Raw genomic sequence first — 144179 nt, forward strand, 5'->3', positions numbered from 1 at the left:
AGAGGTAATGTATTTTAGTTGAATCCTACTGAAATGATTTGTTTGGTTGCTAAAGTGGATAACAATTAGTTATGGCATGAGAGATTTTATCATATAAACTTTGATAATATTGTAAAGATTACTAGCACGTTTGCAGTTAGAGATCTACCTAAGACAATAAAGCCTACTAATGTGGTTTACAAAGAATATATTTTGGCTAAGAAAAAGAAGGTATCTTTTCCCAACAAGAAGTTCACACCCACAAAGAAGCTAGAGAGTGTTCACACAGATCTAAGTGGTCCCTCTAAAACAAGAGGATTCTATGGTGAAAGGTATTTTATGATTTGTGTTGATGATTTCACTAGAATGATGTGGGTAGCATTTCTTAAAGAGAAGTCTAAAGCTTTTGAGATGTTTAAGATATTTAACAATAGAGTTGAGAATGAATTTGGTAGGAGGAGAATTCACCTCTACAGAGTTTAACATGTTTTGTGAAGAGGATGGAATCAAAAGACAATTATCTTCACCTAAGACACCTGAACAAAATGGGATTGCAGAAAGAAGAAACATATTAGTAGCAGAGGCAATAAGAGCGATGTTGTTTGAGAATGAAGTATCCAAGACATTTTGGAGAGAAGCAGTCAATACATCAGTGTACACTATGAACAAACTACTAATCAGAAAAGGTATAAGCAAGACACCTTATGAACTATGGTTTGGTCATTCACCATCAATTAAGTATTTCATAATATTTGGAAGCGAGTGTTATATTAAGAGAGATGATGTTGTTGGTAAGCTTGATCCAAAGAGTGATGAAGGTATGTTTCTTGGCTATTCATTGAAAAGCAAGGTATACAAATATTTTAATCGTAGAACTAAGATAATATTTGAGTATACAAATGTAAAGATTGATGAAAAGTTTAGAACTAAGGAAAAGATGTTAGATTAAAATTCATATGAAGAAGAAGATAATTCTAGAATTTTTAGACAAAATGTTGGAGTTTTCTTTAAGACTAAGAATGATCTTCATAATGATATGTTACCTATTGAGAAAAGAGGAGAATAAAGGTATGAACCTAGAGATGAGATAAGAGTTGAGATGTCAACTGCTACCCCTAACAAGAATTTGACAAAGAATCACCCTCTAAAGCAAATAATTAGAAGCAAAGACAAAGGTGTGATGACAAGAAATAAAGTTAATGAAGAGATATGTTTGATTTCTCAAGTTGAACCTAAGAGTGTTGATAAAACATGTAAAGATGATCATTGGATTCAAGCAATGAAGGAAGAACTAGATCAGATTATATACATCTTTATAAAGCCCTCGCCTAAAGATATATTTGAGTACTTGAGAGGTATGCTTGGGGTTATGCCCCTGCCTACTTGAAGTAGATTATGTGGTAAGTGCATCATTCTAGTGGTATAGAGCACTATTATTAGACTAAACTAAATATTGATGCTTCCTATATGGGAGAGTTTCTGTGATGAGCTGATTCATTGAGGACTCTTGGTATTTGGTCTTGAATAGTGTCTTCGGACGCTTGAGCTAGTTGAAGACTTGGAGCAACAAATTGACATAATGAGGACTTTTTCATTGATGTCAATGGGGGAGAAGATGTATGAAAAAATCTCCTAAGTATGTATGGGGAGAATGCATGGAAATATCTACTTTATTAGGGAGATTTAGAAATATTCATGTAAAGAAGGAGGAATATCTCTATGGTGGAGATATGAAACATAAGGAATTTTGATGTATTGTGAGTTGTTTAGTGTGAACAACTATTGTTGATCCTAAAGAAGAAGCCGAATAGAGCAGTGTTCTAGAGGTTTTCAAATTTGATTGATGAACAAGATTTGAGAAGATAAGAACAACAGAAACAACAACAACAATAGAGTATTATTTTGGTATTCATGGAACTTACATATTTCTCATCTATGTTGCCATCAATGCCAAAGGGGGAGATTCTTAGCATAAATTCTGATGACACTACATTGGGGGAGTATCGTGAGCATTGGAGAGTATTGAAATATTGCATTCATGACTATGTTTGTCATCAGTAAATGCATCAATCTAGTGGTACAAAGCACTATTGTTAGGCTGGACTAAATGCTAATGCTTCATGTATGGGGGAGTATCTTTGATGAGTTGAGTCATTGAGGACTCTTGGTATTTGGTCTTGAACAATGTCTTTGGACACTTGAGCTAGTTGAAGACTTGGAGCAATAAATTGGCATAATGAGGACTTTGTTACTGATGTCAATGGGGGGAATATGTATGAAAAACATCTCATAAGTATGTATGGGGAGAATGCATGGAAATATCTACTTTATTAGGGAGATTTAGACATATTCATGTATAAAAGGAGGAGAAATATCTCTATGGGGGAGATATGCAACATAAGGAATTCTGATGTATTGTGAGTTGTTTAGTGTGAACAACTATTGCTGATCCTAAAGAAGAAGCTGAATAGAGTAGTGTTCTAGAGGTTTTCAGATTTGATTGATGAAGAGGATTTGAGAAGATGAGAACAACAATAACAACAATAGAGCATTTTTTTGGTATTCATGGAACTTAGATATTTCTCATCTATGTTGCCATCAATGCCAAAGGGGGAGATTATTAGCATGAATGTTGATGATACTACATTGGGGGAGTATCATAAGCATTGGAGAGTATTGACATGTTGCATTCATGATTGTGTTTGTCATTGATGTCAACATAGTAGTAAGTTTGTAAAGAATGACAAAGTAGCAGAGAGAGAACTTTTTCATATAGACAAGGTTTTGCTTATCTAGTGATGCATAGTCATGGACATGTTCAATACAGTGTCCTAGTGATGAGGTTTAATGTGTAACACGTAAGTCAAAGATGTATGAAAGTTGTACTTGATTTACTGAAGAGCATCATAGAGATAGAGTGCTTGGAAAGAAATTTCTAATGTTTATATTATATCTTTCATCTAAGATGTAATAAGGAGATGCACAGTTAGTCAGTGACAGAGTACAATCAGGTGGTAACATCAGTGGATGTGTAAGCCCTAGTATCACATGTGTGAAGTTTTGTATAGACTATGAGTCAACAATGCTATTGAAATTGTAACTAATTAATTATCTTATTATAATTAATTAGGAAAGCCTCAAGGTTGACACAAGTAATTTTTTTGAAGATATGATATAAAGGAAAGATGTTTTCCTTGTTTTTAAAGTGTATCAAGCATTGTATGAAGTGCAAAAAGGAGCAAAGTGTTTATTGAATGCAAGTAAGTGATCCAAATGATTATTGGATGTGAGTTTTGTGATCTGGTTACAAGATCAGAAGGAGTAGAGGTTTGGTTGATAAGATAAAGGAAGGAAGTATTATTTAATTCTATTATTCTATAAGCAATAATATAGAGCTCATTTGGATAGTGGGTTTATTGGTCTTGCCCTTGAAGCTATTTGGGCAATGGGTTCAATAGTCTTCCACAACTCCTATCAGGGATCCAAAGTCTCCTAACAGGGACTGCTATGTACTAAATGTTGTTATAGACTCCTAACAGGGTCCATCCTCTAACAAGAAATATTTATATTAGTACATAATCTTGTAGGTACCATCCCCACTAGATTCTTTCCTTTGACCAAGGGTTTCCCTAGTTAACATATCTGGTGTTATTGTGCATGAATTCTTGTTGTGGTTTCTGATTATATTGCTCATATGGTTAAGTTTGTTTAAGGTTGATAATGGTGATGATAGTTGGATAATTGATTCACCCCCCTCCGCCACCCCCTCTCAATTATATTGGTGGACTATATATTCTAACAAATTTTCTTTTCTGTCTAACTAATCCTAACATACAAACCTCAAAATGTTTGTAAATGTGACTTTTAACGCCTAAAAGTTTGTAGCCCACATCTTCTTCAAATTCTCTACAACTTTAACATATCAACATAGAGCATGTGTTGTAATAATTGTTGTCTCTAAGAAAATAGTTCTAAAAATTACATAAGATTGTTGGGTAGTCTCAAGCAACTCCAACTCCTTTTGCATAACTTCAAGATTGGGAATAATCAAGCTTCTCAATTTTGCAAGTATCTTCAAGACTTCATCCCTTTCCTTTAAGAGTACTAATCTTATCCATTACTTCACCAATTGTCTTATCATATTATCAAACTAAACATGACAAAATCTCTTATGCCATAACCAATTCTCACTAGTCTAAGCAACAAAGAAACTTGTTCCAGAAGGATTTAACTGAAATACATTACCTCTGGTCTTTATACTAGATGCGATCTTTGATTTAACTAAAACATCCTTGAACCACAAATGATAACCTTTATCCAAAAGCTAACCAACACTCAACAACTTGTGCTTCAATTCATCAACAACTAAGACATCATCATTTTTAGTTTTTCTATCAAGAGTAACAAATCCTTTTCCTTTAATCAAATTATCACCAAATATAACAACTCCACCATCACATTTCTTCAATTCTACAAACTTATATTTATCACCTATCATACAATGTGAACATCTGTTGTCTATGATCTATTCTAATTTATTTTCAACATGTAACACTAATGTTTTTCTTCATTTACACAAATTTTTTTCTTTTATATCAATAAAAACAATTTCATCATCATCACTATCATCAAAATTAATGTCTAGTTGTCCCTCACTAGCTAAGTATCATTCTTTAGAATATTTAGAATTTTAAGGCTTAGGCTTGTCCTTATGCATTCTAGTATGATATCTAGAAGAAAAATGACCAATCTTATTACATGAAAACCATATCAGAAGTAACTTTCCTTCATATTTCGCTTTACCTCTATGTTCTCTCTTATTAAGTAGTGCTTCAAGTTCTTCAAGCTTCCTCTCCTCTTCCTCTATCTATGCTCATTCCTTGTGTATTCACCAATATTTCCACAAGCTTTACCTATGCTTGCACTCTTTGTTAGAATCTCATTATCTTTATGAGCAATATCATAAAAAGTAGTTTCTACTCTAGATAATGCATCCTTAATTTAGAAGTTTCAAAAGCTCACAACTTGCCAATCAATGTCTCCTTGTTGAATCCTAGAATTAGAGGTATAACACCCTCAATAGATAAAAACTTTGTATTATAAGATGGTGTCAAAGATCTTAGAATCCTTTGTACAATTTCATCTTCTATTATAGTTCCACGAATTTTCCTTATCCACGTAACAATCTCTGTTATTCTCTAAGAATAAGTATTGATATCATCTGTTAATAACCAAAGTACACACAAACTCCAATAAGAAAAATAGGATTGTGATATCCAAAAGTTAAGACCTTAGATATCATCCCTCCATTTCCTAGCACTTGAATTATCCAAATAGTTAAATTTGCTAGGCTAAGATGTTCAATCATACAAATTGTCCCATTACACTACTTTACTGAACCAATTATGCTTCATACTACCAAAACATATGCTAACCATCATATAAACATAGGAAATAATAGAAAAAGTATATATACAGTAAATATACCATATTATAAAAGTTGTAGCCATATTCGAGAGCTCTATTATCATTGCTGACCAAAAATATTTGACTCTATCCTAAATTCTTGGTCTAGACTTAGGCATTTTTCATGTTCAATCCTTAACAAAAATGATTGTTAATCCAAGCGACCATACTAATGAGATTTGCCAATAATGACAACACTTGAACTCTCATTCAACACTCACTTTTAAAAAACCTTATGATCATCTTCTCCAAGCAATTTGAAATGGCTTCATATGCTTCATCTTATATAGGTCTTGATGTTGACTCTCTCAACCTTGATTAACCCAATTGTTTGGTGGGTTCAAAACCCATTGATAGCCTCTAGAGGACTAGTCTCACCCCAACTCACCCTCTCATACCCCAACTTGGCAAAAAGGTAAGCCCAAGGCAATATGCTAGTGAAATTACCTGGTTGAGTTACAACTCTATTAAGCACAATGTGCATACCCATGGATTACGACAAACAAATATAGATTACTACAGAAACTTGAGCAACAACTTGGGACAGTGTCAATAATTTTCCTAAGTCACATTCAAACAAAGTTTAATACCTCTACATACAATAGCAATTCTTGAGATATATTACCAATAGTTCCATAAAAGTAACCATGAATAATAACTCCATAAGTTTTATTTTAATATACTTTCTAAAAACTAGACGATTTCCATGAAAAGGTAAACTATATATATATATATATATATATTAAAGAAATAATGTGGTAGAAAATATGATGTTAGAGAGTTAGAGAAGAATTATGTATGATGATTTGAACACCAAAACTAATAAGACAATACTAAATACTTGTAAATTAATAATAATAAAATTGAAAACTAAAATGAAAAAGATTAAATGAACAATCCTAATATAAAAATTCAAATTATTATAGTTCAATTCATTGATCACAATTGACGAAGATGATAAATAAATGAATAAGAAATTTTTAATAAAGTGCAAACGACCCCTAGTCTAAGCAATTAAAACTCTTAACAATTTTCAAATTCATTTTGATGTTTACTCACCTCTTCTTATTATTGTTGTGAACCTTATAAACTTTAATAAAAAACACCAACAATCTTATGAAAGCCAACTTCTATAAATAACTCATAAAAACAACCAACCCCCACTATACAACTGTGACATAGAGTCTAATATCTTCATAAACTGCCATTCCATAATGATATGTGATAAAAAGCTATTCACCAATATTAACTAAAGATAGATAGATAGATAGATTTTTAAATAAAATGCCTCATCTGAAAACAAATATGCTGAAATCCAAATAATTCAATAATTCTCAATAAGAAGAAAAACGTTAAAAAGTTCAAAATAAATCTTGCGCGCTTTAGCTGTGTTCATAGATTTCTTACATTTTTTTGGTTGGAACCAATTTCATGAATGCAAGTTACGCCACTTGTAGATCCCAATTACAAGTTATGTCTCGTCTAATTTACGTGCACACAAATATGGGTTTGTATCAGGAGAACTTCTCTTGACCTTGAGGGTCGAGGCCTACAGAAATTTGCCTCTAAAACAGAGAATCTGGATGGCAAGATTTTCATTCATTTGCTGCACTTTTCTAATGCTCTCTCTCTGGCCTTGCCGGCCTACCTTACCGTCAGTTGCCAGCAGTTCTCTGCTATCTTCTGCTGCGCTAAGCCGCAAAGCCCCGCTAAATTTGGCGGCAGCTCGAGCGAAATCAGCATCATCAATAAAAGATGTGAATCCAGCCAAAATTGCTGCCCAATTGGTGGCTCTTCTAGGCAGCGAAGAAGAGGCCCGTAGCGTGGAGCCAGAGTTAGCCACGAAGATGCTATCTTGTTTACGCTTTCTCGTACCTCACGCAGTTTCCCTTCCTGAGGCGTCTTCCGTGAGGCGAGGGTTCGAGTCGCGGAAGTTGATGTTAAACGACAAGAGAGTAAATGAGCTTATTTGGTGGCCGCCTTCTGCCGTTATGGACATCGCAAGGGACGCTGTAGAATGGGGTGCTGACCCAGATGTCATTTACCGAGCTTTGGACTCGACTCACCATCAAGTAACCCTTTGAATTCGTTTCAGTTCCATAATTGCAGAAGATTAATAATGCTAATTGCATGATCTGGTGTCGTGGTGAGGCAATAAACAGGATATTCAGGCTTTCCAAGCAAGGGGGTGATGTAAAAACTAGATGTTTTCAATAGGTGAAATATGATAAAACACGTTTAAATTAGGATAATGAGTTGTGATTGATGTTAAACTTAAATGTGGAATTTAAATAACTTAGTTAATTCCAGAGGGATGAAAATGACAATGAAGACATGAACCCTACCCTTCGTACTTTTATAACTTTTGGCATTTAAAGGTTTGAGAACTGCATCCAGGATCAATGAGGAGCATACCCACTGCACAAATCAACTAAACTTCCTATCACATATCTCTTTCCTTTGATACTGCTTTGATTCCTGATGATATTTTGTTTTGGGTCACGGGCAGTGACGCTCATAAATGGGTCTGGAGAAGCCGCAGTGGCTCAGAAGTATGTGTAATATATTGCACTAACTTCAGTTTCTCCTCGTAGTCCTCAGTAGCTTGGCGCATTAAGTGTGAGTAAAATGTTGTAATAAAAAAACTTAGGTACTCAAAACACAATGTATGATTTTATTCCAAATTTAGGACAAATACTTTTTGCATGATGAAGCTATTAAGAACAACCTTCGATTCATGAAAACCTCCTAGAGAGATATCTGAGAAATATACTGAACAAATTTAATGGGAAAATACCAGAGTATGTTGTATACATTGCCTTTCTCACTAAGTAGGATCCCTCAGTCTAAACTACCTAAGAAAACATCTAAATGACTGGATCACTTGGGTCAAATGACTAAAGGAGGATTACTCTTTAGGCTCCTAAGACAACTAAACTAACTGACACAAAGGAATTGTAATAACCTTGTCTGGTTATAGCTCAGCAAACACCAATTTTCTTTTACTCTTTAGTTGTTTGGTATTTCATCAAACACTTGGCAAGAAAAATTCTACCACTTCTGAAAAGAACTGAACTGGTTCTTACTGCTCAATTGAATGATCATATTGAGTCTTTGTAAACTTGTTCTTCTCTCCCTTTGCAATCTTTCATTATAAGGACTTTGATTACTTTTATTGTAAATAAATAAGCCCCCAGCAGTGAAAAGCCAAAATTCTGAAATGGTACTTGCAATTAACTTCATAACAACTTAGTTATTCAAATTCTGAAAATTTTAGATCTTCTTGGAAATTATCACAATAACCTTTGCAAATTTATCTTTTCAGCTCTGCTAATGATTTCTATACCAGCACAATGATAAATGCAAAATCCAACTTCCTCACTGTCTTTATTGAAATAAACAATTTGCAGATTACAACTTAATTATTAAAAGAAACAAAGAACCTGGCAATGTCAAAGAAACATCCAGCTCTCCTTTTATCAAATTGCTGGCCTCCCTAATGCAATCACAGCCTGTTAAGAGGTGAACACAGGCCTCAATTGGATGAATACCAGGCTTTTAACTTCAAATGCAGGCTTCAGCAACTGATCGCAGGGCATTAACCAGAGATCGCAGACCCTAAACATGTAACTATAGGCCACCAAAATTGAACGCAGGCCACAGGTGATTGATCGCAGTCCTGAACTAAAACCACTGATTGCTACAGGCAGTCTTTGTAGCCCTGCCAATGATGTTATCAGCTCCCAACAGTAGTATAGTCAATGCTAAGAAGTGCAGAATTAGTGCCAGCAGATCTTGTCACCAGCTACCAGCCTTTGGGTGTAGAAATAAACACCAATGCCCTTCAGACCCTAGCGTCTATGGCAGCAGAATTGAATGTTGGGTAGCAGACTTTAATCAACACAATTTGCATATCAAGAAACGTACCAGCTTATTCTGATATCAAACGCCTGTAGATTTATTTTCACAATCTAGATTCCCAACACCACAATATCTCTTGAACACAGTGTATACAACAATGGAGATAATGAACAATTCACAATACCTCAGCCGTGAATTACAAAGCACTTCTCAGAATTCAAACCCTTATACTTCAACAAGGGCACAAAAACCAACAACTCCATAAATACTCACAAGACCACCAAAGCAAATAGATAAGCAATTATTGGATAATCGGATGCTTTTTCCTTCACAATGAGCTCATATTTATAATCTCCAAATAGCCTTTTGTTTCTAAACTGTAACTTCACTTATAAAGCTTCTCCAACACAACATCACGTTATAATATTTAATAATAATAAAGTGTCACTATAATAAGTAAAATTTTAATAATTAATTAATAAATATGAGCTCGTGCAATAAATAGCTGCATCCACTGCAGTTGATGACCAACTGCTAGCTCCACCGTCTGCATTGCCAAATATGGCAATTGCCCGAATTTGACTTATTTAAAATAGTAAATCCACCACTGAGACCTTGAAACCACCATGTCAACTCATGAGGATCGCTATGATGAACTGACTCAATCAATTACAGAGACTTGCCAAAAATGGGGAAACTACAGGATTCCTATTCTAACTTTCTTGAACCAAATGGTTCAAGTCAAACTTACTCTAACTATATACAAGAGACTTGATCAAACAAATGCTCAAAAGAGCTATACTCATACTTGACTGAATATGGTTTTCCAAGATGTTCAAGAGCACCACTCGCAAATTTATTCTTGTAGTCCGAGAAAACATTTATCACCTCATTTTCAAATTTAGGATATCTATTATGTAAAATCAATAGTTGAGGTGATTTGTTAGGACCATGATCCTTCCTAAATCACCATAGTCAAAATAATAATTTTCATGACTTTCAACATTAAATAGTAGGGAAAGATACAACTTGTCATGCTTCGTATTTAAATGGAACCTGCAAATTCTTTATAGCTTTAAGAGGCCAAAGTTGGTGATGAATCCTCCCACTGGCATTAGCATCAAACTCATGGGCGAAGATTATAGGAACAAGTGTGGGCTCGGCTTTGTGGAATATTGCTTTGGACAATTTGTCTTTGTATAACATGAAACATGCATCTTTTTGAATCTCCTTGAGCATATCCTTAAAAATCAAGGATTCTTTGATGAGTTGATCTTCAAACATCTCTTCAAGTCTATCTTCAAATGCAAAGTCCAGTTGTAGCCCCCCCATGAAATGTTCTTTATTCCCTTCTTTCATGGGAGTGAGTTGTTCCTTACTTAACATATCTTGCATTTTCTCACTAAATACACTTGAAGCTTCGTCATCTGACATAAGATTACCAATTGGTTATTTTGTAGGAACTTCTTGCAATTCTTCGTTTGAGCCTTCCTAGTGTGGCATGCATGAGTACTTATATAAAATGGCGTCTTCAAAACTAGAGGATTTGCTGATAGTTGGATCTCCAAATATGTCCACGAGTTGTCCATTAAAGGGAATCTCAAATGACAATACCTTTGCCAGTCGGAGTTGATGGTGAATCATGCTCACTTGCAACAACTTGTCCTTCTTGAAATGTCGTTGGCAATGGTTCCTTTTATATTTCTTTCTTGAGACCTTTCAACACCACCTAATAATATGGTGGTAATGACATCTTGTAGCACCTTGTCAAATTGCGGTTCATATTTGGTTTCGTGTCTAGTGAAGTTCTTTTTTCAACCTGTCAATTGATTACCTTCGTCTCCAAGGATGCCTAAAACTTCTTGCAATTCGTTTTGGAGATCCTCCTCATGTATTATGCATGAAAGTACACCAACGATTTCCTCTTCTTTAATCTTGTGATGATCTTGTATTTCTTCACCCTCATTAGTTTCCAAATGCGTATCTTTGCTTGCTATCCTTTTTCTTTCTTGGATGAATCCAATCACTTCCTTAATTATCTTTTCAACACCTTCCTCTTGTGATGTAATGCATGAATTCATCTTTTTCTTGATTATCGTTCTCATTAAGCTCAACCACTTCCTTTGATGATTCCTCTTACCAGTCCATTTGAAATTTGACTAGGCTGATGGTATCTTGACTGGATGGACAAGTAGATTCTGAATGTGACGTGTTGTGTACACTGCACCAACAACGATGCCAAGTACTTCCTTCATATCTGTTTCCTTCCAAACTTGGTGTCCTCTTGATCTTTTCCTTGTGTGCATGGAATTCTGATTTTGATCTAAAAAGTATTGCCGGCTTGTACACATCTGAAAAAGAAATTTTTAATTGCAATGCTAATTCTATCCTCAAAAGAAATTGCAAACAGTGCATCTACTTATGTTTGGTGGTCTTATGTATTCTACATTGCCTTGATAATGCAAGTCCTTCAAACCTTGTGGATGTAATTGGTTGTTCAAATTAAATCAAATTGGAAGAATATAAACTTGATGATCACAAGAATACTGCCTGTCCATCGAGGAACCTTTTCTTTTTGATTTTTTGATTTTTCAATTTGTTTGAATTTTCTGACTTTTCACTTTTTTGGATTTTTCAACTTTAAGAAAGATCTCTTATCTCAAACATAACTTCGAAAGCTCATTGCTGCTGATACCTTCATAAATGAACTTTGTTCATGCCCTCCTTGCACCACTTTCTGTTGATGTGAGTTTTATTGCACTGCAACATGCAACATCAAATACTTTGTATTCCAAAATGAAATGTCAAACTCCAACTCTCTCTTGAATAAAGAAGCTCATATGCTAAACAATGTCTGAAACATGTGATCAAGTGATACAACCCCACTCAGTTGTAATGATGTGATATGCTGGTTATCACAAAGGAATTTACGCTATTCATTCAAAGGATATCAACTACTTCAACTTCTTCCAATAAAAAATATCTTGCAAAGAGAAAGGGTTTAGATCATCAAATCTAACTCTAAGAATGTAAGACAATATTGATGATGGGGTGAGCCTCTAACTAGTCCTTTCTTCATCCCGTCAACTAGGCATATGAGGGTGCTATCTTCTAAGGAGGTCCACAAATCTAACTCTAAGAATGTAAGACAATATTGATGATGGGGTGAGCCTCTAACTAGTCCTTTCTTCATCCCGTCAACTAGGCATATGAGGGTGCTATCTTCTAAGGACGTCAAAATGGTTTTCGCTTTGTCAATGCTCATTCAAATACCCTATGAAGGCACAATCTAATGAACATTTCCAATAGAAGTTAAACACTTGTAATTTAGGCCCAAACTAACCTTTCATTGTAACTTACAATCAACAAGTACCAAACGGTATGGACACCAGCTCTACCATTGATCGCCATTCAATAATATCTTCCATTCATCTACTTCTACTTCTACTTAACATGAAATGAAAACCTACTCTAAGTAAGGAAATGAAGAAACCATGCAATACTCCAAAGCAACACAAATAATCTACCATGAAGACCAACATTGAATTAGCAATTACTTTGATAGCATTATGGCAACAACTTAGACAAGTCTCTCCCTTAGCTAGTCTAATCTAATCTCTAATCTAATCTCATCTTTGATGAGTTACAAATGAAAAGGCCTTGCCTTTTATAGTTGTTCGATTACAATGAGTGGCTAGGATCAATTTGAGATCAAGGGCCAAGATTTAGCCAACACTGCCCTAATCTACCAAGTTGCTACAAGTATTAAATGATTGCTCAATTACAATTAAGCACCACCTTGTGGGCCGATTTGAAAATTACGTTGCTTTCATAGGCCAAAAAGAAAATAGATTAGGTAGAACCTTGCAAGAGAAGACACCCATCAATGGGCCAATGATCAAATGCCACATGGGCTAACAACAAAACTTCTTTTACAAAATTATTTTCTTCAACTTTTCCTTTTTGGCAAATTCAATGATTTTGGACATAATACAATGAAGCCTCTCTATTGGGACACTTTGTGCATTCTGATTGGCTAAAAGTAAATGAGCACCACCTCATCATGTTCATCTCATAGCCTTGATAAATACCCTATGTCCTCTTCATAAATTTCTTCTATTCTTGGAAATCTTCACATTGTCGTGTTCTTGAGTTTTGTACTTGAAATGTTTCTTGATGTATAGACCTTGATCTCGCACTCTCGGAAATGATGTAAGAGTAGCGTGTAGTTGGGCTATCCCATTGAACTTGGATTTCCAAGGGACATTCAAGTTTTCCTAAGCTTCTTCCTTTGGCTTATAGACTTAGTTAGGATGTTGTATTCACTTTTCGGATTCCACTTATAGCATGCAGTCTTGGGGTTGGATTTGTATCTTCTTGATCCTATAAACCTCCATCTTTTGGGCATGATTGTCACGGTGAATGACTTGTAACCAACTAATACTTGGAATCCTATTTTTGTTGCCTTGATATCCTTGCAAAAAAAGGAAAACAACATTTTGTCAAATGTATGTCTTATTTATCTAAATGTTAGTATCAAGAAACCACAACCCTAATAAAATCATAAATAATTCACCATGAAATCACTGCAAGATCTTGCTTTCAAAATCTGATCATAACTTACCCTAACAAAGCGTAAACTTAGCTCGCAATCACTGACCAAAGCATTCAAAATCTGGTTAAAATTGCATACCTTGCCTTTCTTGTTTCAGAATTTCAGAATTTAGAGCTCAGATCTGGGAATAATTGTGCCTATATTTCCTCTTTCTGACTCGGTTATATTTGAAATTCAAATTTCTAATAACACGATCTGGACATGCTTTGGTGTCTTTTCAGACTTTCGATGTCTAGGTAAATCTGGATCTGATCTGTACTGAATTTTGTCGTGCTAAATTATCTGCCTTGTTGAAGGAATTCAATCTGCACTCGTTATAATTCACCTCTTAATGAATCTTTTTGGCTTTGCTTATAAGTGATCGAATTTTGGATTAGTTTCTGAAATGATTTTAACACTCAATTTATACAAGTCTTGCCACTTAAGAGAGACGGCTCTACTCCAGGATCGACCTCTGCATTAGATTGGTGGCTGGTGTAACAACCAATTTTCCTAACCCTTAGATTATATATATATATATATAAACAATCAAATAAGCTATCTACATATTCACATCCATGAAATTAACAGTTATAACACACGAACTGACTCTACTGAAATGTCTTAACTAACAAATGGAGATTTACATCCTTTATTTAATTACAATAAAGATTAAATTGTACGAAAGAGAGATCATTTAGTAACTGTTACATTTAAGTATCACTTAATATAACTGAAAACAGTGAACGTAACTGCATACATATATATATTATAAATACATATCTAACTGAACTTAAAATGAAACATGAAAGAAAATGCAAATACCCATTAATTCATATTAGGCTAAGAATGCAGACCCGTTTTGTCTCGTTAAGTCTTAGCATTGGTGGAAAGGAGAAGCATTGTTAGAGGCTTAGCCACCTAACCACAGACCTAGTGTATCCCCCTCTCAACTGAGAATGGCCCTACCTTGCACGGGATAAGGCATGGGAGCACCATTTCGTCCTACCACCTGAGCATCTTGGTGTTAGTGTGTCAACTACATAGCCGGCTAGGCCGTGGAATCCCTCCTAACAACCTATCCATCTGACTGGTAGTTATCCTGACCTCTAGTGATCACACCAGCATCGTTTGCCACTACACCTACCCTAGCCAGGGATTTTACATGGACAGCGTGTGCCCAATCACCCACCGCTCAACTTGACAAACAAGACATTACTCAAACTGCCCACCACGAGCTGACAAGGTGTATAGTTTAAGATTTATTTTACTTTTCTCTTGTTTAATTTTATTGTTGATACCCTCCCCTATTTTACAGGTTGTTCCCACAACCATAGTTCATGGATTACACCCTTCATCTCAGCCTTGCTCGACTGTCCTTGATGATCATTGGTGTGATTTATCCATTCTTTGTGGTACTTGCAGTTTATTTATTGAGGAATAAGTTCCTTATCCTTTAAAGCGATTCTACATGTGAATGTAAGAGCAGTTCATAGTTTTTAAGTGAATTCAATGTTATACTGCTGGAAGGTACAACTCCTGGTCTTAGATACATGTGAATTTAAATGTCTCTGTACGAGAGCATACAGATTCATCTCTTAATTCCAGTACTTAGAACTCATTTGATTTTGTTGCTATGTTAAACTAAAGCTTACAGCAAGCTACGACTCAATGCAAGGCCGACCGGATTATGAAATCAAAATACTTAATCATAATTTTCTACCATCAACTAACAAAGGCTTTCTAGAAAGTATACAAATAAACCATATTGACATTTGCAGGGCTCGTATTCTTGGAGCAAAAATAGACAAAGACAATATTCAATATGAATATCATGAGCATTCCAAAGTACAACCTATCAGAATTGCGATGCAAAATAATGCTTATTCTGAGGCTCCAAGCTGCGAGTTCCAATGTCGGGAATCCCTGTTTACTGTACTGGGGTAAATGAATCAATGCATACAGACAATAGATAAGAACAACAAAACTCCTTGTATTATTCGCATATGCCAAAGACACAGACAATAGACAAGAACAACAGCACTCCTTTTATTATTCGCATATATGTCAAAGAGATTACATAATGCTTTCCATCATGATTACAATGATCCTGGAGGGTGTATATATACTTCCCGAAGAACCTTCTTGAAGGGGCATTTAGCGACGACATACACCCTGTCGGCTACACAATGTTTACCGATGACAATCCCTAGCCACTGCCACTAGAGTGGATGAAATTGTTCTGATATGAATTATAGAAAAAACAAGGAGTGCAGAATGCAAGTGCAATTTGGTAGCAAGCCCCTAAGTAGCTGTGATATTTCATCTTATAGAGCAGCGCTCCATTACAAGGGAGTGAGTTCAATCAAGAAAGGGTTACGTGCATGGAGGAAATGCAAGGTGGCGCATGAGTTACAATTCTTGATGTATCTCTGAAAATGCAAGGAGTCAAAATATACAAGAAATTTTAGAGGCCAAATTATTAAAGAGTTAAGAGGCCTTTAGTCTCTAGAGATAATTTAATTTCTTGGCCATTTCCCAAACTCCCACCGCTATCATAGTTAACATTCATAATGTTTAAGTGTAGTTGTACATAATGCTATACATACATACATATATATCTAAGTTACCAGATTCTCTCCAGTAACCCTCAAAGTTTGGTTCAATTCTGTGCAAAGTCTGGTCCTTGTCAAGTTCTCCCTAAATTTGTCTACAAAGCCACATATTTGCTGCAAATTCTATCAGAGGAACCCAGGCAGAATTTGGATCGAATTTTGAAGAATTTTCTGCCCAACAGCTAAACCCAGGCCCAATTTGGTATCAAAACAATTTTTTGAACTTTTTTAATGTGCTTTTTTTGGCCTAATTTGATCTATTTGATCCTCCCAACCCTAAAAGTGACCACTAAAAAGGCCAAAAAAGATGTTTATATGTCATTTATGCATTTGTGAATGAAAATGAAAACTTTCTTATAGAGGAAATCCAAATTGACAATAGGTGAAATCCATATTGACAATTATAGAGGAATTTCTTTTAAAAATAAATGATATCTTTGAATCCAAGGCTTAAAATTTGAGTCTTAACTTTTGATCTAGCCTGGTTAGAAATCCTTTAACCAATAAAACATAAAAATTCAGAAAACTGCACTTATCTTTTGATAATTCCTTTCATTCTCATATTGTCCCCTTGATATGAAAATATGTCCCATGCATGTCAGGAAGCAAGTGTATCATGTTATATGTATGGCTAAATGATGCAATTAATATCCTATTAAATTGAGACAAAGATATGGTGGTGTATTTTGCTATTTTGGTTTACTATTAGTAGAGTTTTGTATGGACTTATTTGTTGTTGCATATACACACACACATGCACATTTAAAAAAAAAAATGTTTTTGTACGGATGAACCCAACCCCCAAAAAATTGGATGAATTTCGAACCCAAATCTTGAACTCGTATCCATACTGGAATTTGAACTGACAACTTATAGCATCACCTAGATCCAATGAGTGCTAACTGTTCCATTTATTCTCATGAGAGAAGGATTCATGTTGAATCACTACTCATGAAACATGGGTCATGGAGTTTGACTCAAAATCACACAGTTAAATCCTGATATTCACATCACAATTTGACTAGCTGTGGAAATCATCTCGTACTTATCAACTTATATATATATATATATATATATATATAATGAAATTGAGCCCATGAGTATGTACAAACGTAAAATAAAAAGAATGTACACATGTACATGTCTTACTCCAAGATATCCGCATACATACATATGTATGTGTATTGTATTATGTACAATTATACATAGGTACCATGGATAATAACCATAATAAGGTGTAATTTGCCATCAATGAAGCAGACTTCCAAGTAATAAACGAAGGTAACAATTTGCTCTCTTTAATAGTTTTTGTGGAATATAAATATTTATGTGCAATTGATGACCCGGTTAGCTCATGGTGGACACTTTGGCATTGGCTTGTTTGTCTCAGCCTGTTTCCCTTGACCATGGTGGTTTAGACTCATACTTGTTAGCTCAGTGGTAGGTTGGTGCCCTCGTACCCTATTCCCTCTCTGCCAATGCTTCCCCCCCATTGCCACGCTTCTTGCAAAAATAATTTAATTTGGTGAAAGCATACTTCCACATCATTCAAATGAAAATTAGTTATCATAACCAATATCCATATTAACTAACCATTTTCCATTTCATGTAATAGCTTATAATTAACCAACATTTTCCATTCCACATAAAACATAACGAATAACCAGTATTCTTATTCATATGAACTCAAAATGAGTATCTAATTTAACCAACCATTTTCGAATTAGCTTGAAATATCAACGGCTAAGTAAATCTTCAAAATCCCGATAAATACTGCAATAAAATACTCAAGAAAACATCCATAATGAAAAGGAATAGCTATCATATAGTCTCAAATAGCATCATGTCATAATGTCTCAATTTGAATCACAACATAATAGTATCAATTTATAGTTCATGTGTTGTAAAAAGATGAGGAAATTTCTAGAAGTTTTCATCATAATCTTCCCAAGTAGCATTCTCCTTTACATATTGGCCCCACTGGACCTTGCATTGGGTGACATCTCGATACCGTAAGCATAGCTTACACACCTCGAGTATTTTGAGTGGTTCTATTTCCAACACCCCTGGATTGCGCACCTACAAGAGATTCCAATCAATAACATGCTCAACATTGGCTATATACTTCTTAAGATAAGATACATGAAACACATTATGCATTCGGGCAAGGCCTAGAGGTAAGGCAATTTTGTAGGCTATAGGATTCACAACTTCCAATAATTCAAAGGGTCCCACATATCTTGAGGCCAGCTTGGCATTTAAACCAAATTTGATAGCACTCTTCGGAGGGTTTTAATTTTAAGAGAACCTTTCCTCCAACCTCAAATTCTCTAGGAATTCTTTTAGCATTTGCACAACTCTTCTGCCGGTCATTTGCCTCCTTTAACCTCTGACAGATGTGGGCTACCTTTTCTTCCATTTCTAAAAGCATCTTCGGACCAAGAATGATTCAATCCGCAATCCTGTTCCAACTTACAGGAGTTCTACACTTGCATCCATACAGAGCCTCAAATGGTGCCATCTTAATAGTAGATTGGTATGAGTTACTGTAAGAAAATTCTACCAAGGGAAGATACCTCTCCCAGAGGTGTTGCTGATCCATTCAGTACACTCTTAGGAGATCTTCTAGTACTTGATTTACCCTTTTTGTCTGGTCGTTAGTTTCTAGGTGATAGGTTGAGCTAATGTTCAATTTGGTTCCCAAAGCAAGAAACAAGGTTTGCCAAAATCTAGATGTCATTCTAGCACCCCTATCTGATATAATCTTTTCTGGAACCCCATGAAGTCTGAAAATTTCCTTTACGAATTTATGGGCAATTTCTGGTGCCCCATCGATTAAATTTCTTAGAATGAAATGAGCTACCTTCATTAGTCGATCCACTACTACGAGAATAGTGTTATGCATCTTTCTAGTCATAGGTAATCCTTGTATAAAATCTATGGTAGTTATTTGCCATTTCCATTTTGAAACCTCATTTTGGTATAACCACCTTGTTGGATACTTATGCTCTTCTTTGACCTTTAGACATTTGAGACAACTTGCTACAAACTCACCAGTTTTTACTTGCTTCATGCCCTTCCAAAAGTATAATGGTTTCATATTGGCCAACATTTTAGTTACTCCAGGTTGTCTTAAGTAAGGAGTGGCATGGATCTCCCTCAAAATCATTCTGTGGATTTCAGAATCCTTAGGTATATACATTCTTCCTTTATACCTTAAGAGTCCATTTGTCTCAGTTGGTAACCTTCGTATCTGATATCATAAGGATCTCTTTGGAGGGCTCGGCGAACTTGCTTATAGAAACATCTCTGGGTAGACACTGAAGCAGTTGCTCCTTAAGTCTGGTATTTATTGTTATTATGGCTGAGATATGTCTTCGCCTACTCAAGGCGTCAGCTACTCGGTTTTCCTTCCCTTTGGTATAGCTGATCTCAAAATCATAGTCTGCCAAGAATTCCAACGACCTTCTTTGATAAGCATTAAGATTGGGTTGTGTGAATATGTACTTCAATCCGTGATGGTTTGGTATGAGTTCAAATGGTTTCCCTATTACATAGTGTCTTCACATTTGAAGAGCGTGAATGATGACTGCCAATTCTAAATCATGGGGTGCATAATAATGCTCATAGCTCTTTAACTTCCTGGACTCATATGCAATAACTTGGTCCTCTTGCATCAGGATGCCCACCAATCCTTCTCTTGATGCATTGGTAATAACCATGAAGTGACCCTTTGGATCTGGCACCCTGAGTATCAACACAATAATTAACTTTCCTTCAAATATTCAAATGCTGATTGACACTTTTTTGACCAAACAAACTTCTTCCCCTTTCGTTGCAAGGTAATTATGGGGTGTGCTATTTGGGAGAAATTTCTAATGAATTTCTTGTAGAACCCGGCTAAACCCATGAAGCTTTTGACTTCTGACACATTTCTTGGTATCGGCCATTCCTTGATTGCCCTAATCTTGACAGGATCCACTACAATTCCTTTTGCTGATATAATATGTCCTAAATACTGAATCTCCTTTTCATAGATAGAGCATTTAGATAATTTGTTGTACAACTTATGCTCATGCAACCTTTGTAGAACTATTTCTAGATTTTTTTGTTGCTCCTCATTCCGAGAATAGATGAGGATATTATCAATAAATATCAACACAAATTTGTCTAGACAATCCTGGAATACACTATTCATAAGATTCATAAAGATTGCAGGGGCATTGGTCAACCCGAAGGGAAGAACTGTGAATTCATAGTGTCCATAATGGGTTCTAAAGGCATTTTTTTGGATTTCTTCCTCCTTGATCCTGAGTTGGTGATAACTTGATCTAAGATCAATTTTTGAAAATACCAATGCTACTCTCATCCGGTCAAATAAGTCATCAATTTGGGGAAGTGGGTATTTGTTTTTGATGGTGACCTTGTTGAGAATCCTATAATCTATGTACAACCTCATGGTTCCATCCTTTTTCTTAACAAATAATACTGGGGCTCGCCAAGGAGAGCCGCTAGGGTAGATGAGCTTCTTGTAACTATACTTACAACTCCATCAGTTCTATGGTTGTCATTCTGTATGGTGCTCGGGATATGGGCTTTGCTCTAGGTATCAAATCTATGGTAAAATCAAATATACTAGAAGGTAGTAGGCTATGCAGTTCTTCAAAAACACATCTTGGTAGTTTCTAAGATAGGGGTACCTTTCTGCAAAGGATTCCTTCATTCCTTCCCTAATCTCCCTGTCCTCTAGAATGAAATCATCTTGATACACTTTTTCCAGAGTCTCATTTAGATCTTCTATTTTATTGTGAAATCTATTTTATTGCATAGATTTCACACCCTTTTCTTCTACACCTCTTAAGTTGCATGGTTGATATTTGATGCGGTTTCACTTCATGTAGTATTCCTAAATGTTCATAGGATTCACTTGGTCATCTAGGTATTCTACTGTTTTTGCAAGACAATCCACTTTCGCCTTATGTTCATTAAGGCAATTAATCCCCATGATGATATCATAGGACCTCAAAGGTGCTACATATAGGTTAACCTTAGGAGAGAAGTTTGGAAACTCTACTTGAGCCTCAAACAAACATTGTTCTACTTGAGCCTTTGACTGGTTGCATACTCAATATTCCAAGGGTTTCCTGTAAATCCAGTTCTTTTTGGAAACCTACTTAACAATTTTGGAGATATAAAACGCTCAATAGCTCCAATATCGATTAATATTAAAATGGGGTTTCCATATATCTTACCCAAGGTTTCTATGAGGCCCATATCTTCTCTGCCTGATGGTTGTTCAGTGCTGCATGAATTCTTTGCTAGAAGATAGTTTGTTGAGGTGGTAAGGGAGGATGTGTTTGCTGGTTTGATGTGCCTTTACTAGGACACTAATTGACATAGTGGTCTCCACCACAAACAAAACAACCTTTAGCTGGTCCCTTCTTTTTATTCCCCTTGTTGCCATTGACACTGCTGCAATTTCCCTTGAAATCTTTACTATTATTCCCCTTGGAGTTGGGTTTGCTGACCTTAAAGTTCTTTTTGTGAACCCTTGGTTTGGAACTAGATGCACTCTAGTTGGCCTTCCTCTTATCATCATGGATGGAGTCATCCTTCTTTACCTTTTGTTCTTGTTGGATGACCTTTTTGAGGTCCTCCTCCATGGTTCGGGGTGCTAGCACATCTATGGCTCCCTCAATCCTGTTATTCATCCCCATGATAATTTTTTTGACCTTGAAATTCCCATCTTGTTGATAGGCGGCAACATAATTCAGAAGTCGAGTGAATCTCTCCCAGTATCCGTTCATTATTAGGTCCCCATGTTTGAGATTTTGAAAGTCTAATACATTCTGATCATAGAAGGATTGGGGCAGCCATCGGTTCTTAAAGATAGACACAAGCCTATCCCAAGTAATGTCGGTGGTCTTAATATTTAATTCTATTTTACTGTTTTCCCACCAGGTAGCAACTTCCCTAGTAAGCTAGTAGATTCCCCAAACAACTTTTGAGATTTGGAGAAGCTCCTAATGTCAAAATACTTCATTTCAGTCAACCATGCCTCAGTGGCATCCCCGAACTCAAATTTTGAAAACTTAGGGGGCTTGATCTTCTTAATGTCGGTAGACAACTCATTGGCTATCTTCTTTTTCTTTTGGATTTCCAATTGTGTTGGTGAGGACTTGTTTTCTTGTCCACTATGGGTAGATGGTTCTGACTTGGCTCTAGGCTGAGGTAAGGACTGGATATCTTCATGCCCTTGCCCAAGTTGGGTTATTACGTCATTCATCCTTTTGTCCATTTTCTACATTTTGGTTTGGGTGTCAAGTAAAACTTGGACTAGTTGGTCCATAGAGCCTCGAGAGTTAACCTCCCTGGATATCTCATTTTGCAAATGGTGGTCGTTGTTTTCACTGTTTTCCATTGCGTTTGCTTATGTTCTTGACATATAGTTGGTTCATCCATTAGTTCCACACACACACACATATATGTTTACCATTTGAAAGAAAGAAGAAAAGATAATAACTAATTGGTAAGAATTGACAAGAATGAGCGAGTACACAATTTCATTAGTTCTCATTAATCTCAAATAAATAAGGCAATGAGTTTCTGTTGCAACTACAACTACATTTATTTACAAAATTTTACCTATTGTTGTAAGTACAATTTTTTTCTAACATAGCTCTTTAAGGAAGTCAGACACCCCCTCCCTGGGTATCTTGTCCGTTTCCTTCCTTGGGCTTATTCTTCTCGAATGATACATCATAATTGGATTAGTTTATCCCAAATTCTAGATTTGAATGAACTTGTTTCTCATAATTGTGTTCTCGAAAGGAGTCCACCTGACTCTTTCCTTCTTGATCCGGTTTAAGGCATGGGCTAATGTTTCATCATCTCTGGGTGTAGAACAGTATGAGTAGTCAAATTTGGGCATATTCTTGATCAAAAAGATATGAACAGGGTGTTAGGGTTTCTTCCAAGGTGTCATTCGGGTTCTCATCCTGTTCCCATTTGAACATACATTTTTCTTTGAAATCAATGGTAGGCCCAAGGTTTAGTGTCGAACCCAGAGCTCTGATACCATATGTAACAATCAATTTTCCCAACCCTTAGATTCTATATATATTAACAATCAAATAAGCTATCTACATATTCACATTCATGGAAATAGCAGTTATAATAGATTAATTGATTCTTGTGAAATGCCTTTACTAACAAATGGAGATTTACTTTATTTATTTAGTTACAATAAAGATTAAATTGTACAAAAGAGAGATCATTAACTAAATGTTACATTTAAATATCACTTCATATAACCAAAAAGAGTAAATGTAATTGCATACATATATAAATACATATCTAACTAAACTAGAAATGAAAATGGAAGAAAATACAAATACCCGTTAATTCATATTAGGCTAAGAATGCAGACTCATTTTGTCTTGTGCAAGACTTGGCATTGGTGGAGAGGAGAAGCACTATCAGAGGCTTAACCACCCAACCACAAACTTAGTGTATCCCCCTCTCACTCTCAATTGAGAATGGCCATACCTTGCATGGGATAATGCACGAGAGCACCATCTCGTCTTGCCACTTGAGCATCCTGGTGTTAGAGTGTCAACTACATAGCCAGCTAGGCCGTGGAATCCCTTCCAACAGCCTATCCATCTGATTGGTAGTTATTCTGACTTCTAGTGATCGCAAAAACATCATTTGCCACTGCACCTACCCTAGCTAGGGACTTTACATGGACATTGTGTGCCCAATCACCCACTGCTCGACTCGACAAACAAGACATTACTCAAACTACCCACCACGAGCTGACAAGGTCTATAGTTTTAAACTTTATTTTACTTTTCTTTTGTTAATTTTATTATTGATACCCTTTCGTATATTGCAGGGCGTTCCCACAACCATGGCTCATGGATTACACCCTTCATCTCAGCCTTGCTCGGCTATCCTTGATGATCATTTGTGTGATTTATCCATTCTTTGTGGTACTTGCAGGTTATTTATTGAGGAATAAGTCCCTTGCCCTTTAAAGGGATTCTACATGTGAATGTAAGAGCAGTTCATAGTTTTCAAGAGAATTCAATGTTATACTGCTGAAAGGTACGACTCCTAGTCTTAGAGACATGTGAATTTAAATGTCTCTGTACGAGGGCATAAAGATTCATCTGTTAATTCCAGTACGTAGAACTCAATTTTTTTCTATGTTAAACTAAAGCTTACAGCAAGCTATGGCTCAATGCAAGTTCGACTGGTTTATGAAATCAAAATACTTAATCATAATATTCTACCATCGACTGATAGAGGCTTTCAAGAAAGTATACATATAAACCATATTAACATTTGCAGGCCTTGTATTCTTGAAACAAAAATAGACAAAGATAATATTTGATATGGATATTATGAGCATTTCAAAGTACAATCTGACAGAATTGCGATGCAAAATAATGCTTATTCTAAGGCTCCAAGCTGCGAGTTTGAATATCGGGAATCCCTAGCCGCTGCCGCTAGAATGAATGAAATTGTTTTGATATGAATTATAGCAAAAACAAGGAGTGCGGAATGCGAATGCGATTTGGTAGCAAGCCCTTGAGTGGCTGCGATATGTCATCTTATAGAGCAGCGCTCGGTTACAAGGGAAGTATGTCTGATCAAGAAAGAGTTATGTACATGGAGGAAATGCAAGGTGGCACATGAGTTACAATTCTTGATATATTTTTGAAAATGCAAGTAGTCAAAATATTCAAGAAATCTTAGAGGCTGAATTATTAGAGAGTCAAAGAGTCTGCTAGTCTCGAGAGATAATTTAATTTCTTGGTCATTTCCCAAACACCCACTGCTCTTATAGATAACATTCATAATGTTTTAGTGTAGTTGTACACACACACACACACACACACACACACACATAATGAAATTGAGCCCACATGTATGTATAGGTGCAAAATAAAAAGAATGTATGCATGTACACATGTGTTACTCCAAGATATCTGCGTATATACATATGTATGTGTATTGTATTATGTACAATTATACCTAGGTTCGATGGATACTATCTAAAATAAGGTGTGATTTGCCGTCTAATGAAGCAAACTTCCAAGTGATGAACAAAGGTAACAATTTTCTCTCTTTAGTAGTTTTTGTCGAATATAAATATGTATGCACAATTAATAACCCAGTTAGCTCATGGTGAACAATTTGGCATTGTCTTGTTTGTCCCAGCCTATTTTCCTATGGCCATGGTGGTTTAGACTCATACTTGTTAGCTCAGTGGTAGGTTGGTGCCCTCGTACCCTATTCTTTCTCCGCCAATGCTTCTCCCCCATCGCGACGCTTCCTGCAAAAAGATTTTAACTTGGTGAAAGCCCACATCCACATCATTCAAATGAAAATTAGTTATCATAACTAATAACCATATTAACTAACCATTTTCCATTTCATGTATAGCTTATAATTAACCAACATTTTCTATTCCACATGGAACATAACGAATGACCAATATTCCCATCCATATGAACTCAAAATGAGAAACTAATTTAACCAACCATTTTTCGATTAGCATGAAATATCAACGGCTAAGTAAATTTTCAAAATCAAGAAAATGCGCATGTAACAGCTGGCTTAAATTAATTGTGAACCCTCATATTGAATCTGTGGCCCCTTGTTTAAGTACAATTGCAGCCCCGTTATAATTAATTTGTGGCTTCGTATTCAACTGAATTCCTCATTATCATATAATTCCCCATGCAATTGGATCAAACCTCCTATCATTGGCCAATTAAACCCATCAAATTTCAAACTTTTTGGTTAAGTTTGAGGCTCTTGAGGGTAGGTTAGGGCCATAAGTTTAAATGCACAGCCCTAGAAGCTTTTAATGAGCTCACTCATTAATTAAAATGACCATAAATGTTTGCATCCAGGGCCATGCATTCAGATTTAAGGTGACACGTTTGGTTTATAGGCCCAAGTCATCAAATTTAAGGCCACACGCCCAGATTTGAGGCCAGGGTTTTGAATTTTAGGTATGCACGCTTTGAATTGGGTCCCTACCCTTTGGATCGTGTGGCCATACATTGTGATTTAAGAATCCACACCTTGATTTATGAGGACACATGCTAAGAACAAGAGCCACACGTTTGGAATTTAAGGGCTTGATTTAAGTCTATCTTATGAGATTTTGAGTCCATACGTTTAAGGATTAAGGCCAAATTCATCGAATTTGAGCCCACACATTAGAGGTTTAGTGAGCCATAGTTATTAAATTTATGCCTACACGTTTGGTGATGAGGCCATGGGCTGGAAATGAAGCCATTCTTTGCACATTAAGACCCCATACTCATAAAAAATAAGGTCACGCGTCTTAAGGGCCTTACAATCAGATTTGGGACCATGTGCTGGAGTTAAAGGCTGCAGATTTGATATTGAAGGCCTATAAATTTGAAATGGTTGACACATTTGCTAAATATAAGCCCACACGTTTGACTTATGGGCTCATGCATTTGGACAAGGGAGCTATCTATTAAATCCAAGGCCACACATTACACATTAAGGCCTATTCCACTTGGGTTTAGAGCCAGGCATATTTGAATTGCAGTCCAGAAATTAGAGTCTTAGGGCCATTCTTAGGGCCATATGCTAGGAACAACGGTCTAAGCAATTAGATATGAGGCCGCAAGTTTTGAGGCTAGAGGCCTTGGAAATAAAGGTCCATACCAAGGGGTTTTAGGCCCACGTGCTGGAGATATGGGGCTGCAAGCTGGAAGCTAAGCCCATACTTATCAAAATAAAGCTATATGTTTGCCTTTGAATTTATCCTATGCATTTGGGATTGGAACTACACGTTTGAGACTCATAGTGATTAAATCCAAGGCTATACATTTGAGATTAAGGCCCTGTTGATTGAGTTTGAGGCCGTAAGTTTGGCATTAGAGGCTGCTTTATAGAACTTAAACTCAGATTTAGGGCCAGGCATTTGATTTTAGAGCCACACGCTAGGATTAAGGCCTGATCTAGGTCCTACACACTGGTTTTAAGGCCTGATTTATATCAGTATTCAATTTAAGACCATATCTTTCATTTTATCGGTCCTTATGCTTAGAGTTTTGAGCCATGATTGCCCCCTTCCTATCCATATGTTTTGATTTTAAGGCCAGGCCATTGATTGTGGGTCTACACATCTCATTGTAAGGCTGTGTTTATCTCATACGTTTAAGAATATAGGCTCGATTTGGGACTCATCTCATCGATCGAATTCAAGGAGCAGATTTAGGGCCTACATATGACGGAAGTAATTGGACTTGCTTGTTATTAACAGAGATGGACAGGTCTATATATGCAAAAGAATGGAACGATGTTTCCTTAGGAAACGATCTTAAAGAATAGAAACTTTCTATTCTAGTTTAAGAGAAAACTAATAGTTATCTATAGCTAACTAAATATTAGAAACATTCTAATATTTATAATAGATTACAAATAGATTACTATTAACTGATAGTAGACGTTCATCTATTATCGTAATACCCTCCCTTAATGGTTAATCTATCCACAACACCAAGCTATCTTTTAAATTTGACAAACTTATCAAGACCAAGAGGCTTGGTAAGAATGTCTATAGTTTGATCTGTGGTAGGAACATACTACAAGTCTATTGTCCCGTCTTCAACCAGTTGTCGTATGTAGTCATAGTGAATATCCACATGCTTGATTCGTTCATGGAAGATTGGATTTCGTGCTAACTTGATAATGCTTTTGTTATGAACAAATAGAGTAGTTGGTCTCACTGGTGACATCTACATATCCCCAAGCATCTAGTGTGGCGAAGCCAAACAACTTCACATCTTGCCCTCTGTATTTGGCCTCTGTTGAGGAGAGAGACACTGCTAGCTGCTTCTTATTGGTCTATGTGACGACACCAGATCCCAAACTGAACACATATCCAAAAGTTGAATTTTTATTGTCAACAGAGCCTGCCCAATCTGAATCTATGAACCCACTGAGTCTAGGATTAGAATTGCGAGAGTAAAGAAGTCCATAAGCTGAAGTGCCCTTCACATAATGAAGCACACGCTTTGCTGCCATCCAATGATCAACCTTGGGAGCTGTCATAAAGTGTGAGATATAGCTGATAGCTGATGTCATGCCTAGTAGCAGAGAGGTAGATGAGGTTGCCTACTAGTTGCCTGTATGTAGTATCATCAGTGGGAGGAGAATTAGACTTGGCTGATAACTTGAGACCTTTCTCCATGGAATTTGTCTAACAAAGCCTTGACATATTTGGACCGAGAGATGAATATACCAGAAGACCCTTGCCAAACCTCAACACCTAGGCAATAATGCATGAGCCCAAGGTCAATCATATTAAAAGAATGGCATAAATTCTGTTTGATTCCTTGAATCAAAGATGCCGAACTGCTAGTGATGATCAAATCATCCACATAAATAACCAAAGGATGATGTCATTGTAAGTAGTCTTGATGTATAAATTTGAGTATGAATAACTCCTTTTGAAGCCTTGATCATTGAGGTACTTATCAATTCTTATGTACCATGCCCTAGGGCATGCTTCAAGCCATAGAGAGTTTTCACCAATCAGAGAACTTGATAGTCTTTACTAGCAACCTTGAAACCAGGAGGCTGCATCATGTAGACCTCTTCGTGGAGATCACCATTCAGGAAAGCACTCTTAACGTCCATCTGATGGACCTTCTAGCCAAACTCTCCTACCATGGCTAGGACTAATTTGATTGTGCTCATCTTTGCAGTAGGAGCAAAGGTCTCCTCATGATCAATGCCCTGACATTGAGAAAAGTCCTTCGCAACTAAATGAGCTTTGTACTTATCCAAAGTACCATCAGATTTTTATTTGATTTTGTAAACCCATTTGTAGCCAATGGGTTTCTTCCCTGGTGGAAGATCAAAAAGGACTCAGGCGTTATTCTTCAATAGGCTTTGATGTTCAGATGTCATGGCCTGTTCCTACTCTGGAATTCCTTTAGCCTCGGAATATGTTTGAAGTTCAAACACATTGTGAATGTTGGCCATGAGAGCAAAGTTAACAGAATCAGTAGGTTTGCTCTTTTTCCGAGTAGTTCTCCCATCAATGAGCTCATCATCACGAAGATCAACAAGTGTCTTAGCCCACCACTTAGGCTGGAGAGGAGAATGCCCAACATTAGTATCAGGAGATGCTCTATGATCAGGTTCCTCATCTAAAAAATCTGGATCAAACTCAAGTGAAGCATCTACAAATCGAGGTGATCCTGCAGGAGAAGTTGGAGGTGTCTGTACAGGGATCACTAGTATAACTGGAGCTGTAGGAGCTATTGGAGCCCTCCCATTAGGTGGACCTAATGGAAGCCTAACTCCCAAATCACGAGCCTTCATAGGCTGGTCTGCTAGATCAAGAACATGAGAAATAGGCATGAATGGGCCTCGTTGCTCATCAAAGACTACATCACAATTGTATAGGAGATGAGATGTCCTAGTGTCAATCAAGCGGTAGGCTTTGTGAAGACTACTGTATTTAGCAAGCATAAGTTTCTGACTCTTGGCATCCAACTTGGTGTGTGATGCATCGGTGATCTAAACAAAAGCACGGGAGCCAAAAACCTTCAGGTGACTGATTTTGGGCTTGTGACCTGACTAGGCCTCTTCTAGAGTTTTACCTTTGACCGCCACGGTGGGTGACTAGTTCAAAAGATAAACTGCAATGTTAACTGCTTTTTCCCAAAACTTCTTCGGAACATATCTGTGTTCGAACATGGATCCAACCATCTTGGTGATTGTTCAGTTCCGACGTTTAACTACACTGTTCTATTGTGGTGTGTGGGGTTTGGTTAATCGGCATTTGATGCCATGAGTATCCAAGAAGCTAGAGAATTCATTACAACACAATTCGCTCCCATTGTCTGATCTAAGAGTAATAATAGATTTCCCAAACTCTTTTTCAACTAGAGGGTTAAACTTCTGAAATACAGGAAATGCATCTGATTTCTTTTTAAGAAAATACACCCACATTTTTCTATTGAAGTCATCAACAAACAACAAAAAATACCTAAACCCAAGAATAGAAGGAGTGGCCATAGGGTCGTAGATATTGGCATGAACAAGCTGAAGTACCTAAGAAGTTTGCCATGAATCGCCACTAGTAAAAGGTGTGCGATGTTGCTTCCTAGCTTGGCATGCATCACAAATTCCCAGTTGCTAAGTTTGAACCTCTGGCAAACCGAGGACAAGCTCTTCCCAAGCAAGCTGAGAGAGATAATGCACATTTAAGTGCCCATAACGCTGATGCCAAAGTGTGCTAATAGAAGACTGCCGAGTAGTCATTGCTAAGTCCCAAGAATCACTAGAATCAGTAAGTCAGAAAAGACCATGACCCTCAAGACCCATTGTAACAATTGGCTGAGTCGCCCTATCAATGATGGTACATAGATGTGAACTGAAGGTGACATCCAAGTGTGGAGAATGTCACAGTAATTGACTAATTGAGAGTAGGTTTAGTTCCATCCTTGGAAAATAGTACACATTGAGGAAAGTGAGATTCCTCCTAGTAGATTGAATTTGAATGTTGCCTTAATCGACAATGGTGTACTCTTCTCCGCCACCAAAAATAGCAGAATATGAGTAAGGTTGGTAGTTAGTAAACTAGTCTCTATAGTGGGTGAAATGACGAGAGGCACCTAAATCAATGTACTGGGTAGACGACTACACATGATCTGTAGGTCTTTTAGCCATTAAGGCGTAAAAGGCAGATTCTGTCTGCTCAGTGTGCTCTGCATTGTTCGCTTTGGGCTACGAACCTGATTGCTTAGATTGGGCAGCTAAGCATTTTTGACATTCAACCTTCATGTGACCAAACTTGTGGCAGTAGTTGCATTGAATGTTCTTTCGGAAGTCGTTTGGAGTTGGAGCAGAAGACTTCTGCTGAAAGTTGCCTTTATCCTTTTGAGTGGATTTGGCAACAAAGGCTTGCTCTGTGGAGTTGGAGATGGAAGTGTTGTTTCCACCAATCTTGTTGAAGCAGAAGTGTGCAAAGGTTCATGAACTTTAGATCAACACTAGAAGACGTGATGTTGAGTCTCAATAGAATGCTCTTAAGACTTGGGTAAACTCGGAAGAGTGATAACCACAATGTCCTCTTCCTCCATCTTGCGACCAATGGCAAGCAACTGATCATGAATTTCCTAAATCCTATTTAGGCGAGTCTTGAGCGAGTTTCGCTCATCCATGATAATACAAAACAGAGTGTTCTTTAAGAAGAAAGCTCTATTTTTGTTAGAAGTCTCATGAAGACCTTTGAGATGTGCCCATATCTCGGCAGCTGTCTTGCCGGATAGAATCTGAGAGAGCTGATTATTTGCCATAGATAATTTGAGAAGCATCACTGCCTCTCATTTATTCAGATCTCACGAATTCTGATTAGTGCTAGGGGCAATTGGATGCTTTGTAACACCCAGAGCAATTTGATTGGTATTCTCATATTCAAAAATTGCTATTTTCCGCTGCTTCCAAATGTCATAATTTTGACCATTGAATTTTGAGTTTCGCTTGAGAAAAATATTTGTCAAAGATGCCATAACACGATTTCCAATGAAAAACGTATTTGTGAAGGCATGTGTTTCGAGGCAAAAAAACAGAAGACCCAAAAAAATTGAAGGGTGACCCAGAAGAGAGCTCAAAAAACCCAAAAAGAATATGTTGTCGATTTCAGGATCCGTTGGCTCAAAAATCAAGGCACAAAAAATGAGGCACCCAAAAAATTCAGACGACAACCCAGTTGAGCTCTTGGAAAACCCATCTAGAATATGTGATCTTAAAATTTTTTTGAACCCAAAAATTAGGGTTTTCAAACAAAACCCTAGGCGATAGCAATGCAGGCAAAGCAACCTAGAAAAAATGGTGATTTGATAGAGAAAATGCCTGATTTTCCACAAGGACAGGTGTGGCTTGCTGAGATGTCACAGGAGTTTGCATAGACGTCAAGGAAATAACACCAAAAAAATGTTAAAGAAATCGCACAGAAAATCATGGGTTGCAAGCTAAAAATCGCAATTTTTCTAGACGTGATTTGTAGAGCAAATCGCGAGCAAACTTTGAAGTATCAGATTCCTAGACGTCGTAGATAGATGAAGTTGTGATTTTTGCAAAGGGGACACGATTTTTAGCAGGAGAAAAATGACCATATAAAAAAAGACCTTCATTTTTGTTTGTATGGACGCTATTTGCAGACTCGTTTTGTAGATCTTCAACTCCTAGCAAAAAAAAAAAAAGAAGGTTCTTTTTTAGATGAATTTCTCAAAAAATGGAAACCCTACACGGATTGTAGAGAAACCTCATAAATAATTTTGAAAAATTAAGGCAGATAACTTTGAAGGAAATTCTAAATTTTTCGATTTTTTTTGAAGTATTGGCTCTGATACCATATTATTGAAGTAAATGGTAAAATACTTGCTTGTTATTAATAGAGACTGAGAGGTCTATATATAGTATATACAAAAGAATGGAATGATGTTTCCTTAGGAAACGATCATAAAGAATAGAAACTTTCTTTTCTAGCTCAGAGAAAACTAACAGTTATCTATAACTAACTAAATATTAGAAACATTCTAATATTTACAATAGATTACAAATAGATTACCATTAACTAATAATAGATGTTTATCTATTATCGTGATACTACGTTATTGTATTAAGGCCTACATGTTTCATGTTTATGCCCTATGCTTGGATTTGATGCTGTTAGAACTTTAGGAAGAGGCCTTGTGATTGGTTGTATATTTGCATGCCTCCCCCCCACATTATTTCTCATTTCATCAAACCAAAGTCTCCTTCTTAGATCAACCTCATTAGTCCATTATCTAATTTATTTCATTGCCACTTAAGGAAGTGGATTCTATCATTTTATCTATCAAGTGGCTACTTAGGTAAGTGAATTCCACCTTTTTATCTGTCAAGTTGCCACTTAAGGAAGTGGATTCCACCCTTTTTTTTGTCACGTTGCCACTTAAGGAAGCGGATTCCACATCTTGGTGTGTCAAGTTGCCACTTAAGGAAGTGGATTCCACCTTTTATCTGCCAAGTTGCCACTTAAGGAAGTGGATCCCACCTTTTTATTCGACAAACTTAAAGAAGTAACATGTTGGCCTTATTTCCCCCTTATGGTAGTTTAACTTAGACAATTTCACAAGGTCAAATTATACACTGGCTTCAATATTTGAAGGTTGCCACCTAAGGAAGTGGATTCCAGTTCTTTATTTGGCAGGTTGCCACTTAAGGTGGTGGATTCCACCTTATCTGGCATGGTGGAACAACCTTTCTATCTAAACCAAGTGATTTGAAACACAGCCATGCCATCTTTTCAACACCTTTGACTAGCTCAACTCAACACTTGATTCGTATCCCTAGCTCTCATACTTGGCCAATTTTTTGTCCTACAATTTTTTATTGCTTGATTTTGAGATACTCGCAAAATTTCTAATTGCCACCGCCAATTTACCCACCTATCTAAGAACAAAATGGGGATCCCCATTTGCAATTTTTGCAATGGGGCGATGGTGTGAAAACCTCATAAGTCCTTCAAAAAAATTCCCAAGTCTTTAAAAAAAACTCCAGAGTCCAATCCACTGACTTTTCTGGACAGTTGGCTCGCTCATGGACTTGGAATCCGTCCAAGGTTGCGACAAGTCCCTAGGATTATGTACAATAGCATTACACATTTGAGTCAATTCTAATCTCATTCTTGTTATTTACTATACCTTATAATTCTACTGATTTATTAAATTGCAATCAACAAAGCTGGTGAGGCACCTTTCGTCCCGATCAGCAATAGGAATGAGTTAAATGCTGTCATGACTGTCAGGTTAACCAGGAGAGAGAAGTATGGAGTTCATTTCCATAAAGAACACTTGATGTTACATCACATGATGAATTGTGCTGATGTGATTGAATCATATTTTGTTTTTCTTTTCTCTTCTCTAAGATTCTGAACCAAGCATTTTGAATAGTCAATTATTGGCTTCCCTTTCTAGTGTAAGCCTGATTGCTTATTGAGCTATTTTAGTCTAAATATATACTTGTTGTCTTTTTCCACATATGATTTGGATGGGTAATCCCTTTTCATTGAATCAGAAAATATTTCTACTCTCATCATCTGTTTCAAAATGTCACTGATGAATTATTTGATATTTCCTGCCAGTGATTACAGCTACATTTGACATTTGTTCTCTAAGCTTATGGAAAACAGTAGAAAACTTATTGTTACTCATGACAGGTACCAGATGTTGAAGACTGCTTTGAAGACAAGTGTCAACTTACCAAAACTACTTTTGGCCGACGCTTTTCAAATAAGGTAGGCAACTCTTGCTTTTTTGGGTATCATCATTAGCAGACTCTGTGAACAATGGGTTATGGTCCTCTGGTTGTATAAATCTTAAGTTTAAAATGTTCAACATCTCTGATTTTGATACAGGGTTTGAACATGTATATGTCCTTTTTATTTGAGACCATTGCTGCCCTTTCACCCTCTGCTGGATTCAACATTTCATTGAATCGCTATGACTTATTCCATGGACATTTGTTTCTTGCTAGTGAGACAGGGAGGCTTGGAATCTTGTAAGTGGTGCTTCTTTTCTTGTGTTAGGTACATTTAAAATTGCAAGGGTAACATTGTTAAATCAGGTCATAATTGATAACCACAGTAGCTAAGCTGTATTGCATCAGTTCAATGATAAGGTTAGAGCAATGGATTCAGATCATCAATGCTGTTAGGGTGTAATAAGCTTTTGTTACAACCTCCAAATTGAAATACAAGAATTGGCTTTGTAACAAATGTATTACAATTGTGAATTTGAGATTCTCAAATGATGCGGCATTTAATTGTGTCATTTTATGTGCAACACTTTATGCTTCTGCAATAGTAGTTTACCTGTTTGAAAAGTGTATAATTTGTTGACTCTCTGTAGACCTTTGTTTATTCTACAGTCTACTGGTTATTTATTCTAATTTTAAAAATATTTTCTATCTAATTTATAGTTGATCCATATCAGAGTTATTTTTTTCACCTAATCTTTTGTTTCTATATTTTGGATTCACGTTATGGAACCCATTGTGTGTACAATGTGACCTTGTTGAAAAGTGCTTGAATGATGATACATGTAAAAAATGTGTTGGTAATTATTCTATAAACAAAATGTGTGTTGTTAAATTTTGTTCATTTCATTGCAAGATTATAGTTTAAATCAACTTTGTATCTGTTGTGATTCTCATCATCTTCAGGGCAACTGGAGCTAGCAGCATATGCATTTTTTGGATGTTGCAAAAAGCAATTATCCTTTTCTTATTCCCTTGATTGTGCTATTTGGGAATTATGACAAACAATAGGCATGCATTCCAAGTACTGGCTGTGATAGCCTTAAAGAATTATGACAAACAATATGCAAACATGCCATAATAGTGTAATGTCCCCATCTTTTTAGCATCTCAGTGGAGTTCTTAGCCGTTACATTTTCCGAGCACTAAGTGGAGAAATAAGGAGAAATTGATTAAATTAATTTCCTATAAAGTCATTAAATAAATTAAAATTAAAAGGTGACTTTATATTTAATTAATTTAATTTTCTAGAAGCACAATTAATTATTGTATTACAAGGGAGAAGGTTGTAGAGAGTGCATTTTCTAAAAAGACACCTAATTATTGTATTGGAAAGGGGGAAGCTTCTAGAAAATGCAATTAAATAATATTTATTTCCTTCTAGAAGGGTGAAGGAAAAGAATAAATAGAGATGAGAGCTTCATTGTTAATCATCCGATTATTGTGAATTGCATTTGATGAGAACTTGGGAGAAGAAACTAAGGTTTCTAATTTCAGTCAGCCATTGGAGAACGTCAACTCTTCAGTGTTGCAACCATTTGAGGTGGTGAAATATCCATTGAATTTGGTATTCAGGAGAGCTTCAATTCAGGAGTTCTATTTGTGTTTAAATTGGAGAATACATTTATTGTTGGCTGCTATAGTATGCAAAAATGATGCCGCCCTACAATACGTATGCTTGATTCATCTGCATTCTTGGGCATCACTATTATCAGGTTTCTCTTGCAACTATTAGTAGTTAGCATTGCAATTTTTAGGCATATGATTTTGCTGTGATAATTCAAAATCAGATTTTGGCATTATTGTAGTCATTATTGTAAGCCCATTTGTCTTGGCAAACTCATAGTAACATTATACGTGAGAATGAATTCAATAAAGGAGATACATGTTGCATACCATTTGTTTGACGAAATGTCCATCTAATAGCATATATGATCAGCATAATAGTTGTATGTCAATTGTTTGTCAAAATGTCAGTTGGCTGTAGGTATGCATTCCATATTTAGTTTCCATGTATAAGCATTGAAAGTACCCAAGAATTGCACTTGCATATTAGTTCATTGTAAGAGGCATTGAATATCATTTGCGAACATTCTAAACTTCTTAGCATTGAAAGGTGGCATACAAGTGTTTGACAATATTCCTTGAGCTAAAATCAGTCAGGTTGGACAAGGGATATCACAAATAGCAATGTGAAGATTTGCCCTCTTATTCTTGAACAATCTTGTAACTTTTCACCTGATGTACTTATATCAAACAGTTGGCTTGCAGGCTCTTTTCTAAGTTTCTAATTTGTTTCTCAACTTATAATGAAATAAGTTTGTTTTTCCATCAATCTTTTGCTGAGTGGCCTCCTTTCAATACAAAAGAATCATACATAACAAGTACTTATAACAAAGAAGATTATGTTGAAAACACTTGGTTCATTAAAACTTCAAGTATAAAATCAACTTTGAACAATTTTGCAGACATGGGGGATGTCTTCAGGCTTTGTAATGACACTCAACATATGCTTCAGACTTCACCCATAGTGTTGACACTGAAGACTTTGATTATAATGTTTGTTGTCTACCCCAAATGCCACCCAAGTCTCCATTTTCAGAACTGGTATAACTCCCATAAGTATGAACAGCAGTTACAGTTTTGTATGGCATATATTAACTCCCTCAAGCTTGAAACTCCACACTTAGCAATCCTTTACCCCCTACTGCTGGGGACGTCACTGTAGCAGATCACTGTTCACGTTACTGTAGCGAATCACTATTCACCATTCACTATCCATAATAGATATCACTGTTTTTGAAGGCTTGCTGATTGTATGAATGAATCTCTTCTAAATAATGCCATCTCCCGTTTTTTCCTCCTGAGGTCTTTTCTCCATGCTGACTCTCCTCCCCATAATGTGTGATTCTCCCCAACATATATTTGTTACCTTCTCTTCCTTTGAACAGTCATGCCTTTTGCATTCAAATTTATATTTTAATATTATAAGTTTATTATATTTAAACCCTTTTTTTAGAGTTATTATTACTCATAACTTTATTTATATAATATAATATAATATTAATTAGTATATAAATTAATATAGTTACTTGAATAATCAAAAAACATATTATAATTTATTTATTCATTTTATTATTATTTATTATTCTATTGGAGGAAAATAGGGGACATGACACTTTAATTCATGAATGTAGTTCATGTGTTTATACAAGTGTTGTTACTTTGTCCTTGGACTGCTTTTCTCGTGTCTGGTTTCCTCTAGAAAACTTAAATAGTTTATTAAACAACCTAACTTCAATACCACTCAACATCAACAATTTGTTAAAAAAGGGTCTAATGGGCCACCAGAAATTTATTGGGCAAAAACCTTGGTGATATATTTTTAAAATTGCTGGAAGACTAATAACATAATGCAAAGGGGAGGCTACATGAGGCCTACTCACAAATGAACAAAGCTGTGAGACAGTATATTAATTAGGTTTCGTATGTTAGAAAGAAGTAACTGGCATGGAGTGCTTGCATGTGCCCAAGTATTTTGATAAAGGGAGTTATAGTAAGTCACGATGAGGCCCAAATCACTCTCATTTATATATATTGTCATTAGAAGAATCAACTCATGTACAAATGAATTACAGTAGAATTGCCCCAGGTTTGTGTTGCTAGTAAAACTATACTGTAGCTGACGGGATTAGTTAGTCCGAAAGGTTGCGTGATAGTTGAGTCACCCCTTTGGGAGATATATGCACTTGTCTGAATGGAATTATGAAGCATCATTGTACTCATGATTGTATATTTGCTTTTATGAATAAAGTACCTTGTTCTATGTTACATTCTAATCTCTTAATGCGATAGCTATTTGTTTACCCTATACGGTAAACATTTGGTGCCGTTGTCAATCGAACCTGGTACAAAAGATGTGTTATGAAGATTAATGCCGAATTTGTTCAATAAAGATCGAAATAGAATAAAAGAAAAGGATGATGTATGCACAACATTTGAAGCATTAATTCTTGGACAATAGGTGGAGCGAAGGCAAAAGTTTCAACAGCTTGACGACGGGCATCGAAGTGGTGAAGGAGCACAGATTGACAAAGAGCATTGACCTAGCAGACCGAGGAGTACCAAGGACTTGCTTGAGGAGACGGGACAAAGATTGAATTTAGCGGAAGAGACAAGGGAGGAATTCCTAAACTTGTATACGCCAAGGGTAGAGAATTCGGATGGAAGAGAAGGAATCTGCATGGCTTGAGGTGCCGAAGGAGCACGAGTGTGGGGTGAACTCTTCGTTCTCGATATACCAGACGAACAAATACAAGTTGAGAATCAAACAACTTCGCTTGTAGAAGACCTCTTCACATCACAGAGTAACGCGGTTGTGCATAACAGTGCAGGTGCTCAGAACAGTGTGGGTGCTCAGAACAGTGTGGGTGCTTAGAACAATGCAGGTGCCCAGAACAACGCGGGTGCTTAGAACAGCGTGGCTTCGCAGAACAATGCGTGTGCAGAACAATGCGGGTGCACAACAAGTACAACAAATATAGAAGTTAACAATTATAGGGCCAAAGGAAAAACTACCGAAATTTAATGGCGATGGGACGGTCGATCTAGTTCGACATTGTAAAACGTGTGAAACAATCTGGATTGTGAATGGCGTAACGAACCAAGATGATTCGATCCGACAGTTTCTAGCTACCCTATGGGGTGTAGCAATAGATTGGTTTTCAGAGATCGACTAAATGAAGCTAACTACATGGGGAAACGTCAAGAAGGAATTTACAACAAAGTTCCGACTACTCAGAGATGACAACGAGATTGTAGTAGAAATTTACAATACAAAATAGGGGGAAAAATGAAACAATCCACGTATATGCAAGGAGACTGTAAGGAGCTAGTAGGAAAAATGGAAAGCCAACCAGTAGATGGGTTGAAGAAAAGATGGTTTGTCGAAGGGCTACGACCAACGCTGCGGAAAAAAGATGAAAATAGTACCCCCAACATCAAACATTAGCAATCACTCTTGCACAAGCGAAGAAGGCAACATTCCTAGATTTGGAAGAGGAAAAGAAAAGGATGCAGCAACTGAAAGAAGAAATAAAAAAAGAGACGGAGGCTGAAAAATTGCAAATGAAGGACATTGCCGGCACCTCAAGGAGGAACCAGGTAGAACAAAGCATCATATGATAGGTAATGCAAGTTGAGGTTCCCATGAAACTGAACGACCTCCTTGCAATGCCTTAGTTACGGACCACAATCCTAAACATGACACCATTCCCGAAGGCGGTAGAGGAGCCAGAGAACAACACATAGAGTGGAATTAGAACGACAATGGTAGACCCAATGCTATTCGCGCTGAACACAAGAAAAAACCCTATAGTAGTCGAGATGGGTATTCTCGAAACCATTCTCACAGACACCATCGTAGATGGAGGGTCGGGCTTAAATATATTGCCTAAAGAAACACGAAAGAAGTTGGGGCAACCTACCCTATGGCTGCCTACATTCCAACTACTCACGACCGATCAACACAAAATCAAAGCCCTCGGGACTCTAATGGTGTAAACTGTAACAATCAGGACACAACTATTCTTATTCGACTTCGTGGTCATTCAGTTGAAAAGGAAAGGGTATGATGCTATCGTTGGAAGGGGTTGGCTAGTACAGGCAAAAGTGAAACATGACTAGAGAAGGAACACTCTGTCATGGAAAGAAGGGGTCGATGCATCAAACTACACAATTGGAGCAACGTGCACAGATAGGTGATCACGGATTGGACCACTTGGTGTACTTTACAAGTAGATTATTGTTAAAAACAAAAATGAACTATAGCACGATGGAGCAGGAGGCTCTCGAAATGGTGTACGCTATACAAAAGTTTAGACACTACTTACTGGCGACTCCATTTGTGTTCTATGTAGACCATCAGGCCTTGCTATACGTCGTGAATAAACCTATCATTCAAGGATGGATAAGTCGATGGCTACTTCTTTTGCAGAAATTTACATTGAAAATTGTGGTACGGCTCGGGAAAAGCCATGCGAGTGCGGATCATCTGTCAAGGATCGAATCCGGAGAACCTCCGAAGGGAGTCAATGATGACTTTCTTGATGCACAACTTCTAGCATCTTTCCATCCATCTGAAACAATTGTTACGCCAGTCTCAATCTACGAATCCTTGATGGGCTTTAATTGCTCATCAAGCAACTTGATCTCGTCATCTAGCAAGGTGGTCCGTACTCTCTCAAAATCGGGACCTGAATACCCTGCAAGTGCTTTATTAACATTTCTCAACATCTGCTTGAAATATGGAGAGCGAACAAGATTTTTTATCACAACATCTGGGGTGGATTTCATTCTTTTTGTTCTTTTCTTATTCTTATTGCCATGAATGAAATTTTGTCTAAGTTCCTCTCTCTCCAGCTCATTCATGCTTTTCAATATATTTTAATACTACTGAGTTTGGCACAGTTGCATTTTTTTTCCTGGACACTTCTTGACTCCTCTACCAGAGTATCCACACAAATGACCCACCACACGATAATATGAACTATTTCTTTCTACATCACAACCTCGACATTTCCAACAGAAGCTACCATCTCCTGAAAGAGGTTCTAGAATATCCACATACTTCCACAAAGGAGAATCAGATGGGAGTTCTTTTCTTTGTGGGGTATTGGCATTGCCTATTGAGGAGGATGTAGATCCCTTTGAAGCTCCTTTTCCTATGATAAGAAATTGTGTACATATTGACATATTGATATTATTATTGAGAATAAATTTGAAAACTCTAGCTTTTAATATTTATGAAACATTGAAACAAAAGCAAAATAGAACAAGAACTTACCTCTTCTTGACATTGTAAGCTTGCAAAGATGTAGCAATGAGACACAAACACTTCAATATAGCTAACAATCTAGTCTTCCAACTCCACCTTGCACACACTTCTTTTGCTCAATCACCTATTTGCTCATAAAATCACCTATTTGCACACTGCAAGATGTTAGAAGCCAAAATAACCTAGTTAAATTCTCTTTTCAGGGAAACCAAACCTCAAAACATATTAAATTTGTTATAAAAAGTGACTTGAAAGTCACCCAACAGCAGAAATTCGTCCCAAATCCGTCACGGGTTCGATCTGGGCAGCCCAAATTCGCTCGGGTTTGAATTCTGGGCTGTGGGTTTGAACCAGCTCGGGAAAATTCGAACCCTAGGCAAACTTGGCTAGAATCGGATCCGAATTTCGAACCGGTTCGAACCTAGGCAGGGTTCTTGGGCCAATATGGTGAACCTGGGTAACTAAGTATTTTAGTACTGGCATGAAGCCGTCCTTAAGACTCAAGGACTTCTCTTAAGAAAATTCAGAGGATTGTAATTTAGATTTTAAAAGACAAGTTGATTTGAGAAGGAAATCATAGCATGACATATGTATTTGGTTCAGACTTAACATGGCTAGATAACTTGGTGTGCTTGATCGAATGAACTATTCGATAGACTTAATTTACTTCATAGTCAAGCATTGCTCACAGAAAATCCTTGAAACTATTTTGCATCTAGATTTCTGGATGCAGTACATATACCAAAATAAAGAATAGAAAAACTATTCACATAACCTGATCAATGAAGGAATGCTTCTTGATAAATTTCGACTGGTCGACTCTCAATAGTCCGATTTGCAAATGCGGATTTTAGAAGGTTGAGACCCCTTTAATAGTAGGAACAACAACTCGGTTTCACCTCAAGTTAGCCGTAAGAATAAGGAAAAGAAAATAGAGAAGAAGGAATGGGAAAGAACCACAGTATCGATCATGGTTACTAGACATACTCTCGAGTTTAATAAAAATAAGAACAATATGGAAGGCTCAATAGAAGCGGTGATTCTTGATAGCAGTTACAAGAAGATTATCGGCTTCTTGGTTCACCGATTTAAAAGAAGGAAAAAGCCAAGTGTACTCATCATCTCCCATATTTGAAGGACTCCTCGTCAAAAAAATAATTTATAATTTTACCCACACACACACACACACACACACACATATATATAATTTTCAAATGGCGTCATATTATTATTGTGTCCAAGGTTATACGTATTAAGATACACATATCTATGTACATACATACTCGGGAGATTATTTTATCTTCATATCCTCTCAATGTATACGCATATTTATATATACGTATGTTAATAGAGATGAGCTTGAATAATTTAATACTATGGTGGCACCATACTTTTATACTTATGTGCACATATACATATACATACATACATACATACATAATGAAATGATGAGAATACCAACATAAACCATTTAAAGGTATGAATTTTGATTATGTTTAAATATTTAATGTTTTATTGATTGTCCAAATAGCTCATACGTGTCCAATGTATGTACCCTGTTATGCAGTCGTTAGGTTCTTACCAAGATAGTTAGAGGTCATACCACTCGATCGAATAAATGGACTAAAGTAGTGCTCCATTTCGTAGATTCCATTAAGCAATGCTTCCCCCCTTCGTCTGCTCCTGCAACCACCCTTGCAACATTTTTCACAATAATAAGTTACTATGATAAATCCATATCAACATCTAACATAGATAGTAGTAAAGAAATTAGTTAATTACCATCATTTAGAAACAAGCAACTGCTCAATACCATCATCAACATATGACAAGTAACAGCTAACTACCATCATCAATATATGATTATACATAATAATTGATAGCAACCAAATTCATATGAAATAACGGTTACATATAACTACCCATTTTCACATGAACAGGGAAAACAATAGTTTTTAACTAATCATCTCAACGACTATAATTAATTTTAAATAGGTCAAAATTTTGGGATGTAACAAATAGCATCAGGAATGCACAGGTAGAGTGGGCGATACAAATGCTAGTTTTTTGCATTTGTGATTACTAAGGCTTTTTGTGCATGATGGTAGAGACCTACGACTAGTTCTCCAAAACCAGTTCGTTTGCTTATCTCGAGCGTGACTTGGTAATCTCATTCAGGGCACCAGACTTCACGTGGGTATTTGGAATACCCATCCATGCATAGGGAGGGAGGAAAATTGATAGCAAACTGAAGAAGTTAAATTGAGAGGTGAAGCCGCAGCTAATAGAGCTTGTATGTGGTGAATTGTCACAGGCAGAAAAAGAAGCCCTAATGGACACTTCGAAGGGCAGAGGACTGAAGAAGTCCAACATCCAGGAAGGGCATTGGCGTTGCCTCATGGACCTGGTGAAGAGTAGGCTTACAGGATCAAACCGTGCGTCTAATATCTCATTTCCACAAGTAGCGATAATGAACGAGATCTTGAACGGGAGTGTATGACTGGGCCATAGTACTGGCGGAAAGAATGTATGAGTTCACGACGCTTCAGCACAAGACATTCTACATGCCTCACTACACTATTGGGTTATTCTTGGATGTGACAGCATGGATGATTCCTCTCGATTGGCTGGAGGTCAAGCTTGGCCTGCTCACGCCAGTGAGCCCCCCGTCATGCAGTGGAGACACTTGGACACACCAGGTGGGCAAAAAGCTACGGTTAGACAAAAGCGACTCAAACAGGAGTTAGATGCGGAGCATGGGAATATGGATAGTGGTAGGCATGAAACATCTTTTGATGATAGTGAGACTGACGGAGAGGAGGATGAGGATAACGAAGAGGTGGAAGTTATTATGGCAACACTGTTGCTATTCCTATGGCTTGCACTTTCAGCGACAACACATTTGGTTCCTATGGGTACGCACAGTGCACACATGCTAGGATTTGGATAGCTCAAACTGCTAGTAGTGATGACCCCTGTAACAGTAGTGGCGTAGCCGGCTGCAACAATCTCGATCATTACGGAGACCATGGCTATAGTTGAGACAGAGTTCCACTCATCACCGATGATAGCCTTGCCATAGGAGGTGATGGAGTTACCGACACAGTAGGTTCCTGAGAGTTTGGGGACACCACAAGTCAGACTAGAGGTAGTGGGATTTGATGCGGTGGTCATGATAGATTATGTATTATTGGTTACCGGCGAGGGTGTTGTAGCACAGGACTTGAGTGAGCGGGACTTGAGCACATACTTGAGTAGGAGATTCAACTTTAGACCCATAACACCAATATCTTCCACTCTCTCACCTATGAGAGAAGTATCTTAGGCGATGGATCCTCCAACTCCACCAGAGGAGAGTCATCCTACCGTTGCAGTTGAGCCACCACCCCCACCTCCGACAAGGAGTATTGTGGAGAGGATGTTAGAAGCAGTAGAGTCAGCAATGGCCATGGAGCACACCCCACATCACCAGACCCCTCGACAGCTATAGGGGAGGATGTTGAGATGTACTTAGTGGATGCGGTGACTCGAGGTCGCCAAGTAGTAGTTTCGGCATAGAGACATGCTTTAGAGGCACTGGTGTTGGAGTTAAAGAAGGTTTTGTCATTTATGCAAGTTGGTTGTCCAGTGGCCTTCTCAATATGTTTCAAGGCACGGGGATGGCCGAACATAAAGACCTCTAAGATGCGGTAGGAGTGGATTGCTAAGGAGCAGAATTGAGAACCTGATGTGAGAGATAGTACAAGTGTATTGGGAGGCGTACTATGCACTACGAAGGAGTGAGGCGAATCAAGTAGTAGCAACAAGGGCTCAGGAGGAGACAGCTATCAGATTAGCCATAGTAGAAGCCAATTTGGCTACACAACATGCAACTTGGGAGAAAGAGCGGCCATCACTCATTGCTGAGAAGGAATTAGAGAAGACAACATTTGTATCTCAGTTGGGGGACGTGAAGAGGGAGTCAGATGCAAAGGAGGTGGAGCTCTGAAACATAGCTGAGATAATGAAGAGAGCATTAGAACTACAGATGCAGGCTAAGGTGGATTTGGATGCCCGAACGCAGCAAGTACAAGAGTTGCGGGCACAACTAAATGAGCTACGGACACAAAGGACTTCTACTACACCAACCCTACCAAGGACGCACCCCTTGTCTTCTTAGTTTTGTTCTTAGTCCTGATGTACTTAGTAGTTTAGTTGTCTCTATTTTGTCATCCAGAGACGACTTTTCTTTTGGGGGGGATGATGTCATTGGTAAAACTATACTATAGGCGATGGGATTAGTTAGTTTGAAAGGTTGCGTGACGGTTGAGTCACCCCTTTGGGAGATATATGTACATCGTCTGAATGGAATTATGAAGCATCATTGTACTCGTGATTGTATATTTGCTTATATGAATAAAGTACCTTGTTCTGTGTTACATTCTAATCTCTTAATGCGATAACTTCTAGTTTTGACTCCTTATTGCAGCATGTGGGAAGTTTATGTTACAATTCAAGAATGCCAATTTTGAGTTTCAGGCAAGTGATGATTGATTTAGAATTAGTAGATACTAGAAAGCAATGGATTTGTTAGATCATGGAGGAAAAACTGCTCAACTGATGTTAATATCAGTCAAATGGCTTTTTGAAATATAAACAATTGATTGTCACCACAGATTGGCCAACTTGAGGTATCTCAAGTGGAATCAAGAAAAAAAGGGGAAGATGTGACAATTGTAGTCAAGATGCATTTGGCTCTAGTTTTCTCTTTTTGAAGAAATAAAATAAGAAATATTGTAATAACCTTGTCTGGTTATAGCTAATTCAAGCTTCAATTTCTTTCACATTTTAATGGTTTGACATTTTATCAAACACTTGGCAAGTAGCCCAATTACCACAGAATCTATCATGTCTTAAATTTTCAAACACAATATTAGGATGTACAACAAACTGATCACAAATTTACTTAATTTTGGCCTTATAAGTTTTGCATAAATAAATACCAAACGCCAATAAACAATTCTGAAATGATTCACACCAGCCTCTGAATTCATTCATCAACAAACCATATAGCAATATAATGAAAAGGGAATCTAATTGTTGGCTGATTAATAAATCAGAATTTGAAGTCAGCCTGTTTACTTTCAAACTATGTAATATAAACTAAATTTTACAAATTAAGAACTTGGTCTTTGCCATAGAATGTAATTGTAAAGTCAAACTGAAAGTCTCCTAGTCCAATTTCAATCTGGCATTCACAGTCTACCCTTACAAATGCTGCCCAAAACTGATATAGAAATCATGCCAAATATAAGAACCCTTGGCATTCAAGCTGTAAATCCAACACGCTACTTCTATTGCAAAACGAACAAACTGGGATATCCAGAATTACCAAACTCCAATCTGCAGACTAAACCCTCATTCAGCAACAGAGAAATTATAATATTCAATTGTATAAATGCTCCTCAGCCATAGTTAATACAGAAAGAGGAGACAATAATAAAACTCAAAAGCCCATAATACCTCAGCTATGGATTCCTAGAATTAAATCTACAATACTTCAGCTGTAGATCCCAAACCCTTATACTGAAGCAAGGGCACAAATTTCAAACTCATAAATGTCACAAAGACAACAAGAGCAAAATAAGATAATCAAATAATTGGATGCTTTACTCATCAAATGGGCTCATATTTATAATCTCCAAATGACACAAAGTTTCCCAAATGAACTTCACTTAAGACGTTTCCCACACACAACATTAAAATATAATGAAGTGCCATTATAATCTGATTTATTAATTGCCTTTGGCTCCGAAAATGACCTCTTCCACCATAACTTAAAATTCTGACATGTAAGGCCACTGTTTCTTGTTCCCATGATTTAAAACTTTTCGTCCCGGTTCCAACAAGCTATGATACTGAGGTGACCAACCAACAACACTATAAAAAATAACAACCTCCACGTATTTATATGAATAATAATAATAATTTACCTGTCTTGCGAAAACAACTGAAGAGGCATCAGAATCAAATTCTGACAACACCAAAGTGATCCTGATGATGGAAGATGATGAATAAACCTGACGGGGTGACTTACTATAAATAGAGGCTCCCTTCAAGATTCTTGGAGCTTAAACTAGAAGCTTGAAATAAAAACTGAGAGCATCCTCCAACTCCTCTAACTCAACTGAGCTCATCGGAACCAATGGATTGATTTACTATAAATAACAAGTCCCTCAAACAGAGCCAAAACACACCATAGGTTGCTGGAAAGCCTATAACCACACAACTGAGACCCTCAAATCCCATTATCAGCTCACAAGGATTGCGATGGTGAACTGACCTAGCCAACTGTAGGAACCTGCTAAAAATGGGGACATTACAAATAAGAATTGGTTGTTTTCAGTATCTACAAAAGAAAAACATTATTCAATTTAGTCTTAAAAACCTTTTAAAAAGGGCAAAAAGTGAGTTAAAATCTTTTTTGATTTCAAATTGGTAATGTTCAGTGCTGATCTGAACTAGAATCTGTAAGGAAACTTGCAACAAACAATATAACCATTTCCACGTAGCCCATAATAGATCTGAAATAAACATGGAATTAAAATCCACATGCAAGAGAATAGACAACATACCCACAAAATGTGACACAAGATATACCCTGAGAAATCCTCATTGAGGGAAAAAACCCAGCCTCCAAAAGCATCTATCACCATGTATTATTTAGCAAAAACACCATTGTAATACAACCATGGAAGCCTTCAAAACCATAGCCACCATTGAACAATCCATGTGAACAAGCATGAATCCACACATCCCATGCCATGCCTCCCTTGGCTTAACCTGTCAAGCCTTGTCCCGCTCGACTCTTTCCCTTTTTGCCTTCACTCACACCAACAACTACCCTTGTGGCTGCTTATATAGTAGCAAGTCCCACAAAACCACCAAGTGGTATTACATAAACCATGTGCTACCTAACCCATTGACCCCACTAATATTGGAAATTTAATTCTTTTCCCCAATATTAAATAATTACATGAAATATTATCACAATGTTATAATACAACTCATCAAGTATATCCTATGGGAATCTTTCCATGTTGCACATTCATCTAGATGCAACATTACATAATAAAATAAAATAATACAATATAACAATATTATGAAATGTGTGCAACACCCATTATCTCAACAGAATCCGAGCACTCATTGCTTAGATTGGATATTATGGGAAGGCAAATGTTATTTCTGAAGACAAATCTCCATTGGAATACTCTCTTGAAACACTTTAAGACTATGTGGCTAAAGTAAATGGTTTGATCAATTCAAATACAAGTTTTAAGAAATATGGTTTTGGATATGCAAAGAGCAATGTAGATAAGTAGTGACAACTAGTTTAGAGCTACTGTAGAAAACCAGATGGTACTGGAGAGGAGACATACACTTTGAAAGTTAGTGGAGGAGATTGAAAAATCCGTTTGGAGAAGGGCCAACTGAGGAAAATGGTAAGAAAGTAAATTGACAGTTTTTGTAAAGTGTGATGGATGAAATATGGAAATTACTTTGAGTTGTGGTGATGTGTTTATTGAATTACTGGAAATAAGAAACACATACTAGATTGATTTCTCTAGCCCTTTTTTGGTTCATGCTTCGTAGCTGTTTTTATATGATTAATTTTATGGCTTTGTTTGTTTGTCACATGTTACTGTATTTATGAAGAATGGTGAGCCATACAGATGAATTGAGAACGATACATGCTTTCAAATTTCTAATGAAATGTCAATTGTAATGATTTTTAGGTTTCATGCCAAAGAATATCCTGCATACAACAAGGAAAGCTTTCCAGTACACCTTGGCTATTGCCAAACAGGTAAACACACTTTTACATGGTCAAATTAAAAATTTGGCTATTTTGGACCTTTTAAACCTAATTCAATGATTTATAATTATGAGATAAGTGCATCGTTGGTCTGGGTTTCATTGAAATTCATAAAGAACTGACCATCTTCTCTACTGTGTTGAAATTGAATGCTTTTTTATCTTTTTTTTTAATGTAGGATTTTGTCTAAGTTAAATGGAATTTTTCTTTGACACTATATATTGTGGACTATATGTTCACTTTGTTTCATTTTCTAAATCACATGCAAGTGTAATTTATCTTAGTTACAGTTTTCTTTTCCTCCTTTGTTGCTCTTTTTCTATGTTTTGATGCTTGTATCACATGGATTTTTCACTTCCTTTCAGGCTCTAATGTAGCATATGATAACAGTGTGAACCTACGAAATATTTTATGGCTGGCACCATTGCCAGATTGCTCCAACAGAAAGTGCTCAAAACAATGGCTAGCACCAGGTAAGCTTTTGAGGGAGAAAATAACTCATTCACAATATGTTTTTTATACCTTGTGAGGATGACGGATTGCATTGTTTTAATTTGCCTAGAAGTATGGATAGTCCATGATCTTTACTAGACTGAATTGTAATAGTAAATAAATGCTAGTAGCTGAATAGAACTTGTATGCATTAATTGATTATTTGGCATACAAGTATTAAATTTTCTGTTTTTTCCATCTCCAACAAACAGAACTTACTAAGAATTTGGCTATTAGTAAATCTTGTCTTCAATTTTAAACTTTGAAGTGAAAATTATAGAAAGAACTTATTGATGTGAGTTTTGTTCCACTACAACATTACAGAATCGGATACTTAGTATTTCAAAATCTCCAACTCTCCCTTGAACAAGGATGCCCATATGCTAAACAATGTAGACAGATTGTGTGATCAAAAGAGACAACCTCAAGGTTCCTTCTTCTTGTGAACTTTCACTTAGTTATAATGATGTGATATGCTGGTTATCATAAAGGAGATTATGGTGTTCTTTCAATGGATATTAGCTTGACTTTAACTTCTTCAATCACTTCCAACCAAATAAACTGCAAGGGAAAGGGTTTAGAAAGCTATTCTACTCCTATAGTGGAAGAAACTGTGAATGTCTTTGTGACTCTACTAGACTTAGTTTAGCCATCAACATCAACCAAGCTAGTGCAATCTCCTAAGGTAAATGTAAGATGTCAAACTACCACTATTCCATTAACACCATCCATCAATGCATATCAATGTGCAAGCAATAAAAGTTCATATAAATGCCATTTGACCATGTAAGGCAAACTTACAATCAACAAATAGGTAGTGGTTTGGTCTAAGCAAGTTCACCAAAGATACATCCAAAATATCTTTCCTTCAACTAAACAATACTTTTAATCTACTCTAAGTGAGGAATTGAAGAAACCATGCAATACTCCAAAGCAACACAATTAATCCACCATGAAGACCAACAAAAAATCAACAGTTACTTTGATAGCATTATGGCAACACTTTCAACAAGTCTCCTCCTACTCTACTCTCTAACTAATCTCTTCTCTAATGCTAATGGTTACAAATGAGAAGGCTTTGGCCTTTTATAGGTGTTTAATTTTAATGGAGGGCCAAGATCAATTCAAGATCAAGGGCCTAGATTGACCCATTACAAACCCTAAATAGGGTTGCCATAGTATCATCCAATTACACGAAGGCACCACCTTGTGGGGCAATAAGAAAATCACAATACTTTAGAGCCAATGAGAAAATAGATTGGGTAGTGTTGATGTGAGTTCTAGTCCACTACTACATGTACGATCAAATCAATGTTTCGAAGTGAAACACCAAATATTCAACTCTCTCTTGATATAAAGTCAATTCTTATGCTAATCCCCCAAAGTAAGATTACAAGGTGACTTCAAGATTCTTTTACTGTGGATACTCGCATGGTTGAAATGATGTTATTTGTTGGATCATCAAGCGGACTTACACTAGTTCATTCAAGACTTGTCAATTTGAGTCTGATGATTTGGCTTTATGATGTGCAATAAAGATACACTTTTGGTTTTCAACTCTTGGACTCCAACTTAAAACTTCTATCTTTTGCTACTCCTATTTCTACCTACCTATGAATGCAAGAAAGTATTGGTGAACTTGGACTCTATTAGGTGCAATCTTGCTAGCAACTCCACCCGCCTAGTGCAAGCTTCTATGGTAGATGCTATAGGTTTTCAAATCAATATCTCACCTTTAATCTCATCAAATGAATGCAAACTAAAGATTCAATATCAATTGAAATTATGTGTATTAATCACTGACTTACCACACATTGTAATTATTACAATCTGTAAGAGGCTAGTGGCCTAGATTTGTTCGAGTCTAACAAGTGAACAACCACAATTCCTTTCATCCACATAAACTAAATTACTTTAAGCAAAATCTATTCTATTAACTTGAAGTGAAAATCTATTCTAAACGAGGGATGTAGATAATCGTGCAATAATGCAAACTTGATCAAAACAATTCAACATGCAAGATACAACAATGAAAAGTAGAGAAAATTTGGCATTATATTAGCAACAATTCTCAAACAACCTCCCTTACAAATGAGAGGGGGTGGGGTTTATATAGGAGACCCAATTACAATGAACGACCAAGATGAAATTGAAATCAATGGCCTAGATTAGACCATTATAATCCCTAATTAGGGCAAATCGAAGTAGCCAATAGATATAAAGCACTACAAAATAAGCCAATTAGAAAATTGAAAGGCTTGAGGACCAATAAGAAGCAAGGAAGCCGCCTAGTCATCATACAACTCCAAAATATATACTTCCTTTTCCTTTTCCTTTTCCTTTTCCCTTCAAGCAAAATCAATGAACCTAAGCAAAATTGCTCTAAGTTCCTCCATGCCAATACTAGGAAGATTGTCATGCTGTATATGCATAACCTTCAACTATTCCAGGCATGCATCAGGTGCTATCCAATTGAAAGAGTGCAACTGTAGATCATTAATAGGGAACACAAGTGAGAGGAAACCGTTCAAGTGACTCTTCTCAAGAGAATCTACGCCTGTGAAATAAACTAATTCCAATCTCTCCATTAGCTTTCTCAAATCTAACTCACTAGAAGCATCAAAATCAAAATTGAGTAGCTCCTTGATTGCAATAAGGACCTTGAGCATATTCTCGAGATAGGGTCCTTAGTGTCACTGCACGGTGCGTACACATGCTCATATGTAGACTTCCTAATAATCATTGAGAGATACCAATGGCCAAAGTCATAAGCACTTTCTCCATCAATAACTCCTTCTTGTATCGGGACCAATGTGGGGATGGTTCTTAATGCCTTGAGACAACAAATAGCCTTTTGTTTGATGGGCTGAAACTCCTTCTACATTCTCTAATCCCTATACTTTTTCTATAATTGTGGTGGTCTTTGCATATGTTCAAATCATTTTTGTAAGAAAAGCCTCTGCTTGCCCTCTAATATCCCCTACCCATTTCTCTACTATGTTGCAAGCACAAGGTGAAACCTGGGAAGTGGTAATATATGTGATAAGTGTCGTGTTTCTTAGGCCTTGCTGGATTCACACATCTGTTAATGATCTTGTTCAACATCAAGTTTTCTGTCTCCTTTGCTTCATTTTCCTTCGTTAGCTTACTCATTCTTTCCTCTATAGCATCTGCATTGCCTCTCAATTCTTGAAACTCTTGCTCTGTAGTTGTTGGCCCAACATTGAATGGGGAGGTATGGTAGTCATTAGGAGTAATCTCATCCTCATCCTTGTCTCCTATAGGAACTACCAAATGCAGAATATGAGATTCTATCCCATCCCTGGTAATCCTATGAATCTTTTTTGCTAGTTCAAGTTCCCTTGCTTTCCCAATTCTGCTAAAAAGATTATCAATATTCTCTAGAGGGAGAAGCTATTCCACCCTTCTCTTTTTCTTCACACCCTCCTTTTAGCCATTCAATGATCTTGGATAAATCCGTAGCATCATTCATTTGCTCAATTTCATTAAATCCTTTCAATGTCGAGATGACCTCTTCGTCCCCTCCTGAGTGCTGGAATTAGGTTGCCTCATGTCATCACCCAAACCCACTACTAATTGTACTATAGGGGAGGATGGCAATATCTCTGTATCTTGTCGAATTGAATGCATGGACGAAGTTGTCCCTCGACTGTCCTGAGGTAAGATCTTTGTATCTCCACCTTGTATTGAATCATCATCCACAATTTGTGCTTTTGTCTCCCTAGTTGATGGAAAACTAGGAATAGGAGTAGGCATGGCAAGTTTGTGCCTCTGTGTTAGGATTGGATAGACAAAAATAACAATTACATGCAAATATAACCAATACCACAAAGGAATAAAGCACACATACGTGAACAGAAGACACAAAGATTTACTGTGGTTCACCCAAATCCTGGGCTTCATCTACCAAACAAGTCCAATATTATTATCCAGTGATTTCAACATGATTACAATCTGCAATCCCTTGCAATTCAATACTGATGCAAAAAGCTACTAAACCATCATACATCATAAAATTCCCTAACCCTAAGCCATTTTTATACACGAGTTATGACAGTTGCAAAATTAGGGATAGAATATGTTGTCCAATAGAAAAATAACTTCCAACACCTTTTATAATAAAAAAGTCATTTTTTGCCTTGTGGGTGTTACCCCTCAACCCTACTCTCTAGGGCTCTGCCCCAAGGCCCATCATGGGGGCGCTGCCCTTAAACTCTCATAGGAAAATCTGGGGGGAAATTGCGCTAAAGGAAGTGGGAAAAATTAACCTCTGAGTTTGATTAGGCTCCACACAACAACACTCTGGCTCCTAAATTCCCTATAGATGGTCCTGTCACTCGATGCTTGTGATGCCTCTAACTCCTTGCTCTTTCCCTTTGAAGTTTGTCCTGCATTTTGAATGCATAATCTTGAAGTGCTAATAGTTCCCTCATTGCCTTTGGAAGAAGAGTCTTCATTTTGCATCTTTGCACAAGGGAAGGTGGTATCTTGTCTCATCTTTTGTTTCCACTTTCTTGTCTACCCATGGTGTATTGTCCTCAATTTCTTAATGTAATAATTAAATTAAATTAATTAATTAATTAGTCCCAAAATTTAAATATATAATGAAGGACCTTTAATTAATAAATATTGGGGCCCAACCAACCAAAAAAATAAAATGGGACCCAAACTAATAAAATATAAATATGCGTATTTGGGGTCTCGATTGATTTATGCATATATCGGGCCCAACTTTTATTTTTGCCGTAGGTGTATGTGTTGTTGTGTTGGCACTTATTGGGCACCCTTGGGAGTTTCCTTTGTAGGGGTATTAATGATTGATAAGTAGGATGCATTTCTCATGTGACTTGATTTTTTTTTATTGTATTGCGAATTCCAGTTGGAATTCTCTATTCGCCATTTCGGAAGTGAAAGATCTTCCCTAGTTAGCTAATCACAATTTTGGTGGGATTCACCTGTCACTCTATTTTGCTCTGTTTTCCTTGGCTTGGGATCTGACAAATCTGAAGCACTATCATTGTTTGCAATAGAATCTTCGTGACAAACGAGAATTCTTTGGTGACATATCTCCATCATTGTATTCTGTGGTTATAATTCTGAATTAAAGAGGTAATCATTACTATTACATTAGATTTCGTTCTTCATAATTGGTGTTCCACTTTGTTCACGTCTTGTTAACCTTTACTAAGCTTTGGTGCATTTATTCTACATTGGCAAGCATCTTGAATGTAGGACTGTACGACCTACTACCACACAACTTAGAAGGCTCCAGGTTGGGAGAATTCCTATTTTGCATTATTGTTTTGTATTTGCCACATAGACTTTTCACAGGCAAGATTGAGCACCATGTAGCTTTGACAAATCTGATTGGCAAAGAACTCATTACCACTGTGCCATCATTCACGAAGGGGATTGGGATCATCGTATGTCGTCGAGGAGGGACAAGTGACCGTATGACACAATTAGTTGGAGGAGTCCACCATATGGCTTAAGGAGCTTCAACATTCCCCCTTGACATCACCTACAAACCGTACGATAGGGATATATGCTATACAACTCAAGCATATGCACACCATAGGACACAAGAGGCAATAGACGGTACGACTAGATATAGGCCAGCAATGTATGGAGGTTTGAGGAACTACACAAGCATACAAAGGACAATACACCCACAACCAGAATCATATGACCCTTAGGAAAATAGTACAAACAGAATTGTACGATCCACACAACCTCCAGTGCACATATAATACCATATGACTTGGTTAGTGCAAGGACATTATGCCATTAGATTTTCTTCAACCATCAATTCATCTACTTATTTAGGTGATTGCTAAAATAGTGAAGCATAATTAGGAAAGGTAGATTACAATGGTATTAGAGCTGGTGATCTGATACATGGAGAATTGAAAATTTACACCAGCTGAGACCACCTAAGACCATTACTTCTACTAAAGCAAAAAGAGGGGGGCCCCATTTGCAATGGGACGATGGTGTGAAAACCTCACAATAGAACCAAATGTCAAGAAGTGTATAGAGGGAAACCTCATATCTCATACAATGTGACATAAAAACTGAAGTGTCTAGGAGCCATTTTCCTACTGTAAAAGATACATAGAATGCTCATTAATAAACATTGGACTAGGAGCCTAAATTGAGAAATGCAAATGGACAAGCTACAACCTGTTGATGTGATATTTATTCCTCTACAACATGCAGAACTGAGTGTTGAGAAAACGTGTCTCAACCTTGCAAATAGTTCCAAAATGTGGTTGGCACTTTTCTACATGTTGATGCCTTGAAAATGGGAATACTAGTAGTCGAATGATGCCTTGTCCATAGTATATTACAAAAGGTCTATTTTTAAAGATTGTATGACACATCTAATGACAATTGTAAGGGTCAAAAATAGGGGAGAAGACTGTGGACGTGAGAGACTGTTCTCAACCTAGATTCTTGCCCATCCTGGGTCACACATGTCAAGGATGGACAACACGTGTCAAGGAATTTTAGCATATGGTTATGTAAACCACTAATAGTTTCCAGATTGTGAGAAACCTTTAAAATGAGGGCTTGAGGAGTCTAATCATTGAGTTTTGTTCGCAAGATTGGATGCTAATGTAGTTCCTCCAAGCCTGAATTAAGGTGCAACTCCGGGAAGAGCTTGAATTGCAAGTGTTGTTATTTGTTTTTGATTTAATTATAAATTATGCAGGTTTTGGAGTGTGATTTTTCTCTTGTAAGGGTTTTCCTCATTGAAATTAGTATGTTATGTTTTTCTTGTAATTTTGTTTATGGTCTTATGCGTTTCTTGAAATCTCTGTAATAGATAAGTTTAAATTGACACATTTGTCTTCTCAAGATTAGAGTAGGAAGTGTTTCTGCACACCTTTGCTTCCTTACAAGTGGCATTAGAGCTTGACCAATTTCGGTTCTATTTGTTGGGTATAGGGTTTTTTGAGCTAATCAAGTTTTGAGTAAATTTTTTTGGCACAAACTTTGAAATGTAGAAGTTGACGATGGAAGATTTGTGGATTGATCGGGATCTATGGGATGTAGTAGATGAAATTGTCGAGAGACCTATGGATCTAACTTTAGCTGCATGGTATGATGTAATGGACCTAAAAGCTATAGATCTCATAAGATTGTGTCTTGTAGACTGAATTTTGATAATTGCCTTAGAAGAATTTACTTCAAAAAAGTATTGGAAGAAGCTAAGTGAGATAGATCAATCAAAATCATTTGTGAGTAAGATTTTCTTGAGGTACAAGTTGTATTCCTTGAGAATAGAAGGTGGACAAATTTTTGAGCACTCGGAAAACTTTAATATGATGGTGCTTAGTTGACCTCAGTAAGGGTGTCAATGGACAATGAAGAAAGGTGCCAAATCTTGCTATGTTCGTTGTTGGACTCATGGGATAGCCTTGTGGTGGCCTTAGGGAGCACTTTAGTTGTCTTGAAGATGGAGGATGTTGTTGGTTCTCTAATTTCTGAGGAAATGAGAAGAAAGTTCTCTCTAGATGCCAAAGAGGCTTTGAGTGTTTGAGGGAGATCAAGAGAAAAAGGCAAAAACGAAAAGCAACATGACTGTTATACGTCTAAGAATAAGGGGAGATCAAATTACCCTGGCAAGTCCAAGGCAATATGCTGGAACTATAGTAAACTTGGACATTTCCAAAAGGATTGCGAAGAAGAGAAGAAGTAAGATGGAGATTCTTTATTGCAGCCTTGACCACTTGTGCAGGTAACAATGCATGGTTAATAGACTTAGCTGCATCTTTCCACATGACTCCTAATAGATTTTGGTTTAGTAAGTATGAAAAGTTTGATGGTGGTAAGGTGTATTTGGGTGAACTCTTTTCTTGATATTGTTGTCCGTAGAATTATTCATGTGAATTTTTTTGATGGTGGAATGAGATGATTTGATGGTGTCTTGCATATGCCAAGACTAGTAAAAAATTTGTTAAATGTTAGCAAACTGATAGCTGCGGGTGTGCATGTACAAATTTCTAAAGCAAGTGTGAAAATAGTGAGAGATGCTATGGTGGTAGCAAGAGAAAGCAGATTGGGTACATTATACCAATTTGATGCATGCACAATTGAGTGCAATATCACTTTTGATAGGATTGTGACAAAGACTACTTCGCTAGAAAAGGACAGGGTTTCTTTCTAGTGATTCAAAGTTGCTAGCAAAGAAGACAATGTTGTGGCACCAAAGATTTGGCCACATAAGTGAGAAGGGTTTACAAAACTTGAAAAATAAGAATCTTGCTAATGGGTTGAATGATTGCAATCTTGAATTTGATTTTTGTGTTATAGAAAACAAATTTGCATTCAGTTTTACTCGATTTCTCATAAGTCTTCATGTGTTTATGATCTAATCCATTCAGATGTATTTGGTTCAGTTGATGTACCTTCTAGTGGTAAACTAGTTTATTATGTTTTTTTTCTTTGATGATTTTAGTAGAAGAACATGAATCGATTTTCTTAAGAGTAAAGCTGAAGTTTTTAATCATTTCAAAAACATTAAAGCAATAGTTGAGTTGGAGAGTGGAAAGAAGATAAAATGTTTAAGGATAGATAATGGTAGTGGATATTGCTCCAATGATTTTGATACATTTTGGAAAGATTGTGGTATTATGCGATGTTCTGATTTTTTTTCGTAATAATTTGATTATATTAATTGGTCCTTGAATTTAAATTATATAATAAAAAAGGACCTTTACTTAATTAGTATGGGAACCAGGCAAGAGCCTACAAAACAACGGTAAATTGTGAGCCTCTTATCTGAGAGGTCTCGTGTTCGACTCACACAAGCTTAATATTAATAAGAATTGATCACACAATAATAATGAATCTTGGCTTTGGCCTCTTACCGATCAAAAAAAAAAATAGTACGGGAACCAAATTAATAAAATAAAAATATTTGTATTTGAGGTTCAGATTGATTTATGTATATCTTGGGCCAATCTTTTATATTAGTCATAGGTGTTTGTTATTGCATCGGCACTTGTTGTGCACCTTCGAAGGTTTCCTTCGACTGGGTATTTATGATCGGCGGGTAGGATGTTTAGTATCGTTTTAAATTAATTCTATTGTGCTGCAAATTCCAGTTGGAGTTATGCTTTATTCACCATCTCAGTATTGAAAGATCTTTCCTATTTGGCTTATGCAATTTCGATTAGATTCTAGCCTACCCTATTATGCTTGCTTTACTTTACTTGGATCTGGTAAAATTGAGCGTCATCTTTGTGTGCGAATATAATTTTGTGTTTCAGCGAAAAATTGCATATATACCTTTGTATTGGGCATACACATTTGGGTTTGGCGTACATATCTGTACTTGGCGAATAATCTGTGCATTTCTAGCATTTAATGATTTATATCTATTTTGGCATCGCCGAGTCTTACACCAAGCTCTCATGTCATTGACAATTCTATCCTGCCAAACCTAGCCTTGTGCCATCATACCTACACCCATACAACCAGACAAAAACACTTACTTTTCCCACTATATGCCCACTGATATCACTCACTGTACGACATCATACTCCAAACCATACCTACAACTCTATTTGTTGTACTATAATTTTGTCCCACATCGTACATTGTACCATCTCCATCTTGTTTCTACCATTGTACGGACATTCCTACATTGTATGCCCACAGTATTTGGCCATATGCCTTTGTCCTTGCCGCACTTGCTCTATACGACCGTACAAACTCCTTTAGACACCCACCAAGTCGTATGACCAAGCATTCACCATCTACTATCTTAGTTTCTTCTATTTTGTATGGACCTGCTGTTGGTATTTTGACATTGGGAATTTTTTTTTGTCAGATACTTTCCCTCGAGGGTTGCCCTCGGGTACTTTCCCTCGAGAAAACTCGATGTGTTGTTGTGAACATTATAGTGGTATCAGAGCTGGTGATCTTGCCAGTCTAGTGGGATTGAGAGACTTTGAGATTTGGATCATGCTATGGCAACCAACAGTGATGGACAATGGTGGTTGAAGGCACCACAAGATTGGCAAAGAGCTCAGTGAGCGTGTTGGTCTTCCATTAGATATATTGAAAGTATGTTTGTGTAAGGTGGACCAATTACCTTCAAGATTTATATAGAGGATCCTTTCTCTGATTGAGGATGTTTTAAGTCAACCGGGCTTTTGAAACACCATGACAAGGAAATGAAGTTGGCAACTACATCATGTCTTAGTGGGATCTTGAGAATCTCGACCCCTAGAGCACCGTATGATGATAACACCATGATAGAGATATTGCACTTGATAGTTGACAACTTTCAGAACCTTAATGACACTAGTGGCGATCCTTTTTGGCAAGAGATCCACAATATTGGAGAGTTGTGCAAATGTCAAATTAAGTACCTTCTCTTAGATCTAGAGTTGCAAGACTTGATCCATGATATGTTTCTTCACTTGGTCACAATCTACGAGTGTCATGATACTAAGGTTTCGGTTTCTATGGAGAGCCTTAGGGTTTCGTGCATTGAAGAGATCGATGAAATATCCCAACCTATCATATGTATGTTATGGGATGTTCTTAATCTAGAATGTGTCGCTTCTATGGCAACATGTAGATTGGTGAATAATATATTCAACATTGTGAAGAAAAACTAATATCTCGTGTGCACAAGTGGGAGAAAGTAGATGATGCCAATAAGGTTGATGCATTATATGAGGAGGATCTCCTAAATCTTGCCACTACATCTGCATGTGAGAACACCTAAATATGAAGAGATTGCTTGCATGGATCTTGCCAAGACAACATGGACAAATCAAGATCACATAAGCTTTGCCGTAACTCCATTTCATGAGCTAGGCCTTTGATTCGTTGAGTATGGAGCCCTTCCTTATGTGTAACAAGCCTTGCTTACTGTTGAAGTTCTGTCCATCGAGGCTTTGTCCACCGTTGAGGTTCTCCTGTCAAGGCTCTCTCCGTTGAGTTTGTATCTATCATTGTGGTTCTCTCCGCCGAGGCTCTCTCAAACGAGGCTTTGTTGTCATCGCGGCCTTGTCTGGCACAGAGGTTATGTCTGACGAGGCTTTGTTTGTTGAGGTTCTTTTTGTCGAGGTTCTGTTTGCTGCCAAGGTTCTATCCGTCGAGGCTTCGTTTCCTGCTGAGATTCAGTTTGCCAAGGCTCTGCTCATCACCAAGGCTTTATGTTGTGTTGTGGTTCTCTCTGTCGAGCCTCTATTAGCCGCAGAGTAACTATCCATCAAGGTTCTGCACACCGTCGGGGTCTATCTGTCGAGGCTCCTCTTGCTGCCGAGGCTTTTCTTGCCACTGAGGCTTCGTCTGGTGTCGAGGCTTTACCTACTACTAACGCTTTGCCCACCATCGAGGTTTTGTCTACTGCTGAGGTTCTCTTTGCCAAGGCTTTCTGCCATTGGGGTTCTGTCTGTGGTTTTGTTTGTGTCTCTGGCTAAGTTCGTATCAGTGTCAACGTCTGTGTTTGTGGCCATACCTGAAGATATTGTTGAACATGATGACGTGAAGGATTTCATTAATTGGCATCGATGGGATCCTAGTAAAGGGAACAACAACGTTTATATCAAGGTGGTGCAACAAAAGTTGCATGATTGTGTGTTGCAGTAGATGTTTGATGTCAACTCACATGTTCTGCCTATACATTTGATTTGGGATACTGAAGTTGATGGTGTTGATCAGATAGTGAATTGCTTAAGGACAAGCAATCTTTGGGCGGTGAGGATTTGTGATGTTCCCAAACTTGATTCTAATAATTGAATTAATTTAATTGATTAATTGGTCCCAGAATATAAATTTTATAATAAAAAGGACCTTTAATTAATAGATATGGGGCCCAAACTAATAAAATAAAAATATTTGTATTTGGGGTTTCGATTGATAGATGTATATGTGGGGCCCATCTTAATTTTGGTCGTAGGTGTTTGTTGTCGTTCGACACTTGTTGTGCACCTCAGGAGTTTTCTTCTGACAGACTATTTATGACCACTAGGTAGGATTTTTTTAGTATGTGTCTTGAATTGATTCTATTGTGCTGTGATTTCCAATTGCAGTTTTGCTCTATTCGCCATTTTGGAAGTGAAAGATCTTCCCTATTTGGCTTATGCAGTTTCGGTAGGATTTTGGCCTACCCTATTCTTCTTGCTTTACTTTGCTTGGATTTGGCAAATTCGAGCACCATCTTTGTCTGCCCATATAATTTTGTGTTTCGGTGACCAATTGCATATAAATCTTTGTGTTGGGCATACATATCTATGTTTGGCGTACATATCTGTGTTTGGCGAATAATCTGTGCAATTCTGGTATTTAGTGATTTATATCTATTTTGGCATCGCCAAGTTTCACACTAAGCTCTCCTATCATTGAAAATTTCATCCCCCCAAACCCAACCTTGCGCCATCATATCTACACCCATCCAATTGTATGACAACACTTACCTTTCCCACTGTGCGTCGCTGATATCACCCATTGTATGACTTCACACTCCAAACCATATGCTACAACTCCATTTGCTCTACTACCATTTTGTCACCTCATCATATGTTGTGCCATCTCATCTTGTTTCTACCATCGTACAAACACCCTTGCACTATAGGCCCACGGTATTTGCCCATATGCCTCTGTCCTTGCCACATGTGCTCTATACGACCGTATGAACTCCTTCAGATACCCACCAAGCCGTATGCTCGACCCTTCACCATCTGCCATCTTAGTCTCTTATATTCCATACGAACTTGTGTCATGTCCCCTTCTCCGCACTAGTGTTTTGGCACCAGGTTAATTCAATCTCCACATCTGGATAGATTAACGACATTTGCTAATAGGATGCCTACCAGTCACATCGGAGGTTTTATCATATGTACTTCAGTATGTTATTTAAGGGTGTGGATAAAGTCACTTTAGGTTATAAAGTCATTTACTTTATAAAGTGACTTAAGCGAGTACAGGATGAAAATTGCGTTTTACCCCGCATTCCTTGCTTCATTGTTTTTCCCTCACTTTGAGGTTATAAAAGAAGGGGCTTGCATTGGGATTTACACACAAGATTTTATGAATAGACATATTGCGAATTCTGGTTGCTTTAATGTGACTGGTCTGACATTGTGAGGATGGAACCCCTCATGTTTGGAGATTCAAAGGGGGTTGGATGTCACCCCAATCTTCCTTTCATTCAGTATTGTATAGGTTTGGGTAGAAGAATCGACAATAGGAAAGATGTTCAAAAATCGAAGTATATGGAGGTAAGAGCATTTGAGCAAGTTAGCAATTTCATAGTCTGAATCCCATGATTTTGGAATTTCTAGTGGTAGAACCGTTTGTATTGCAAGAGCTGGTATTTGAACGAAGAAACCAAAGGAGAATACGTAGTGTGGAAAACGAGAATACAGGTAGAAGGCACCATTTTCAATTCAACAGTAGAACCGTCTACATTAGCAATTGCTACGCAGGGCAATACCCCATCAGCATTGGAAAGGTTGCAAGAGAGTTTACTTCACGGGTCGGGTGTTAGTATAATGCTCACCAATCGGAAAGAGTGCAGATTCTGCAGGTAATAGTAAGTGTTGGGTGTGTCACAACAGCCATAAGAAGCTTGGGTTCCTCATCCACCATAGTAGAGAACTTAGCCTGATCAAGAATAAAGGTCACGACCAAGCACGTGAGGTTTGAGATACAGTTGGATGCCGGTACCATATAGTTGGGTTTCTGAGGATGTAGGAGTAGACGTCTTGGTGACGGGTCAGAGTGTTGGAAGAAGTGAGATGGAACCAGTCCACCAGTTGGGATATTCTCCACGCTAACTGTATGTAAACTTTGCCAAATATTTTAATATTGCATTACTCCTTGATATTGTTCCCGAGAATTAAATATTCAGTTGTTAGTTTGGCCATTTAACTACTCATGTTGCAATATTAAATGTATTGGAGACCATTTAGAGACCTGGTTAAAAGATTCAAATTCTTGGTTGTTTAACAATTCCCAATACATCAATTTCTGCTAGTAACTTCTACAGTAATATTCAGCATTTTGTACCACGTTGGACTTCTTGACAACTGTTTGATAAAAAATTACCCAATTAAAGTCTCAGAACTCTACTATTAAAATCGGTCAAGTTTATTACAACCTGCTATTGTTGTTTGGATGTTAGGAATAGTTTACCGTCGGGTACTTTCCCCTAATGTTGCCTTAGGTACTTTCCCTCGGGTGTTGCTTTTGGTGTTGCCTTCAATTGTTGTCCTCAGGTACTTTCCCTAGGGTGTTTCCCTCAAGTACTTCCAAGTTTTCCTCGGGCATTTCCTTTGGGTGTTACCCTCAAGTACTTTCCCTCGGGTGTTGCCCTTTGGTACTTTCCTTGGTACTCTTGAATCCATTTTGAACAAATATAATTAAATCCAAACTTATAAAACTGATCACCAACAATTAGAACAATGATGCACAACAATAAGAAACCATACACCATAACACAATGATTTGTTGACTAAGGAAACCCTTGATTAGAGGGAAACCCCCAGTGGGGATGGTATCCACAAGATAATGTACAAAATATATAAGTTCCTTGCTAAAGGATGTGACCTTGTTAGGAGTTGAATACAATTCATTCAATACAACAGTCCTTGTTAAAGGACAAATCCTTGTTAAGAGACCTTGGAACCTTATTTAGGAGGCTCTAACCTTGTTAAAGACTAGAAAGAACTAGTAGACCCACTGTCTAAATACTCCAACAAAAATGAAAGATACTACTTTTAGGATAACATCTCCAATAAGTATGAATTGACTGATCTGCAACTTTGTAATGTCCCCTTTTTAGCATTCATAGCATGATGTTGTCGTTAGCCTATTTCCCCACGGTCCCGTAGGCTAACCAGGACATTAAAGGGGCTTAGAGGCCATTTGGCCTAGATAGTTTCAGTTGCAGGTCTTTCTGAGGGGTTTTGAGGCAACTTTGAGCATACTTACTATTTATAGTAAGTCATCTTGGGCATGGGTGGACATCTAGTGGCAACGGTATGTCGATGTTAATTGTTTAAAATCGACAAGAAGACTTGTTTATCATTGACAAGATTTGTTATGCATTGATAAAGCTATTTTATAAAGTTAAATCTAAATATTTAACTTTATTAATGCATAGACTATAGTTTGTGGGAAATATTTAAATTAAAAGAGTCCCTTTTATTTTATAACACATTGGAGACATAAGTTACATAAAGGGAGTTATGTTTTATCCCACATTGAGAAAACGAAGGATGGAGCTCTTGTGAGAACACTATAAAAGAAATGGAAGAGCTTCTTTTAAGCATAGTTGGAAATATCAAAGAAATTGGAGAATTTTCTGGAGGTTATGTCTCAATAGTTTGAAGGACGAAATCCCTTCAAGCTGAAAATCTTGATGCCATTGAAAGATATGGTCTTGAGATTCAACAGGGTAGCAATCCGAAAAAGCAGAAATGAAAAAGCAGTCCGAAAAAGCGGAACCGAAAAAGCAGGCGGAAAAAGCGGAATTGAAAAAGCAAGCAAAAAAAGCGGAACTGAAAAAGCAGGCGGAAAAAGCGAAATTGAAAAAGCAAGCGGAAAAAGCGGAACCGAAAAAGCAGGCCGAAAAAGCAGTTCGAAAAAGTAAAGCAGAAGGGGCAGCATTGAAGGAAAATTATTACAGCCATCTACAACCAGGTTCCCTTGTTAGTATTGTTTTTTTTAGGGTATTATAAGTTTCAGCTGTAAGTGTGCATTATACCAGTATTGTCATTTTGGTAATCCATGTAAATGCCAAAGTCTTGGCCATATTTCATGAGCATTGTATTAGAAATTTGATTGCAATAAAAAAGATAATAGTTGCTGGTGTCATTTAAGCAATTCAATCTCATTATTTATGAGCTAGATAGTTTGCATACCAACTGTTTGCAAAAATGCCAGTTGGCTGTAGGTGTTCTTTTCTCATGCTTAGATCATAATATATGCACTGAATATTGTCAAAATTAGGAGCACACTCATGTTAGGTCATTGTGTAGTTCATTGTAATCTTCTATCACTAGATTCTCATTGATGCAAATTGGAAAAAAGTCATTTAAAGCAAGCTGAAATACTATATCAGTCATATGTCTCTTGCATGTGAATTGTTTGACAAAATTCTTTGAGCCTTCAATTAACATCTTTGAGAGCAGATTTGAGGAGGGTTATTACAGTGGTATCAGAGCTTGCTTGCAAAGTGTTTGACGAAATGTCAAACAACTGAAGTATAAAGATTTTTGCTATTTGAAGAAGTTATAACCTGTTGGGGTCATTACAGTGGTATCAGAGCTTGCTTGCAAAGTGTTTGACGAAATGTCAAACAACTGAAGTATAAAGATTTTTGGTGTTTGAAGAAGTTATAGCCTGAGGAGGGTTATTACAAACTTACTTTCCAAAACAGTTCCTTTGAAGTCCACTCAATCATCATCATCATTGCTCTGCTCTGATAATCCAACATCAAGGCTCGCATCATATGTATCAAGATACACAACTCATACATCTCATCCACTCCTCAAACAAGGAAAACATCTTTCCTGTATTCCTTTTACAAATAATTAATTAGGTTGGCCTGTTAGAGCTTCATTAATACATAGTTAATTACATAGGAGCATGCTAAGACATACACGTCTTCATAAGCATCAATACAACCATTGCATTAAGTTTCTCACATGTTACTATGAGAATATTACATTTCCCAAAGATAAATCATACGCTACAATAACACAATCGACTGCTGGTAAAATATATCGCACGTTACACACTAGTGACCTTTCCAAAATAATCCAAAGGCCTCTCACTTTAGAACATACACGCATAGACAAGTCTTCTACCATCTTCCATGTTCACCTGCATTAATTCTTGTTCATCATTAAGATATAACAAAAATGCTTTTAACTATCTCTGTCATGATTTCCTATACACTAATCTGCTACCAGTTTCACTAATCAATCTGTAACTCAACCAAAATATCTCAGAAAGTACAATGAACATAGATATGATGTCTACACTCATTCTACTGCACACATGGAACTCACATATCTAAATCTGTCAACCATTGTTCTTGCTGAAATGATAAATAGCTTGCGATATAGAAAATCTGTCATGAACTAAAGAACATATGTTGTCATCAATGAATGGTGGCAAAATTTTTTGTAAGTCACTAGAACTACAACTTACGAAATGGGAACTTTAGGCAATGGTGTAGTGAGACAAATCTCTCCTCTTAGCAATAGGGGAGGCTCCCTTCTTCCCGTAGGTGGCTACAAAAAATACGTAATTGGAATTGACAAATGGGTGATTCTTTGAATCGAATCCTTTTTTTTCAGGAATGATTTTACTCTAACAACTATTTGTGAACTAACAAAAGGTATCTACTACTACAATAATACCGGTGGCTTAGAAGTTGATGTAAGAACAACTTTAAGACAGCAGTTTCAACTTAACTTATGCGATTGAGAATAAGAGCTCACAGTCTCTTACGATTAATCCTCTTTGAATAAAGGCAAATAGCTAATAAGGCACAAAGTCTCTTATAAACCATCCAATTTGAAATGATATACTAAGACTTAAAACACAAAGTTTTAACTCTTCGTACTTGCAACCACTATTAAACTAAAGTAATCTTATTTCTTAAAGCTCAAAGTCTTCAAGAACAACACCGAATGCTCAAATGCTTCACAAAGAGAAAATGAACAAAGATGAATTAATCAATGCAACATAAGAAAACAAAGATTGATTCCAAGCTTCACAACACAAAGCTTGGGAAAACTTGCTTCTTCATTCACTTCAGAGATTTGCAACAAGAAATACAAAGTTTTCAAATTACAAGCCCAACCTTCTTGCATAAAACAAAAGATGATTATTTACAATGAACTCTCTCCTTTATATAGGAAAATAGAAGAGAAAGGTAGAGGGAAAAGAGGAAATCTTCAATCACCTTGACTTATTTACTAACAAACTTTTAACTAACTAATTTGACTTACTCAAAGTTGCATGCCTAATGCGATTGCAACTTGACTACATGAGCTGATTGTACAAGGACACATTAGCCTATACTTGCAACATAATTGCTCTTTACATGTAATCTTTGTCATTCTACTCTAAAGCATATGGAAATTTTGAAATGTTCACATAGTCTCAACTATTTTTGCAAATTTTTGCAGTGAGTCATCCCCAACTTCAGCATCGGGCTCACCAATGTATTTGGCAACCATTATGATCTTTCAGTATGTACTTTCTGCTTCTGAAATTTCTTTGTTAGAAACTTCTTTTTTGCTCTGTAGATCATCAAGTGAACACTTTCAACTTGCAAATGTATTCATCACACTGATATTGAAATCATCCGCTCCAAGCTGTAAGTGAATTGCTTCAGTGAACCCTGTAAGGATGTCTTCTTCTTTCTTGAGTTCATTGTTTTACTTTTTGTAAACCCGCTGATCATGTCTTCTTGGTTATTAATCTTGATCACTGCTGCCTTTGCATCTTTTACGAGCTGTAGCAAGACTTGTTCTTTGTTAGTCATCAGGTGCATGTAATCATGATACATTTCAATAGATGAGATGGCTTCATACTCGCACAAGGCATCCAAATCAAACTCTAACATGTTGTTCTAGGTACAAATGTCTCTGTCCAACAACTTTAATAGACGTTTAAGTAATTCTTGAATATCAGTTAATTTGGCAACAACTTCCTTTCCTTTCCTTAGCATCCTGTAAACATCTCGAATGACTTCAACTCCTTGTGATTTGATGCTGATGGCCAGTTCATCTACAGTTTGCGCCTTCTTCTTTATTCTCTCTGTGCACTCGGAAGAAATAGGTTCAACACTTGAAGAAGATTTCTTTATCTTTTCAATGGTCTTTAGAAGACATGCATTCTCTCTCTTCAGTCTATTTTTCTTCTCCCATGACTTGTCATTTTTCTGGGCTAACAAGTCAAGTGCATCTTGAGCATCTTGTTGACAACTCAAACGAGTTTGCTTCCCAAGTTCGATTCTGGAGAACATGTAATCAGCAGCGTGCATTTCTTTTGCTGGTTTTCCAGCAAGAGGTTCAAGAACTTCTGCATACTTGATGTTGTTGTCATCAACTACAGCCCGAGAATGTAATGTCCTCATTTCGTAGTTAAAATTTTAATAATAACAAAAAGTAAAATACTGGAGATATAAGGAGAAAAAGACATAAGGGAAAACCAAAAACATTAAAGTGGAGTATTGGAAAGGCATCAGAGAAATATAAGGGGAATCATTAAACATAACATAAAACAACCAATAATAAGGCATATAAAAACAAAACAAAAGCTGCCCACTTAATTCATGAAAAATGTTAAGTGCATATGGAAAGTAATTCATGGAGAATACTAAGAGAAACCATTAAATATATCTCCACCATTGTCCTATAATATAGAGGAAGTAAATCTTCAACTATAAAGGCTGATAATAATAATAATATAATGAGCAGCCAACTCAATCAGTATATGAACATTTTAGAAAGTGATTAAAGACCCTATTAAGCGGGAGAAGGAAGATAGTAGGTGGGAATAGGCATATCCACTTGAGTCATTTTTATTATTGTTATGGAGGAAGTATAATAGTAAATATAATATGTTTCTTTCATATATATACATTTTATTCAAAAAAGTTGTATATCTTGGATAAACTTTTTTTTGGTGGGGGGAATAAACTTATATATTTTCAAAAGTAAAATATAATTGCAATCATCCTAAGTTATTCACAATTTTATTAAAAAAATATCTATACAAATCTTAAGTTGGGAATTAGAGGAGAATTGAGGGTGAATTGCAAGTAGGGACATTACAGAGAAACTATTTTAGCTTTCTTGTTCTATGAAGCCTTTGGTTTGACCACTTGCATGTCAAACTATTCTGGTGAAATTCTTCCTTCTTCCTCTTTTGCGTGATGGTGCTTAGCCATGGGGGTAGGCTGAAAGAAGATGTGCTAGCTGTAGTTGTAGTCACCATGGTCCGTATTGTATTTCTTGCACAGCAGTAGTGACTATGGAAGGAGTCTCAGTTTGAATGGCCATAGGTGTAGGACTATTATGTGTAACCTCAGTCATGAATTGCTCAAACTGAGCTGAGGCTACATCAATTAATGCCATGGATTAAGTTGAAGCAGAGGGGATCGACATAGAATATGCATCAAATACACTCATAATTTTTTTGATCAACTTCTGTTTCTATTGCAGGTGCAGCGGAGGACATAGGTTGTGCTGGAGTCACTATTACAACATCTTCAAGAGGTGGATGTTCAGGGGAGATTGCATCCAATGCCATGCTCAAAGGTGAATCAGGGGGTTCATCTGATGCAAGTGCTGAGTCTGCAAGAGTCGTAGTCGTATGAACCTCTGTAGAATGTGGAACTGACACTGTGAGTTCCTTTGCTTGATCTGTATCATCATCACTGGAATCAATGTGGATTGCTCGAGATTCAATTTCTTTTACCTTGAGTATCCTTGCAGTGGTCATTCTTCCTTTGATTGTGAGCTTTGGTAAACACTGAGCAGGAGGCTCAATTGCTGAAGATGAAATTCCATCCTTTCCTTTAACCCTTATCTCTGTCATCATACCAATCGAACCAACAAAATCAAAACCTTTTCCAGGTTTGATTTTGATGCACTTGAAGCTTCTTTTCTTCAACCAAATATTGGTATTAGCAAGGATAGGATGAAAATGATCCCATATAGAGGTGTTTTCCTTACTTGACCATGTAGGAGGAATGATAGGCAACTTTTCTATCCTATGCCGAACATAGGTAGGAATGACCATCATCTTCAACCCCATCAGGAATTGATGCAAGGTTGAAGTCTACTATTTGCTTCAATTTCAACCAACTGTAATCCAAGTGCCGAATGTCCACCTCAGTATGCACATCAATCTAGAAATCTTAAAGGCAATGTACATGTATGAACTACTTCCTCATCTTATCATTTAGTCCTCTCCAATCAAAACAGCTCCTTGCCATGAACTTCTTTAGAGTGATTCTTTGAAGCTCAAACTCTATGATCTTGGCTTTAGATACAATATCTATAGAGTACCTGCCAATTTTCAGAGGATTTCTTGAATAAATTCCTACTCCCGGTCTATGCAAGTTGGACTGATAGGTCTGTACCCTAATGAGTCTCCTGGCTAGCTCCATAAGTACAATCTTGTTTGTAGGGTATGGGTAGAGTATATGGCTCTCATTTGAAACATCCAACTTGCAGATATGTGAAGTTAGGAAACTATAGGGATATGCAACCATACTCATTGACTTTGTTCCATGCTTCATGAAAAACATGCTTGTTTGGGAGTTATTTGTCAAACAAGCACATGTAATGCCCAAAGAAGGCATCTTGTACTTTGCGATAGTGTAGCTGGCTTTGCTTTAGAGGCAATTGATCTTAATACTCCCAAACATGCACCAATGATTTGTCACCTTTGGTTGATAGACCTGAAAAAAACCCAAGGTAGCAGCAATATACACCATGTAAGACTTCATGTTGAATACTCCGGTGTCTTTCACACTCACTAATTGTTCGTAGATTGAATCACTTATCAGTTCTGCCTAGAATACATTCTTTTTAGTTCTTATGGTGAGGTGAATGTACTTGTACATTCAAGGCTCAAAATTTTTTGAATCCTTGAGTCCAGCTCGGCAGCTAAGCAATGTGATGAGATCATTAATCTCCTCCTTGAAATCACAATGACGCACACTCTTTGGCCATCTAACAAGATTCGGCCTCTTAGTGATCAACCAATTGACATTAACATACCCGTAACATTCAACCTTGTCACTGTTCCATCTTTCCAATTTTTTCTATTTGGTAATGTTGGTTACTACTGGAGTATGAGGAACATGAAGGATGTGATCAATAGTCTCTAGATCAAGACTAATGATTGTATTACCATCTTGACGTCTGATAGTTCTGGAAGCCACATGAAAGTGTTTGGCACATGCAAGAATGAACTTGGGTTCATGAGCCGCCAAGGGAAAAGTAGATAACAAGTGTATATGACTTCTCTTGATCCAAGTCATATTCTCGGTAGCTTCAACATTAACCCTTGTGAGGAAATCTTCAATGTTCATATGTGATATATTAGTGCTAGGAACCTCCTCAGTGTAATAAGTTACTTGAGATGGCGAGATGGAGTTGTGGTACTGATCATATTGGTACTTGATCTTTTTGTCTATGCTTTTTGCTGGTGCAATCTCCTTTGACATCGCAGAATGTTATGCATGTGTAACTGTTACATGAAAATCCCATAGTGTAAGAACATCATCATATGAGGGGTTTATATCAAGCTTTGTTGTGTAAAAACACAGATTTGGGCAAGGTATGGGTAGGGAGAGCGGATGGAAAGGTTGCGAACAACGAATGAACAAATGGGCCAAGCTTACAATGACTCAAATATGACTAGAAAAGCCAAAAAGATTTTTTTTTGGGTGCATTACACATGCGGATAGTGAGCTTTAAAATGCGCAAATGAGGAGTAAAGTATATTGAAATGGAAGCATAGCATGCTTAATAGGTGCAAGTCATGCTATTTATCTGACAAGCATGTGGGAAATTCTTTTTCAACCATAGGGTAGCCACATGGAGATTCATCGAATTAAACTTGCGTTCTCATGAGGGGAAATAATGAACTTGTCTTTCCTTAGAACAAGAGTTTACCCTGACTGCATATGCAAGTAAATAAAACCTTGCACATGCAACTTAAAGAAGTAGACAGAAGGAAAAAGAGAAACAACATATGTACAAAACAAAACGATGGAAATCTGAAAATGGAAATTGAAAGATTCGCAACAAGACTTTCAACAAGAACAAATTGCCTTAAGAAAAATAAGGGAAAAACATACCTCTCTCCACCAAACACAAAAGAACAAGTTTTCTTAAATCTTTGAAAAATATGAAAATAAATCCAAGAGATTTGGATTAAGATTTGTTTATCATCACAAGACTTATATAGATTTTGAAATTCAAACCTTAGGGATGGTCAAGGTTCAAATTTGGACAAGTGTAGGCAGAGAGATGAAATGCGGAAAACTTGCAACAAACTTTGACTTAGCAATGCCATATCAATGGCTTGCAAAAATGGCGCCTAGGGTAAATTTCAAAACTTGAAAATGATAAAGAACAAGCTGGAAACAAATTACATACCCTAGGAAGCTTTTTGAAATGATTGGAACAAAAATCACCAAGGAATGCAACGCTTTTTGTAGAAAATGTGCCCTAGATGGGCTCTTTTTGGCCAAATGCATATGTTGAGAAATGTGCTTTTACTCCCAAAATTTGCCACGTTCTCAAAACCGCCCAAAGATGCTTTGTATTTTGATAAAAAATATGACTTTTTTGAAGGATTACATGTGCCAATGTGTTGCTAATACATGGATGCACTTTTGAGGAACGTTTGCATGTGAAAAAAATGCACAAAAAGCCTCCAAATCCACGTTGCAAGTGAAAAACGAAGTTTCTTGAATGAAAAACATGTAATAAACAATTTGCTTCTCAAAAAATCGTCACTTAGCCTTCAATAGAGGAAACTACACTTTTAATGAGCAAACACATGCATTAAAATTCATGCAATGTGATACAAAATTGCCACTTCGCTTCTTATATGCAAACACTGCCCTTGGACACACTTTTAGGGAGTAAAAAAACGTTTTAAAACTCATGCAATATGGTAAAAAAACACCACCATGAGCTTTTAACTAATGACTTAGTGCAAAACACACTTTTTAGGGTCATTTACATGTTTCAAAAGATGTGTAATTGAGCAAAAAATCGCCACCATGACTTAGTGGTAATGAAAACCATTAAAAATGCACTTTTCATGGTCGTTTACATGTTTTAAAAGACATGCAATTGGACCTAGTATCGCCACTTATGTCTAAGTGGACTTGGAAATGGGTTTTTGAATATTAGATACATATGCAATTGAGTCCAAACTCGTCACTTATGTCTAAGTTAAGTGAAAACTCAGTTAAGACATGCATTTACATGTTCTAAAAATATGCTATTTGATTTAAAAAGTCCATTAAGTGGTAATTTTTAAAGATGTATATGCAACAGGTTAGAAAAACTCCATTTAGATGCTTAATATATTTAAAATAAACTTATTCATGCAACAACATATGTAAATGTGTTAGAAATTTTCCACTTACATTGATTTAATAAGTTTGAAGTATGCAAATACATATTAAAAGCCCACTTAACACAGTGTTATTGCATTCAAAAAGTTCATTTAAATTAATCCCGGGACTTATATTTTATTGGAAGTGGGTTTTTACATAGTGATTTGCATGTTGATATATGTAATGAATAATAAAAACCCCACTTTAAGTGCATTTAAGTGTCTTATGTGGTTAAATTTAATATCTAATTATAGTTTTAATAAAGTAACATGAAAAATAGTCTTGAAATACACTATTTTCAAAAACATAAAACTATAGTCAAATCAACTCAGAATGAGTTGAAATTTTAAAATGGATAACAAAATCCATGTTAAATATTAAATATAATTTTATATCATGCTTTTACTAATAAAAGCCCACTTTTATGAGGTTTTTAAAATAAAGATATGCGCTTGTCCTAAATAAAAATATGAGGTTTTTTAAAGATAAAGCCCCCTTATAACTTGAGCTAGACAACTCCAATTTTGACCTAAGTTAGCTCGAAATGAGCGGAATTCCAAGGGCTATTCACCTAAGGCAAAAGAAAAGAATAAAAATTATTTACAACATAAAGGAAAATGAAGAAAAGATGTGAAGGTTTGCCAAAAATCGAGTGTTTGCAGTCAGAGAAGAACTCTTACTGCCAAACGATTGGGATTCAACTTGACGGAAACCTTCAAAAGAAATGCAAGATAGAGAAACACAAAGTACAATGCAGGGATAATGAATTGTCTTCATGATACTTTATCAATACATTAAAACTAAGAGGATGCACCTACGAATCTATAAGAAAATTACGTAGGGTTGCCTCAATTTTGTGAAGCCAAAATTGAGGACAACAATGACAAAACCTATCATTAATACAATAATCTTTGCAACTCATCCAAGTGCCAACAATATCCTCAATTTCTAACAATTCCAACTCCAATTCCATCACCTGAATTTCCACCATCTGCAATTACATGGCTTTAAGGCAACATCCATTCATATATCTCTCCTTTGTGGGATACTCCTCTAGCTGGTCCAAGCACTTCACATGCTCATTGTATTAGTGCAATTGATGCTTCTTCCAAATGAAAATGAAGTTCAACATGAGGATTGTGGGGAAAGTGATCTGTGTTTGCAGCTAATGGGGGAATAATGTTTAAAAACACCACCAGCTCACAAATTTTGAAATTTTGGGTCAAATATTTGTGTTTCGACATCCACTGCGGCCTTTTGTTGATGAATGTCCAAGGAAATGTCACTCTGATTTTGGTGTGAACGGGTAGTAGTCAAAGCAATTAAAATAAGGTCTTAAAAATGTCATGTCTCTTTCAAGATTTTGTACTCTGGTATGTGTTCTTCAATTCGATGATCATAGCAGTGTATGTTTGATTATTGGCAAAGAACACATATTTCTTTTTGATTTGACATGGCATATGGCTTTTTGATGTTATAGGGAAAGAATCACAACATTTGTAATATGGGAAGGACAACACACATGGCTCCTTTTGGAGTTATGAGCACCATGTTATTTGTCTCGACAATAAGGACCAAACAAAACCAACGATGCTCTTGTTTGGATCAGTGAAAGTGTAAGTAACATCGTTAGAAAGTAAAGTCCACCAAGATAACTGAGAGGGTGGGGGGGTGAATCAGTTATCAGATCAATATAACTTTCTCAAACTTATTAAGCCTTAAGCATGTGAACAATATAATCAGCAAGCATAACAAGATAGACATACACAATAACACCACATATATTAACTAGGGAAACCCTTGATCAGAGGGAAAACCCTAGTGGGGATGGTACCCACAAAATGATGTACTAATATAAAAGTTCCTTATAAGAGGATGGATTCTGTTAGGAGCCAATGAAATACATTCAGTACATAGCAGTCCCTGTTAGGAGACTTCGAATCCCTGTTAGGAGATTCCAACCCTATTAGAAGTTGTAGAAGGCAAATGAACCCACTGTCCAAACAACTTCAGGGGCAAGACCACTGAACTCACTATCCAACTGATCTTTGTATTATTCCTTGTAGAATAATAGAAATGAAATAACTCGAAATCCTTCTCTGTCCTCTTGACCAGACCAAACCTCTTCAGATCTCAATATCAGATCTTCTAACTTGAATCACATTGATCCCTTTGATTGCTTACACGTATTTTCCATCTTCTCATATCACTTGCTATAATGTCCCTGGATTGACCCTATAGGAACTTGGGGCATTTATCTTAGAAATCATAGAAAACAACACTACAATTTACCACTAGATATGCTTGAACACTCGAGTATAGCAATAACCCCTTTTAGAGATTGTAATACTCCTTAGTGATGAAATAAATAAGTTTTAATGCAATGAACAAATTATTATCAACTATTTCAATGAAATGAGGGATGACTAGTTTGAATGTGATAACGAGTCCATGGGGGTGAATGACTATTGTGACTATAAGGATAGTGTCTTTCTTACAAATCTAAACATTAGAGTTGGTGGTAAGGTTTATGCAACTTGGACTATACTGATCAGTCATTCATGAAGGATTTCTTGATTTCTCTATTGGAATTACTTGCCTCTATAATGCAGACTTCTATTGGTTTGAATTAAAGATCTCTCCCAGATTATTCTAGCACCCACCTTGCTATATGTTCATTGATTTGGAGCTTGATCTTGATGTTGACTTATAATCTCAAGTACTGAATGTGACAAGAGACGCTAACTGGGGCACACACTTTATATAAAGTTACCCACTATATATTATGTTTGGAATTGAAGTTCGGTGACTGTACTAAGGAATACGATTGAATCTAATGCTACTATAGTCCACTTAATGATTATGATGACTGCTCTATTTCTGATTAATAAGGAGTTTCTCAAGTCTTGTGGTTTATGTTTCTACCCTATGATAGACAGTGATTTTAGCATCCCTTGATATGCTCTACAAGCACACCATTCTCTGTGATATTTGTATAGGCTGTGATTCACAAACCTTCTTTTGGGCGCCAATAATATGTGTTGTTTGAATTATATAGATTTGCACATATATTGATTTGCTCCTCCAATGATGGCATATATATACTCTCCAGATATGTATATTGACTCCTATTTCTATGTTCTGTGTTCTATTACTGGACAACTACATTTGCGGAGCATAGCAATCTCTGACTTGTAGATGGTAATATTTGAATGTCCTCCTAGTGATCGTTGCCTTGGTTTGTTCATTTCTAAGTACTTTTGATGACTCTACGATGATACCGTTATTTTCTAATTCTTCCCGTATGTGATTTTTCTGTCCAATATATTGGAATCTTGATGCACTCTTGGCTTGGCTTATGCTTCAACCTTCCATCTAAGGAATACCTGACAATCGGCCTAGTTTTTGATGGCGTCAATCCTTGAATTTTCCCAAGGTCTCTCCTTTCCTGTATGGTGCGGTGTCATGGATGTCTGCTCCCCTCTTCCCCGATTGGTGTTGTTTGTAGATATTTTTCTTCCTTTACGTACCTGCTGAATCCACCTCTCCTGATTCTCCATTATATCTTTTGATCCTCTTGTGTGTTTCCTTCCCAAATTCTAGTGTTGATTTGTTCCATTTATATGTTTTGTAAATGTAGAAAAGGGAGGCGATCTTTCAAAGAAGCTCCCATTATCAATCTCGGGACTCAAGTAATGGAAGTTATTAGTTTTAATTATATATTCTATTGAAACATTTTTAGTGTATGAGTATTATATACAATATTTAGTATGAATATTATTCGTATTATGATGGGATAATATTCATTTACTTGTTTGTAATTATGAATTTGTTAATATTAATCTTATTTATTATAATTATTCTTTATAATATTTTGTACTTTGATTGCAAAGTATTATTTTATATTTTGTATTTCAAATTCAATTATAATATATAATTTAGTAAAATATTATATTATATCTATATTATATATATAATATCATATTATTATAATAATATAATTATTATATATTCATATTTTTTACATCTTATTATTTATTTACTATTAATTATTAAATCTTATTTGTGGGGGACATTACACTTGCTTAATTCACACTTGCATAATCACTTGCATCTCTTACACACATCACCACAAGGGAAATTACCTTCCTTTATACCTTATCCTCAAAATAATTCACTGGGTCGGCCTTGAGGCTTTCCCAATTAATAATAATAGAACCTCATTAAGATATTACAAAACATTGCATCTTTTCGTAATTACAAAACACTGTCGGCTTATAGTAAATGCAACTTTTCACATGCACAACCTATGACATCATGCACTCGCTGATGTCATCGTCAGACTGTGTACTGTAACTATCTAACTTCACTCATCACGATTCGATCCCTGTTAAGAGGTACAATCCAAACATCATAAACTACTTCTCAGGTACTCTGTCTGCACACTGCCCTCTGTAACTCTTGAATTACTCACATATGTCTTCGAACACTTGTCCACTTTATCAAGAAATAATGTAGAATATATCCTCAACTGCGTGTGACCGTATTATCAATACACAACCTGTACGACCTCGTTCTCTGTCTGCTACTTTGCTAGTCTTTATAGAAACAATACTATGTTGACATCAATGACAAACACAGTCATGAATGCAACATGTCAATCTTCTCAACTGCTCTTGCAATGCTTAGGATACACCCCAAAAGGAATACCATCAGCATTCATGCTAACAAGCATATCTAGTAATGCTAAATCAGCAATCAATGTTTAATGTATGTGAAAAGAAAATGGAAATTTAAGTCTAACTAGAGCCTATGTAAATATCTAGTGTCACATTTGGTGCCTCTTATTTCGCTACCATCAAAAACTTGATGTTGATATTTGATAGCTTCAGTCGGATAAACCTATTATACATAAGATATAATTTATACATATATATGTGTGTTCTTTTTATTTGAGATATCTAAGGTTATTGTTATATGAGAAAATATTTATATATATATATATAAATAAATAAATAAATATATATATATATGATTAAAGTAGTTATTATATTAATTATCTGATTAATGAATAGACATGTCCTATGAAGGGACATGTCTATTCATGGCTTATTCTCTATATATAAATCTAAGAGGATTTTGCATTTGGAACACATACCAAATACAATGGTAGTGATTAGTACAATTGCATTGATCCTCCATGAAATTCAACATGGTATCAAAGCCTAGTTTATGTACTTGAAAATAGCACTGGTCTATAATATCTTGATATTGATTTGACCCACAATTCTATAAATGCTCAAATGTCTGCCTTTAGGGATAAATATTGTCAATATTTATGATGCCCACATTTGGATTCATTTGCCTTGTATTATATTTGGGCCTGCGCTTAATCTTTTTGGTCATCTTAAGTCTATCCAAGATTTACTGGAAGTATCATGATTGCAATTAAGTATTTAAGTGGACGTATGTAATCAGACAATCATTTGACACAATAGAACACATGAAGATATTTAGAACACAACCGAAGAAACTAGAGAGACGAGTTCTAATCACTCTACCATTGTCTGTAGTGAAAGAATCACTAGTTTCCTGAACCAAAGCATTTGATCATTGTTGCGCTGAATTTTTTGTTATGTTATATTCAGACCTGGTTGTATTTATTTTGTCTTGCCGTCGATCTTCAGCATTATTCATGGTTGGTCGTATTCATTTTGCTTTTGAATTATTGAAATTGTAACTTGATTAAAAATTTAAATGTGCCTTTGTATTCTGTTGCAGAAGCATTGTTAGGTACTAAGTCACAGGGTTTGCCAAATTTTGGCCATAAAGTTTGAAATTCGGCGAACTTCAAAACCTTACTAAAAATTAGTTAAAATTTGCCCCATATTCGTATAGGTAAAAAGGCAATTTTTTAAAAATAAAATATATTAAAAAGCACATTTTCTAAGGCTTTTTTGGGTCAAGCGTTGCACGTTTTTTCATTTGTTAATGTCAAGTCTGTAAGAATGTATCTGGCGCCGACTAGGATAACGCTATTTTGAACCCTTTTGAGTGACGAATGGTGGAAATATTGCCAATGACGAATGATGGAAATATGACTGGCAACAAACCTAACTCTCCAGCTACACAGGCAGTAGAATAAATCTCTCGAAAAGGATTAGCATATGAGATCAATAACGCTAGGCTACACTTTAGTATTAAATATTGAGATATAATTTTTAATTAAAACATTTAGACTTGATAATTAAGGTTTTTTTTTGGAAAAATAAAATTTAATAATTTTGTATTAAAATATCTAGATTTGTTATTTAAATTTTTTTAATATTAAAATTTAATATTTTAAATATTTCAGTTATAATTTAAATAAATTTGTCATCTTAAAATTAAAAAATTAATCTTTATTTATTAGATTGTTACTTGATTCGTGTTTATTAAATGTATTAATTTTAATTTTTAAATATTATGAGTACATAAATTTAATATATGTATTATTTATATGTTATAATTATTTTATTAAGTTCTAGAATATTAAAATATAAATAAGTTTTAAAATTTATTGTTTATATTTAAATTTAACATATTATTATATCATTTTTAAAGATCTATTATTTATATTTTAAATAAAAATAAAACAAATATAAGACGAATTTAATGTCGACTTTTTTCGAACTTTTTGTCCAAGTCAAACTTCATTTGAATTTTATTATTGTCGAACTCGAACTTGAACTCGAACCTTGTGACATAGATTGGGTATGAAGAAGACGCTAGTTTGTATAAAGGAATGATAAGAGCCATGATGAGCAACACTTTGTGTGGTAGTTTAAATAGTAGTTGTGATTAGAGAATGGTTATGACTTCTTCAACTTCCTTAACTGGTAAATTCTTTTGAGTCTTTCTATATGAGGTTGCAAGCTCATCAAAAGTGTGTGTAAGGAGTGTATGAGATTTGTTGGACAGAGGTGGATCAAGTAGTTTGTAAGCTTGATGAGAGTGTTGTAAATACACAAAGAGCAACTCCGTATTGGACATTACATGGACGATCAAGGAGGAAAATATTAAAAGATAAGGTATGTAATGCGAACTCTGAACTTTAAAATCATTCCATTGCCAAAGGACAACTGACAATCGGTGGATTGGAACCCGGATATCAAGCTTCAAAGAAGATGGCAGAAATAAATATAAACCTTGCACGAACAAAGTACTGAAGCTAAAACCAATAACCATAACTAAAGAAGCAATATGTCAGATCGCGTGGTAGATGAAGTCCAATGTCATCAGAACATTTGATCTTGTGTAGTGGTAAATACCGCCACTCAAAAGCCTACAAGGGAAATGCCTTTCCACATTTGCAAAGGCCTTTGATTCATGTTGTATTATCAGCGTTGACTATAAGAGGGAAACACATGACAAAGTGTAGAGCCAAACACCTCCAATCACTGCCCACTAGAAACTTTATTAACAACATACATATATAAAAGATAAATAAGGCACCGAACATTGAGCAGAGATAATGGAATAACAAAGACGAACGATTGAAAATAAAAGAATGGCGAGTTTGTATAAAAGTACACTAATCCTTCGTGCATTGAGAGGTTACCTATGTGAATGGTTGATGGAGATTAAAGGAATGCCATGTAAGACATATCGATGGATCCATGATTAAGGAATTTACTCAAAACTAAGAGAAGCATTAGAGCCCCAAATTCGCAGAGGTTGCATTCGATTCTTGAGATAATGTGAGGAAGAGGGAGATTAAGATTCAAAGGGAGTTTGACATTTCGTTAGAGGCAACCTTGAAAGAGGGAGCAAATAGAGGAGATGATTCAGTCAACCTTCAGTGATCTTGGTCATATTGATTTAGAGGGAGTAAACTATGTTGAGATGGGTTCTCTAGTGATCAATAAATTGTGTTAGTCAAGAGGATTGTGATTCATGAATATACCTTGTGACTGTGTGATTTTAATGGGCCTACTCACTGTGTACATCATGAGGAAGTAACGACTTCCAAATGATGTCACTTGTATTTGTAGAAGTTACTGTAAGGTGACAATCTTACAATAACTTGTATTATGAGATCAAACAAATTGAGTATATGGTGAATGTCTTGCATCTCAACATTCGGGAAGGCCATTACTCAAAGAGTTTTGGTGAATATCATTGATATTTTGGGAGGCCAATACTCTTGATATCAGATGTGATATCAAACCTTATTTTGAGTACTTGGTGAATATCATTGATATTTTGGGAGACCAATACTCTTGATATCAAATGTGATATCAAAACCCTTTTGAGTACTTGGTGAATATCATTGATGTTCTGGGAGACAAATACTCTTAATATCAGATGTGATATCAAAACCCTTTTGAGTAGTTGGTGAATATCATTGATAATCTAGGAGGCCAATACTCTTGATATTAGATGTGATATCAAACCTTATTTTGAGTACTTGGTGAATATCATATGTTGATATTCTGGAAGATCAATACTCGTGATATCAAATGCGATATCAAATGATGGAAATCTTTTGAGATATCAAATGATATATCCTTAAAATTGTTATTTGTAATATTACATTGCAGTAATATTTATTTTTATGTGGTTATCCTTCTATAAGCTAAGAGGGAGTGTTGATGTTTGATAGCTTTAGTTGAATAATCCTATTATACATAAGATATAATTTATATGTATATGTGTTCCTTATATTTGAGATATAAGATTTTTGTTATATGAGAATTTCTTTTATATATATGATTAAGGTAGTTATTATATTAATTATTTGATTAATGAATAGACATGTCCTATGAAGGGACATGTCTATTCATGGCCTATTCTCTATATATAAATCTAAGAGAATTTTGCATTTGGAACACACATACCAAATATAATGGCAATGCTTAGTACAATTGCATCGATCCTCCATGAAATTCAACACTTGAATGCAATTTGAACATATAGAAATAGATAGAAAATTAGGTAGTAAATGGTGTCAGTTATATCTCTTTGTAATTTGAGAAAGGAATTGAGGTTTTCTTCACTGATTCTTTCCTCCAAAAGTGGTTGAACCAATTTATATTTTAATAAAATATATTAGTGGCTTGCCAGTTTTGCCAAAAACTAAAAAAAATGTTTACTATTATTAGGTTGAGGATCATATCAGAATTAATGCTTAGCAATGTAGCAAACATTTATTTCGATTAATATTTCCGTGGTCAAATTCATAAAATAAGGATAATAACCATATACACTTTACAATGCACATTCAACACATTTGTGAAGAATTAAAGAATTGTGTTCAAAATAAGCTACAAAAGAAGTCCCTTGAATTTTGAAAATATGAACAAACTATAATGAATTGTGTGAGTGGGACATTACGGTGATATCAAAGCATAATTCTGCCATCATGTGAAATTAGTTAATGCAAACTTATCAATGCACGAGAGGAACGAAAACTGTGGCCGAACAACTAGCACAAGAATTAGGGAACTTCATGGAACATATCAATGAAAGGTTTGAAAGAACCAACCAATTGATTCATCAGGCCATCCAAAACATGAATAATAGCAATCATAATGAAAGACTCAATCCCAATGTAGGGAGAGATACTCCAACAAGTCTGGAAATGAACACTCAATCCAAAGCTCTATACTTAGGCCGACCATTCAGCCTTTCCTTCCAAGAAAAGAACCCATTGTAGAAGAGGAGGAACTAACCACAAATAATGTAGAAGAGCTTGGCCAATTGTATGCAAGGTTAGAATTGAAAATCCATAGACCTATTCCCCTTAAGGAATATTACGAGACCAGACCATGGCAAACAAAAATAGAAGGCAAAATCATGTCGACAAAGACCTTAAAGCAAGAATAAGTAAAATTTTCCTACCTTGTTTTGACATATCAGGGAAGGACATGCTCAATCATGGGTCCAAAAGCTTGATATGTACCTATCCATCAGCCCCATGATTGAAGAAAATGCCACAAGTTTTCCATTCTCCATTTAACAGCGATAGCCCATAACTGGTGGCATCGCGATATCATTACTCAAGGCCACAAAAATATCACCACCTATAGTGAATTCACTCAAAGACTCATTAGTAGGTTTAACCAAAGAGACCTTGAATGGTACTCTCAAGAATTAACGCATCTTAAATAAACTGGGACTACAAAAGAATTTTCCAATCAATTCCAAAGTCTATCTGTTATGGTTCTGGATCTATCCCAAAGAAGACTCACATGTATGTTTATCAAGGGGCTTAAAGAGGCCATCAAAACTATAGTAAATCCCCTAGAACCTCAAACCTTGGAAGAAGCAATACAAAAGGCCAAGAAAGTTGAATTGAATTCTTCAAAGGAAAGACTTAAGAGTTTTCTAAGGCACACCATATGTATAAAGATTCAAAGAAGGATGGTCGAGGGAAAAATTGTTTTGCGTGCAATGAATAGTGGAGTACAGGGCATCAATGCCAAGCAAGAAATGAATTAATGAAGAGGAGTTTATGTTTCAAATGTAAAGAACCATGGAGACATAGTCATCAATGTAAGAAGTGGATAAAACACTTAGCAAAAGATCACACAATTCTCAGTGAGTGTCAAGAAGCAAGGAAATTCTTAGTGAGTGCGGAGGACATTCTTAGTGAGTGTCAGGAATCAAGGGCATTCCTAGTGAGTCCTAAGGACATTATTAGTGAGTGTTGAACTAGATTAGGATATTCTTAGGGAGTGTCAGAGATCAAGGGCATTCTTAGGAAGGGGTCCCATGAGGGGGGCTTAAGCTCTATTTTTAAGGACCAGGTGGTACCATGAGAAATTTATTTCTGCTCCACAAGATTAAATAAAATCTTTTCATAGAAAATAGGAGTCCCTACTTTTTAGATTTATAAATTCAAGAAGGTAAAAAAGGGGTGGGGCTAGAAATTGCTCCACCAACTTGGGAGCTATTTTGCCACATATAAATCACTCTTAGTTTGCAATAAAAGTTAAAACTAAATAACTCCTCCAGAAATTGCAAGGGAAAATAAGAGCCTAAAATTTTAGAAAGAAATTTACTCGTTCTTATATCCTTAAATTTAGGAGCTTAAATTTTAAGATAAAACACATCACAAAATTCATGGAACCCCTAACCTTAAATTTTTCCTAAAAACTCTCAACAACAACCATTCTGTTTTAAAGCAAGCCCCCCTCCATGGGACCCCAACCTTAGTGAGTGTCAGGGATCAAGAACATTCTTACTGAGTGCCAAGAGCATTCTTAGTGACATTCTTAGCAAGTGTCAAAACTGAGACATTCTTAGTGAGTGTCAAGATCAAGGACATTCTTAGTGAGTGTGGAGAATCAAGGACATTCTTAATGAGTGTCGAGACCGAGGACATTCTTAGCGAGTGTTGAGACTGAGGAGACATTCTTAGTGAGTGTCAAGACTGGATCAAGAATATTCTTACCAAGTACTTAGACTAGATCAAGAGCATTGTTAGTGAGTGCTAAGTCAAATAGGACATTGTTGATAAATACTGAAATTCCTAGAAAGGAATTAAAGCAGAGATTATATATCTTCAAAGAACTATTCAAGGAGCAAACCAACACCTATGAGAGGAGAAGGGAAGTACTGCAGTAAATCAAGATAAGTACCATCCTTTGAAATATTCGTAAGATTTGAAGCTGGATGCTACAATGATCTGATAAGTTTATATTTATGAATATATAACCATTCTAATCTAAAGTTGGAATTGTTGATATTAACACAATTCATTAATAAAATAATAATAGTAACCCCATTGAATCATATAACTATTTGATGGAGAAATAATGTGGCGCTCACAAGTCTAATGCAGCCTTCCGATTGATTCAAAAAAATGAAATCAATTAACAATCAAGTACCACAAGTAGATATGAGTGCAGACAAAACTAAGAATTGATAAAGGAAGTATAAATAGGGATATATGTGGTCATGGTTTTTATTCTTATCGGGCAAAAGAAATACGTGTGTGGTGATTTGGTTTCTTGCTTAAAAATGACAAACGACTTATGCTTTGAACGATCACATCACACACAATACTTCTTAAATGTATAGAGTTTTCTAATTATGATGTCATCAGTTGTCTTTGCAAGTAATGTATTAGTTAAAACTTAAAACTAATGACAGCAATCATACGTGGATACTGTTACTTGTATATTGTGCAGTGACATAGAAAAAACAATGTTTATGTTGGAGGTTTGAAGCTTGTTAAAGTAACTGACTGTTGCTTCAGTTATAACTAGAAACTGGTATTTTCCAACAAGACACAACTCTTCATTAACAATTACAGAGACATATATAAGGCAGATCTAAATCGAGCAATTCAGGGCATTTAATAAAAACACCAGTTTATCTCTCATTGGTATCGAATATTTTCTATATCTTAGTTTCATTCACATTTGGGAGATACAACATCCCTTCAGCATTCTACATTTACAGTCAGCAATTGATATACCATTTTCAGAGGCAGCGATACCAAATTACAGATCGATATTCATATCCAGATATCCAATATTTCAAGACTTGCATTTATAGTCAACTTGCAGATCACTGTAATTACGATCACATTTGAAATACATCTGATGCAATGAGAACCTCAAACATAGCAGAATCTCTTAATATAAGTATACGATCTCTCTAAATATCTGAAGGTCTATATTTATTACTTTGGGATGTTGCAGACCTATATTGCATATAGCATTTGGGATATAATTTCATATAGTCAATGCTTGCAGATTAAAGACCATCACTGCCCTATTGCAAGTTTATTATTATCAAGTAGAGGATCATATCTGAATTAATGTTTAGCGATATAGCAAACATTTATTTCAGTTAATATTTCCATGGTCAGATTCATAAAATAAGGATAATAACCATATACACTGTACAATGCACTTTCAACACACTCATTTGTGAAGAATAAAAGAATTGTGTAGAAAGTAAGATAGAAAAGAAATCTCTTGCAATTTGAAAATGGACCTGTAAGAAATTGTGGCAGGGGAACATTACATGCAGCTACTGTGAATGAGATTCCACATGAAGGAAAGGACAAATTAACAGCCTTGGCTCCTAGCTTGTATTCATCCAGAGATGATTCCAAGACTAATTACTTCCTTCTTGATTTAGTGGAGCTGATTTATGTGATGAATTCCCTAATGTATTTTCAGATAGGGCTTGGTGAAAGCAAATATAATGGAGCCTTGAAATCAACTTTTGATGACCCCTTACCACTTTCTAGTGATGATAACACAAATGGCTTTGGGTTTGAATTCCAAACCAAGCCTTTGGAGAGGGATGTTCATGATGATTTCAGTACCATTAAGTTGGAGAGTAACTTATTCAGAGATACTGTTATTCAGTAGGAGCGCAGTGAACATGTTTTCTATCAACCAAGCAATCATCCCTTAAGCATTTGGACTTCGGGTGTGTTGGCACTTATGAGGATCCATATTGGGATGAAGTTCCTTTCGATTATAATTCCGTTCTATCTTCATCGTAGGAATTGTGCATTGATGATGACAGTGAAGAAGCTAATTCTGGGAAGTTTGATGATGATATTGATTACAAATATGATTTATTATTGCATTGAGCTGATTTTGAGCAGAGGATTTGTGAGCTTGTTGAGTTTTATCCTCATCCTAATGGTGAGCATTGTATCAAGATGGTAATAAGGAGCATGAGACTTGGGTCAGCCATGGAGACAAAATTGAAAGGTATGGGACTAATCCTGATTTCTTCATGCATCATAAAAATAGTTGATCATAAAATTAATGTTTGACACTTGTGAGGTTTTCAGACCATCGCCCCATTGCAAATGGGGACCCCCTCTTTTTGCTTGGTAGTAGGAGTAGTGGTCTTAGGTGGTAGAAACTTCCAAGTCTTGAAGTCTTAAAGATGGGTTTGGGCAACTTTGGCGTTGGGTAGTCAAGTTAGTCAAGGATATGATTGAGGGTAGGGCCAAGCTAGCCAAGGATATGGAGTTGAAATCAAAGGGTTTGTGATGAAATGAGTTAGAATCATTGAAAAGTCTTTGTTCTAATATCAAACTCATTTTGGAAAGTCAAGAAAAGGTTGTGGGAGATAACAACGATGAAGGTGTGCTGATTCCTGAATTTTGGCAAAGTCTGGAATTTTTTAGAACCTCCCAAATTCCAAAATCTTTATTTTAAATACTATGAATCTGAAACCACTCTTAAACATCTTGTTAGTATTTATATAAAATATCTCACATGTTATACTTTATATAAATTATTTCGCTCTCCAAGATGAGAAAATTGAAGATCACACAAGGCAGAAGCAAGCAAAAAATGCCATTCTCAACATTAGGCAGAATCTGCTCAATCTCAGGATTCTTAATCTCGAGAATCCTAAAAATCCTCCCTTGTCCAAGTCTAGGGGCAATTCAAGGTGAGATTTTAAAGCCATATTAATGTGAATGATAAAAATTGTGGATGAAAGGAAGCAAGTGATAAAAAATAATGAAAATTCAAGGCGGGAAGTCTCCAAATCTTTGGATTCTTGCACTTGCAAAATCTAATATCCTTTCAATGAAAGTTATCAAATCAAATTCGATCCAAAGGATGAAAAACAAAGTTCAAGTGGCAGGTTTGATGAAGTTTGAATGAAAAGATAAAGTTTCTCTTTGAGCAAAAGTGGATTGAAATCAAGTTGGAATAAGCTTTTACCAGCTCAAAGTGCTAATTTAAAACCAAGAATCACCATAGCTGGGCATGGAATAGTCTTAGAAAAAGTAGAAGGGGAATTTGAAGTTCATTAAAGGTCAAGATTTCAATTATCAAAAACTCCTATATTTCACTAGTTGCAATATCACGAGTATTTGTTGAGGTTTCAAAACTCTAACTTCACCCTAGGACAGAATATCTCCATGTTTAGGATCAATAATCTCCAAAACTTGGGATTTCCACCATGTTTCAATAAGGATGTGATGAGTTTTGAGGTGGAAACTAAGGTCATTTCAATAAGGATGTGATGATTTTCAAGGTGGAAATGAAGGTTGAGCTCCTCTATGAAGGTTTGGAATGTAAACATTGATGTCACTCCTTTGGGGAGTTGATTGAAATTTGCAAATGGCCACCCAGCTATCAAAGAGGGAAAATAAGAAGGCAGTTCAAGGTCAGATTATTAAAGTGGGACTTGAGGAACAAATTTGGCACAAGAAAAAAATCAAAATCTACAAGTGAAAAAAATCATCACCAACTTGAATTTCATTTGGAAATGGAAGTTCACTTTGAATGATCCAAGTGCATGGAGTTTTCATCACTTCAAGAAGATCAAGTTGAAGTCATCAAAAGACATCAAGTTTTCAAGTACAAGCAAGCTCAAAAGCGTGGTAATGAGAAGATTTTTAGAAGATGGAGAAAATTTGAGAAGATGAAGCAATTTGGGAATATACCACCACAATTGAAGGCTTAAATATGTTGACTATCAAGAGATATATTCATATCACCAAAGGTATTTATCAAGTCTTTGAGATAAGGTTGTTGAGGTGGTGCCCACTACATTTCTAGCCAATTGGAAAATCCCAGCTACACGTGGTCAAGCACATCTAATCATATTATGCCAAATGTACATGTGGAAGACATCTAGTACCTCTTATTAGGATTGAAGAATATTGAGGGGGGATAGGGGGTGAATCAATATTCTATCTCTTTCATTAACTTTAAACCAATTGCACAAATACCATATCAAGAAAATAGAAACTAAATTGCAACACACCACAAAAGTAATCCAAGAACTCATAACACCATATTTTTGTGTGGAAACCCAGTTAAGAGAAAAACCATAGTGGGAGTTGTGACCCATGAAATTACTCTGTAGATTATATCGGTTAAAGGATTTAGTACAATGATAAACCTTGTTAAAGGTTTATAGAAATGCACAAGGCATTAGGTACTTGCCTAGAGCACACTGCTCTATTACAATGTTAGGGCTACAACCCAATCTGATATAAAAAGGTACGGGCAACCGCCCAATCATGAACTGTAGAGTAGCATCACCAATGCTTGATCAGTTCAGATGTAGCTCTACTTTGTATATTGTTCTTTGCATCACAAACTTTACTCTATCCTTCATATCATATCATCAATCATATCTCGCATCTCTTCCTTTGCAAGGCAAAATTCAATCATATATATATATATATATATATATATATATATATATATATATATATATATATATATATATGTATACATTTTTTCCCATTCAAAACATTTCTTAGTCGTCTGAGTAAGTCCCAACCAAGCGCATAAAACAAACCTTTTTACTTAATCCATGATATGCTAAACAAAATATAAACTCTCCATAGTCGGCTCAAACACAACCAATAACTCAAAAATTCATCATACCAAAATTCAAGTCTAACCGATGAAATCGTTCCATCTTTATTATGTTTCTAGTAGAGAATAAAGTAATATTGTATTTAGCACTTGTTAAGCTTGAGTGGGTTGGGTAGTTAGGAGGTGAGGGAATGCGTTGGTTGTTTTTCCCAATCAACCAACCCTTTTATAAGCACTTGGAATATTGTTAATGTATTCATGATGTTTTGTGTAATATGCTTGGCTAAATTTTATAACAGAGTTTTGAAACTGTAACTGGGTAATTTTGTCAACCAGTTATCAATCAACCACCATATGGTTCATTACCACTGTTTGTTAATTCATACAACCTAAGCCACTGTTTGTTAATTCATACACTAGGAAATATTGAGTCTAAGCAATAAATAGTTCCACATTGCATTAAGAAATCTCAGACATGAATTTGATATTCAAAGTTTTAACAATCCAATAATCAACAAATCAATGAACCTTTAGTCGTATTCTAAATATAACAATAATAACATAGACATGAGAGTCTAACCATATGCGGAGAGGCAAGAATGACAGACCCGAGATATTGAGAATATCCCTTGTGAAATGTATCTGAAGCAGAATCTACTGCTCTGCGGGTTCTAATGTCTTAACCAAGCGATTGACCATCCTTTGAAACTGCTCCTTGTATGCTAGCGGAATGATGCTGTCAATATTGGTGAAGAATCTCCTTCCTACCGGGGTGCCCGAACTGTTGTGTATTACTTCACTTCTTACGTGTCCACCTTGTTCGGCTGTGTGAAGATATTGCCAAGACGTGCTCCTAGTTTATTCATTGCGACAATTGTATTCATGTGAGTCTGACATTCCGACTTGTAGCAGAGCCGCTTGCTAGCCTCTACTTGACTGTTAGCCTTTACCTATCACGGGTCAGTGTTTTACCGCTGCCAATGAGTATCACGACCATGCCCAAGATACCGTATTGGTCACGCCGATAGTCTTTACATTTGTCTTGGAATGTTCAGCCTTCCGACTATCAACTGATACATTTCCTTGCACTTATATTCTAACTGTAATATGCAAAATATGAGCCGTAGCAATTTGAATACATTCAAGTCTCAACTATGTAAATTCGTTGACCCTCCAAGTAATCTGAGCTTCCCAATAATCTTCCAAGAAATCGAATGTAGACTTAAAACAAGAGAATTGAGACTATGTTCAGCTCCTAACTCTCAAGGGTTTTCGTCCTCGAGTTAACTCAGTCACATTTAAGCAATCAATGTTTAGGATATTGGGTTCATAAATTCTTGTATGTAAATCCCAATGCAAGCTCCTTATTTTATAACCTTGAAGTGAGGGAAAAACAATGACATAAGGGATGTGGGATAAAACAACAATTTTGTCTTGTAGTCACTTAAGTCACCTTATAAAGTAAATGACTTAATAACATAAAGTAACTTTATTCCACACACTTAATAACTGAAGTGCATAAGATAAAATCTCTGATGTGACTGGTAGGCATCGTGATAGCTAGTGCCGTTAATCTATCTGGATGTGGAGATAGATTAACCTTGCGTCAAAACACTAGTGTGGAGAAGGGGACATGGCAGTCCTCCCTTCCCGGGATTGCTTGCCCTCAAGCAATCTCAATGCTTGGTGCTACAGAATAGACTCACCCTCCTAGGTTGTGTCCTCATATGGTAAGTCTTTCCAACGAACTAGATATTCCTTGACCGTCCTATTACGCAGCTTCCCTGGTTTTGATCACCTCTTCCGGTACCGAAATAAGTTTACCCACCTCATCAAGTGGGGGCAAACTCTTTCAAGGCACAATCTGATGGCCAATGACCTTCTTGAGGCATGAAACGTGAAAAACATTGTGGATTCGGCTGTCACCTGGCAAATCCAACTCATAAGCAACCTCTCCTACCCTCCTGGTGATGTAGTAAGGTTTGTAAAATTTGGGCTTAAGTTTCTTTGATCCACTTTCCTTCAAGGAGCTCTATTTTCATTAAAATCTCTAGTGTAGCCGATGGGTAGAATAATATCCGAACGAGCGCGTGACGCTTGAGTCACCCCTTCGGGAAGGTATATGTACACTGTTCGAAATGGACTTTGGATCATCGTTGTAATCAATGTATTCAGATTGTAAGCATTGAGTGCATATTGCATCTATGAATAAAGTATCTGTTCTGTGTTGTATCATTCTATACTACATGCATTGAGTATCTTTACCTTGTACGGTAAACATTTAGCGCTAGTGCCAGATAAACCTGGAACGAAGGAATGCTATGAAGATTAATGCCAAATTTGCTTAACAAGGATAGAAATAAGATAAAAGATAAGGATGAAATACACACAACACAAGAACTTTTAATTTTAGCACAACAGGCGAAGCATAGACAAAAGCTTTAGTAGATTTTCGACGGACACTGAGGGGGTGAAGGGGCACAGACGAAGGGAGTGCACTCACCTAGTAGGCCGAGGAGTACCGAGGAATTGCTGGAGGAGACTTGACAGCAAATGATTTTGGTGGAAGAAACAAGGGAGGAGTTCATTAATCTGTATATGTCGAGGGTAAAGCAACCGAATGGAAGGGAAGCAACTCGCATGGCTCGAAGTGCCGAGGGAGCAGGAGCATGGAGTGAACTCTTCGTTCTTGATACACCTGACGAACGGATACAGGTGGAAAATCGAACGACCTCACTTGAGGAAGATCTTTCACAAGGTATTGTGGTTGTTGGAAGCAAGACAGTTGTCGGAAGCAGCGCGGTTGTGCAGAATAGAACAGTGCGGGTGCTTAGAACAACGCGGGTACTCAGAACAATGCGGGTACTCTGAATAGCGCGGGTGCTTAGAACAGTGCGGGTGCTCAGCAGGTACCTCGGAATCAAAAGAAAGTAACAATGACAGGACCAAAGGAGAAATTGTTTAAGTTTAATGGCGATGGAACGACAAATCCGATCAAACACTGTAAAACGTGTGAAACGATATGGATAGTGAACAGTGTAATAGACGAAGATGATTGGGTTCGACATTTCCCAACGATCCTGTGGGGTGTGGCAATTGATAGGTTTGCGGATGTCGACCCTCTGAAACTAACTACATGGGCAGAGGTTAGAAAGGAGTTCATAGCAGAGTTTCGACTACTACGAGATGATAATGAAATTGTAGTAGAAATATACAACACCAAGCAAGGAAAGAACGAAACAATCCGTGCCTATGCAAGACGACTAAAGGAGCTGGTTGGGAAGATGGAGAGTTAGCTAGCTGACGGATTAAAGAAAAGATGGTTTGTTGAGGGGCTACGACCGGCTTTGAAAAAAAGATGAAAATTGTACCACTAGCGTCATATGTTTATGTGTATAATCGTGTGATGGATTTGGAAAGTGAACAGAAGACAAGTAAAAAGAAGAAACATAAATCGTCGGATTCAGATGATTCATCATTTGAAAGTAGTAGTAGTGACAGAGAATCAAACAAGAAAGTCCGAGCATTACAGAAAGATATGCTAAGAATGATGAAAGAATTTAAGAATTTGAAAAAGAATCTAGATTTAGTGAAGGGAGAACTATGGTGCATGGATTGTAAAGAGGATGGCCACATAAAGGGCTCATGCCTGAAGAAATAGTTCTGTGATATCTGCTAGGTGGCGGGACATTCCATAAAGGAGTGCCCGTTTAACATGAAGTCAAAAGGCCATCAACAAGTACTACTGATGCAGGAAGCATCCACGTCAGGAGGGAACGGAAACACAAACAATGACAGTGCCACCTCGGGTGGGTACAGAAACAATAGAAGGGGACAAAACAACACCAAGAACAACAATAATAACAATAATAATGGGTGCCGTAGTCGATTTCAGTATGATGCGAACAGTCGACCGATGGTTCAATGTTGGGCATGCAACTTGTGGGGCCACTTTGCACGAAACTATACAACGACGAACACACCAAAGTTATGCAGATGGTGTGGTGCTAGAGACCATGAAAATGCCAAGTGCTCAAAATCAAAATCAGGACTGAATTTGATCAGTATTGAATTAGGAACGGACGAAGAGGAAGTCCTGGCAATTACATGTAAACAAGCAAAGTTGTACCCAGACTCGACGAAAGAAAAGAAGAGACTAGAAGAAGCACGGGCGAAAATTGAGAAAAAGATGTAGATAGAGAAATCACAAATGGAGAAGGGGGACACTGCGGGTACCTCAATGAGGAACTGTGCAGAACAGAACATCATAAGGCAGATATTACAAACTGAAGTACCAGTAAAATTAAATGATCTGATCCTCACAATGCCCCAACTATGAATGGCACGCACAAACATGGCTCCGGCTGCTAAACTACTAGAAGAAGCTAGGAAGGAAAAGAAAAGCGAAACAAGTGCAATAGACCCAATGCTGCTAGCTCTCACATCAGGAAGGCATCTAGTGGTTGCAGAAATGGGTATATTGGGAACGATCCTCTCAAACAATTGTGGACGAAGGTTCAGGGGTAAATGTCCTACCAGAGGATACCTGGAAGAAGTTGGGACAATCGATGTTGTGGCCACCCATGTTCCAATCACTAACTGCAGACCAACATGGCATTAAGCCTCTAGGGATCCTGATGGCACAACTAGTAATGATTGGAACACAGTCGTTCCTGCTCGACTTTTTAGTCATCCCACTAAAAAGAAGGGGATATGACGCCATTCTTGGACGAGGATGACTCATACAAGCAAAGGTTAAACATGACTGGAAGAAGAATACACTATTAATGGAGAGCAGAGGACGGAGATTTAGTATTGACTTACACATACAAATGGTGGGAGAAGAAGCCGAATCATTCGATTTAGGAGAGGATGAAGGTAAGAAGAAAATGGAATTGGATGAGGAAGGAGTCCTACGGTTGGAAGGTGGGTTGAATGATGACTATCTAGACTCGGTGAATGGCCTTTTCCAGTTGCAGATGGAGGATTATGAGCTCTTTCGAAGCTGTAATATGTTAAGAGTTGACGAAGGTGAGAAAGAAGAGGAAAATGAATGTTCGAAGGAATATAGGGAAGCGGAAGAAGAGAAGGCGGTTACGGCTGAATTTGAAGGGAAGAACATACCGTTCGAACCTAGCAAAAGGAAAGATTCCATTGTACGGTACACGATGAATGGACTGCATGGAAAGAAAAGGTTACACCACACTACGAATATAGTAGAAAGGTGCCAACAGTAAGGAAAACACATCGTACGGCCTGCACAGGAAACAAAGAGGAAAGGCTTAATAAAAACTTCAGCAGTACGAAGCGAAGGTTCTAAAATCAAGAATACAGTTATTGACGGCGAGGAGTGGCAGTCGACGGAAGTCATGGTACCAAGTTCGAGGATTGCGATAAAAAACAAGATTGGAGATATGGAAAGTCTGAGGGAGGGATGGTATAATTTAAATAAACTTGATTAGCCATAATTGCAGGCACAAGGGGCTACGAAGGTTACACAGAATAGGCGTAAGGCATGGAACGACAAACACTTGAAGTTGAACAAATTTCAATTGGGACAATTAGTGTTGAAGTATAATGGGCGCAACGAGATCAAACTAGGCAAATTTAAAATAAAGTGGGTCAAGCTATATAAAATCCACGAAGTGGGTGATAACAAAGCAATAAAATTATGGACACTCGATGAGAAGGAAGTAGCCGATGCAGTGAATGGGTCAAAGCTGAAAGTCTATCATGAAAGAAATAATGCACCTCCGTGGATGAGAAACTGAGAGATAGTCTAAAAAATGAATATTAATATATATATGTAAATTAAGTGTAAAATGAAATCTTTTTATTTGATAGACAAGAGAACATTAGTCAAAGGGATCATCTCTGTATGGTATGGCTATAAAACCAAGGAATTCACCACTGTACGGTAGATACTATACGGCCACCAAGAAAAAAAGAAAGAAAAGACTATAAATATTGTTGAACAGAGAAAGATAACATTTGTTGGAGAACAGAGAGTAAATTGAGCAGTGAACAAGTGAAAGACACCATACGGCTGTATTGGGAGGGAGAAATATTTGATGGTATGGCTCAGAGGAAGTAAGCATAAGTTCCCTAGAGTACGGCCACCCAAGGGAGATCATACCATACAAAGAGCAATTATAGACTAAAGAAGTATTAAAACACATCGTATGGAATTGGAAAAGTGAGAAAAGGCACCGTACGATGTAGGGTCAGGAAGGGAATTAGGAGAATGCCGCATAGCTCATTGAGAACATCGTACGACCCATCAGGAAGATTGTAAAAGACAGGAAAACTAACGTATGGCGAAACAGGAGTACATTTGCATAGACAGGAGGAAAAAAAAAACACCATATGATTCACTAGAAAGTTAGCCCCATACTGTGGAGAATATCGTACGGCTTGAAAATTTAGAAGAAAAACCGTATGGTGTACGAACTTCTGGAGAAAGGTATGAAATGTACGACCTGTTGTGGGAGGGCAAAGCCAGTATTTGGAATATATGCACGATTGAACAGGGTAACATCGTACGCTGTACAGTCTGTACGAATGAAGAGGGAGAAGGCACTTAAGCGTAAGAGGGAGCACTGATGTATGGCCATACGGATAGACACAGAGAATTGAGAAGGCCGTACGACAACAGGGAAAGCTAGCATAAAAGATACCTTACCAAACATTGTAAATCAATATCCACTAGGAAGTGATTAGGCCATATGGACAAAGGAGAACACATACACTACAGAAGCATTGCATCAGGTGGTCGTAGCTATATGAAGTTAGGTTGTGATATAACAAAAGGGATCAGAGAAGCCGCACTGAAAGAGGTACAGTAATAACGGAGGTTGTACCAGAGCATTCAAGAGGAACGAGCCATATTCTTCAGGAAACAGGAGTCGTAATTTTTTTATAAAAAAAATCGACGATAAACCAAAAATGTTCATAATGGAAAATGTATCGTATCGGAGGGACAGACATAAACAGACAATGAAGAAAACATAAGCGGTTGGTTGAAAGAGTATGTAATTGGAAGAATCACAAAAATGGTGTGTTCCATGGACTTTTGTGTGGGTTTGAGAGTGCTAATTTGGTTATCAGTCGTGGGAAGTGTGACCAATTGATGAGCCTTGGAGCTTCTGTAGGCATGGAGTGTTTGTCTGCTAGAGGTGGAGAGAGCACTGGAGCAAGCCTTTTGAGAGGGGTGCTACGCTTTGAGGCACTCAGAGTAGGTGTTTGGCGTGAGGCTGTCTTGGTGGATGCATAGAGAGCTCGGGAGGAGCTAATCATCCAGTTGGAGGCAGTAGAGCGACACTTGGCTATGTGTACCCAAGCATTGGAAGCAGAGAATGCGGCACGGGTGGCTATCAAGGTCAGATTGGCTAAGGTGATAGTGTTGTGTTAGCAGAGGCTATAGATGCAACGTGTTTTGGAGACCAGTTTGGTGCAGGCATGGGACGAATGGGAAAGTGGTGTGATCGAAACAGATCTATAGCTAGTCAGTTAATGTATTCTGTTTTGTCAATTGTCATCCGGAGATGAATTTTCTTTTGGGGGGGATGATGTCGGTAAAATCTATAAAGTAGCCGATGGGTAGAATAATATGCGAACGAAAGCGTGACGCTTGAGTCACCTCTTCGGGAAGGTATATGTACATCGTCCGAAATGGACTTTGGATCATCGTCGTAATCAATGTATTCGGATTGTAAGCATTGAGTGCATATTGCATCTATGAATAAAGTATCTGTTTTGTGTTGTGTCGTGCTATACTACATGCGTTGAGTATCTTTATGCTGTACAACAAACAAGCTCTGTCTATACGGCTGTAAATGAAGAAAAAATCTGTCACCCAGCTCAAAACTCTACTCAGTACGATGCCGATCAGCATATAATTTGTGCTGGTTCTGTGCTTGCTGAATATTATCCCCGAGAGCTCTGAGGATGTCCTGCTGATCCAAAATCCAATCTTTGGCCAATGGTGCCCTGCTGTCCTGTAAGGTTAAATCAATAAAAGAGAGAGGCTCGTAACCATAAAGGGTGCGGAAAGGAGTCATCCGAATAGACATATGATGAGTGGAGTTATAGCAATACTCCCCCAAATACAACCACTTAACCCATGCTCTCTGCTGACCTGCAATGTAATTTCTCAAGTACCCTTCCACCCATTTATTCACTATTTCGGTTTGACCATTCGTTTGCAGGTGATAGCTAGTGCTGGGAGTCAACTTTGTACTTGTCAACTTAAAAATCTCCTGCCAAAAGGTGCTGAGAAACCTACTGTCCCTGTCACTCACAATAGTCCCGGGTAACCCATGGAGACAGAAAACCTCTCAAAAGAACAACTCAGCCACCTGGGCTGACCAATCCACTACAATCGCGAAGAAGTGCGCGAACTTAGTCAGTTTGTCTACCACCACAAAAATGCAATCTCTGCCCTAGACCCTAGATAGTCCTATGATAAAATCCGTGGAAATACTCTCCCACCTCTGAGCTGGAATAGGGAGAGGCTGAAGTAAACCTTCACGAAAGCCCTGTTCAAACTTGTTTTGCTAACAAGTCTGGCACTCTCTAACATGCTGCAATACGTCGTCCTTTAGCCCCTTCCAAGAGAATCTCTTCCTAATCTGCCTGTAGGTTTTGAAAAAACCTGGGTGCCCTGCTGATGGTGCATCGTGTATGGTGTGCATAATATCCCCCTTTAGTTTAGATTCAAGTACTAGGTAGATTCTGTTTTTGTAACATATAACATCATTCATTACCTTGTACCGCTCATCTTGAAGTATATCATCCATAATTTGACATGCATGAACATTTTTAGAATACTCCACTAATAGCTGGGACCTCCAATCTGCTGAAATCTCGGAAATGGCTTTTAACACTCTAGCATTGAGGGTTTTGGGAAAAGAGCATCGGCAACTATATTATTTTTCCCTTTGACATATTCAATGTCAAAATCATAAGCTTGGATCTTGCTGACCCATTTCTACTGTTTTTCATTCATTTCCTTCTGTTCCAAGAAGTAGCGTAAGCTATTATGATCGGTCTTCACTGTAAATTTACTTCCCACCAAGTACTGCCTGAATTTGGCTAAGGCATGCATTATGGCTAGCATCTCCTTATCGTAAGTAGAATAGAGTAATTCGCTGCCCCTAAGTTTCTTGCTCTCAAAAGCTATGAGATGGGGATCTTGCATCAATATTGCCCCTATTTCGCTTCTCGAAAGCATCACACCTTAAAACAAAGGGTCTAGAAAAATCCGGAAGTGCTAGTATTGGACATGTACTCATCACCTATTTCAGTTTATCAAAGGCTGCCTCTGAATCCTTTGTCCACCTAAATGCTCCTTTTTGTGTCAGGTCGGTAAGGGGTGCTGCTACCTAGGAAAAACCTTTGGCGAAGCACTGGTAATAGGAACAAAGACCAAGGAAACCCCGCAACTTAGATACATCTCTCGGTGGTGGCCAATCCAGGATTGCCTGTATCTTTTCCTGATGCACCTTAACTCCCTCGGCACCAATCACATGACCCAAATAGAGAATCTTGATTAATCCAAATTCACACTTAGACTCTTTTGCGAATAAAAAATGTTCTTCCACGAGGCTAATGATCTCATCCAAGTGTTACAAATGTTCTTCCCAAGTCCTGCTAAAGATTAATATGTCATCAAAGAAAACCAACACTCTCTTCCTTAACTTTTTTTGAAGACATGGTTCATGCATGACTGGAAAGTGGCTGGTGCGTTAGTGAGCACAAATGGCATCACCAAGAACTTGTAATGTCCATAGTGGCATTTGAAAGCTGTCTTATGCACATCCTCCTCACGGACTCATATCTGGTGGTATCCTGATCGAAGATCTATCTTCGAGAAATAAACAACCCCATGAAGCTCATCCAGTAATTCATCAATGTGGGGAATCAGGTACCTATTTTTAATAGTTCTCTTGTTCAAGGTGCGGTAATCTATACACATTCGAAGGGTGTTGTCCTTCTTCTTAACCAACACCACTGAAGAGGCAAAGGGGCTAGAACTGGGTTTGATATGTCCCATATCTAGAAGTTCCTTGATCGTCTTCTCTATCTCTTCCTTGTAGTGCCTGGGGTGACAATAAGGGGTGGTAATGATGGGTTTGGCGCCCTCCTCTAGCTCAATGATATGCTCAAACCCTCTGTCTGGTGGAATTCTTGAAGGTATATCTTCAAACACCCTCTTGTGCTTGTCTAGGATAGTTTGGGTGTCACAATTGTACTGCTGTCTTGTATCCTGAGTCTCCTTGGAAGAGATGAAACATTGTGTTGCCCATTCTATATCATCGTGCCTCAAAATAGCTTCCATCCTGTGAGCTGTTATCATCCTGGATCCACTATCTTGTATAGCTTTTAGGACAACTAACTGATCACCTTGTGATAATTCCAACTGCATGGTCTCGTGATCAAAAGTGTACTTGCGGAGAGTCCTTAACCACTATCTACCCAGAATGGCATCCAAACCATCCAAATCAACAACATAGAAATCAGTCTCCAAAAGATAATAGTCAAACTGTATTTGAAGATTGGCTACCTTCCTTGTACATCTCAAAACCTCACCGCCTGCTACCTTCACCTCAAACTCGGGTAGTCAACTTTCTGCAAACCTCTCCTAGATACCATTCGTGTACTAATGAAATTATGGGAGGCTCCTGTATCCAAAAGGAAAACAATGTGCTGACCCTTGACCACACCCTTCACTCTAAAGGGATGACATGCCGCATCACTAGAAAGAGTGGCTATAACCGGAGGTTGTTCCGTAACGACCTTCTTCTATTTATCTTTAAGGGGTTGCTCCTCAACTTCTTCTTGCTCGCTATCGTCAACATCTTCACCTTCCTGTTGCTCCCCTTCATCCTTGGAAAGAACCTCAACATAGTGAATCTTGCCTTTACTAAGGCATTTGTGATCGAAGGTCCAAGGTTCCCTACAAGTGAAGCACAATTTCTTCCTCCTGAGTTCATTACGAGTTTCAAAATCCAATCTGGGAGGATTTGGTTTTTGCTGGTTTTTGTTTCCTTGGCTTGATGTAGATCCTCTGTAAAGTTTCTTTGAAGGTTGTAATATCGATGAAGGTGAATCCAAATCATGGGCGATCTTAATCCCATCATCCAGGGTGTTCGGTTTAAGTACCTTAACCAAACCCCTAAATCTGTCCTGTAACCCCTCTGTGAATAACATCACCTTGCGCTGCTCTGACATATCTAGCACCATAACTGATATATGCTGAAACTCATCAATGAACTTATCCAAAGACCCACTTTGACATAACTGAGCCAAATTCCTATAATAGATTTCAATATCTTTCCTATCAAAGCAAGTAATCAGCTTGGAGCTGAAAATCTTGTATTAAGTTATGAGGCCATGATCCTGGGTGACTAATCCATGATGCCACCAATCATACGCAACTCCTTCAAGGTGCATTGTTGCAAATCTGATGGCTTCCACTTCAGCCATAGGCTTAAGTGTCAAATAGGTATCAAGCTTGTGAATCCAAGCTCTAGTGGAAGTTTGATCGCTGCCATCAAAGGTGGGGAGAGTTAGTTTGTTCATAGCATGTTTTAGGTCCCTGTTAGGTGCTCTCGGTCTCCGATCCTGCTGCTGTCTATTAGTCTCTCTTTTGTGATTGAAATACTAGACAAAGGTCAGATTTTGTTTAATGGGGTCTGGAAACAAATCCCATTCATCAAACATTGCCATAACATTGTCCTGTAATAAATTTGGAGTTGTTGGTGGTACTCCTTCTACATTAAAAATTGGCATTAAGGGTCTGTCAGTAGTATGTGTGGGAGCCCTAGTAGCTCGGGGTGACCTAGCTATACTACCGCCTCCACTGCGATGGCTCAGAGCTCTTCTATGGACTGGTGCCAACTATTGCATGGTACCTGCTAGTTGTTAAAGAGCATTGACAATGTTATTTTGTTCATCTCTGATAGCCCGCAATGTTTCCCTTACTTCACGTTCCTGTTTCGTCTCATTATGTGCCATTTGAACATTATTTTCTGGTTCAGCCTGTGCCAAATGATCAACTTGTTGAGTAATATCAGTTTGTTCACCTGTTCCAAATGTTATTTCCTCATCCATTGTAAAACTATCTTCAATCTCGATATGATCTGAAGAATCTACTTGTTCCAGGTGTAGGTGACTGAATTTATGTTGTCTTTTACTCTTTCCTGGTTGTCATTTTGGATAAAATTGGTCTGCAAAATATCTATTGTGTCCCACAAGATGGCAAGTCGTATAGCTCTGATACCGCTGTAGTATGCTTGGCTAAATTTTATAACAGAGTTTTGAAACTGTAATTGGGTAATTTTGTCAAATAGTTATCAATCAACCACCATATGCTTCATTACAACTGTTCGTTAATTCGTACAACCTAAGCCACTGTTTGTTAATTCATACACTAGGAAATGATGAGTCTAAGCAATAAACAATTCCACATTCCATTAAGAAATCTCAGACATGAATTTGATATTCAAAGTTCTAACAATCCAATAATCAACAAATCAATGAACCTTCAGTCGTATTTTGAATATAACAATAATAACATAGACATGAGAGTCTAACCATATGCGGAGAGGCAAGAATGACAGACCGAGATACCGAGAATATTCTTTGTGAAACATATCTGAAGCAAAATCTACTGCTTCGCGTACCATCCTTTGAAATTGCTCCCTGTATGCTAGCAGAATGATGCTGTCAATGTTGGTGAAGAATCTCCTTCCTATGGGGGCCCGAACTGTTGTGTATTACTTCACTTCTTATGTGTCCACCCTGTCCAGTTGTGTGAAGATATTGCCAAGCCGTGCTCCTAATTTATTCACGCGACTACTGTATTCATGTAAGTCTAACATTCCAAATTGTAGCAGAGGCGCCCACTAGCCTCTACCCGACTATTAGCCTTTACTTGTCACGGGTTAGTGTTTTACTGCTGCCAATGAGTATCACAACCATGCCCAAGATACTATATAGGAGGTCATGCCGACAGTCTTTACATTTTTCTTGGAATGTTCAACCATCCGACTATCAACTGATACATTTCCTTGCACTGATATTCTAATTGTAATATGCGAAATATGAGCCGTACCAACCTGAATACATTCAAATCTGAACTATGTAAATTTGATGACCCTCCAAGTAATCTGAGCTTCCCAATAATCTTCCAAGAAATCGAATGTAGACTTAAAACAAGAGCACTGAGACTACGTCGAGCTCCTAACTCTCAAGGGTTTTCGTCCTCGAGTTAACTTAGTCACATTTAAGCAACCAATGTTTAGGATATTGAGTTCATAAATTCTTGTATGTGTAAATCCCAATACAAGCTCCTTATTTTATAACCTCAAAGTGAGGGAAAAACAATAAGGGATGTGGGATAAAACAACAATTTCGTCCTGTAGTCACTTAAGTCACCTTATAAAGTAAATGACTTAATAAAATAAAGTAACTTTATTTCACACACTTAATAACTAAAGTGCATAAGATAAAATTTCGGATGTGACTGGTAGGCATCTTGATAGCTAGTGCTGTTAATCTATCCAGATGTGGAGATAGATTAACCTGGTGCCAAAACACTAGTGTGGAGAAGGGGACATGACATTTTGGTATGAATAAACTATATCATTTCCTTGCAAACTTGGTATTGTGGTAATAACGTACATTATATGTTTTGCTCTGTATACATATCTTTATTATTCCGTGAACTTGAGTAGTATTTCCATACTACATTTTGGAGCCATTGCTTGAGTTCAAACCCAGAGGTCATTGGCAAGACAGGATGGAATAATAGGAAGACCTTTCCTACCACGTATACAAATAACAAATAGTGACAGAGAAGAGGACATAACTAGAGAAGATCAGTTGACATGTGATCCCAGTTGGCACGCGATCTGGTGATGGCCCAGGAAGTTGCGGTCGATCGGGACGTGCAAAGGGAAGCCTATGAGAGAATAGTTCCTGAGAGCATAGTATGCGACAAACTTTCAAATGCCACCAACGGTGTATGATCTATTAGGACAGATTCCTTGCTTGTTGGTACAAAACTTGTTACGTGTTGAGGAAGAAAGAGCCGAGATAGAAAGAGAAGCAACAAGTACTCTAGTAGTTTGCTGGAAGGACACAAGAACGTAACTTAGAAGAGGGGGATAATCCCAGGAAGGGAAACAAACAGTAAGCAAATTCATGCCCCTGATTCCAAACAAATATCCCAGGGGGGCACGAGAGGAAGAAACTAGGGAAGAAGTAGCCTTGAGGACATTATGTCTCCAATAGCAGGAGGAGAGACGTTGCTACTTAAGGAGGCAGGGGGATCCCACCAGAATCCAAGAAGGGTTGATTGAGCATACAATCGAAGGAATAGCCAATTTGGCTATCTCTGAGACGCTAGGAAGGAAGTTAAGGGGCGAAAACCCGGGGACCCCTGCATGGAGAGAACTTCGATAGGAGCAAAACCTAAACGCAGGAGAAGAAGATACTTGCGGATCAAGCAATCAAGAATCAAGTCCGTCGAGAGGGAACTTTCCGTCAGGAAGAAGTGTTAAGTGTTCCATTAGGAGGAAGTGCTCCATCAGGAGGAAGTGTTCCGATAAGGAGTGTTCCATCGAGAGGAAGTGTTCTGTTAGGAGGAGGTGTTCCCATCTTGCCTCGAAGCAAACTGGTAGGAGGGGGCATTCTACCAAGAAGAGAAAAGGCAACATAATGGTAATAGACAAACAAAAATTGCCTAGATTTACCGAGGACGGTTCGGAGGACCTCTCGCGTCACTATAAAACATGCATGACCATATGGCAAGCTAATAGAGAGAATAATGCAAACAAATGGCTAAAAGTATTCCCTGCCACACTAAGAGGTATAGCCATTGATTGGTATACAGATTTGGAGGTAGCAAAGAAGAACAATCTCTATACAACCTTTGGGGGAGAATTCAAAGTTTTGAGGGACGATGATGAAATAGTGACTGAGATTTATAATACAAGGCAAGGAAAAAGTGAATCCATTAAAGCCTATAGTAGAAGGCTAAAAGAGATGATAGAAAAACTTGACAACAAGCCTGCGGATGGACTAAAGAAAAGGTGGTTCATTGAAGGATTGAAACTGTCCCTTAGGAAAAAGATGAAAATAGTCCCACCATTAACCTTTGTGGATGCGTGTACACGTGCAATGGACATAGAAAATGAGAACAAAACCTCCAAAGCAAGAAGACATGGAAGTCTGAGTGAAAGTTCAGAAGAAAGTGAGGACGAATCCAAACCATCCAAGCCTAAGAAAGGACATGAGGTGACTAATGAAGGAGGTAATAGGGAGTAAGGAAGAGAAAAAAGAAGGGAGGTAGCTTTGGTGGACGGACTGTAAAAAGGAAGGCCATACAAAAGGGGCATGTCCGAGGAAAGCATTTTGTGATATTTGTTAGGGGTTGGGACACGCAATCAAAGATTGTCCCTACAATCTAAAAACATAGAATGCTCAAGTATTCTTCACACAAGGAGAGCAATCTACACCACTCTCCACCCCTCCAAAGAACACAAATATAGAAGCCTCACTAGGACATAGAATAATAGAAGAGGGAGTAATAATAATAGCAACAACAACAATAACAACACACCCCGATGAGCAATCTAGTATGATTGTAAGGGAAGACCTATGATCCAATAGGAGGTGCAATGAATGGAGACATTTTGCACGAGATTGTCAAAATGGAGGAGGATAGAATGAAGGAATGTTGTGTAAATGGTGTGGACCTAGCATTCATGAGGGTGCGAACTGCCCCAGACAAAAAGGGGTGAATATGTTGGATGTTGAAGAACAAGAAAGTGAAATCCTTGCCATCAGAAGGATGCAAGCCAAGAAACTTGTCTACCTAGATGCTACTATGGAGAAGGAAAGATTTCTCGAAGCCAAGAAAGACATTCAAGATAACATGCTAGCAGAAGGGAAGGCAAGGCCAGAAAAACTTCCTACTGATGAGGGTGTACCAAGTATCATGAGACAAGTACTGGAGACCACCATCCCTGTGAAAATTGCCGATTTACTGGAAACATTACCTCAGCTGCAGGTAGCATTAACACAAGGGGTAAGCATGGAAGGGATAACCTCGAAAGAAGAGAAGAATGAAGTAACACATGTTGGGAAACAAAATAACACCCTATTCACTATAGGAATGGGGAGGATACCAACAATAGTGGAAATGGAAATACTGGGGTATAAACTCTCAAATACTATTTTTGATGGAGGCTCTGGCATAGATGTCTTATTTGAAGAGACATGGAACGCAATATGGAAACCCACACTTTGGCCACCTACATTTCAATTGGTGGGAGCATACCAACATGAAATTAAGCCAATAGGAACCTTGTTGGGACAAAAGGTAGTTATTTGTACACAACAATTCTTCCTTGATTTTGTGGTTATTACTCTAGAGAAAAAGGGGTATGATGCTTTATTGGAAAGGGGATGATTGGTTACAACCAAACCTATCCATAATTGAAAACGAAACACTCTGTCTATTGAGTTAGAAGGCAGGAAGTAAACCATAGACTTGAAGACCCAGTCTGTAAGTTAGGATATGGCATTGAATTTAGAAGTAGAGGGAGAAGACCATGAAGGAGTGGAACTAGATGAGGAAGGGCTGCTCAGACTTGGGGAATGCTCAGAAGACGAAACGAGCTCCCTCAATGGATTATTTCACTAGAAGATGGGAGTCTATGAAGTTTTCTAGCGAGAATGTAATATGTTGCAAGTCAAACAATCGGAGTCCGAGGAAAGGTACCAGAGGGCTATAAGGAATACAAAGAAGGTACGACAATCCTTAGCAGGACACCAGCACACATTTTTGAGGAGGTAGAATACAAGGAAGAAATAAGGTCCTTAGCTTAATGGGCGACGAAAGTGGCACAAAGGCGAACATTTTAGCACAACAAACATTTAAGGAGAATGAATTTTATGTCGGGACAATTGGTACTGAAGTTTGATGGAAATAATGAAATAAAGCCGGGCAAATTCAAAGTACGTTGGGTAGGCCCATACAAAGTGGTCGATGTAAAAGAAAATAGTGCAATAAGCTTGTCAACCTTGGACAACAAAGTGTTGAAGGATCCGGTTAATGGGTCTAAATTAAAGCCTTATAAAATAAGAAGAGAGCCTATTGCTATTTAGTTTCTAGAAGTACAAAGTGATAAAGATGGGACTCGCCAAAATAAGAGGATATAGGGGACCATTGGAGAAACATTATTAAAGACCAATCTTCCAAACTTGAGGAGAAAGTCGGCAATTTGGCACAAACTGGAAAGGGTCGTACGAAGATAAGAAGCAAGGAAAAGTCTTGCCATAGCCATACGACAAACTTACCAGAGGGTGGAGACAACGTATGACAAGAGCTAGGAGGCCTTGTATGGACAAAGGAAGCTAGAGCCAGAGGCACATTACCAGTAGTAGCCACCGTATGGGCCTTTGTACGACTGTTCAAGGCCAAATTGACCATGGTCGTACAAGTAGGAGGGAGAAGGAAGGTCATATGAGTATGAAAAGGTGAGGCCGTACGAGGCAAAAGGATCGTATGGGGGAGACGGGTCGTACGACCAGGAAGTATAATTGTAAGCAGAAATGTACGGACATGGAGCGTATGGGAAGAACAAAGTACAACTATATGAGCAATAAGGAGTGTAGCTGTATGCAACATGAGAGTCGTACGGGCAGCAAGGCAAAGTGCTAGATGTATAGGATCAGCCGTACAGACTCTAACTGTACAAACCCAAGCTGTACGGACTTGAGCCGTGTGGATAAAGAGCAGGTGCGAGATTAACCAAAGGACACATATACCCAATGACCACAAGGACATAAGGAATCAGTGGGTAAAGAGTAAGGACGGGGTGAGTAGTACAAGAAGGATGGTAAAGTTAAGCTTGGGGAACCCTAGCAAAGGGAACATCATCGATTCCAAGAAGAAGGGCTTGGCCTTGCAGGTGAAGAAGACTGTAGCAATGAAGGACAAGAGAAAACATGGAGAAGGGATTATAGCCAGAAATATCACATTTGAAAGTATCATGGGAAGCGAATGTCACACTTGGTGGGAACATGCCAAAGACGACCATCCGCTCAAGGAGACCCTACGGAAGGTAGATGTAAACAAAATCATTCTCATGCCTATGTTCGATTTGGAGGAATTCAAACCAATATTGTGTACCATGGTGGCAGGTTACGATAAAAAGATGAACCATTTAGTCATCTAGTATTTCCAACAGAAGTTAACAATTTCATCTGCATCAGACGAAATAAATAAGGTTTTTGGATTCCCCAACAGAGGACAAGAACTGGTAAAAACCCTAATGTCAGTAGAAGAAAAGAAGAAATGGCTACGACTGATATGTAGGAAGGATCTCATAGTACAGGAATGGGAAGGAATCTTGAAGAACAGGGGTCTGAAGAAAATCTTCATTGCCAATGATGAATGGTGTTGCATTGTCGACTTGGTAAAAGTAAATTCACAGTAGGAAGCCGCACTTCAGATATTGCTCTCTGGATGTTACCTGTAGTTGATGGATTGCATAACGGGCAGGTGTACAATTGGGAACAATTTCTTTTAGAGAGACTCTAGGAATTCATGAATTAAAACACAGTATTCTACATGCCCCACCATATCGTAGCTCTATTCCTGGAAGCGGTATGTACCCAGTTGGACAGTGAACCCAGAGGGGCATTAATTCCAGCTAGCAAGGTGGAACCCTACAAGCTGGCCATGACGTATTGGCTCCACATGGACACTATGGGAGGAGGATCCCACATTGGAGAACCTCGAAAAAAGAAATCTAAAGAGGCAGCTACAGTGGAGGAACGACAACAGGAGGCATCAGATGGAAGCCAGGAGGAGGATGAGGGAGGAAGTTTGGCTACCAGTGGTACAAACTCATCTTCTTCAAACTCGCACAAAGCAGAAATCTGCCTAAGTCATTTGAAGGGAACCTTGAGGGAAGTTACGTTCCTCCCACCCATGAGTGGGCTGCCACCAAAAGGGATGTTAGGACCTGTTGAGATTTACCATGCCGAGGGTAGTAGGGGAGCAATTGGAGAACAGAGTACGACCCATGGCCTTGAAGGCGTTGCTCAAATTTTGGGGGTAGGAGAGGTATCTTCCAGCCCTGGTACAGTACCAGAGGAGGATTTGCCCACATAGAACCAAGAAAGACTGCCAATAGCTGGAGAGAGCAGTAGGCCTTGGCAACAAATTCCGCAATGGGGGGCCACCAGATTGTCATTTCTGCGGGTAGCGCAACTCGTCCCTCCAGATCAACAGATCCGCACTAAGGTGATAGACTTAAGATGCCAGCCAAAGTGTGCACACAAGGTAAAGTTGCAAACATCATTAGCACCTGAAATAGTTCACCTGGTTGCTTTGGTAGTACAATCCACAGAGAGAGGGATACTTGTCACTACTAGGAAGAATAGATTAATGTTGTAAAGGAAATGTCTATGGAAGATACAGCCTTGGAGGAGGTCGACAAATTACTCGTAGAAGAAGGGATGGTAGTTTCACCCACCCCCATGGCGCTCGGACATGAGGATCCGATAGCGATACAAAGCACGAGGATGGAAGCGTCGGACACATTATCAAACACACTCTCATTCATAGCCAAGGCGGAACTGTTTCTCACTGAGTTGAAGGCTATGGAATGTTCCACCAAGGAGGTCATGAAATAGGTGAGATCCCAAAATATGGAAGCGGTGGTGAAAGTAGCCAAATCATTGGCAGTATTTATGCATGATGGTTGCCATATAGATTGGAAACTGTTATAGTAGAGTGGGTATACATAGGAGGAAGTGGCGATAGAGTGGACAAAGAGGTACACCATTCCATCCGCTAGGGATCAACCACCTCTCATGGAGATTCTTGCCGAAGTGGAAGTTGCTTTCCGCAAGATCTACTTGGAACTCCAGCAAAAAAATAGTTTGACTAAGGAGTGGGAGCTTGAACAGACCACTCACGACAATTGGAAAGCTGAGAAAGTTGCCATGGAAGAAGCCTGGAGGATGGAAAAAACTAACTTGGAAAATAGGATCAGCACAATAGAGGCAAAGAAGATGGACACCTTGCGGGTATTACAGGGAGTTCGGGCAAAGCAAAAGGCCACTGAATGTGACTTGCAACGGCTTTGTGGAGCTTCAAGTACATGGATGTCTTCCCAACCATCTTCTTAAAGACAAGTTTTTTCTATCTTAGTGTGTTCAACAGTCGCCTGGAAGATGACTTTTTTTTGGGGGGGGATAGATGTAGTAGAGAATAAAGTAATATTGTATTTAGCACTTGTAAAGCTTTAGTAGGTTGGGTAGTTAGGAGGTGAGGGAATGTGTCGGTTGATATTCCCAACCAACCGACCCTTTTATAAGCACTTGGAATATTGTTAATGTATTCATGATGTTTTGGTATGAATAAAGTAAATCATTTCCTCGACAACTTGGTATTGTGGTTATAAGCTACATTCTATGTTTTGCTCTGTATACATATCTTTATTATTCTGTGAATTTGAGTAGTATTTCCATTCTACAATTTTCCTGACCAAAAGTGTGACTCTGATACTCAGACATGAATATCTCCTGAATTCCGAAACCCCAAGACTTGCAATTATAGAGTTAGATCCTTATAGCTGTCTTAATACTATATCAAGCATCACATATCATAATTCTATTCCATCTGTCTGTATTGATTCATTTACTGTACCTGTATACTGCTTTGTATTTTGTACTTTGCTAATTTCAATCAACTCTGTATCGGGAAGTCAAAACTCATTGCCATGATCAAGAGAAATGTATGTAGTTGCCATCAGTGACAACATATTATCCATTGTAAGTGATCTCTTGCCAACACCTCTACCTAATCTATTTTCTCACTGGTTCTGAAAAGTATTGGAATTTTCTTATTGGCCACATAGTGGTGCTTTGATATCATTGGATGATAGTGATAACAACCCTAATTAGGGTTTGTAATGGATTATTCTTGGCCCTTGATTTCAAATTGATCATGTCCCTTCATTGTAATCGAGCAACTATGAAAGGCCAAGGCTTTATCATTTGTAACTCATTAGAGAGGAGATTAAGATTAGAGTAGAGTAGGAGAAGAGACTTGTTGAAATTGTTTCCATAATGCTATCAAAGTAATTGTTGATTCATTGTTGGTCTTCATGGTGGATTACTTGTGTTTTTTTGGAGTATTGCATGGATTCTACATTTCCTCACTTTGAGTAGATTTTATTTCATGTTGATTAGAAGTAGTGTTTAATTGAATGGAAGATACTCTGGATGCATCTTTGGTGAAGTTGCATAGATCAAACCACTAGATGCTTGCTGATTTTAAATTTGCCTTGTGTTGTCGAATGACATATTTATGAACTTAACTTCGATTATTGCTTGCACATTGATATGCATGGGTGGATGGTGTTAATGGAATAGTGGTAGTTTGAACTTTGAACATCTGACATTTACCTTAGGAGATCGCACTAGCTTGGTTGATCTTGATGACTAAACTCAATCTAGTAAAGTCACAAAGACATCCATACTTTCTTACATTCTAGAAGTAGAATAGCTTTCTAAACCCTTTCCTTTGCAAGTCGTTTAGTTGGAAGAACTTGAAGTAATTGTTGTTTCAATTGGCCACACAATCTATATACATTGTTTAGCATATGAGCATCTTTATTCAAGACAGGGTTGGAGATTTGGTGTTTAATTTGGAATACTAGGTATTCAATTTTGCATGTATTGGAATAAAACTCACATCGACATGTACTCATTGAAAATGAACTGTAGGATTAATTTAGACTAGATGGCACAAATAGGCATATGGAGAACTTAATTCAAAAAACACCTAGAATTTAGTTTGAGAAAATTATTTCCCTTGCTGATTTGCACAAGGTTAAGAGCACTATGGAGGAAGTGAAATCAACTTGCACATGATTGATGACAGAGATATGGCTACCAAGATTACAGATGAGGCTTTGATTTTTTACAATGAAACAAAGGCTAAGGTAGATGTCATGTCCCCTCTTTAGTTTGACTAGCAGAGTTATGTGAGTTAGCCTATCATGGGGTTCTCGTAGGCTAGTAGTTGTGGATAGAGACTCATACAGGATATTTAGTGACCGGGCTTGACTTTATAGGCAATTGGGAGCCAATTGGGTGCAGTTCCTTGATTTTAGGGGGTATCCCTACATTTGAGGAGGATGTGGCAGTTTCTAGATGTGTGGTTCCACGGGACCATTCCATGGTTTCAGTTTCAGGATGATAGGGTGTGTTCCTTAGTTTCTAGGAGTATCCCTAGATTATAGAGAAGGGACTGCCTGTTGACCCATCTTGTCTGGTATCAGTCACAGATAGGTGACATGGTCAGTTTCACATTTATTTGGTTGGTTTGGGCTTTTAGAGGCAAAATAGAGAATATTTTAATATTTTTTAAGTTAGCATTTAATTTATAATAAGGCTATTTATATAGCCAATTCGGAGTAATAAGGGGAATATGGCATCGTTTGATCATATGTGCCCTTTTGTTATAGGTCATTGGAAAGGTCTTGAATTATTATAAACTATTTTCACTATCCAGAGCCTTTTTGGTTCTATGAGTTATGACATTTTAATAAAATAATGTTTTTCCTATAGCCTGGATGCCTTTATTTGGGAAAATGTTATTTTATTATAAAGTGCAAAGTGTAATTCTCATTTAGGGTTCAATTTGCACTTGGGAGGAGTTATAAGGAGATGAAGACCTAATTGTTCATTATCTTTTGACATTTTGAAACTTATGAATTGTAAAATTTCTCTCGAAAGGCAATTTTGTGGCTTGGGACGAAACCCCCAAGTCTAGACTGTTGGGACGCAAACCTCAGCAGGTCTTGGTGATTGGAGTTGTACTTCATTGCATTCAGATTGACAGAGGAGGTGATCAATTTATCTTGGCATTATCATTTGAGCGGAGTAAGGCACTTGCCGCTGGGTAGCCAGCTTTTGGCAACAGACATTTCGTTGCAGCAGCTCATGTGAGGGTTGGAGAAGGTCTTTTCTTCATCATTGGATACCATAGCTTCCCTTTGGCATTGGACTGTTCATTGCAGCAATTTCGTTAGGGTTGAATCATTCTCAAAGCATCTCCCTGTAGCTGGTGTTGATCCCTGTTTAAGACAGTATTGTATATTGACAGTGATCTCTTTGAAGTTAATATATCAGGTTGCTGGTTGGTTCGGGTATGTACTATTTCAGAATTCAGTAATGATAAAATTTGCAACATATATTTACATTTCTTAAGTGCTATGTATTTCCTATTTGTTATGCAATTATTTTATTTCTGAAAAACCCCAAAAAACTGAAATAACAAGGAAAAGAAAAAAGAAATCAGAATTCAGCTAAAATCATTCAGTAGTAACAAATGCTAGTCATAGATTCACATTTTGAAACAAATGGTAATTTCTACGGTCACCAAAGTTGGGAATCTTTCAGTAGATGAGCTTACTTGCAGTTTAGTGCAATTATGGATTCCTTGAAGAATGTTCAAATGTGTATTCTAGAAGCAAAAAATCAGATTTTGGCTGTTGAGTAATTTAGGGAACAAGAAAATGGGGAAAATGATATAGAGAGATCAAACAAGTAGTAGAGGAACTTGACTGGTTTCAGGAGGAGTTTGAAGTCGCTCACTATCCCAAGAAGTCATAAAATCTAAGTTTGGAGCCACATAATTTTCGAGCATCAGGATTATGACAGTAACTGGTTGTTTGATAATCCATTGTTTGATGTGGATGTTGAATTCATTTGATAATCCACTCTTTGAATTGAATAGTGGAGCAGTTCCAGATTTTAGTGATGTGGTTGGTAGTGATCAAAAGATTTGGGATCTAGGAGCAATTTTCAGGAATGAGCTGTGAGATAAAAGTGGGGCATGCAGTTATGAGGTAGAATCAGTTAATTTGTCAATCAATACACCTAGGGTTGTTGATTATTTATTTCCTACAGTGGACTAGAATGAATTTGATCAGTGTGGTTCAATGAATGACATTGTGCGTTTTCCTAAAGGAAGGAGATACTATTGTGTTTTAAAGTTTTATGTAGTCTTCATGGGAATTAGAGTAGTGCAACAAGAAGATGGTGGAATCATTCTTTGGGTTATTATCTATGCACAAAATCCTTTTCAATGGTTATTGTTGAATAATGATACTGGAAGATGCATACCATGCGAACTTATGGACCTAAAAACTGATAATAATGTTGGTGTTACCTCTCATTTCAAACTTCATATGAGTTCATTTGAGTTACCATAGGTGGATTGGAGAGAGAATTTTAGTAGAACTTGGTGTCCTACCGAGTTGGTGATTTTGGGGAAGACATTTTCTAGCCAATGGCATGATCATGATTCAAATTTTAGCCAACAATTTTTAGTATTGCAGCGATTCTTGTTTGGCAATGATGAATTTTGAAAATCCATAGTTGAACAATTGCAGATTGTTGAGTGAATCAGACCATTCCGCCTTCTATCAGGGTTAGCTTTTGGTTTCACATCAAGAAAACAAGTGTTGTGGATAAGTAAGTTCACTGTTGGATGGCTATTTGGGCATCAATGATGGTTGCCTCTCGTTTTCAGCTTGCACTTATGGATGGGACAGCAAGGTAATTAATAATGACAAGCATAATGTTGCTGTGTGGGGTGTTGACAATGAAGAATTTAATATTAATTTTCTTGAGTTTTCCCTTACAGTGCCTCAGATTTGTGATTGTGGAGAGCAGTTTGGTAATAAGAAGTTGGTCAAGTTTCTGCAGTTTTTTGGAGCTCTTATAGTAGGATTTCAGGACATCATTTGTGATGGTGCCCAGTAGTACAATGTTCCTGAGCAGATGAAAGTTGAAACTATACATTTCCTAGACTTATTTGAGATCCTGTAGTCTCATTGAGTTTGGTTTGGGGTCAATTAGTTTATGAATTGGCGTTACTTGAGGAGGGAGGACTGTAATGTCCCATTGTCCCCTTTTCACTCGTACTTAGTTGTGTTTCCTGTTAGCCTATTTCTGTGGAAATAATGAAGACAAATTATCTACACCTACTTTTTGACAAGGATCATAGCTTCAAGTATGCAGAAGAGATCCTTGATGCATTGGGAAGAAAAGAGAAGAAAGGATGAGCTCACAATTGAGCTTAATTCTACAAAGCTTTCATTAGAAAGTGTTTGTGCGGCATTTCTAAAGGCAGAAAATCAGTTCTATGTGGCCAACTAATTCAAAGAGCAAGAGGTGAAGGAAATCAAACAAGTGATTAACAACTTATTAAGGTGGCAGTTTAATTGTTTAACTGTAACTTTAGCATAATTTTAGTTTAAAAAGGTAGAACATTCCAATCAGCACGGTCACAAACAACATCCCTAACAGAACAAAAAGTCAGGCCAATTGTCACCGACAGCACCAAAACACCAAAAATTGCCTCAACAGAAATTGTGTTGGGGCCAAGAATATCAAAACCCAGAACTAAGAGGGAGGCTGCCGCCATCACAGCAACAACCACATGAACATCTACATCCGCTCCCCCAATGGCAAAAGCAAAAACCCTTGCACGCGATGCAACTTCAACAACAGAGGCACCATAGACAAGGAGGATGATATCTTATCCAAAAGATAGACCTTCAAATGCTGAAACAAGGGTGGCAGAACCCTCCCAAACAACAGCAATCCTCCAAACAGAGGAAGCAGCAAGCCAAAACCTCTTGTGGCGAGAAAACACCTCATGAACCCACAAGCCACCTCATTATCATCTACATTGCCTTCAGCCTGTGCAGAAACCTTGCTGTTTGAAACGCCTCCCAGCTCCACTCCCTTTCTTGCTTATCACTTCCTTTTTAACATTATAGTCAACAAATTGCACATGAAATGCTATTAATATTTCAAAGAGGTCATTTTGAGTGGAAAATTGCTTTTTTGAAAAAAAGGAAAAGAGAGCCAATATTTTTAATAAAAAAAAGCAATGAATTTTTTTTTTTTTTTTTCTAAAAAAGTAGAAATAAAGTATTAAAGGATTGTTTTTGAAAAGCTGCAAAGAGAGCAAAAAAATGCATTTTGAAAAAGTAGCAAAATAGCAAAATACTTTTAAAAAAAAAAAAAGCTTTCAAAATATTATAAAAGGAAGTTGAGGCTCATTTGAGGGATATGTTGAAGATTTTTTATGTTGTCAGATTGAATTTGCACGTTCTTCCTAAAATTGGTTGAGGACAAAAACCCTCATTTGATTCCTAGTTTTTGGATTTGAGAGATAATCTCTAGCTAGTTGGAGTGGTTCTCAGGAATCACAAATGTGTACAATGAAGTTTCAGATTTGGCGTTTTAGTATGAAGGTGTTTGATGTGTTTTAGATTTGCAAATATTTCTGTGAGATTTTTTTACAGTTTGCAGGTGTTTGTTGAGTGGTTGGAGTGATATTTGGAGCTGGCTATAGTGTAACAAAGCTGTTTTTCTCATACCAGACATGCAAATCTTCACTTCTTGGTTTCGTGGAGTTGTTTGGTGAAGGGCATGGCATTTGGAATTGTTTACTGCATCCACATTCATTATTGATGATTGAGGTATGCATTGTTCATGAATTTGTTATACGGGGATGCATCCCTTAATTTTGGCCCTCTAGGAAACATCCCAAAAACGTGTCCCCTGCTGTCCCCACATCCTTGACCCCAAAATGCTGTGGAACATTTTATAATCTGACACAAATCAATGGTTCTTTCTTAAGACAGTAAAGTTACAATTTCAAGTTTTTCTGTTCAGACTTCAGACTATAACAGCAAGGTTTTAGATCTGCACTGATGGATATTCATCATATATTAAGGTATCATGTTGTCATTTCTCATTTGGGTGGTTTGTTTGTGTGACTGAAGGCTTTTTTGACAGTGTTAGATATATACCTTGCTGTTTGGATTTTCTTGGAGGTGAACTTGGTTGCAAATGATGAGTTTTGGGAGGTTTAATGGGTTTTTTGGACCTGCATCAGTGTTGTTTCAGACCTTCTATCTCTCAGACACCTATATCAGAACCGTTTGCTTTCTTTTTAGTGAGTTTGGAAGGTGCTGGAGACGCTCCACTGGTGTTGATTGGGTTGGGGAACCTTTTGGTGTGTTCATTGTAAGTTGGAAAGATAGCTGGTTGGTTATCCTTAGCTTTCCTAATCATTACAATGTGATTTAGACTGTTTCAGACCATCTATTTAAGGTACATCACTGTCGAGTTTCAGTTGGTTATTGGTTTAATGTATTTGGGGCACTGTAGGGAAGTGATTGTGTGAGAGTTTTAAAGTTTTTTTTATAAACTTTGTTATCAGTATCAATGCTAATGACATCAGGGCATCATCATTTGGCATGTTTATGATAAATTTTATATTGCATAATAAGAAATAAAAACATCTTAGGGTGGTTATTAGTATTTACATTCAACTATGAACGTTCTCACTTTTTACTTATTTTGTTGTTTAAAAATGTGTATGATAGGTCTAATTGATTAGTTTATGTGGGTATAGTGTAAGCATACCTAAATGAATAGTTCCAGGAGGGTTGGTTGGTTGATTCGGTTATAATTACTAAAATAAATGGTTCCAGGAACGTTGGTGGTTCTTGATGCTCACCCGGGGGGTACGATTTATGAGGACCTAGTTGGTGAGTGGGTCCAAGAGGTCAGAACTATTTATGAAGGTAAAACTAGTTCCTCCAATAGACTGAATATGGTTGAGCGCCTCATATATATTTATTGTAAGGAAGCTTTTATACTCTAATCTGAGTGGCAAACATGACAGAATATTTGAAATTTGAATTGATATATTTTCAATTGCATGTTCATTCATTTGCAGATGACTTTGGAGATGCTATTCTTGACGTCAACTATTTAAATGTGGCAAACAGTCCTTCAGAAAACAAGATCTATCTATGTTGATTACCTGCTATGGACTAATGGAATTATAATACTTGATGTGAATTATTTGAATGTTGTAAACAGCAATTCAACAAACAATATCTACTGACGTTGATAATCTATTTATTGAAGGGCTGCCTGAGGGATGAACTGGAAATTTGTTTATGGAAAGCATGGATCTGTACTTAATCCGTGAATTCCAACCACCCTTTTCTCTTATCCTCGTTTAATGTACAATAATCTAAGCAATTAAATACATTTGCCTGAATGGGCCGCTCATTACCCTAAGAAGCAGTTGTTTTGAAAAATCCAAGTTATTAATGTTTCAAATTATCATTGTTACTTCAGAAGTATTATGCTCGTCAGTCTATAGTTGTGAATTTACTGTTGTAAAACATTAGACCAAACATGGTGATGATTTGTTCATTGTGATCGTTGTCATGTGCACATTGTATCTTGTATCAGATTTGTATTAAAATGAGCTTGTCCACTCACTATCATTTTATCATCCAATGTCTCTCTCAATGTCCTATTCCTTTTTCAGGAAAAATCCTCCTTAATCCTTTTTCAGGAAACCTCCTTTTCTTCTATTATATTTAGAAGGCTTTGCCAAGAAAAAATTGTTAAAATATTTGTCACCACTTCATTTTTACAGTTTTCATATGTTGAATTCTTTTGTGTTGTTTTTCCAAGGAAAAATCCTATTTAATCATTTTTCAGAAAAAATCCTATTTAATCCTTTTCAGGAAAAATCCTCATTTTCTTCTATTATATTTAGAAGGCTTTTTCCCATGAAAAATTTGTTAAAATATTTGTCGCCACTTCATATTTACAATTTTCATATGTTGAATTCTGTTGTTTGTGTTGTTTTAACCAAAAAAAAGACATGAAAATTCAACTCATTAGCAATACCTACCCCTACCTAATATGTGTGAGATTTGGTGATTTATAAATTCTTTGATTAGAAATAATTTATCGTTGTCCAATGAATGTTTCAATTTGATTAAAATAGTACTATTATTCATATGTTGAATTTTGTTGTTTGTGTTGTTTTAACAAGAAAAAAGACATTAAAAATTCAGCAGATAAGCAACATCTACCCCTACCCAATATCATTGTAGAGTAGAGAGCTCCCATTGTAATACAACTCCTAACAATTTTGAGACCTCTAACACTATCTAGTCCTCTCACAAGGACTAATCTACAAAATGTATGTAATGACTCATAATACGGTTTAAAATCCTAACATAGAAATTTTAGATTAGTACATTGTTATGGGTGCCATTCCAATCGGGGTTTTCCCTTGGCTTGGGTTTTGTTGAAAACAAATCATGGTGTTATGAGTTTCCTATTGTTGTGTTTTACTTTTTTTACTATTATTTTTGGATGTATATGATTATGTTTGAAATACATATTTGGTGTAAAAGTGCTACAATATTGATTCACCCCCCTCTCAGCATTACCAATTTCTAGTAGTCACTATGGGAAAAACCATATATAAAGTTCACACATAATAAAACACAAATTAAAAAGTCTTGTGAATTTCTTTCTCTACTCATTACTTACAATAATAAAGGAAAACAAAAATTGAGTATGACATTATCACACAATCCTTAAGAAGTGCAAACCCTAATACTATCTATAAGTCTCTACCTATAAATGAGAAGAGACTAATATAATAAGCTTGATAGTCTTAGTCGTGAGCATCAATATATTGATAGCCTTTAGGATTTATTCTTTGATGTAAAAATACAATAATGTTTTATACCATCCTTTCTTTTATTGACCCTTATAGAAGAGTACACTCTATTGGAGATTATTGTGGTTTAATGATACTAGACTCAAGTTTTGTATATTTTTATGATGGGAGTTGGGTTGCACTTGCTATGAATTCATTAGAAATGCACAAAAACACAATGGTTAGTTTCATTTTGATCACCGACAACAAATATTTCTACTGTCAACTCAATTATTAAACTTTGAAGAACTTTTTCACATTTGAAATGGATGCAAAATATAGTTGTAGTTGTTGAACATGATTTGGTGTGAAGGAAATATACAAAAATAAAGGTAAAATCATGCACATAAAGCACACATACATTATTGATACACAAAGATCACCTTGAAGAAATCCAAAGGTTGAAAATACCACAAGAGCAAGAATTTGAATCTCATGACACTGTCTTAGTCAATTACACAAGCTTTGCACCACCAATGAGGCTAGTTGAAATGATTACATAAGAATATGTCACACTTGTTATTAAAACATACACCAAAGAAACTTGTCTCACTCCACTCGCAATCTTGAACAAAGAAGATAAAAATGAGAATCTCCACATGTACCAACCTCTCCTTTGTGTTTACAAGATATGTCATACTACTAGTCCTCCTTGAGACTAAAATGGAAGGACAAATATTAGAAAACTTGTAGCATACACCCCTACATTTTTTTCAAACTAACTTAATTTTAAATAGTGATGCATAATGACATCTTTTTCACTTACTAATCAACTAGATTTTCGATGGGGAAAAGTGAGAACATATAATGTACAAGATCACAATGAATTTAAAACAAATTGGTAAAAAGAAAGCATTAGGTGACAAGCAAACCAATACCACTTATTTAGTGGGATGTAATGCAATTCTAAAAATAATAAACATCCACTTATTTAGTGGGAATTACAATGATACATCCACTTTTTCAATGGGAAACCTTATGAAAATTTGAAATGAAAGAAAATTCCTAATTAATTAACGATGGATGATTACAACAAATCACTTGTTAAGTGGGACAAGTATTCGAAGTAAACTTGATCAAATCACTAGTTGTCCTACCATCCAATATCACAAAGGAGCTATCTGTTAACAATAAACTCAGTCAAGTTACTAACTATACTACCATCCAGTATTACAAAACGAAGTGCATAAAAATGGGAGCTTTTCGAAATATGACCATTCAAAGCAATAAAATGTTAGTCCATATTGAATATGTTTATTGATTAACTCTTTGATAAATAAAACAATGATGACATAAGAGCTTATATGAGATTCAAACAACTAAAACAATCCCAAAGATAATCCCAAATTATGAATAAACTACTCAACAAACAAAAATATACTTAAGCAAGTAATGCAAAATTTGTTGGTATTAGCCTTGTAGTGTATCAAACTTGCTACTACAACTCTGGGAAGCATGATAATCATGCAAAAATCTTACCAATTCAATTCCCATTCACTATTGAATGTCTATAAGTTGAAAAGACACCATGAGCCTACCAAACTTTATCCAAATCAATAGAAAAAAGGAGTGTTTTAATAGAAAATCAACATATAGGTTTGAAATGAACATTTTTGTAGATGAGTTGACTAACGATAACACATAACTGTTGAAAGATATTCCAAAATTAAATTAACACTCACCTCTAAACTAACAAGAAGAGAACCAAATTTGCTATGGAGATATTAGCCAAAATCAAATTATAACACATAAAACAACTATAAAATGCTTATAACTAAATCGTATCCCACTTGCTCACCATATGATGACTTAGAAATGACAAGTGATCCCAAGGAATCTCCACACAGTAACATGAAAATAGGCTAACTATGTTGATAATACACTTTCCCCTTCCAACGCATGATATGACTTCTTGGAAATGGTATGCCCATTTAAACATTCAATCTCATCCTTCAAATATATATGGCCTAAAAAATAGGGTTATGAATAATAAACAATAAAAATATATGAATAAATCCCTTTGTGTATGCATATGTGATGGTCACAAGTGCAAACCACACAAGGTGTATGGCATGTACATGCTTTGTTTGTAGTGTATTCAGATGTTGTCCTCAAGGAGTATAGAGTAGTCCCATATTACTATTACCATATATAGACCCAAAATCACGTCTAGTATCATGGACTATGAAATCTCCTTTCCATTCCTTTAAAAGGTCTCTAGTAACTACAAAGTAATTAAATCACACCAAAATATTTCATTGAAGTTTTGATTCATACCAATGGTGATCCTTGGATACAATCATAATAGCTATCTAGGGGATTTTTGGTCATCAAAACTAATAATTCTGTAAGGGATTTCCCATGTAAGCTCAAAAAGACTTGTCAAATTCTACTGTACCATCAAGGAAATAAGCTATTGCACTTAGCATTGATACTAATTTTTGAGGATTCGTACAATACATATGAGAATGAAAACAATGAATGCCATTGGTTAACTAGTATTGTAAACAAAACTTATTTCTAACATAGAGGGTTATGGAATTTGATTATGTGATAATTATTTATGAAAATATATTGAAAAAATGTTCAATGAAAACTATTTAATGAAATAGATAGATAACTAAAATTGTGAAAATTGTAAGTTCTAGTTTCTATCTATTCTAATGTTTTTTCTAAAGTTAAACATCATAACAAGGTGATGCCCTTACACAACAACAACCAAGGGCATCCTACAAGTGTTGGCTATTACAATTCATACTATGATTAACACACAATCAAGAAAGTACTCCTTAAAAAGGCCTCTTAGAAAACATGAGGCCACAACTAGCCACTTGCAACACATTGGAAAAAAGGCCATTATCAAGACAACCAACTGTTGGTCCCAACAGGTATTGAGGGGGGGAGGGAGTGGGGAGGGGGGTGAATCAATACTGCCCACTAAATTAGTTACTTCTCCAACTATTTGGACTAACCTTGTTACAACCCACTTTGCAACTAGTATCACAATAAATGCAATATTATAAAAACAAGTATACTCACACACAAGCGCATTCATCTAGGTAACACTGATATTTTGTACGTGAAAACCCTTGATGTGAGGATGAAAAGCACAGTGAGGATAATATACCCACTAGCCCTTGTAATGCATGTAAAGGGGTGTCCAAAAGTGCTTCTTTTGGAAGCGCATTCTGTTAGGAATCCCTCCAACCTTTTAGAGTTACAATAGCGTGTGTAAGCTACCTGGTTAGAGGATTTACAAGTTTCCTTTTGAGAGATACCTTGTTAAGGGATTTGTACAATAATCTTTCTAATGAAACTTGCTCTATTAGGAGCTTACAAATAGATGCAATGATAAGAAAACATTCTAAGTGTTTTGACCTTTAAGCATAGCACTGACTTGCCATGTAGATCTATGTTTTGTCTCCTTGAAGATGCACTAATCTTCTCACTTGCTTGGTGAGTGCTATGTTCTCATCTCTCTCTTGGTTTCTTGCAATAGCTTGTCATTGTTCTCTTCCCACTCTACTACCCTTTCTTCTACTAGATTCCTCCTTAGCTTTCTGCTCTATATTGTCTTCTTCTTCTGCATTAGTGACTCCCATCACAACTCTTATCTTCACAACCACAACATTCAATCTAATTTTTGTTACATATATTCTCCTATTGATGTTAGGGCACAATTACCCATCTCCAAATTGTCCCGCCCATTCTTGAATTCAAATTTTGAATTCCATGCTTGCTTCATTCTCGGAGAACCTGTGAACCCTACGCCTAGAATCTAGACTTGTAGCCTTGCTAGTCTTTTTGTGAACCAATGAGAACTTGTTGTCCTTGCCTGCTTGTGCCATTTTTCTTTTCCCTTTTGTCACATTGGTGGTTACTCATCACATTGATGACTTGGATCAACTGTTATCCATATCTGCCAGAGTGTATGCTAGTGTGTCTCATGATTGGTAACTATAAGCTTAATTCTCCTTCTTCCTCTGACCGACTGTCACACATTTCTCCAATTAGATACTTTTGGCCATCAATGACAACACATAATACTTCTTTCATTCTTCATACCAAAGATGCATGTGGGGTCAACACCAACAACATAGAGAGTGGGGTATACTTAGTAGGGTTTTTATAAGGCTCCCCAAGCCTTTAAATAAGATAGAAAAATGGCACGCAACACCATCCAAAAAAAAAAAAAAAACATCACCATAACAACAAGTCACCCCTCTATGGAACTCCATTCCACCTCAATATAAAAAGAGGAAACCTATATAGGAGAATAAAATTAAGAGACCAACAAAATAAAGAGACTCCCATGAATCTAAGATTCATCCTAGAAAATGAAAAAAAGAGAAGACCACAAAATGTTGCGAGAATCCTCTTTAGCGAAGAAAGTCTCTAGCTCTATATGAACAATGAAATAGGAAGAAGTAAATAGAATGTTCCAAGCCCTCACTATGGCCATCAAAAAATACCCAAACTCAATAGGGACAAGAAAAAAACTAAAGCTTGCACTAATCCTTAACCAAAAATAATAAAAGACCACAATGTGTCCTTGAAAACTATTGGCAGAGAGTGACCATCATAAAAAATAAGACCACTATCCTTACTAGCTAAAATGTGTAGTCCAAATGAAAATAAGAAAAGAAAAAAATTAGCATTGAAAACCAAAGACAACACTATGTTTAAACTCATAGTGAAGAGAGGAAGCATTCACCAGGAGCCTCCAACATGTCCCAATAGGCCCCATGTAGAACATACCACCAAAGCATCCTACCACACTTCTGGTCACCATAAAAACATGACATCCAACCTCATCCAAGTAAACTACAACCATGGTCAAATCTACACGAAGAAAACCTCCACCACCTGGAACATAGCTCTAATGTATCCCTTGAAGGGAAACATCCAACATAGAGCCACTGGTGTAGGGGCACCTAGGTGGGCTCATGGGAGACCTAGGGCTCCTAGGGTATTTTGGCTTGTAGTGGTGGTAGCCACACCACTAGGTGAATAATAGGATTAATCTAGTCCTAGGGTGAGGTAGTTTAAGTTATGAAAGCCTCTTGAGGTCTAAGTTGCTCATAGTTACTTATTTAGGTCTAATTGAGCATCTTTGTGTTTTAAAGGGTAGGATGGCCAAATAAGTGTTTTTAGGAACTTCTTAAATTTTGTATATTCATTTAACACTTTTGGCAAGGCTTGGCAAACCTTTGGAGAAAATTTGAGGGTCAAACACACAAAGATGTAAAAATTGCTAAAAAATTGTCAATGTTGTCATTGACAACATTGATAACTTTTTGTTGCATTCGAGAAACTTTGTAGTTAGGAGAAAATACCTATCTGAAACAATTAGGATAGGAGTTGGGATGTGTTTATAATGCCATCCTTGACCTTTTGATAGGGTTGGAAGTTTTGAGCAAATTTTGTGTGTACGAATTGAATAACAAGTTTATAGTTACAATTTTATGCTTTTTAGGATTTTGGCACTTTAATGGATTAGATTTGGAACTGTTGTTTTTGGAAGTGTTAGAGGAGTTTGATTTGTGATTATGTACAATGCTAGTTTGTAATTTTGTGAGGTTTTAGTTGCTTGTATAAATTATTTTGGTTTTTGATTGCCTGTTGTTCTGAATCCAGTGTTGGAGCAAAATGGGGTCATAACTCCCTCTCCCACTGAAGGATCTGTATGACCTCTTGAGAATGGGGAGATAACTCCTTGTACATATTGTACAATGAATGAGGGGCCCTTGAAAGCTAAGGAAGCATTTTTGTGGTGATGCCCTAGGCAAGCCAAAGATGCATGGCTAGGGATCATAGTATGCAACAGAGGTGATATGAGTGATTGAATGCATGAAAAGATTCAATAAAAGTATGGATTGTGAAAGGAGAAGGTGTTTAGGAACCCCAAATGTTTGAGCATTGGTGAAAGGTTTTGAGGAATATTAAACTTTTTCTTGCAAAACTGGTTCAATTAACTTGGAAACCCTTATTTTTAGGCACTAGTATAGGTCATACTGTACGGATGTCTCGAGAGTTTAAGACCTCATGAATCCTTAAGTTCTTTGAAAAGGGTGTCATGATTAGTGGATAGGTTCCCCCCTTGTTAATGGTTTTTTCCAAGTTATTCCAATTTTTCTTCACTTGGAGGGCTAATTGCTTGTAGCCCTATTACAAGTATTTTTGTGTAATCTTGCATGATTTTTGGAACTCAATTAGGGTTTCAAGTTTGGTTATGGTTTTGGAACTTGAAGGGAATCCAAATTCCTTCCTAGATGATAATTCCCCCATTTGGGTTGTCATTTTAGTTGTTGGGGTTGGTTGTAGCTTTGTGTGAAGAAGTGGAAAGGTTGAATCAAGCTTAGGGAACGATAATGGAGAGTTGTTCTTACTAATTGGTGTGCACTAATTGAATGGATTAGGTCCTCATTGTTAGGACCCTAAGGAGAATAGGGTAAGTAGCAACCCTAGTAGGTTAAGTGAAAGACCTAAGGTGTCCTGGAGGAAGCTAGGGTAGGAGTAAGACTGGTTGTCACATTAGAGTGGTATCAGAGCAAGTTAAGGACTTGGGAACTTGATTTATGTCTCCAACTATTGGAGAGTCAGTGGATGAGTCAAGTATGGTGAATAATCCAGAGCTAGCTAAGGAAGTTGATGAGAAAAAGGAGAAGAATAAACTCCTTGAAGAGGCCTTAGTAGAGGTAAAGGTGAAGTTGGATGCAGTTGCTGATGTGGCCAAGAAGAAGGAAGAAGAGAGCAATGTTAGGGGTAAGGAGATAGAAAAATAAGATGTTGTCCTTGAGCTAGATCGTATCTTGAATGAAGAACCTTTCTTGAAGGCCATTAAAGCCCTGGGAGGGAAGGCCTTGGAAGGTGAGCCACTATTTAGTGGGAAGATGGACATAGATGCAGTGATGGATTGGATAGATGGGATGAAGAACCATTTTGAATGTGAAGGGATGTCAAAGGCACAAAAGATAAAAGAAGATAAGTCAAGACTTAGAGGATCAACATTGAATTGGTGGAAATATATTCAAGATGAGAGGGTCAAGGTAGGCAAGAAGCCTATAGCCAATTGGAATGCCATGGTAACCAAACTAAGGGATAATTTCCTGTTAGAGGAATATGAGATTCAACTCCACAAAAGGAGACACAGACTAAAACAAAGAGATTTGGATGTGGCCTCTTATAGATAGGAGTTCCAGAAATTATGCCTTAGATCAAAGAAGCAAGAGGAAGATCCATTAAAGGTGGCTAGGTACTTGGGTGGTTTAAAGTGGAGTATCTAAGAAGAGCTAAGATTATGGACACCTACTATTGTTCAAAGGTACCATCAATTAGCCCTAAAGGTCGAAGAGAAGACTAGGAAGAAAGGGGAATCAAACTTCAAAGATAGATGCAAGGGAAGAAATTAGAGAGGACAAAGAGGAGGATACCAAGGTAGGGGTAATGAGTAGGGGAACCAAAGTGAGACCAAGCTCATTGAGAAAACCATTAAAAGCATTCCTAGAGGAGGTATAGTAGAGGAAGAGGTAACCAAGGAGGTTCTAACATAGGTAGAGGATCAGACAGAAGCAACTCATACTTTTCTAGTATGAAGTGTTATAATTGTGGTCAACTTCGCCACCCAACATATAGATGCCCTGAAAATCCCTCTTCTTCAAATCATGACAAGAAAATGGCATATGTACAAGAGGATAACTATAGCTGCAAGGAGAATGAAGTGGATCACATAGAGTTTGAAAAAAGTGAGAACCTTATGTTTAAGAGGATACTGATCAAGCAACTTGCTCCTGATGAACATAAGCATATGAGAGCTCTATTTAGGATCAGATGTGAGATCCTTGGAAAACTTTGTAAGGTAGTGGTGGATTCAGGCTCTACTGATAACATCATATCAGAGGAGGTAGTTGAGAAGCTCAAACTAACTAAAATACCACATGTGAACCCATACAAGGTGACCTACCTCAAAAAGGGTCAAAGTATACTAGTCAATGAAAAAACTTGGGTGGATTTCTCCATAGCAGGGTATAAGGATAGGTAATTGTGTGATATCTTGCCTATGGGTGCTTGCCATCTACTATTTGGTAGAACTTGGTAGTATGATAGAGATGAAATATATGATGGCGAGGAAAACTCTATATCATTCAAGAAAGGAGGCATAACTTTCAAAATCCAATCTTTGTTGGAAGGAGAGGAATCATAGTCCAAGGTGCCTAGTGTGTTGCTATGTAGTGGAAAATAATTTGTTAATGATCTCAAGGATGAGGAAAGAAAAAGTTTTGTAGTTGTGTTAAAGTCCAAAGGAGAAGGCAAGACAATCAAGGACCCATTTCATGCAGAGGTACAAGAATTGCTTGAAAAGTACAAAGACATTATGAGTGATGGCACTCCTACTATCCTACCTCCTAGAAGGGTAATAAGCCATCAAATAGACTTTGTTCCTGGTGCATCCTTACCAAACAAAGCATCATACAAGTTGAAGTGGCAAGAAAAGTGCAAGAACTAATGGACCAAGGTTTGATCAAGAAGAGCATAAGCCCATGTGTAGTCCCTATTGTACTAGCATCCAAGAAGGGAGGAAAATGGAGACTATGTATGGACTCAAGGGCTATAAGTAGGATCACAATCAGGTATAGGTTTCCTATACCTAGGATTGATGATCTCATGGATTATCTTGGAGAAGCTATGTACTTCACCAAATTGGACTTGAAGAGTGGATGCCACCAAATCAAGATTAAGGAGGGAGATGAATGGAAAACATCATTCAAGACAACAAATGGACTTTATGAATGGCTTGTGATGCCATTTGGTCTCTCTAATTCTCCTGGCACATTCATGAGGCTTGTGAATGAGGTGCTTAAAGGCTTCACTGGGATATTTGTGGTGGTATACCTGGATGATATATTGATCTTCAACAAGACAATGGAGGAGCACATTAAGCATGTAGAAGCAGTATTGCAGAGACTTCATGAGGAGAAGCTTGTATAAACCTTGAGAATTGTGACTTCTTCAAGCAAGAAATTGTGTACTTAGGCTTTGTGGTATCTAAGGGATCCTTGAAGATGGATCAAGAGAAGATTGTTGCTATCCTCAATTGGCCATCACCTACTGCATCTATTGAGGTAAGAATTTTTCATAGTCTAGCTCAGTTCTATAGGAAGTTCATTAGGAATTTTAGTGGCATATGTGCACCTTTGCTAGATAACATAAAGCACGGGGTCAAGTCTAAGTTTAAATAGACCCTAGAAGCTGAGAAATCATTTGAGATACTAAAGAAACAAGTAGCTACCCAACCTATTTTGTAACTACCTAGTTTTGACAAAATTTTCACTATAAAGTGTGATGCAAGTGACCTAGCAGTAGGGGGAGTGTTAAGCTAGGAAGGTAGGTTAGTAGCCTTCTCTAGTGATAAACTTAATGAGGCCAAAAATAAGTATTCATCCTATGACTTAGAACTCTATGATCTAGTTCAGTCTCTTAGGAAGTGGAGACATTACCTATTGCCCAAGGAATTTGTTGTGTTTATTGACAATCAAGCTTTCAATTACATCAATACTCAAGAGAAGTTGAGTAATAGACATTTGAAATGGATGGAGTATCTACAAGATTTCACCTTCGCAATCAATCATAAGAAGGGGTAGATGAACAAGGTGGTAGATAAATTAAACAGATTGTTGTTAACAGTCTAAGAAGTTTAGTTGTGTAGCATTGGGATAAAGAGCTTCAAGAGTCTTTAGAAGGAAGATGAAGATTTTGTAGAGGCATATTAGGTATATTCTGATAACGAGAACCATTTTCATAGTAAGTTCTCTGAATTTACCTTACAAAATTGATTGCTATTTAAGGGCAACCAGTTTTGTGTACCAAGGGGATCAATAAGGGAGAACCTAATACATGAGAAGCACAATGGAAGCCCGAGTGGACACTTTGGTGTGAGAAAAACCCTAGAACTGGTCCAAAGGTTCTATTATTGACCTAAACTAGTTAGAAATGTAACTAGGTATGTAGAACAATGCATGGTATGTATGAAAGCTAAAGGTGGGATGAGTGATTCATGACTTTTATCAGCCCTTACCAGTCCCAAATGGACCATGAGAGTGTGTGAGTATGGGTTTCATAGTAGGTATGCCCAAGACAAAACAACGTTATTATAGTATTTATGTGGTTTTTGATAGGTTCAGTAAGATGGGGCACTTCATTCCATGTAAGACTACCAGTGATGCTAGCCACATTGCAAATATTTTATTTAAGGAGGTTGTAAGGATTCATGGACTTTCATTAAACATTGTTTTAGATAGAGATATGAAGTTCTTGAGCCACTTTTGGAAGACTTTGTGGAGCAGACTTGGTACAAACTTATCATTTGGTTCAACATACCATCCTTAGATTGATGGCTAGATTTAGGTGGTTAACAGGGTATTAGGTAATCTCTTAAGATGCCTAAGTAAGGAGTATGGGAAAACATGGGATGTGATCATACCTCAAGAAAAGTATGCTTACAATGATAGTAGGAATATGACCATAAGAAAAAACCCTTGCATCCAAGGGGTATGTGAATTGAGGGATCTTGGAGGAATGGAGCATAGAAGTGGACATGTTGAGGATTTTGCCCAAACCATGAAAGAAATCCAAGAGAAAGTCAAGAAGATTGTCCAAGATAATACCTAAAAATTGAAAGCCAAGGTGGATTAAAGAAGGAAAAACATTCAATTTTCTGTTGGTGACTATGTTATGGTGTATTTGAATAAGTCCATATTGCAAAAAGATATGACAACCAAGCTACAAATGAAAAGAGTGAGACCTTGCAAAATTATACCCAAATATGGAGCCAACGCCTATAAAATTGATTTTCCATCAGATCTCGGCATCTCTTCTATTTTCAATGTGCAATATTTGGTTGAATTCAAGGGTACACTAGCTCAAAGCAGTCATGGGGTCAACACTGATCTGGAGCCTACATTAGTACCTTCATCAAGCAAGTTGGAAGCTGAACAAGTGTTGGATTCTAGAGTTAAGAAGCCACTAGGCACAGGGTGTATATGGAACACCTCATCAAGTGGAAGGTAAAGATTGATTTAGAAGAAACTTGGGTTACTAAGGCAAACTTCAGTAATGCAGGCATCCCCAAGACTTATTGTCCATAGGAGTAATATAGTTTTCTTTTGTGGGGGAGTATGGTGTAGGGGCACCTAGGTGGGCTCATGGGAGACCTAGGGATCCTAGGGTATTTTTTCTTGTATTGGTGCTAGCCACACCACTAGGTGAATAATAGGACTAACCTAGTCCTAGGGCAAGGTAGGTTAAGGTGTCAAAGCCTCTTGAGGTCTAAGTCGCTCATAGTTGCTTATTTAAGTCTAATTGAGCATCTTTGTGTTTTAAAGGGTAGGGTGGAAAAATAAGTGTTTTTAGGACCTTATTACATTTTTTTCATCCATTTAGTTCTTTTGGAAAGGTTTGTAAACCTTTGGAGCAAGTTTGAGGATCAAACACTCAAAGATGTAAAAATTGCTTAAAATTTGTCAATGTTGTCATTGACAACTGTTTGTTGCATTCGAGAAGATTTGTAGTTAGTAGTAAATGCCTATAAAAAATGGTTAGGATAGGAGTTGGGATGTGTTTATATGGCTAGCCTAGACCTTTTGATAAGGTTAGAAGTTTTGAGAAAATTCTGTGTGTATAGATTGAATAGAAAGTTTATAGTTACAATTTTATGCTTTTGAGGATTTTGGCACTTTAATGGATTAGATTTGGCACTGTTGTTGTTGGAAGTGTTAGAGGACTTTTATTTGTGATTTTTTATAGTGTTAGTTTTTTATTTTGTGTGGTTTTAGTTGCTTGTATAAATTATTTTGGTTTTTGATTGCCTGTTGTTCTAAATCCAGTGTTGGAGCAAAATAGGGTCATAACTCCCTCTCCCATCATAGGATATATATAAATTCTTGGGAATGGGGATATGAATCCTTTTATAAATGGTATAGTTAAGGAGTGTCTCTTGAAAGCTAAGGAAGCATTTTTGTGGTGATGCCCTAGGCGAGCCAAAGATGCATGGCTAGGGATCACAATATGCAGTAGAGGTGATATGAGTAATTGAATGCATGAAAAGCTTCAATCAAAGTATGGATTATGAAAGGAGAAGGTGTTTAGGAACCCTAACTTTAGGGTGGAGCATTGGTGGAAGGTTTTAAGGAGTATTAAACTTGTTCTTGTAAAATTGGTTCAATTACCTTGGAAACCCTGATTTATAGGCACCATATAGGTCATACTGTATGAATGTCTTGAGAGTTTGAGACCTCATGAATCCTTAAGTTCTTTGAAAAGGGTGTCAAGATTAGTGGATAGGTTCCCCCCATTGTTAAGAGTTTTTTCCAAGTTATCCCTGTTTTGCTTAATTTGGAGGGCTAATTGCTTGTAGTCTCATTACAAGCATTTTTGTGTAATCTGTTACAAGCTAGAGTTGTTGTTACACCAAAAGATTGACCTATTAATGCCCACTACAACCACTAGAATTATATAACATAGGAGGTAGTTAAGCAATGTCACAAATCTTGAAGGGGAAGGCTGGCAGTTAGTCCAACAATTCCCCCCTCAGCATTACCTAAGGAGATTCAAACTTGTGACCAAGCTTTGATACCACTTGTTACAAGCTAGAGTTGTCATTACACCAAAAGATCAACCTATTAATGCTCGATACAACCACTAGACTTATATAACATAGGAGGTGGTTAAGCCATGTCACGAATCTCAAAGGGGAAGGTTGGTGGTTTGTCCAACATAATATTGCATGATTTCTAGAACTCGATTAGGGTTTCAAGTTTGGTTATGGTTGTGGACCTTGAAGGGAATCCAAATGCCTTCCTAGACGATCATTCCCCCATTTGGGATGTCATTTGAGTTGTTGGGGTTGATTGTAGCTTTGTGTGAAGAAGTGGAAAGACTAAATCAAGATTAGGGAATGGTAATGGAGAGTTGTTCTTACTAATTGGTGTACACTAGTTGAATGACTTGGGTCCTCATTGTTAGGATCCTAAGGAGAATAGGGTAACTAGAAAACCTATTAGGTCAAGTGAAAGACCTAAGGTACCCTAGAGGATGCTAGGGTAGGAGCAAGACTGGTTGTCACATCAACCACCCACAAGCCACTAAGAAGACAAACAAGAGGGAAAAACCTTTTTTAAAGAACAAAGATACCATGGTCAAGACCATGAACAAACCTTCAATAGTAATGAATAAGTCTCCTTGAATAGACCAAGGAAATAGATAAACAAGCTCCACCACAAACCCAAAGATCCTCACATAACAACCAAAATAGGGACTGAAATAGTCAAATAAACCACCAAATAAACCACAAAAACACTCCAAGACACCAAGACGAAAGGATAAACTCTCTTTCTAGAATGTTATTACAATCCTACCCTTTGAATTAATGAATTTACCAATCTTATTATTATTGCATGGTATCTAAATGTTAAAGTAATTTTTTTTTTACATATAATATTATCATTACATCAAGATACATAGCCTTTAGCAGGATCAAGGGTGGGTTGTAATAGTTGTAATAATTGACTTTAAGGAAAAATGCTTGTATAACTAAATTGTGACCATTGCAAGTCTTAGTTAGATTTTTTGAAGGGTTATTGCAACTCCAACCTTTAAATTAATGTATTTATCAAAGTTTCTAAATTGCATGGTATTCAAAAGTCAAAAAACTAAGTACACATTATATTATAATTACATCAATATATATAATCAACATTAGAGTCAAAAGTGGGTTAAAATAATTGTGTTCATATCCTCACAGTCAACTTTCAACAAAATTAAAAATAAAACTCTTTATAAGCCAAAAATAAAAATAAAAATAAAAATATTAATATTGAATGGTGGTTTCTTAAAATGTAGAAATTTCTATAAAATTTAAGAATATTTGATTATCCTTTCAAAAGATTGAGGAAACAAAATCAGAGCACCACTGGTAATGAAGAAGAGAAATAAAATAATAGGTAAACTTATTGGAATAAACATATACTTTAGTAAATTAATTTTAAAACTAATTTAGTCTTTTATTTCTAAATAGTAAAACATAGAGGACCTATAATAAATGTAAAATTAAAATAAATCAAATATTACATTGAAGAGAGAAATTGCATTCAAAAAATACAAAGTAATTCTTTATTTGAATTTTTGAAAACTATACTAAAAAGTAGTCATGTACCAAAATAAAATAAATTTAACATTGATAAAAAGTATCACTTGTTTAGTAAAAGTTTCATTTATGTTTATGTGTGTATCCAACAATTTTTTAAAGTTATATGTCTTTTCTATATATTTATCTCCTTATCTATATGTTGCATGGAATATTAGTAGGTTTAATAGATAATACAAATTTATAATGAGAAAATAAGATAATTATTTAAGTATAATGCTTTTGATACAAATGGAGATAGATCTAATTTTTGCCCTTTCCTATTAATTATGAAAAAGTGATAAACAAACATTATAGATAATTAACATAAGTACAAAACTAGTTACAAAGAGATTAGAAGGAAATAAGACCCTTGCAAATCATAGCAAAGACAAGAAAAAGTACCTTGACACTTTTAAAGGATATAAAATTTATTAAAAGGCCATGAATTGAGATAAAATTTGAAAATGAAAGAAGAAAAAGTTCTAGCACCTAAGACTGGCCAAAAATAAGAAAACAATAAAGAACTATAGGGAGGTGATCCCCCAACCTTAGTATCCACTTGAACCATTTGGAGAATATTCTAAAACCTTTTTCATCACATTTGAATATTTATTTGAAATATCTACCTATGTATGAGTTGACTTGTAAGCCTCACCAAAGTTAGCTAATAAGTCAATAAAGACCAACCTAGTGATGCTTCATATTTGGAACAAGACCATATATAGCTAAAAATTAAAGTTCTTTTATACTTTTTTAATTTATCATTATGTATAACACAAGAAGACTTTTTTTAACACCATAAGAAGACCAACATGTAGAATGAGGTCAAATTTTGGTTATCATTCCACAAAAACCAAATTTCTTCTTATATAGTCCTCAAACTGAATTTTCTAAAAGGCTTCAATAGCCCCTATAAATCACCCAATCCCAAAATAAATATAAATATCCCCTCTCCTTATCCTCCTTAATCATTAGAATACTAGATGTTAACATCATTACGAAAATCCACATTATTGGGGTGAAGTGCCAACCAAGTGAGTCATGTCCATGACTCTATTGAAGTCACCAATAGATTTACATTAGCTTTTGACTTGATAAGAATCAAGTCTCTTCACCAAATCATCTTATTATAATTTAAGCCTCTTGACCTAAATTAGACCTAATATTCAATGACCCCTAGGAGGGTCACTTAGACAATGAATGCAATCAATAATTCACATCCTTTTGTGGACAATAGTCCCTTAAAATAGAAACAAAAATTATTTGGAGCAAAAAAATATGGAGTAAAGTGTAAAAAATCATCATTTGACCTCAATTAGCTTGCAAACACTAGTGTACAACCAACCGCAGAAAATTATCATTTAATCTCAACTAGCTTGCAAACAATAGTGTACAACCAACCACACTAGCAATGCATATTTGCATGAAAACCAAAACTAACCATAGCAATGAAGAATGCTGCATGCTAGCACACATGATCTATTAGATATAAAATTTAATCAACATTTATAAAAATTCCTTGAGTACCCTGTACAAGTGAGGAAAAACCAAGGTGGATCATGACAAAATAAACAACAAGAAAAAGGATATTCACACAAATGATTAGAGTCACACATCAAGGAAAATTATAATCTAGTACTTAGATATTAAATTTAATCAATATTTAAAAAAAATCCTCTAGTATCTCATTAAATTGATGAAATACCATGGTAGCACATAAAAAAATAAACGAAAAGGAAAAGGACATTCACACAAATGATGAGAGCCACACATCAAAGTGAATTTTTATCTATAAGATCCTTCCAAATGAAACCTTTAATCACTAAATCAATAAGAAGTACATATATAATGTCTTGAGTATACACTAATTAGCAATTATGTCAATCACAGTATTACCTTTTCCAAAATAATGCACAAGAGAAAATAATTTTAATGTACTTTTGTTCTAAGGATCCATTACCTTTAACAACTTATTTCATTACATTTTTCTTGAAACCAAAATTTGAGCCTATCTTGTAACTCAACATTCAAATTCATTGGTTTTAATGACTAGAGCATAGAGAACTTGTGCAGATCAAACAAACAAGTTATAATACTTGATGCTTAGTCATCCACAACCTAGACTAGGATTACTTTAGGATGACTGAGAAAATTTATCTCGAGCTTCCCTTGAGAATGCAATTGCAGAATGATTTTACTTCTAGAAGAAACACTCTTATCCCATTAATTGGAATTCTATAGGTTTAAATCAAAGTAAATATTTATTTACATAATTTCTATTATTTATTGCATTATTATTTGAAACCTAGATTTAAACCCACCTTTGTAACCAAACATTCAAACTTCAATATTTGTTTTGTGAGAAGGAGAACTTGTATGCAAAGAAATAAACAATTTATAATTCTTGATGATGATTCCTCCAAAACCTAAACTAAGATTAGTTTTGGATGCATCATAATTTTTTTTAAAAAATTATCTCAAGCTACCCTTAATAGTGCAATTGCTAAATGTTATTATTTATAGAAGAAAAACTTTTATTCCATTAATTGTAGCTCTTCAAGTCTAAGTCAAACTACTTTTTTTTGAATAATGTTTTTACATGGTTTCTAGCATTTATTTCATTATTTAAAAATAAAACTCTTTCACAAAAGATACATTAAAAATATATACTCATATAGATATATGTAAGTATGATAATATTATTTAAATAAGAAGGTTGATAGACACATACAAGTTGTAATGTAATATATAATTATATTAGTCTTTAAATGTAATGTATCCATTTTTTAAAATATAAACATGATATGTGTCTAGTTAATATGATGAATATTATTTATTTTAATAATTAAAAAATATTTCACAAATCTACAAATAGTTTAATCTATTTTTTGAGTAAATAAAATATATTTCAATTATAGAAAAATATATTTCATTTTATATTGGAAAATAAATTACTTTATATAGGTCAAAATACAAGGCATAACCATGAATACTACTATAATAGATATCTCATCCATTTTCTCTTAAAAATGGCTAGTAATATTAGCCTTCATATTTCTATCAATTCAAAATAACTAATTCAATATAAGTGTCTCAAAGGCAATTTTTCTCAAACCTGTGATCTCTATGATTCAACAAAGACATTAGACTTGAGAGCTTAATAATCCAATAGAAATTTGATTCATGATGACTACTTGATATTATATATCCGAAGACTTGAGCTTATTATTACTATTATCATCTTAATTATACATCTATCAAATACAATTTATTTAATTTAAATTTATTAAACTTTTCTTATTACACAATATCGAGAGGGAAAAGAACAAATATATTATCAATTGTTTATTTATCCTCTCAATTGTAGGGTGTTCCAATGAACACATGAAAACTAGCAGGTTGCCGGATGTCATCGAATACCAAGTTCTTCAGTTTCATGAGAAAGACACCATGTGCTCCAAACACTTGCAATGGTTGCTAATGTCAAAGTTTGAGGTTGTTGTTCATGCTTTTTGCTCATGATCAAGAAGATTATTATTATGTGATGTTGTTTTTTGTCTTATCAAATCATTGCTGTGCTTCAGCTTAGTTCTGTGACAACATTTTGTTGTTGTATAATATTGAACTGATTGATTTTCTTTCCTCTCTGATAGCCTATTAGCTTTGTGTGAAGAAGTGGAAAGACTAAATCAAGCTTTGGGAATGGTAATGGAGAGTTGTTCTTACTAATTGGTGTACACTAGTTGAATGACTTAGGTCCGCATTGTTAGGATCCTAAGGAGAATAGAGTAACTAGAAAACCTATTAGGTCAAGTGAAAGACCTAAGGTACTCTAGAGGATGCTAGGCTAGGAGCAAGACTGGTTGTCACATCAACCACCCACAAGCCACTAAGAAGACAAACAAGGGGGAAAAACCCTCTTTAAAGAACAAAGATACCATGGTCAAGACCATGAACAAACCTTCAATAGTAATGAATAAGTCTCCTTGAATAGACCAAGGAAATAGATAAAAAAGATCCACCACAAACCCAAAGACCCTCACATAACAACCAAAATAGGGACTGAAATAGTCGAATAAACCACCAAATAAACCACAAAAACACTCCAAGACACCAAGACAAAAGGATAAACTCTCTTTCTAGAATGTTATTACAATCCCACCCTTTGAATTAATGTATTTACCAATCTTATTATTATTGCATGGTATCTAAATGTTAAAGTAAATTTTTTTTTTACATATAATATTATCATTACATCAAGATACATAGCCTTTATCAGGATCAAGGGTGGGTTGTAATAGTTGTAATAATTGACTTTAAGGAAAAATGCTTGTATAACTAAATTGTGAACATTGCAAGTCTTAGTCAGATTTTTTGAAGGGTTATTGCAACTCCAACCTTTAAATTAATGTATTTATCAAAGTTTCTAAATTGCATGGTATTCAAAAGTCAAAAAACTAAGTACACATTATATTATCATTACATCAATATATATAATCTGCATCAGAGTCAAAAGTGGGTTAAAATAATTGTGTTCATATCCTCACAGTCAACTTTCAACAAAATTTAAAATAAAACTCTCTATAAACCAAAAATAAAATTAAAAATATTAATATTGAATGGTGGTTTCTTAAAATGTAGAAATTTCTATAAAATTTAAGAATATTTGACTATCCTTTCAAAAGATTGAGGAAACAAAATCAGAGCACCACTGGTAATGAAGAAGAGGAATAAAATAACAGGTAAACTTATTGGAATAAACATATACTTTAGTAAATTAATTTTAAAACTAATTTATTATTTTATTTCTAAATAGTAAAACATAGAGGATCTATAATAAATGTAAAATTAAAATAAATCATATTTTACATTGAAGAGAGAAATTGTATTCAAAAAATACAAAGTAATTCTTTATTTGAATTTTTGAAAACTATAATAAAATGTAGTCATTTACCAAAATAAAATAAATTTAACGTTGATAAAATGTATCACTTCTTTAGTAAAAGTTTCATTTATGTTTATGTGTGTATCCAACAATTTTTTAAAGTTATATGTCTTTTCTATATATTTATCTCCTTATCTATATGTTGCATGGAATATTAGTAGGTTTAATAGATAATAAAAATTTATAATGAGAAAATAAGATAATTATTTAAGTATAATGCTTTTGATACAAATGGAGAAAGATCTAATTTTTGCCCTTTCCTATTAATTATGAAAAAGTGATAAAAAACATTATAGATAATTAACATAAGTACAAAACTAGTTACAAAGAGATTAGAAGGAAATAAGACCCTTGCAAGTCATAGCAAAGACAAGAAAAAGTACCTTGACACTTTTAAAGGATATAAAATTTATCAAAAGGCCATGAATTGAGATAAAATTTGAAAATGAAAGAAGAAAAAGTTCTAGCACCTAAGATTGGCCAAAAATAAGAAAACAATAAAGAACTATAGGGAGGTAATCCCCCAACCTTAGTATCCACTTGAACCATTTGGAGAATATTCTAAAACCTTTCTCATCACATTTGAATATTTATTTGAAATATCTACCTATGTATGAGTTGACTTGTAAGCCTCACTAAAGTTAGCCAATAAGTCAATAAAGACCAACCTAGTGATGCTTCATATTTGGAACAAGACCATATATAGCTAAAAATTAAAGTTCTTTTATACTTTTTTAATTTATCATTATGTATAACACAAGAAGACTTTTTTTAACACCATAAGAAGACCAACATGTAGAATGAGGTCAAATTTTGGTTATCATTCTACAAAAACCAAATTTCTTCTTATATAGTCCTCAAACTGAATTTTATAAAAGGCTTCAATAGCCCCTATAAATCACCCAATCCCAAAATAAATATAAATATTCCCTCTCCTTAGCCTCCTTAATCATTAGAATACTAGATGTTAACATCATTACGAAAATCCACATTATTGGGGTGAAGTGCCAACCAAGTGAGTCATGTCCATGACTCTATTGAAGTCACCAACAGATTTACATTAGCTTTTGACTTGATAAGAATCGAGTCTCTTCACCAAATCCTCTTATTATAATTTAAGCCTCTTGACCTAAATTAAACCTAATATTCAATGACCCCTATGAGGGTCACTTAGACAATGAATGCAATCAATAATTCACATCATTTTGTGGACAATAGTCCCTAAAAATAGAAACAACAATTATTTGGAGCAAAAAAATATGGAGTAAAGTGTAAAAAATCATCATTTGACCTCAATTAGCTTGCAAACACTAGTGTACAACCAGCCACAAAAAATTATCATTTAATCTCAACTAGCTTGCAAACAATAGTGTACAACCAACCACACTAGCAATGCATATTTGCATGAAAACCAAAACTAACCATAGCAATGAAGAATGATGCATGCTAGCACACATGATCTATTAGATATAAAATTTAATCAACATTTATAAAAATTCCTCGAGTACCCTATACAAGTGAGGAGAAACCAAGGTGGATCATAACAAAATAAACAACAAGAAAAAGGATATTCACACAAATGATTAGAGTCACACATCAAGGAAAATTATAATCTAGTACTTAGATATTAAATTTAATCAATATTTATAAAAAATCCTCTAGTATCTCATTAAATTGATGAAATACCATGGTAGCACATAAAAAAATAAACAAAAAGGAAAAGGACATTCACACAAATGATGAGAGCCACACATCAAAGTGAATTTTTATCTATAAGATCCTTCCAAATGAAACCTTTAATCACTAAATCAATAAGAAGTACATATATAATGTCTTGAGTATACACTAATTAGCAATTATGTCAATCACAGTATTACCTTTTCCAAAATAATGCACAAGAGAAAATAATTTTAATGTACTTTTGTTCTAAGGATCCATTACCTTTAACAACTTATTTCACTACACTTTTCTTGAAACCAAAATTTGATCCTATCTTGTAACTCAACATTCAAATTCATTGGTTTTAATGACTAGAGCATAGAGAACTTGTGCGGATCAAACAAACAAGTTATAATACTTGATGCTTAGTTATCCACAACCTAAACTAGGATTATTTTAGGATGACTGAGAAAATTTATCTCGAGCTTCCCTTGAGAATGCAATTGCAGAATGATTTTACTTCTAGAAGAAACACTCTTATCCCATTAATTGGAATTCTTTAGGTTTAAATCAAAGTAAATATTTATTTACATAATTTCTATTATTTATTGCATTATTATTTGAAGCCTAGATTTAAACCTACCTTTGTAACCAAACATTCAAACTTCAGTATTTGTTTTGTGAGAAGAAGAACTTGTATGCAAAGAAATAAACAATTTATAATTCTTAATGACGATTCCTCCAAAACCTAAACTAAGATTAGTTTTAGATGCATTATAATTTTTTTTAAAAAATTATCTCAAGCTGCCCTAAATAGTGTAATTGCTAAATGTTATTATTTATAGAAGAAAAACTTTTATTCCATTAATTGTAGCTCTTCAAGTCTAAGTCAAACTACTTTTTTTTGAATAATGTTTTTACATGGTTTCTAGCATTTATTTCATTATTTAAAAATAAAACTCTTTCACAAAAAATACATTAAAAATATATACTCATATAGATATATGTAAGTATGATAATATTATTTAAATAAAAAGGTTGATAGACACATACAAGTTGTAATGTAATATATAATTATATTAGTCTTTAAACATAATGTATCCATTTTTAAAAATATAAACATGATATATTTCTAGTTAATATGCTGAATATTATTTATTTTAATAAGTAAAAAATATTTCACAAATCTACAAATAGTTTAATCTATTTTTTGAGTAAATAAAATATATTTCAATTATAGAAAAATATATTTCATTTTATATTGGAAAATAAATTACTTTATATAGGTCAAAATACAAGGCATAACCATGAATACTGCTATAATAGATATCTCATCCATTTTCTCTTAAAAATGGCTAGTAATATTAGCCTTCATATTTCTATCAATTCAAAATAACCAATTCAATATAAGTGTTTCAAAGGCAATTTTTCTCAAACCTGTGATCTCTATGATTCAACAAAGACATTAGACTTGAGAGCTTAATAATCCAATAGAAATTTGATTCATGATGACTACTTGATATTATATATCCGAAGACTTGAGCTTATTATTACTATTATCATCTTAATTATACATCTATCAAATAAAATTTATTTAATTTAAATTTATTGAACTTTTCTTATTACACAATATCGAGAGGGAAAAGAACAAATATATTATCAATTGTTTATTTATCCTCTGAATTGTAGGGTGTTCCAATGAACACGTGAAAACTAGTAGGTTGTTGGATGTCATCAAATACCAAGTTCTTCAGTTTCATGAGAAAGACACCATGTGCTCCAGACACTTGCAATGGTTGCTAACATCAAAGTTTGAGGTTGTTGTTCATGCTTGTTGCTCATGATCAAGAAGATTATTATTATGTGATGTTGTTTTTTGTCTTATCAAATAATTGTTGTGCTTCAACTTAGTTCTGTAACAACATTTTGTTGTTGTATAATATTGAACTGATTGATTTTCTTTCCTCTCTGATAGCCTATTAGCTTCTCCCTTATTTGATTTTTCTTCTACTTAATTTAATTAAAAAAAGATCATCTATATGTTATCATTATTATTTTCTTGATTATATACCTAACATATATCTAAAAAAGGTGTATCTTTTAGTATCCACCAACTAGCCCCAAATTCTTATCTAAAATAGTTCATGATAATAATACAGACAAATAAGTCTTTGATGTATATGACAAAGCATAAACTAAACGAGTGATGGGAAGAAGAGTGGGATATATATGAAACTACACCACTAAAAGTTTTTGATTGATTTGTGGGCCATTGCTAAATCTCTATCTTATATCAAATTAATTTGGCCAAAGATATCTTTCTTTTTGCAAGACAAAGTCTAACCACATAAATAAGCCAAACCCCACCGAATCACCTTTTTGTATGGAAGAATACAATGCCATTGAATAAAAAGCTATATTTGACATATTGTCTTGTTGGTTTCGGTTGAGATTTCTTCATCACCTAGTCTTAATCTCACCAAGATATTTAAGTGAGAAAAGGACCCAACATTGGCGTAAATGGATGTAATTATTTGCCTCAAAAGTTTAGAAGAAAATGTTCCCTCTAGATAAGGCAAGGCTATATAGCTTTAATTGGTGGGGGACATTCAAGTGTATTCTCCAAAGGGAAAAAAGGGATGTGAAATTATGATGCCTTTATATGCATTTTTCTCACGTTACTATAAAAAGAAGTGGTTTGATTATGTAGTGGGGTGTAGTTGAATTCCACTAATTATTCTTTGTTCATGGTTCATTATGAGCCTTTTAGAAACATATGTACCTCATTGCTTAATAATCTAAAAAAGAAAAAGTTGGGTATAGTGTTTAGTATTATATCATTAATTATATTATATTTTAAGAATTTGGTGCTTAATGTGGAATACTATAAGTTTTTTATTGGTTATATTATTGTGAAGAAAAAAGTTTATATTAGGCAAGAGTCTACAATACAATGGTAAGTTGTGAGTCTCTTATCTAGGAGATTTTGGGTTCAAGTCTATTTGACATGTTCAATAAGTAAAGTCTTATTTTTTTAGTAATTTATAATCTATCATTTTAATCAAAGTTCATTTGACATAATTCTTAACAATCTATTTGTTATACAAAAACTTTTTGCTATAGTTCTATTACTAGAGTGAAGTATTGGTATAATTTCCTCCACCTCTTTCTAATTTTGAACTC

At 36.4% G+C, this 144179-nt stretch overlaps 1 protein-coding gene across 6 annotated transcripts; it reads left to right on the forward strand.

The window, feature by feature from the left end:
* The first annotated feature begins 6831 nt into the window (after positions 1-6831).
* LOC149533009 (T-box protein) lies at positions 6832-118763 on the forward strand. 6 transcript variants are annotated; one of them, XR_016356650.1, is made up of 9 exons: positions 6897-7517; positions 34793-34870; positions 34991-35133; positions 49504-49574; positions 49949-50056; positions 68270-68332; positions 116966-117142; positions 118163-118255; positions 118411-118763. XR_016356650.1 is itself a non-coding variant. In XM_089802949.1 (7 exons), exons 1-7 carry the CDS (start codon positions 7029-7031, stop codon positions 118491-118493), a joined length of 1065 nt encoding a protein of 354 aa, XP_089659075.1. In that variant the 5' UTR covers positions 6832-7028; the 3' UTR covers positions 118494-118763. The 6 variants fall into 6 exon arrangements, 2 of the variants coding, with proteins under 2 accessions (XP_089659075.1, XP_089659076.1); XR_016356649.1 differs by lacking the exon at positions 116966-117142; XM_089802949.1 differs by lacking the exons at positions 68270-68332; positions 116966-117142 and having other exon boundaries at positions 6832-7517.
* Positions 118764-144179: the final 25416 nt, after the last annotated feature.

Source organism: Cupressus sempervirens, chromosome 10 (genome assembly GCF_028749045.1).
Source record: "Cupressus sempervirens isolate cs-2001-9-10 chromosome 10, ASM2874904v1, whole genome shotgun sequence".
Taxonomy (NCBI): domain Eukaryota; kingdom Viridiplantae; phylum Streptophyta; class Pinopsida; order Cupressales; family Cupressaceae; genus Cupressus; species Cupressus sempervirens.

What these genes read in the sequence shown, in the direction of transcription:
- LOC149533009 (XM_089802949.1), top strand. Translation starts at nt 7,029, where the DNA reads ATGGCAAGATTTTCATTCATTTGCTGCACTTTTCTAATGCTCTCTCTC. An exon ending in GCCGACGCTTTTCAAATAAG is followed by an intron (nt 34,871 to 34,990) that starts GTAGGCAACTCT and finishes ATTTTGATACAG; the next exon opens with GGTTTGAACATGTATATGTC. An exon ending in CCTTGGCTATTGCCAAACAG is followed by an intron (nt 49,575 to 49,948) that starts GTAAACACACTT and finishes ACTTCCTTTCAG; the next exon opens with GCTCTAATGTAGCATATGAT.